The following is a 144,179-nucleotide window of genomic DNA, read 5'->3' on the forward strand; positions in this document are numbered from 1 at the left end:
TGCCGTCTGACCCACATTTGTTAACACATATTTTGATGATGATACTTCATTGATCTTTTGAACGGCTGATGAAACTTAGGGTTACAAAAAGGGAACAAGTATGTTCTCAGGTCCTGAGAACGGAGCAGTTACTGGCATAGTTCGGTGCCTAACAGTTAGGCTGAGGAGTCTAGTTTCAGGCCCAATGTTAGCCATTTTTTGGCGCTCTTGGGATGTACCCCCTTCCTTGATTCATGCTCTTGAATATAGCCATTGGGGCTATGTACGGTGCAGAATAGTACAGAGCAGGGGGGGCAAGTTCGCCCCCCAGGGGGGCAGTCTCTAGATGGGGCTCGGTTGATGAGGCCTCCAGTTGCGTCATGCAAGCTTTGATTTCAATCGTTCATTGGTTCATCAGTGGGATCCGCTAGTGGGATTTGTGCCTCAATGAATTTGACTGCCTCATTTGGGACCCTGAAGAAGTATAGCTTGTTGCGGTGAGTGAATTTTAGGCGAGCCGTGAAGAGCATCGCATACTCGATTTTCCTTTCTCTTAGCATCTTTTGACACCACCGAATTGGCGTTGCTCCATCTGCACCCCTACAGAAAAATCAGGGAAGGTCCTGATGATTTGCGAGTCTAGCCTGAGGTCCCCTTTCTCTCTGGCCAAGCAAAGTATATGGTCTCTGTCTTTGTAGCTCAGCAGTTTTTCAGTTATCGGTCTGGGGAAGTCTCCTGGTATAGGCCGGGGTGCCATTGAGCGATGTGCTCTTTCTACAGTAAAGAATGGTGATAGCTTGGGGTTATTGAGGAGGTCCTTGAGAAGTTTTTCGACCGCGGGTTCCATACGACCCTTCAAAGCAGATTCGGGAACCCCCACTATGCAAATGTTATTTCTTTGCGACCTTGATTCAAGGTCATCGCACTTAGCTTTGACCTGTTTCATGTCGAGGACAAGCTCAGTGACTGTGCTCTGTAAGGTATGAACATTACCCTTGTTGGTTCCTATCCTTTGCTCTGCCTCCATGATTCTGGCCCCATGTTGGTCTAGTTTAGCTCTCAGTGAGGCTACATTTGCGTTTATATCGTCCAGTTTTTCATGGAAGGCTGCAAAGTTTTTGGCCATGGATTCCATCAGTATAGTTAGGTCAGGCTGTGGTGGGTCCGGCAGGATATCACCATCTTAATGTACTGAACTTGTCCATGGCGCCTACTTTGTTAGCTCCTCGCGATCTGTTGGACATTGTTACGATGGGGGGCAGCTCCCAACTGGGCGAGTCTGGTGGTGACCGTAGTAGAGGAGTCCTGTAGTGAAGGAGGTAGCAGGCCAAAGATTTGGCGTGCCGGGAATTCACACCTTGCGATTGCAGGTATTTGAAACAGCCAGTTGAGAGTGGCCAGCTCAGGGCCGGGCAGTGGTAGTGAGCGCCGTGAAGAAGGGATGGCTAGGGGGGCTGTATGATGGTGGGCTCTGCAGATGCCCTGCGACAGCCGCAGGCATAATGGGTGGGGATAGCTGAGCAGGATCAGGTGGGCTCCTGTAAAGCCAATGTTGCTTTAGGTGGTATTTAGGTTTCTTTGGGTGAAATGCAGTGGATGAGGTGAGTGTGGGGGCCCATTAGGGCGAAGAAACGTTTCCACCGCAGGCCGTGGGCGCTGCTGGAGCGGGGTGTCCTCCCCCCTCGTGGTATGCTGTGCAGGCCCAGCTCCCTTGTGGAGGGTAAAGGCCTTCTGGTGCGGGAAGGGAGAGCTGGGGAAACTGATTGGACCTTGCGTCGGGGCCGGGCTGTAGCCGCAGTCTATGAGCGGAACCGGAGTCTGGGGCCGGGCTCTGGGAGAGCAGCGAGCGATGTTGGGGCAAGGAAATCAGACTGCGGCAAGCGTCTCCTCGTAAATCCAGGGCCCAGAAGCAGGTTGCCGCAGGCCGACGCCGCACCCAGGTGGGGATGGCAAGTATTGCTGGGGTTAAAGGGGACCAGCCGCAGCCGCCCCGTAGATGCAGCAGGGCCCGTGGCGGCAGATTGGAAGGAGCTCCAGTTGGTGTCGCAGAGCGGCAGTGCCGTCCCTCATCCCACGGCGGTCTCGCCGCACCGGCAGCACGTCGGGAGGTTTGTTAGCAGGTTTCTCTCTGGCCCAGCAGCGGTGTATCTCGGGGCCACCCAAGCGCCATCGCCCTCTGAAGTTCCAGGAGGTAGGCCCAGTGGCAGTGCAGGGCCGGCCTGTGTAGTCGGCTGTATCTCGGCCACAGCTGAGCCGCAAGTAGCGTTTTTTACGCAGAATGTGTCCCGTAGTTAGGGGAACCGTCCGGTGTAGTTTTCAGATGTATAGATGGCCGGATTCCACCGTTGTTCGCCGATGTTTATCTGTGGGTCGTGGAGCTCTGTAGCTAGGTGGCCATCTTTTTGGCTGCTCAACAGCGCCCCCTCGTGGACTCAGTTTTCTTCTGTCTGATCCCCTTTTAAATCATGGGAGATATTTCATCTATAATTTTAAAAGGATCCTGTAAATGCATATTCTTAGCAGATTGGTTGTTCCTTTGTAAAATATAGAGATAAATCCCATATACCTCATATGCCACATTTTGTAATAATACTTTTTTTTGTAATAGTGACGAAATCTGCGTCTGGGGCATCTCTACTACACTGAGCCACTGAGAGTTCACTGTATGTACACAAACGTGATGTAGACAATGATGTTACTTTGATCTCTCTTAGGATCTGTCTCACACCAATGAAATCCCTCTATGAAACACTGTTTTTGGCAAGTTGACCGACCAAGTTATTTCCACCTTAAAGAGGTCTCACCTTTTTGCAATGGCCCTTTATTTTTTTCCAATGAGTTTTCTATTTTTAGGTGTCAGAAAATCATCAATGGTTTCAACTAGTTTGCAGTGATGCGAGGACGTGTTGTTTGCTGAAACATATGCTTGGCTTTTTAGTTTTTTAAATTTTCAGAGAATTCATTTCAGACATAATCAGTAGCATTAGTAGTGACAAGTTAATGGAGCAGATGCGTTTGCAGTAGTGGCAACTGCCAGATAGAAGACCATCAGCTCAATTGCCTAACTAATCCAGGGGCAAGATATGGGCATCCTCTGACAGGTGCTTTCTTTATTCCCTTTGTGGGGATAGGTTAGGTATGCTTCCATTTTGTCAACTGATGTCAGATCTTTTTTGACACAATGTTCTTCAGCAAAATCATGTAGAACTGCCGATCCGATTCTTTGAATGTGGACCATGCCGAATCTCTTCCAGGGGACACTGAAAAGACACCAAGAAGTTATTTGCAAATTAGAGATAGTCCCAGTGGATGTCTGATCACTCTACAGTGTTTTCTCACATTGTGTACATTTGTCTTCATGTTTATATATAATTAAATCCTGTGTCTACATGTTTTATTTATATACAAATTCACCTTATTGATGCAATACTGCAGATGAGCAGATGTTAGGAAATCATGATTCTAATGTGTTCTGTATGGGATAATCTAACCAAGAAGCATGAACTAGGCTTCATTTCAGTTGTCATACAGCCTCTGCTGGTGAGTCAACCCACTCCCACAGTACCCCTACATTAACTAAGTAAACTAAAGACTGAGTGATCTCTGATCCTCTATGTACTGTGACTGCAATTGGTCAGTCATAAGAGGAAACATAATTCACTGAGAATTGTGTGAAGAATCTGAGGGTGTCCTCACTTCTTTCCCCAAAATATCCTCCCCCCAAGCTGGCCTGGGAGAGGACGTCCCTTTTGGATTCTGAACCTGGGGGCTGATATGTGAGGGAGGAACACCTCGGTTGGGGAGACTTTGGGAGTGGGGATGAGGCACCCTGGGGTGAGCCACAGTATCCTCAATTCCCTTTTATAAGTCCAATATCACCTAAGCTTTTGTAGGTTATTATCAGCCCCTTCCCTATTTCTTCAGTATATAATCTCCCAGTAAACACCAGTCAGGTACTGGTACAATGAATAGACATACCAGAGCAATACATCCTATCTTTATTGACTCTTATACATACAGACACCACTCTGCTACTGGGACGAGGAAAAGGGATGCTGAGTGCCAAGATTGTTATGCAATGAAGGAACATTGCCTACACCTGATGCCAACGGGACACGCAGGGGAGTTGCTAGGTCTGGAAAAGACCAGGGGCTAAGCTGATGTCGGAACTGTTGGGACTGGGGGCTAGCTAGTCTTTTGGCTGTAGCTCCTGAGATTCCATCCGGGGCTACAACCAAAAGATCAGGGGTTATAGCCCCTTTGGCCCCCCCTAGCAACGCCCTTGCGGGACAGTTTAAATGGCTCACTCAGGTGAGGCCAACAGAATCGTCAATGGAGCGCTTGCTGGAGAAGTTGGAGATGAAGCCAGAGAGACGCCTGCCTGAAGTTCTTATGAACTCTAGAGTCATTGTATTGGAAGTTAATTGTGGCGGGAGCAGTCGAGGAGTCTCTGGTATTAGAGTTGGTCTGCATACTTACCCCGGGCTAGAGAAACTCTCTCAACATACAGCTGAGGTGGCAGAGTCCCTGGAGAAGAGGCACACCCAGCAGGGAGAAGCGACAGCCACAGCGGGCCTGCCGCCACAGAGAAGAGCACCTGGAGACAGCATCCCGGTGAGTCAGAGAAAGCCTGAGTGATTCTGTGGCACTGAGGTGTAGACCATGTGGTTGTTGCAGATCGTGTCACTCGCAAGAGAGCGAGAGACTGTTTGGGCGATATAATTGCCAGTCGAGTTTGAACTTTTGAGAATCATGAGGACATGGAACGGATAAGAAAACCGAGTTTTTGCGAATACCAGAATTGTGAAAGAGATGAAAGAAAGGCTAACTTGGAGCCAAGTAAAATCCCAAGGTGAATTAAATTAAAGTAAGCAAGTTGTTCCAGGCCAAGAGAGGACCAGAGAAAACTGTAATATTTGAACCTGTGACTATGCCTGTGAACAAGTGTACAAGTTCCCAGCAGGAGAGTATACTGGGAATTTTGTATTGGTTTCTACAAAGTGACTGTTTTGAATGACAGGAAGCCTTTTGAATACCGATCTGATTGAAATCAGTTTTGTACAATTCCCTGATAAAAGGAACTGTGTACAATGCATTAGCAAGCGCCATGAGAATATAAGTAAGTGTATAACCTGAGAGAATAAGCAGTGCAAGAGCCAGGAGAATATGTGAAAGTGCAACAAGTAAATGGTGGAAAAACAAGCCGTGATAAAGTATCAAGTACATGTGAAATTAGAATAAGTCATGCACCACTGTGAAGCAGAAACAGTGGCAACATGCCAATTAAGAAGAAGCAAGTAAGGTGTGTTGTTTGCATGACCTCTGATGGGTGGGCTTTGTGGTCCGTGAAAACTGCACCTAGACTGAGTACACCCACCTAAGGAACAACCACTTAAATCACCCACAAGCGTGTGTTTGAATATAAAGAAAAGCCTGCGTGATCTGAAATTAAGGAACTGAACTCTATGGAATTGGTGAAAGGTAACCAAGCCAGAAGAGCAGGGAAGTAGCCTGAGGAAATTGTTGTTTTGGAAAGTTGAGAAACTTGAAACTTGAAGGCTTGGGGAAGGGAACCCCTCTTTTTCCATGTTCTAACCAAGAGCTGGAAGAAGCTCTGAACTTTTATTTGAACACTTCTCATTTTGATGCTGAAATCCCTACACATTTTATACAATTAGATGTGAGGGCAAGTATAGGTTTTGTACACAGGCAGCTATTTCCTTTGGACTTCCTGACACAGACTATCATTAGTTTCATTTAGGTAGGGAAATGTCACCTTAGCATAGTGCAAGTTAGGTCTTTTTCCAACCTTCTTTTTGATTTATTTAAAGTTAATAGCCCAACCTTATTCAGTTGTCTGCGTCTACTTCATGAAGCTTTAACATGTGTCAGGTTCTATAATTTCAGTAAGGCTTCAACCTTCCTTATCTAAAGTTAAGTTCTTTGTGCTGTGATTTGGTGCCCCAGAAAGTTAACTTTGGTTCTGCATCTTTGAACCACCTGGAATGATCATTTTGCAGCTGCTTTCAGTATGTGTACCAGAACAGGCTGATCTCCACAAGATGTCCTTCCAATGTTTTCCATTTTATTTGTAGATTGTCAATATAAGTCAAGTTTCTTCCTTTGCACAGGTCAAGTATGGTCTCATGTAGACAGATATTATTTTCTTTCCCATTGCTTATATACCCAAAGGGTTTACAAGTTCATGGGTTTTACCGCCCCCCAAACATAAAGGAACGTTGATAATTATATTTGTGCTTTGCAGACAGTGTCCAATATGTTTCTGTCAATTTTAGGGCAGAACACATGTTAAACCTTCCATTGGATGATGTTTTGTCTATAAACTCTGTGAGCGATTACATGAAAGTGAGAGAGAACCAGTACAGCTCATCAAATACTGTAGCCATAGTTTGTTAGATATTCTCACATAATGTTAGGGAAATAAGTACACAGTTTTATGAAACAATAAGGATGATGCTCTGGAAATACAAAAATTCAAATATACTTCTCAGAGTTTTTTTATCTATTGATAGGTCTCAGAGGCAACCACCAGACTAATCTGTTCTCGAACCCCTAAAGGGAGTCTTCAAATAAACCCTGGTGTAGCAGCTTGACAGGCATCCTAGGTTTGGGTAGAAAGGTTTCTGGTAATTATGTCTACTTGGATGGATGACTACTTGGTATCAATATAGTATTTTGCAATGCTGAACATAATTTGATTCTACAAAGTGTCACAGGTAACATCCTCCAAACCATAAGGGCATAGCGAGCACTCCCCCTTGTTGATTGTAGATATGAAATTTCTACAACTTTAGCAGAGAAAAACACAAAATTAAACAATTTCAAAAAATAAATAGAGGCAATGACGATACAGAAATTTAGATGTGCTACCTTAGACTATAAACTAGACATAATGTAAACACGGAAGGATTATTATAATTCACACAATATCCATATATTTCACAAATCAGTCAAGACCCAGACATAATTCAGCTTCTACAGCAACATCTTCTGAAGCATCCAGTACAGAAATATAAGAGGATTGAGTGACTAGAAATGTAACACATGAACAGAACCCAGCAGATTCAAGTGGTGATACAGGAAGATCTATCTTGATGGCTTTTTTAGGAAGCAGAACGAAAAAAACAAGGCAATAAGAAAAAATCCACTGCGGGAAGTACATTTCCCAGACAGGAGGACCTAATGATCAATATCTCTACGTATGTATTGACCTCTTTTGAACATAAAATATTACAAAAGGGTATCTCATTTGTTCTTCAACACAGCAGTTTATTGAAAGAAAAGATTGACTTTTTTCGTTTAAGTCGCAAAATGTGTTTGAAATTATTTTTCACAACTGTTGAAATTCCAGAATCTACAGGAACAGCTAGTTATCTTGAGATGAATCTGAAAAGTCTATTTCTCCCTCTGACTCAAAATCAAATGTTGGAAGCTTTTCAAAAACAGGTACTTAATGATCTGCAGCAAGTTTCATTCAGAAAGGGAAAGATGGGAAACTTTATGATATATGTGCATAAGGCTTTATTAAAGTTGTGGAACTATCCACAAATCATTTTGAAACCAGTTGATAAAGGAGGAGCACTGGTGATTATGGATCAGGAAAAATATTGAACTGAAATACAAAGACAATTAGCAGATCAAGAGACATATATGGAAATACAACATGATCCAACAGAAGAAGTAAGAGAGATTATTAAATCACTATTAGACGAAGCAGAACAGAACAAATGAATCACTTATAAAACCAAATCTTTTCTTACTAAATTACATCCAATGATGCCAGTGATATATGTTTTCCCTAAGATCCACAAACATGTGAGTGAATCGCCTAGGAGACCAATAATAGCTGCTACGGGGAGCTTATTGGAACCATTGGTGCAATATGTGGATACAGTAATCCAACTGTTAATATAATGCATGCTGCGGGCTTTGAGGCCATGGAATGGCTTTTGTTAGCTTCTGAACATTGTGGAGATTATAACATATTCTTATTGAGTTTGTTGAAGTTGGTACTGTCTAATAATTTCTTTCACTTTGAGGATAAATATTACATTCATATTCCTGGGACTTCAATGGGGGTAGCAATGGCGCCCAGTTACGCAACTTACATGACCTAGCTTGAGGAAGAATGCATTTCGAATAACATTAGATCGACAAGTCACCTTAACAGTCTTTACAGATTCATTGACAATTATTTTTGGAGTGTAGAGAGGTACATTTGAAGGTTTGGAAGAAGTTTATGAATTCATGAACAATCTGGCCCCCCAGAATCAATTTTAGTACACAACAGAGTACTACCAAAATCCATTATTTGGATGTACACCTATATGTGAAGAATGGTAGACAGGAAATGACAGTATATAATAAATTGACAGATCATAATAGTGGGCTGTTTGCCTCAAGCTTTCATCCATGAAAAAAAAATGAAAATATACCGTACAGTCAATTCTTGGAGTACAAACGAATTATCTCTGAAGAACAAGAATGTATTGTAAGATCTACTTTGTTACATAAATAATTTGGAGAAAGAAACTACTCGGAGACAACCATTTCTGGACCAAGTGAAAAGGCAACATCAGTACAAAGGATAGATGCACTGAAATCAACACAAAGGTCAATGACCGATAAGTTAGTGTATGTAACAAAGTCACATAGTTAAGAAAATCTAGAAAAATAACTGGGAAATGTTGATTCGACTCTTGCACAGCTATTTGATCCCTTCCCTACATTTCCTTTACAGGAAAAGTAAGTCATTTAGAGAATATCTTATTCAGGCTCAATACACGGAACAGAAATTGGATGAAAGTTGTTTCAAAGGAACATTTCCTTGTAATAACTGTCAGCACTGTAACAATGTGATAAAGGGTAATTTTATCAACCACCCTTATGAGGGGAAGAAAATATCATTAAGGCACACTACTACATGCAATTCCTCAATGTCATATATGGCATCAGATGCCCTTGTGGTATTTTTTATTTTGCCTTAACTACACGCAAAGCAAAAGTGAGATGGACTGCACACAAGTCGAACATCAGAACACATCAAACACACTCGCCAGTAGCGCAACACTTTGATTCAGCATACCATACAATTACACAGGTGAGAATCATTATTCTAGAACAAGTAAAGTCACCAAGACGAGGTGGAGATTTAACTAACTTACTTCATCAAAAAGAGTTTTTTTGGATCAAGAGGCTAGATGCCTTAAATCCAGAGGGAATGAACCAGGAATTCGATCTTACATGTTTATTGTAAAGTGTGGTTTGAACTATTCAATATTTATAGATATTTTAATATTTAACACATATATGGTGTGAACACTGCTCAAGAACATTTAGTAAATTGGTTTGCAGATGGATTTTGGGAAACATGTAAAATCAAAAACAACATTGAATGGATGAGATGTACATTACTGGTTAGCGTGTTTAGATCATCATGTGTGCCAGTATGATCTTTTATTTAAAACCAAATTATTAAGGTTGCTTAGATATTAAAGAACCTTTATGTCTATGTATTGAGCAGGGATATTTGTATAAAAGGGAACATCAATCCAGATGGGCTCCCGATACAACTGACTATGTATGTTACACATTAGATCCATTGTATTAACACAATAGTACCTTTAAGGCTAGTTCCGTAATTCTACATACGTTGCCATCCCAGTATAACAATAGAACACATTGATAAATAAGGGGCGGTGAGTAGTTGGGATTTAGATTCACAAGTAGGCAATTAGACGGAGAGCGGTGGCATGATTGTTCACAACATGATTTTAAGGATCCGGTATTACATGGGGAAATCTTTATCCATTGGCCATGTTTAGGTATTTCTGTGTATCATCATCCTGAGAAGCATGATCATTAGTTTACTGAAGATTGGTCCTTTACGAGATGTCTGCCATATTTTCTTTAATATTAGTCTCTTTTGCGAGCCATCACATGACTGTTTGCGTGTTTAGCTCTGGTCATGTGACTTAAAAACATACAGATAAGTGCTGGTATAGGACGGGAGGCTGTTTTCACAGCCATCTCCCTGTTCCTGTACCGAGAGGATTTTGAGTTAAGCGTTAGAGATTGGACATTAGGCACACCGCGGGCTACTCTATTGAGCAATGGTATTGGGCTGGACGTATATGTTCTCTTTTGTATTGTAAAGAATGGTATTGTGATAATCACTGAGTCGTGTTAGCTACTCGCTATAACATTGTTACTCACAACGGACCAGGGAGAAATAAGATTTACAGTTGTTGTGCATACGGATAGTACCACAACACTCAGGTTAGTGTTAGATCGAGAGATGAATTATATTTTTTGATGACTATGTATGCTGAAATGTGAAATATGTTGAGGAACATTAATCTAAAACTGACATCTCTTTTACTTGATTAGATTTGTTCGAAGATAACATCCACACCTGATGATGGGACCTTGAGTCCCGAAACGCATATTATTGGATATACGAATATTCATATGAGAGACCATCTTCATTGAAGTTTGATTTTTTTTATATTCAAGAGTGTTATCTGGGATAGTTAGATAACAAGATAAATATCAAAAAGATATATTATCAAAAAGATATATTGTTAGTTGTCAGAATTAAGTTTTTTCTGTAACATGAATTGTGCCCTTCTTCCTTGGTTTAATAAGAAGTTCAGTATGAAATATGTGATTTTATCTGAATGTTAATAAAAAAAACATGTTTTGATTTATATTAAGTATCATTGATTTGAACCATGCATTGCTTATAATAATTTGATTAATTATATTAAAAGAAATGCATTATTAAACATATGTGATTATATGTGGAATCTATTTTTCCGTTAGGAGAGACTGGGTATCTACTCACATGACTTGATTACCTATTGTTAAATACATTAACGCTATCCTTGTAGTTAGAATTGTACCCAGGACCCCTGTAGTACATTAAGATATATACCTGAATACATTTTAACAACAGCATTCTTCATAAAGTTGATTGTTAAGTTATAGTAGTGCACCTCATCAGTCATATGGTGTTTGAGTGTAGATGTTGTCAGGTCTTATACCATCACTGTTGTCATGAAATTTGCCAGGTATTGGCCTGAAAATTGGATTAGATTATGAAAAATATTGTGAATAAATAGCCATTACAATGGAAGTATTTTACACAAATGTATACCTTGGGGGTCATTATTGCTAAGCAATATTCAAAGGAGATCATCTCAGAGGTCCAAAAGTATGGTTGGAATTGGCAATAGCCTTTGTTGCTGAAGAACATTTTTCAAATGTCTCTGTTATTTATTTATTTTAATTATTTATTTTTGCATTTTTAAAGTGCTCACACAGCCCACGGCCGAGGCGCTGTTACAGGAATTGTTTTCGTTTTTTTTTTTAGCTGCGTAATTGTTTTGTTTTTCTTAGTTGCATATTTATAACATGCATAAACACCCAGAGGTTTCTAAGCGTGGACCCGAGGATCGAACCTGTGTTGCTTAGTGTCATCTTGCTTCCAAGGCTAACACGTTGCCGCTGAGCTGTCCTCCCGGGACAAGGATTGTCTTTTCTTATGTTTAAAGGTAATATAAATTGTCTTTTATTTCAGGGACAGTAACCTTAAGGTTGCAGTTTGTCAGACCAAAATGCTTGCTCAGCATTGTTAACATCCATAAGGCAATGTCTATACTTAAGCAGGTTCTGCACATCATCCCCTTTATACTTCAACTATTTGCAACAGACCACAACACCCACATGCAAGTGGACGGTTTCATACTAAAAATAACTCCTCCAACATGTTAATTTTCTAGAGAAAAGGTACACACTATTCTTTAATTATTTAATAGAGACAACAAAGAGGTGACAATGCTAGGGTTGACTGATAAAATCCTCTGGAACAAAGGCAATTTTGATTGATGTCTAAATAGGAAGACCCCTTACATGATTAGGACAATCCATCTTTGTGTGTGGGATGTGTAAGGAACTCATGGTGGCAACAAGTAAGACGTGCAGAAGTGATCACATTTCAAGGTTGTTTATTGAACAATGAATGCTGTATGCAGGTTGGAAAAAACCCTAATCTAAACCTAAATCTAAGATGGGAGATTTCAAATGAAAAATAAGGCAGTCCTAGTGGCATTGTGTCAAATAAAAGGGCCTATACTAAGAAACCTAATGTACAAACCTTACAACTAATACAAAAAATGGTGTGGCATAGTTCTAAAAAAAAAGAAAAAGAACTGTTCTCAAATTATTTGTCAGGATGTGGTAGCCTATGGTCTTCCTTCCCCACATTTTGAGCATGGAGTAAGGTTGGATCTTGGAGCAAAGTATTCTCTAGAGCTTTCCCCAGCACAAGATGATAGTTATGTTCCAGCTATCAGGGCTGTTGATGGTCAAGTCTCTATTCGCTTGAAAGTCTCTTGCCTTTGAGGACCTGATGTATTCAAATAACACAACAATTAAACAGTTTCTTTTCCATGGGCTTTGAGTTGCAACTTTCACCACAGGATTCCCCTCTTCTGGGTGCAAATCCCCCAAAAGTTCCTTAATGATATCAGGATCCCAGATAGCTATATTCTCTCGCTTTCAATGGCCTGTCATGTTCCAAAATAAAGTACAAAGAAAAAGTTCCTTTAACAAATGAAAGTTTGTTTCCTTGCTTTACTTAGGGTGAGGTTTGCTCACCCCTGGACCCCTCTCTTCTGGGCGCTGACCCTTCTCAATTATTTACCACAGTTTCACAAAGGGTGATGGCTTTACTCCTGGGTCCCCCTGTTCTGTGTGCTGACCCTTCATGTATCATTTTCCACGATTATATATATATCAGTTATTTTCTCGCCTGAAGTTTTGGATGAAAGCTTCACCCCGTGGATCTCCCTCGGTCGGGCTCAGACCTCTCTTGACTGCCAATACTTGGGTGAGGGCTTCACCACTGGATCTCCATCAGTGGTGTTTGGACCCCTATTGACTGCCAGTAATTGGGTGATAGTTTCACCCCTGATCTCCCTCGGTCGGACTCAGACCCCTCTTCTCTTTCGCAGGATTTCTCTTCCTTTAGTTTCTCAATTTCTTTTCAAACAGTTCATAGTGGACATCCCTCGGCCGGGTTCATGTCTGTGAACATACTGTTTCTCGGGACTTTAGACTTTGCCCCTCTTGTCAGCATCCCTTGGTTGGGTTCAATCCTGCTATCTTCACATTCACTATTGCTTCCAGGATTTACCTCCCTTTCTTTCACACATTTTGTAGATCAAAGTCTTTCAATTGTACTGGGATTTTGCTTGACCTCCTGTAAGACCACTTAGACCTCTTTTGCCAACTCTCCTACAGCCTGCTGGTACCTGTAGTGTTGCTCAGATGGGGATCGTCCAGAGTCTCTTGAGTTAGCACCCATGTGATGCGGATTTCCCTCTGCCGCTGGTCTCCCCTTAACACTCTTTACATTTCTTTCATAGTTCATAGAAACTTGGTTCAAACTTCCACTCACTCAACACAGCCTGATTCTTATTGGTTCTCTCCTCGATTTACCAGCTGTGATGAACCACTTTGATATCGGCTTTACTGGAGTCAAGGCCGGTACCACGGTCATGGGAGATTCCCTCAATTCTGCTTATCTGCGTAGGCTTGCCTCGTGTACTGTTGACATCTGCTGCAAGTGCAAGACACTTGTGCTATTGTTTGTGGTCTTATGCCTTTCTCTTTGAAGGTTCTTCTGGCCTGAGACAAAAAGGGGAAGGTCACTTCTCTCCTTTCCACCTTCTCGATTCCTGATGCCTTTCTCCTTCTCTTGAACTGCTTTGCCTGAAGCTGTCTGCCGTGCTCACCTTCCTCATACTGTGCTCTTTTACTCCACCTTTTATCCCTTTGGGGAAAAGAAAGGGTCATCAGGTCTGCGGTTCAGGTTAATTGCCTGTCTTTGCCTGACCCTGGTATTGGGACATGCCCGGTAAACGGCTCTGCTGTTAGTCCATTGTCTATTGTGTGGCATGAAAATGTTCGGGTTGGAAAAGTGGGGAAGTGTTTTTGAATATCCTACGTGAGAGGATGGGAAAGAGGTGTTGAAGTAATGAGGATACCGCATCTCACCCGTCGGTGTGCTACTCCCACTACCGAGGACCCCCCATACAGGTTATCCTCCCTCACTGGTTGACCCAGGACCTGGATCCAATAGAGATGGCCATGTCCTGGTCACCTGGATGACAGACCCCTGTGGTTTCATCAGGGAGACACCTTCTGGTTTCTCACAAGGCCAATGATGCCCTCTAGGTAATTACCCTTTCTCTTAACCACCTTTGATGGCATTTGTGACTTGTTCTTGAGAACCCTTTTCCTCAGGCTATAAAGGACATATTTCCTTTAGATTGAAACCAATATTTAGCATAATGAGATGCAGCACTTTCCCCATGTTTAGCAACAAAGAAATCCCTGAGCAGCTCGGGTTTCACCACCCAGATCAAGGCATATGGAGAGCTGGGATGTTTACTTTGAAATTAATGTAGGATGTGTCTTTAATGCATACCAGTCTTAGGAGTGCATTGAAACATTTAATGCAATAACATGTTCAAGCAAAATCAAAATACAAATTAAAAAAAATAGAATTCCGCAATGAAATCTGAAAAGTTGTACATTTCGAATTACAAAAGATAGAATAAATATGAAAATCACATTTGAAAATGAATTGAACTTGGTAGAATAAAGCGGGAGCCTGGTCAGGCAACCGAGAAAAGAGTTTTTAGGTTGGGGTTAAGTCTGGTAAAGCAGTATAAGAGGGTTATGCACAGTTTTAAAAGTTATTTTAAGAAACAAGCATGCCTCCCACCATTTGGAACCATGGACCGTTGACTGTCCGAGCCATTGTCTGCCCGACGGGTAGAGGATCTGCTGGGAAGAGCCCAGCCACCGACCAGTTCACTGCCGCTGCCATGGAATGCTCCATTGCCCCACCCATCTCAGATGTACAGCCAGGATCAGATGATTGGTCACATCGCCGTTTAAAACGAAGTCCTGCTCTGGTCCCTGGAGCCTGCCTTCCACCATCTAAACTCCTATAGCCTTACCGGCCCAAGGCATTGGTTGCCTGCTGGCTAGAAAACCTGTCCGGAAGAGTTCAGCTACTGCCCCATTCACTGCCGCTGCCGTGGCCTGCTCCATTGCCCCACCCATCTCGGATGTGCGGCCACGGTCAGATGATTGATCGCATGACTGCTTATCAGGAAATCCTGCACTGGTTCCTGGAGCCTGCCTGCAACCATCTAGGCCCCTGGTCCCCTGACTGTCAGTGCCATCAGCTGCTTACAGGGTAGAGGACCTGCCGGGAAGAGCCCCGCCACTGGCTGGTATACTGCTACTGCTGCTGCTGCCGCGGGCTACTCCATTGCTCAGCCAAACACAGACATGCAGTTGTGGTCATGTGATTGGTCACGTGACCAGATAACAAGACATGCACTGGTCCCTGGAGCCTGTATAGCACCATCTGGACCCATGGACCGTTGACTATCCAAGCCATCTTCTGTCCCCGGGAGAAGAGGACCTGCTGGGAAGATGGGAAGAGCCCAGCCACTGCCTGGTTGACTGCCACAGGCCATTCCATTGCCCCTCCCACCCTGAAAGTACAGCCACACATTCCAGATCCATTGAAATCCTGCTAACCTGATTTCTATTTCTTCTGACGCTCCTCCATCTCCTGTTTGTTCTATCTGCAACACATCACCCACTTTTCTGGACAATTTATTCGGTTTCAGCTATCACTTTCTTTACATCACCGAAACATGTATCACTCCTTCTGATACTGTTTCTCCTGCCTCACTCACAGTAACTCTTTCTATTTCTTTACACTCTCCATGCCTATCCGGCCGACGGGGTGGTAATGGCATCCTCTTTCTTTCTTCTTACAGTTTCCCTCCCTCCTACTTCTCTTCATCTAGTCCTATCCTTTGAATACCATCTCTTTCATTCTCTAAGCCATACTATCACTTTTCTGATTGTGTATCGCCCCTAGGCACTCTCTCCTCTTTCTGCACTGACTGTGACTCAATCCCCTTCTCACTCTTTATTCATCTTGATTTCTTCTGAGCGACTTTAATCTTCATTGTGTTAGCATCCACGTTTCTTCTCCCTTTCTTTGATTGCTTGACTCCTGCAATCTGTTTCTATATCATTCATCTCCATCACACCTTTTCTTTATCTTATCTTCTCCTCTATTTCTCCTACCTCATCAGTTTCTTCTAACTCTTTCCCTTCTCTGATCACTAACTATTATCTTTTTCTTACTCTCCCCATCTCTGATGATCCTATTATACTTTCACAAGCCTTCTTTCATCGTAATCTCAGTTCCTTTGACACTCCTATGTTTATTCCAGCGCTAATGTCTTCTCTTCCTTCCCCATCTGAATTCACCTCCTTCTCTTCTGACTCTGCTCTCTCAACTCTAAATGCTGGTCTCACTGTTATTGACTCTCTCCACCCTGCATGTCTTTTCTGTCCCTCCTTTAAGCCTCCCCATCTTTGCTTCACTCCTAATCTTCTCTCTTTGCATACCAGTCTAAGGCAAGCTGAACGCTGTTGAAAAAAAAAAGGAAAACTCCCCACTGGCCTCGCATCTGTCTGGGATCCTTTCTCCCTACAACTCCTCTCTACTATGTAACAAAAAACAATATTTATCTGATCTTATTCTGTCATCCTTTCCTCAGCTTCTCCTGATTAATCTCTACCGTCTTCCCTTACCTCCACTGACTTGGCTAAATATTTAATTAAATATGTAGCTCTGTTGCATTCATCGTTCTCCAAATCCAGCAGCCCTCCCCCATCACTTTTTCCCGAATGTGTCATCCTCACTGATATTCTTCACCCCACTTTCTGACTCTGACACCTCCTTCTACCTCTCGAGAGCCAAACCTGCTGCTTCACCTCTTGACCCCTGTCCTTATCCCCTCATCCATACGATTTAGCCCCTCTTGCTTCTTTTTCTGACTTTCGTAATTAATGTGTCTCTTTTCTCCACTTAATAAACATTGATTTAAACAGTGCTGTGATTTTGCCTCTACTGAAAAAAAACACTCTTGACCCTTTTCTTACCGTTTGATTTCTGCCTCATCATGCTTCTGCCATTTTTATTCAGTATTCTAGAACACATAGCCTACTCTCAAGTTGCATCCTATCTAGAATGTCATTCCCTTCTTCCACAATCCAAAGTTGGTTTTCACCCACTCCATTCCACAGAACCTGCCCTGCCTAGGGTATTCAATTATATTCTAACTTCCCACCACTCTTGGCTGTCATCTATTCTTCTTCTTCTTGATCTTTCCACTGCTTTTGATATGGCAGATCAATCTGCCCTTCTGCCCACCGGATTTCACTGGTGCTGTTCTTCATTGGTTTAAATCTGATCTGTCTGATCAAACTTATTCTGCCTCCTGGGATGGTAAAACCTCCCCAACTATCCAGCTGGTGCACGGTGTTTCCCAAGGTTCTGTCTTTGGCCCCCTTATCGTTTCTCTTTACACCCCCTCTTTCTTCTATCACCTCTTCCTTTGAACTCTCTTGCCAGTTCTACGCCAATGACGCCCCGATCTTTGTCTCTTTCTCTTTATTTTCTGATTCTGCCTTGGATGAACACACATCAAAACCTGAATTTCTGTTCTTTCCTGCCTTCACCATCCCTGACCCTGTGCCTCCCCATTACATTCTCTTCCCTCGCACTTCACTTTCCATCTCTGCATCTTCTCAGAATCTGGGTGTCCTCTTTTTCTTGCCTTTCTTTTTCCATGTACATTTCCAACATTGCTTGCTCCTGTAGCTTTCAACTGTACACCATGTGTAAAGCTCAGCCTTTTTTCAATTTTCATGCTACTAGACTTATAACAAGCTTGATTTCCTCTCGTCTTGACTATTGCTCCATGGCAATAAGCTCCATAAATTCCATGGGTGCCTCCGTTCCTGGCTCCATTACCGGGTTCCTGCAAAGGGGATTTACTGGGTTACTTCGACATAGGAGGACCCGGTAATTCCTGCTTGCAGGAACCCCTCCCCATTCCCATTGAGCCCCCATAGGGTAATAACTGGCTGAAGTGGGAAAATGGGAAAACACCCTCCCCCCATTTTCATCCAGACCCTGGCCTAGAGGATCACGGCCCAAGCACCCCCCGCGAGAGGAATTTGACCCATTCACTTCCTTACGTGACGACAAGGTACCATGTGTCCACGGACCTTACAAATGAGGAGCATGCCCAATATCATGCCCTGGTCAAGCCGACGTCTGCGGCATGGACCAGCTCGACTAACGCAACAACCATGAAACCCAACATCGTTAGAGATGCCATGACGACATAGCCAACTGACAAGAACACACGTGCCACCATGCACACTGATCACTCACACACCAATCTACACGAAGAACATACTCAGTGCTATGATGTAGCGGACTGGCACACTCACAGACATGCATGGTTGTTATTTTTCACATAGGCCTTCTACCGCACCTCAGAAACGCACAATGCCTGAAGAGCTCGGGTATACGCTTGCAGATGCTTTGCCACCGCATACCAATAGAGACGCAATCATATATGTATAATGCTGTGTGTGATACTCTGTCATCCTGCGACACCCACATTATGTATTCTGTACCACCACCCAGAAGCTAGGCCCGAGTAGGCCGCAAGCAAGAGGCCCCAGGCAGGAGCCTCTCAGACGAAAGTCCTCCCAAGAGAAAAAGCAAAGCGCTAACCAAGCAGATCGAGCCCTATTGAGAGCTCACCGCCAAGGCCTTAATGTTGCAACCCACATACCGCGCTCTCAGTGCCAAGGTTACACCTGCCACCGCCAAGCACCCCTCAGAGCCGAAATACAAATCAAATGCTCATAAACCTGCTCCAGCTATGGTCTTTCCACACGTGACCAAGCAGAACTGACAAAATGCCAAGCTCATGAGACAGAAAGTCACCGGGGTCCCACGTTTGGGACACAGGTTGCAACAACGAGGCGACAAGTTGGACACCTACACCGATGGAAAAGGCGTGATCATCAGCCACTAGCAAGACCTGTCAATTGTCCACCATTAACACATAGTTGCACATTGTTGCCAGCATCAGGTACATCGCGATGGTCCCAGGCTTGGGGGCTCGCGAGGGGACCAATCAGAGTACAAGGGGCACCTCACTGACGCCATTTCAGCTAGCCAATCACCAAGTGTCCCCTTGTAACCAATTTGTAGTAACTTTAAGGGACAACCCAAGTGTACCACCTGACCCGTCCGTATCCACTAATATCCCTTCAAAGAGGTAGCTATACTAACCCTACCACTCAGGCATCCAAATCGAAGTGGTAATAGGTTTTGTGGCGATTTTTCCCAGGTGACGTGTGTAGCGCGTTCACTAAGGTAAAAAGGGCCTGCGAGCCCCTCTAAGGATGAGAGCGTCTCCCTGGATGCATAGGGGCCGAAAACAATCCCTGCCGTTATTCTAATAAACAGCAGTAATTACTTGCTCTTGTGTGTGCCTCATACTCCTTTTGGGACGCGGGAGGAGTCAGGGCCTCCCCAGCCCCGGAGGTCTGCGGACGGCTCTGCCGGCCCCCGGGAAATCACTCTGACAAGTTGGAGGCACAGCTGAGATCTGTTTGAGGTCTACCTAACCTGAGGGCATCACCACCAGGCCTCTTGCACAAGGCAGCCCGGCAGCGCAGCCCCCTGTGCCGTTGCCCCCTTTTGAGGACTGCAGGACCTTTGCGGAACTGCGAGAAGACCAGACAGCGCAATCCGGACATTGGCCCTCGGGAGCCGACTTGAAAATTATCCCGCCCGCTGTTGGCGAGTGTCCAGACGTTGTCCAGACGAGGGGAGGTGGTGAGCCGCTTTGGAGGGGTGCCCGCAGTCGAGCGGCCCCGGCTCACAAGGACTTGGTGAGTATGGCACACCCAACTAGCAACGTAATATTGTGCGGGAGAGGAGAGGAATTGTAAAGCGGGAGGCGGGCGGTTGTAGCAGTGTGTGGAAATTGATTTTGACTGGTCAGCGGCGATAGAGGTGTGAGGTGTAGCGGGACAGGCACGAGGGCCGTCCCCTACAGCGTCACAAAGCGAATTGGGTGGGGCCCCAGGTACCCACGTACGACTGTTGGAGGGCGCGGATTGGTTTAAGATCGCGGACACCTGTGTAAGAGGGGGGTGTGGCTTTCCTATGAGTTGAAGTTGTAGATCAATGAATAGATGAGGATCCCCACTAATTGAGTGTTGAAGCTCGTTAAGTAGATGACGTTTTCCCGCAGGGGGTAGCTAGGTTGTTTACCCAGTGCGGAAAATAATTGGCTGTTTAAGCTCCTCTGGAGAGGGGGCATTTCACACGCGAGGCGACGCAGCATGCGCAGTTCGATTATAAAAAGTTTATTGTTGATTACCTTGCTCCAGACGAGGTGGGAAGACAGCTGTGTGGTTAATGGGGGACAAAAGTATGACAAATAGCGCACATTTGTAAGGTTTTGGAAATTGTACGTACTTACAGAATCTTGTAGAGGTTGGTGACGTCACCCATAAGGATTGTAGAGGAAAACCGCGACCATCTTGCGTCAATTCACGGGTGGTCGAGAATAGGGGGTAAAAAGGGGTTGGGGGAAAAGGGGGAAAGGCGGCCGTGCACAGAGAATGCCGGCTGCGCTCGAAGACGGAAGGGCGAAGGGGGAGAGGTGGCCATGCATGGAGAACGCCGGCAGCGCTCGACAAGGGGTTGCACAAGAAGGGGGAGTGGCATGAGCAGACAGCGGGGATGGGAGAAGGAGGAGCTAAGTTGAAGGGGTGCCGAGTACAGGAGACGCAGGAAAGTGGGGCAGCCTAGAGGCATGCCACACAGGGCTGAGAGCCGCAGGGGGCCTTGTGCGCCATAGCCGAAGGGGACCATAGTGTAACATCTGAAAGAAAGGAATAACAAACCATACTAGTGTAACATTAGAAGTGTTTTCCCTTTTCAGCGGACAGTCAGAAGCCCCCAGCTTACTTGGCCAGGTAAAAGGTTAATGTTAAAAAAAATAAAAATGTAACATGGCAACGTATTATGGATTGGGGGCAGGAGCAGGATCGGGGTTCAGAGCAAACCTTTTAACTACACCACTCCAGCACATCTGCGTGACATTGTCACCACATAAGGAGAAAATAATAAAGTATAGTATTGAATGGACACAAGGAATGGGCAACAAAGTAGGGGTACCGTGGCCGCCAAACAGCAGCTTCCATACGTTTACCCAACGCTATCTGATAACATATCTTCACAATACATACAAGGGGAAGAAATTGGCAAACCATTTAGAAGTTTTTAACCTGTGGAAGATGTTCCAGGGAACTAGACCATGAGACCCGGGTATGTTCACAATACAGGGGGTAAAGGAGGAGAAGGGGATAAAGGAGGAAAAAACAGTAAAAGAAGAGAAGGTGAAAAGGGGTCTGGGGGTAGGGAAACAAACAACCCACCCAGCGCTGAAGAAAATGAGGAGGAGACTGAAGAATCATTTGCAGTAGCAGAGGTAAAAGTTAAAAAAGAAGGGGCAGAGGAAATGCCAATGGCTAAGGTAGTGAAGAAGGAGGAAGGGGGGTTGTACCCAATAACTGAACTTAGAGAAGCATCGCAGCAGCCGCTAATGGCTGCTGAGGGATACTCCAACCCCACATACAGCCCCCCACCATACGCATCCCCAGACGATTGTCAAAAAAGGATGGGGGCGACAGGTATGGTAGATTCCACCACAGCACTGATAGGAACGGGGAGCGACAAGAACACCCTGGGGAATTTTGCAAACGTAGGGCAAGACGAGTGGATAGCGGCACAGGTACTTCTGAAGCTCTGGGGAACACTAACAAAGGGAGAGGAGGATGCAGTGAGAAAGGTAAATAAGGAAGGGGTGGATGATACACAAACAGGGAGCGAGGTAAGTAAAGAGGGAGAAGGGCGACTTTCACAGGAGGAGGAAGAGATATTGGAGGACAGGTTGGCGGAATTGAGGAATGTACGAAGCACACTGATCAGACAGTTCGAGACGGAAACACGGAAGAGACAGGAGGAAAAGTAGGCACATAAGCAAGAGGTGGCGAGAATGAAGGAACAGGCGGAGGAAAGGAAGAAGGAAGAAAAGCGCATAAGAGTAATAGCAGAGAGAATGGCACGTGCAGAGAACAGGGAAATGAGAAGGAAGGAGGAGGAGAGGGAAGAGAATGATAGGGAAATGGGACTGTGGAAAAAGAAGATTATATGTGAAAGCGCACGAAAGTTTGAAGAAGGTAAGGTTATAGAAAGCATATTAAAAAGGGAAGGGAGTAAATGGGGAAGAAAGGAAGAGGAGGAACGAATACTAGCAAAGGTGAGTGCGGAAGTATTGGAAGAGCTCCACATGAAATGAGCGAAAATAGGTGGCGAAGTAGTGGAGAAGAAGAAAGAGGAGATAGGAGGATGGAGCATGGAGCAAGGAAGTACACGCGGCAGGACAAGGAGGTGACATCAACATCAAAGCAGGGGGCTACGGTTGAATAAGGTGAGTACGCAGATGTGGATCTAATAGATTTAAGAACAGTGACAGTAGGAGGGAGAAGCACAGAGTGGGGATTGGCATTTCCAGACGGATTTTGCAGCGAGGAAGAGGACAGTGGCCCTCATTACAAGTCAGGCGTTAAGGGTTTAACGGCGCCGTCGGCGGCGTTAACCCTTAACGCCTGATTCACACTTTAACTCCTGCTTTTTGCAGGCGTTAAAGTCCAAAGCGCTAAGCGACCTTGGTGCTAATTACGGCACCATAATGGGGTGCCCTATGGGGCAAAAATGGGAATGGGGAAGGGCAAATGGTGAATGGGGAATTACCGCCCCACTCACCTTGGAATGGGGCGGTAATTCCGCCATCCACCATGGCGGAATCCGGCATGGACCATGGTGCTAATAGCACCATGATCCACCGCCTGACTTGTAATGAGGGCCAGTTTGAGCACCAGTGGAAGGGATGGCAATAGGGAAAGTTTAGACAAACTGTACATAACGTGCACTAACTGCGAGTCACCATGGGCATGCGAGAGGCGGGGACAACAAAGCGCAGGTGAAACAAAGGTGAGGGAGGCAACCAAGAAAATGCTGTGCCCTCTAACACCCACACCTGCACCAACACCACGCCCGCTGACACCAACCCCCGTGCACACCCCATATGTTGGCAGAATTAGGGACCTCCCAGGACGCAGGCAGGAAGAACGAGCAAACACACCAACGACAGGATAAAAAGGTAATAAGAGGGGAAGGAAGGATATAGGAGGCGAAAGGATACATTCCTGTAACATTGACAGTATTGAAGAGCTACCAGGTATGGAGGAAGATGATGAATATAATAATAAAACCACACATAGGCGACTGAGGGGAGAATAGAGGGAGTACAATTTAATGCCACTACTAGAGAGGGGAGGAGCAAGACCACAATATATCCCCTGGAAACATGCCGACAAGGAAAATATAGAATGCAGGCTTCCGTCCCTGAGTGCTGGAGCTGGGAAGTGGATATGTGAGATGGAAAAGCAAACTGCGGGGCAAACGTTAGCGGTGGGAGACGTGAAGGGCCTCCTGATTTCCATACTGGGGGATGCTGCTGATGACATTTGGAAAAGGGTGGGATTCCCAGGGGTGACAATACACGACACGGCACATGATGGGGCCCCATTCGCCAACTGTCGACATGCACTATGGCAGGCAGTGAGGGTCCAATATCCAGACACATCAGACATAGGAGCAATAACATCACGCAAGATGCGTGAGAATGAAGATCCTATTGATTACATCCAGGAGATTCAGGAGAAGTGGTGTTTAGAAATGCGGGACCCGTGGGATAAAACATTAGCAATTTTCTATCATATACTAGTACAAGGGCTCCCGGAGCAGGTGCAAAGACAGTTGAATAAGTTGGTGGGGATGGAAGCTAAACCATGGCCAGAAGCGAAATTGGTACAAAAGAAGTTATCAAAATACGCCATGGAGGGAGCACTGATAACAGCACCCACCCCCACACAGGCCACAGTGATGCAAAACACAACACAACAACAGGTATCACCAATGCAGCATGCACAAGTAATGACACAACAAATGCCTCCACCCCCACCATACACAGGAGGGGGCTATATGCAAATGGGAAATGGGTACTCGAATAACTACATAGGGAGGGGCGGACAAATGAGAGGGAGAGGATATGGCCCACCCATCCAACAACAAGGGGGAGGGTTCCGGGGTTACAGTCAACCAGGATGACAGGGGTACCAGGACAAAATGGGGGGACTTCAATGGCATTCACGGGAACCACCGACATGCTAGATATGTGGGTTGGTGGGACACATGTCAAGCACATGCAGAATGAGACCGGCACAGACAGCTTGGGGGGAGCAAGGATAGCACGGGTCCATGGGGGAACAGCGAGTTTACCAACAACAGGGGACACAACAACAACTACCACCACAACAAGCACCAATGCAACAACAACAACAACAGGTAGTGCAACCACAACAGCAACAACCACACACACAAACATACACGCAAACGCAACAGCAGCCAATTGCAAAACAACAACAGCAGGTCCAAACAGTGCAGCAGCTCGCACAAATACCGGACAATGCAATAACATTCACTGACACACCTGTAGCACAGACACAGCTAGGGAAGGTGACAATACTGGGTCACAACCCGTACACAGGAAATGGACAGTCACTGTACCCACAATAGGACAGCCTACAGATGTCTTTGATGTGTCCCGTCCTATCAGTAACACCTAACCCTACGGAGGAACCACACATACAGGTGACGATTGGTGACAACAATTTTTCCTTCTTAGTTGACACCGGGGCCACTAGGTCATGCATAAGGGAGGGAAAGTTTCAACTGTCAGGCAAAGCTATGAACACTCAAGGATTCTCTGGTGCTCGAGAATTGGTTCCCTTCACCGATAACATCGCCTTATCTGTAGGTGATCACAATATGTCCCTCCCGTTGCTATACTCAAAACAGTCACCAGTAAATATACTAGGTGGGGACATCATGAGCCGATTGAATATGACTATCTCCTTTACTGACAAGGGGATAATATGTCCACACCAGGCATAAACATGCTCATAGCACAACAAATAATACAGGCTTATTGCGGCAAAACAGTAGCCAGAGCAGAACCAGTAGACGGGGAACTATTCCAATATGGGACAGACATGGCAATAGCATGGCTACCAGGAATCGAAGGGAAAACTTGGAGGAGGCCAGCAGCCTACCTTTTTAGACCCGAGACACCAGCCAGCGAAAACGAAGGGACAAGGATATCACTGAGCATTGAGAGCATTGTAGCAACACAAGACTACATTGCAGTACATGCCCAAGACAGGGAAGGGAGAGCCTGGAGAGCAGTAATAGCGCTAGCAGAGGGGTGCCGACAAACACAGGTATCTGATGAGGAGCTCTTCTCAGATGATAATGGTGAGGGGGAAAGAGTGTTTGAGATGAGCGTCTACATCTTGGTGACAGTGACATACAGAGACGTAGCGCAGAAGATGGCACTAGCACTAGAGGCACCAGCTACCACCTCTGTACCATTTCTGGAGGAGGATTTGGCAGCAGTACCTGCATCTCTATGGACCACTAGTCAATATGACAAGGGCTGCATCAAGAGCATTGGAGAGGTGAAAATAAAGTTGAAGAAAGGAGCTATACTGCCAAGAGTAAAGCAATACCCCCTATCAAAAGAGGCAGATGAGGGGATATATGAACCAATAACAGCATTAATAAACAGAGGTATATTGGTACCATCAGAGTCTCCATGCTACACTGCTGTGTACCCTGTGCACAAAGCTAAGGGAGGTTCTTGGCGTTTCATCCAGAATTTAAGACCCCTCAACCACGTTGTGGAAGCAGAATACCCCATAGCGGCTAACCCGGCAACAATACTATGTGGGATACCAGCAGAGGTGTCACGGTTTACAGTGATTGACCTCTAAAACACATTCTTCTCAATACCTTTAAACCCTGACTCACAAGACTTGACAAGTTTCATTTACCGCAACACAAAATGGAAACACATCAGGTTGCTGATAGATGGGTACTGCGAGTCACCATCTATCATCAACAGGGTGATCCAGATGGACTTGTGTAACATTGAGATGGAAAGTACGGTGCTGCAATATGTAGATGACATAATCATCTGCAGCACCACAGAAGAGAAGTGCAGAAGAGACTCCATCAAAATGCTCACAGTATTAGCAGAAAAGGGGTACAAAGTAGACAAGGAGAAGCTATAGTACTGCCAAGAACAAGTGCTCTACATAGGCCAGCTTATTTCACAAAATGGAAGGAACATTGCACCACAAAGGGCACAGGCCATCACCAACACACCACAGCCACAGACATTGAGAGAACTGCAGCAGTTCTTGGGCCTATGCACCTATTTCAGGGCCTGGGTTTTTGATTACAGCTCATACATAGGACCACTGCTTGAGGGCCGCAAGGAAGTGCAGAGGGGGGAGGGAGAAGTTGAAGTGGACAACAGAAATGGCAGAGGCATTTCAGGAACTAAAACATGCCATATTCACAGCACCAGTACTGGCCACCCCAAATTATGAAGAACAGTTTTTCATCTTTTCACACTGTAGCTCAGCAGTGATGAGGGCAGTGCTGACACAGAAAACTAGCATGGGACACAAACCAGTAGCATTCTACAGTGGACACCTGGACCCTGTAATGTTAGGCCACTTCCTGTGTGAACATAGTTTGGCTGCCGTAGCATTCGCGGTAGAAAAATCATCCTCCATAACAATGGGCTGCCCATGCCCTTTTTGCAATATTGAACAAACCAAAATCAACCTTGACCACTCAGAGGGCGTCAGGGTATGAAGCAATTTTGTCCAGGCCAGAGTTAACAATTGTAAGATGCAATAACGTGAACCCAGCGAGGTTCATAGCAGAGGTAGTGGGAAGATGGCAAATACGCTCATGATTGCACACAGGCCATTGACAGTTACTCCAGCACAAGAAAGGTTGAGGAAAACGCCCTAGAGGGGGGAGAGATACTGTACATTGATGGGTCATAAACAATTGACCAAGGTGATGAGATACGCAGAACAGGACCGGCCGTGGTGAGACTGACAGAGGATTTAACATATGTCCCAGTGAAATGCGTCCAGTTGCCACAACACTACTCTGCCCAAACAGCAGAATTAGTGGACCTAATTTTAGCACTAAAAGAAAGCATTGACAAAAGAGTAACCATATATTATGATAGCTCGTATGTCACATCAACTGTACATTGAGGATTAATTAAGTGGCAGCGAAGAGGGTTCAGAAGAGCAGATGGCACACCAATGCAACATGCCCTACTACTTGCTGAATTAATTGAAGTAATTGAAGATCCCAAAGAAGTAGCTTTGGTGAAGTGTCAGGCCCATACAAATGGGGATGATCCTATTTCCAAAGGTAACAAAACAGCAGACGCACATGCTAAACATGCTGCGCATTTCGGTGAGATTTGGACCCCCCCCAGAAAAAGGAAACGGTAAGGGGAGGGTGGGGGCAAGACAGATGTTGTTGAAGGATGGGTACACCCACATCCCTGAAAATCAAATTATGGAATTACAGGCAGCAGCACTCATGGCAGAGAAGGAGCTATGGGTAAAAAGGGGATGCACAATGTCCCCCACAGACGCATTATGGCGACAAAACAATACAGGCAAAATAGTGATGCCCCTGGCCCTATTGAAAACAGCCCTGGCCCAACTACATCATCCCGCACACACAGGAAAAGAGGTGAGTGCAGCAAGAATAAAGGAGGGGTGGTTCTGTCCCAAGCTAAATTCACATGTTGCGAACTTCGTTAGCAACTGTCTCACTTGTCAACAATTCACGGCCGGTCACATGCTGCAAGTGATAAAAGGTGTCATACCCCAGCCGGAAGGTCCCTTCCTGCACCTCCACATTGACTATGTTGACATGATCAATGTATGTCAAGGATACAGGTACATGATTGTGGTAGTATGCCCATTCTCAAGGTGGATAGAGGCCGGCCCATACTCCCATACTGACACCTTCAGAGCTGCAAAATTCTTAGTGAGGGAGGTTTTCCCAAGGTGGAGGGTATGCGAAGTGTTGCGGTCTGACAATGGCCCACACTTTGCCAATGAAATGTTCCAACACATCACTGCTCTCCTTGGTATAAAGCACAAGTTTGCATGTGCGTACCACCCACAGGCGAATGACGTTTGTGAACGCCTTAATGGCCTCTTAAAAGAAGAAATAGCAATAATTCAACAATCAACAAAGAAAAGATGGCTGTACTGTCTCCCCTTGGCCCTATTTGAGTTAAGAAACAGGCCAGGGTCGGATCACCACCTCACACCCCATGAGGTGGTGACTGGAAGCCAAATGCACCTCCCACTGACGCCTCCATCAAGGGCTATAACAGACTGTCATTCGTCTCAGACTGTTTTTGGTGATGAAATGTACGAATACGTATCTTCCTTGATTACTAGTGTCGCCTTTATCTCTCAACAGCTCCAGCGGACGATAGGCGGGTCGATGAACACCCAGCAAGAAGAAGGAGCAAATGAAGAACAGGAACAAGCAACACAGTGGACAATAAGTGAAGGGGACAGAGTACTCCTGTGCAATTATAACCGCCGGTGGAACAGCCCCCGTTTTACTGGGCCCCACCTGGTGGAAAAAGCAGCCCAAGAGCGGTCAAACTCTGAGACAAGAACGTGTGGACACATTTGCATGACATCAAGCCCTACAAAGATCAGACCCGCCCTTGCGTTGACGACAGGGCCAACGCAGCAGCAACAGCAACGAGCGACAACAGCAGTACAGCCACTGACCCCTCTCAAACCCCAAACACCTCCAAGGACTCAAGTGAACAATTCCCATAGCACACCCAATGGTCACGAGATCCCAAAGTAAGAAGAACACTGCCCCAATAAGCCCGTCCAAACAAGCCCCGCCCCTGCTGCCACCTAAATAAAGGACATTGCCTAACAAACTTACAACACACTTATAAACACGTGCATGTTCTCTTTTTCCTTTTTGTCTCGCACATGTAGGTATCGCAAAGTACTGTTTATGTGTATAGATAAGTGCAATAATTAAACGCTTATGTTTTGCCTCGGGGTAAATGCTGCCCACAGATGACGATACCCCTGAAGCCCTATCGCACCAATTTGTATATGCCATAAAAAGACCAAAATATCTAAAGAAAAGGAAAATACCTGTGTATTATTTTTTTTGTAAAGTATTTTATTGGTTTTTTCAAGAAAGTGAGAAACATTACAAACTTACAAGTGTGGTAATAAAGAAACGATACAACAAAAAAAAAAGTAACGTGAGAACAACCAAAACAACAGCAGTCTACATGTAGCGTTAATTATGAGATGTTTGGTGGCAAGTAAAAATTATAGTTCCGATGTTACAGGAAGCGAGGGGAACAGATTCGGGTAATTCCATCTCTGTATCAGTATGAAAAATCGGGTGTTGTAGGACGCTACAGTCCCTCAGGGAGGCTTATAGTCTGCCTTGAAGCGCATGTCACTCAGGAGGGCTTTCCAGGAGTCCAGGGTTCCACTTGTGGCTTCTCCGCTGGTTGTGATCCCGTCTTGCCAGGCCCTGGTTTCAGCAGTCGTCCATCTCGCCAGTTCGCTCAGCCACCGAGCATGGCTGGGGCCCGCTGGAGTCTTCCAGGCCATCGCTATTGTTCTCTTGACCAAAATGCATGAGATGTCCATTAGTTTCACCAAATGTTTGAATTTGCCCGGTCTAGGATATATACCTAGTAGGCACTCTCCGGGCGTCCAGTCGTATCTTACCATGCCAGCTTCTGCGCAGGATTGTTTGGCTTTGAACCAGAGTGATTTCACTTTGATGCAGGACCAGAACATGTGGATCATGTCTGCCTTGTCATTTCCGCACCATGGGCACATCGGGGGTATTTTCGGGTTGAATAAGGCAATCCTGTGGGGAGTCATATATGTCCGGTAAAGGACATTCAGCTGTATTTGTCCGAATCTGGAATTCCGGGACACTTTCTTGGGGTAGATCAGTGCTCTCTCCCATTCCTTGTCAGTAAGTGGTGATTCAAGATCTGCCTCCCATTTCGCCTTCAGTGCCTGACCTTTGGGGTTAGGCTTGTCTATGAGTCTGTTGTAAAGTCTGGAAACTGGTCTCCATCCATCTGAGAGGTCGTGCATTTCCTGTAGCAGTGGGTCTGGGGTGGGCTCTTCCGGCCAGCTGTTCCACTGCTTCTTAGCGATCTGTTTGATCCTGTGGTACCAGAGGAACTGGCCCTAGGATAGTCCTTCAATGTTCTGTAACGACTCGAAGTCCCTGAATTCCCCATCAGTGAACATGTCTCCCCATGTATATATGCCTGCTTCCTCCCATCTCCTGGTAGTGGGAAGTTCCGCCTCCGACTTGCACACATCCACCATTATGGGGTTATCCGGTGAGTACGGATGTTTCACTTGCCTTATGTGACAGGCCCTGGCCCATATCTGCCTGCCCAGCTTGACAATCAGCGGAGTTTCGGGAGGTAGCCGAGGGGGAAACCATAGAGTTTCTTTGGGGATTAAGTTTGTAGAAGATTGCCTGAGTAGTTCCAGTTCGGCCAATGTGTCATCAGACAGCCACTTCGTAATGTGACTGAGCTGGGCCGCCAAGTAGTAAAGGTGAAGGTCTGGGAGTTTTATTCCGCCTTCCTTATGCGGAAGAGACAGCGTGGCCAGTGTGAGCTTGTGTCTGCTCGGACCCCACAAGAAGTCCTTGATGATGGCCTCTAGTGTCTTGAAGAAAGGCGGGCGAACGTAGTGGCAAATATTGGCAAAGAAGTACAGGAATCGAGGAAGGATTATCATTTTGGCAATCGCCGCTCTACCCACCATTGACAGTGGTAGTTTGGACCAAAATTTGATTGAACGCCGAAGGCCGGTGACTGCTGCTATAGTGTTATGTTCATTTGTGAGTAGCGGGGTGTGACCCACATTGATTCCCAGGTACCGGAACTTGTCAGGTTGCCACTGTATTCCGATAGGCGGGAGGTCGTCTACTGCAATGCCCCTCAGGCTAGCTAGGGGGAATGCAGTTGATTTGTGTCTGCTGAATCGTATCCCTGAGTACTTTGCATAATTGTCGAGAACTTCTAGCGTTGTGGGTGCGTTGAGCTCAGGGTTCCTCAAGTAGAGAAGTACATCATCCGCGTATAATGAAATTATGTTGTAAACGTTGCCCACCTTAATGCCCGCATCAAAAAACTGTTGGCGAAAGTATATGGCTATTGGTTCTAGGCCCAATATATACAGCATGGGCGAGAGTGGGCACCCCTGTCTCGTGCCCCTTTGTATTGCCCAGGATCCCGAGACAATTCTGCCTGTCTTAACCCTTGCCATTGGCGAATTATAAAGTACCTGGATCCATCTGATGAAGCCCGCACCAAAGCCGAAGCCCCTCAAAACCTCCACAAGCCACTCCCAATAGATAGAGTCGAAGGCCTTGATGGCATCAAGTGACAGTATCGCCAGGTCCTCCTCTCGGTCGTGGGTTTCGGCCATGATGTGTTGTAGTCTCCTGAGGTTGGCCGTGGTGTTGCGTCCTGGGACAAATCCATTTTGATCTTCGTGAATTATGGATCCTACCACTCTGGCGAGTCTGTTGGCTAATATAGAAGTGAGGATCTTGCTGTCGTAATTCAGCATGGCCAAAGGTCGATAAGAATCACAATTGGTGGGTGACTTGTGCGGCTTGAGCATTGGAATAATTATGGTCTCTTTCATGGTGTTGGGCAGGATGCCATTTGTGTAGGCTTCTTGATAAACTTCATGCAGGATGGGGGTGAGAATGGGTTCGTAGGTCTTGTAGAATTCGGGCGGGAGACCATCACTGCCGGGGGCTTTGCCATTAGCGAGCGATCTGATGGCCGCTGTCACATCTTCGGAAGTGATTTCCGAGTCCAGTTCCTCCCTCTGCTCGCTGGAGATTTGAGGGAGGCCTATCTCCTCCAATGTTTCGATTAATTCTGCGGCGGGCACCTGGGACTCGTGGGCATACAATTTGGAGTAGAACTTAGCAAAAGTCTCGTTGATCTCCATCTGCGTCTTGTGTGTTACTCCTTTTTCGTCCTTTATCTCCGTTGGCAGGTGTTTAGGATGTTCCCGCTTGCAGAGCCAGGCAAGCAATCTGCCGGGTTTGTCAGACTCGCTGTGGGATCTGGCGGTATGTGTTGCGAAGTCAAATTTCTCCAGTCTGACCCATGATTCCTGACATTTTATACGGGCTGTTTTAAGGATCTTCTCGGACTCTGGGGAAATGTCAGGGGCGGACTCTAGTCTTGCGATCTCTAATTCCTGGGCCTCAAGAGAGGACTGTAGTTGTCTGCGGGTTCCGCCCGCTCTTGAAATGATTTCTCCCCTGGTAACCACCTTCATGGCCTCCCACAGTGTGGACCAGGTAGCCACCGATCCCTTATTGATTTCGACATATTCCTCTAGCTTCTTAGCAAGGTCCTCTCTGAACTCTGGATCATCCAACGCTGCTGTAGGCATCCTCCACATGGGAATTGGAGGTTTGGGTCCACGCAGCTGCCAATGCATGGCGAGCGGGGAGTGATCGGAGATCGATCTCCCCAAATATTCAGTGGATGTGGCCAGTGGAGATTGTTCCTTATCAACAAACAAGTAGTCGATCCTTGTGTGGACGCCATGTGGAGCTGAGTAGTGTGAGTAAATTCTGGCCTCTGGATGTTGCACTCTCCAGATGTCTACCAGGTTGAGCTGGTCGAGTGTTTCCGTCAAGGAGGTGGATGCGGGATTGCTTGGCTGAGGAGGAGGGCGCGATCTGTCCTTGCTTAAGTCCATGACGCAGTTGAAGTCTCCCCCCCACACGAAGGTCCTGCCTCGGTGTTGTGCCAGTCTAGCACTCAACGTGCTTAAGTATGACGGGATTCCATGCTGCGGAAAGTATGTGTTAATGAAGCACACTGGGGTTTGTTCTATGGTGCCCCACACTGATGTATATCTCCCTTCCTTGTCAGAATCCCAGCCTTCTAGCTGGAAAGGCACATTCGGGTTCACCCATATCAGTACGCCTCTCGCATATTTGGAGTAAGGAGACCCCCTCGTGGGCCCATCCCATCGATCTGTTAACTTAGACATGGAGTCCGCTGTAAGGTGGGTCTCTTGTAATAGCGCAATCGAGACCTTCTTCCTCCTGAGGTAGGACTGCACGCGGTTCCTTCTGAGGTATGAAGCCATTCCCCTCACATTCCATGTCATCACAACGAGTTGCGACGCCATCGGATCGGTGTTCTGAATTCGTCTTGGAGTTCTGGCCCGCTGGCCCGGTGGCACAACGAACCACAGGTGGCGTTCTGCGGGCGGGGGGCCCCTGGTTCATGAAGTCTTGTGTCGTAACTTGCCACCATCTTGTACTTTACCAACATTGATGATTCGTAGACTGCAAAACCAACTAAACTAATAACATAACACAAACTGGTGCGCCCAGCGACTACAACACTGTCGCGGTGCTCAGGCGCTCTCGAGCCGTCTGAACCCATCCGGGAATCGGGCGTGAGCTGGGTCGGGCGGTGAACTGGCCCAATTGGATTTTCTGCTGGGGGTAGGGTTGGTGCGAGGCGGCAGGGCGGTGCGAGGGCCGCTTCCATGAGTTAAACTGTTGTTTGGATTACCTGCTGGGGTCCGGTTACTGGTGGTGCGAGGAGACTCGGGACTTAATCATCATTCCGAGGAGGATCCTTGCCATCGGCTAGGTTATTATCTTCTAGCCACATATTGGCCGCCTCCGGGTTTTCGAGAAACATTATAAACAACTCTTAGGCGCGCGGGGTACAGCAGCCTGTATTTAATGTCCAGTTGGCGAAGCTTCGCCTTGATCGGGACGAATGAGTTCCTTTCCCTCTGAACTTTCTGGGTGTAGTCGGGGTAAATAGTAATTTTTGAGTCCCCCCTTTCAATGGGACCTGCTTCCCTGGAGTGCCGTAGGATGGTTTCTCTATCTTGAAAATTCAATATTTTGGCAATTATTGGCCGTGGATGCGAGCCGGGGGGAGGACGTCTCTGGAGGGATCTATGTGCCCTTTCGACCGCAAAGCCTTGGGTTAGTTTTCCGGCCCCGATCTCTTGTAGCAGAAGGGTTTCGACATAGGATGTGGTGTTTAGGCCCTCTGTTCCCTCCGGGATACCCAGGATCCTGATGTTTCCCCGTCTGGCCCGTCCTTCGGCTTCCTCCGCCCTTTCCTCCAGGAAGGCGACCCTCCTCTTTAGATCGGAGACTTCGGACTTCAGGGTTGTGGTGGCCCCGGACAGCTCCGTCGTGGAATTCTCGACGGTCGTTACCCTCTCCGTCAAGTTGCGGGCATCTTGGCGGATGAGTTGTATGTCTATTTTGAACTCATCAATCTTGGAGTCAATGTGGGTTCTCAGTGAGGCAATGGCATCCAATATCTGAGAGCGATTGTCGTTGACCTCCCCTTCGTTCGGATGAGTGTTTTCGGAGAGGCTAGGTCTGGACTGGGTGGAGGTCTTCGCCTTGGTCGAGACAAAGGAGTCCATGGTGGCGGCCCTGCTCTTGTTCTTGGTGGCCATCTTGAAGCCGCTGGACGTAGATCGCCGAGTCGGGGAGCCAAGTGCAGGCGGCCCAAGGGTGCGGTGGTGGTCAGGGGCCCACCAAAGGGTATTATGTAGGCTCACGCACCTTGAGTTTCAGGGCCCCCGAGTGCTTCGGCTGGAATCAGGTCGTTCGGGTGATGGCCGTGGGGCGGGGTGCTGCTTCTCAGAGGTGGCGAGTTTCTCTTTATGTGATGCCATCCACGTGGTTCTAGTTGTAGTCCGCGTTGCATAAATTGGGCCAGCCCAGGGGTAACGGAGTCAGGGGCATGGGGGCCTGTGTCGATTCCGAACCAGTGTCAGACAGGGGTCGCCCCCCCCGGCCTTGTTGCCGATCCCCAAAGCGCTCCGTCAGGGGACGCTGGTTCAGGGGCTGCGTGAAGCTGTGCCAGGCGCCATCTTGCATCAATGCGCGGCGGAGGGGAGGGTGGGATCCGGAGCCCGCTCTTCCTCACGGGGGCTCCGAAAATTCCAACACTCGAGTAATTCCTAATGGGGAGCACTTCCCCCACCGATGCGTGCTTTTCCGCTGGCTGCAACCACTCTTGTACCGGAGAAAAAGGATCAGGAAGCGGCGTCTCGGCCGGAGCCCGGCAGATCAGCTTCTGCCCTCCATCGGCTCCAAGCCACGCCCAATACGTGTGTATTATAACACGTTCATTTTGGCCATAGAGTAATCATTCCCACATCTCCACAAGCACTTACCAGCCCTGAGAGATAGGACATTAAGGTACGCGTGGGAACAGCTTTTCGCCTGGGCATTAAACGACTACATGACAGGGAGAGCTTGAACTAAACAATTAATGCGCATTTTCTAGAAATGTTCAGGTGGGCATCTATATAATCAAAGGTAACATGTTGCAGGACCGCAGCACAGCTAAGAAGAGAATGCCGGTGATATTAGCTATTGCAATAAAAATTATAGGCTTGTTGTTTATCACTGGTCTACTCGCTGCCACTGTCTGGCAGACACACTATGCTTCCGATGTTATGGCTGCACCTCCTACTAATAAACCCCCCACCACGGCTGCAACAGGTACAGTATCAGGTGGTGCAAGTAACATAAGAGTAAAAGGGAAGAGGGTTAAACATAGCACAGATATTGATAAAAATGGGGTAGACACATATCTTACAGAGTCTGCACATGTCTCAAACATCATGTGGTACCAGCACATGTCCAAATTGGTAGGGGGACAACTAAGGACACTGCTATGTGTGCTCACTGATCCCATACGCCATGAGCACATCCAGAACATTTGTGGCTACTGAAGTACCCGCAACATCAGTAGAGTGCCTCATATACCTGGCCCTGTTCCAAACAAAAGGACGATTTCAAGGCAGAATGGCACTAATACAGTGGAAGACGAGGGACACATACCCTTATGAAAATAACTTCATCAAGACACTCCCTATGTACAATAACTACTGGCAACTAACACAAAGGCTCCAGTATGTGACGGATGGTCAAGAAAAAGGGGAAACAAAGGAAGTTACATTGAATTACCTACCATGTTAATGACGTGCAAGAGAAGTTCCTGGAGTACTAGGGTGGTGGGAGAGACCACTGCTAGTAATACACGGAAAGGTGTACACGAAGGAAGGATGGACGGATGGGGTTATGGGGAGCAATATGGTAACATTTACAAAGGCAACGGTGGCGAAGATGGATGAAGTAAACAACAAGTGTTACGACAGATGGATTAAGAGCGCAGGACTAGTAACATGGTTAGAGAAGGACGAGGATCCAGTAACAATACTCCCACTAACTGCACCTACACTTTGTTATCAACACAACAGAGACATTCATGTTGGAAGAAACAGCAACTGCAAATGAATAGTCCGCGGGCATGTCTGGCGCGTTACAAAGATTAAAATAAATAAATAAATACATAATGATAAATGAGGAGGATGCCGTTATAGCAATATTAATGGCCCACTATTGGGCCTGCGGAGAAAAGGCATACCACAGCTTGCCGCCATCGTGGGATTGCAATATGTACTATGGTACACATAAATGTGCCATCCCTAGTAGTGCCACAGAAACATATCAACCTGGGCAGCTTCCCTAAAATGGACGAAGGGAATAAGAGGAAGAAAAGATCGTTGAAGATTGGAGGACAGGGAAAGAATGACACAACAATATTGTCGAGAGTAAAAAGACAAGGAGAACCACTTACGGGGAACTACCTGTGGGGAAGATCGGAAACAGCACTTGGTGACATTCCACCGGGACACAGACTATTCTGCAGGGCAGCAATGTTCTTTTCATCAATAATACATCCAGGACTGCAGGCGTATGCAAATGTGAAGTGGCTCCTAATAACAAGATGGGAGCTAATGATGACAACATATTCAACCGTCAATGGATTCAATGCGATAAAAGAAGAATTGAGAGCAGTACGAATGGTAGCACTCCAGAATAGGTATGTGCTGGATCTCCGTACAGCAATGGAAGGAGGAGTTTGTGCAAATATTGGAAGATCGTCTTACACATCTATCCCTGCCAACGACGCAGATAATGGTACGCTTTCTGAGGCAGTATCACAACTTGCCAAGATGCACGCTAAAATGGAAGATGAAGCAAAGGGTGTGAAGAGAGATAGTAGCTGGTTTTCCTACTTATGGTCTTGGATGCCATCTTGGCTGTCAGATGGGCTTAAGGTAATAGCTGGATGCATAATATTGGGAATGGCCATCCTGTTAGGTCTGAGGTTGTGGAAAGCAAGGACAGCGTGCACAACTGATGAAATGATGGAAATGATCAGCATGCACCCCCTAATGCCAGCGGAAGACGATAAAAACACAGACATCATCATAAAAGAAAGGGAGAGGTTGCGCAAGCAAATATTAGAAGCAGACTTGCGGCAACCCTCAGTGAAGGTGGAGAACCCGAGGAACCCAAAGAATTATGTTGGGAAATGGGTCTACTGCAAACCAGGTGGTTTATGTGTGTACATGTACTGGTCATTTGAAGACCATGTGAACCAGTATGGACACCTAGCTGGAATAACAAAGGTGGGGAGGCCACGCAGGGACAAGAGAGCAGATAGTTTTGTGGTAGACAAGTCGACCAGAGGGGGGACTGAAGTGGGAAAATGGGAAAACACCCTCCCCCCATTTTCATCCAGACCCTGGCCTAGAGGATCACGGCCCAAGCACCCCCCGCAAGAGGAGTTTTACCCATTCACTTCCTTACCCGACGACAAGGTACCATGTGTACACGGTCCCCACCAACGAGGAGCATGCCCAATAGCATGCCCTGGTCAAGCTGACGTCTGCGGCATGGACCAGCTTGACTAACGCAACAACCACGAAACCCAAAATCGTTAGAGATGCCATGACGACATAGCCAACTGACAAGAACACATGTGCCACATGCACACTGGTCACTCACACACCAATCTACATGAAGAACATACTCAGTGCTATGACTTAGCGGACTGGCACACTCACGGACATGCATCGTTGCTATTTTTCACATACGCCTCCTACTGCACCGCAGAAACGCAAGATGCCTGAAGAGCTCGTGTATACGCTTGCAGATGCTTTCCACCCCATACCAATAGAGATGCCATCATATATGTATAATGCTTCTTGTGACACTCTGTCATCCTGCGACACCCACTTTATGGATTCTGTACCACCACCAGAAGCTAGGCCCGAGTAGGCTGCAAGCAAGAGTCCCCAGGTAGGAGCCTCTCAGACGAAAGTCCTCTCAAGACAAAAAGCAAAGCGCTGACCACGCAGAATGAGCCCTAACGAGAGCTCACCACCAAGGCCGCAATGTTGCAACCCACATGCTGCGCTCTCAGTGCCAAGGTTACACCTGCCACTGCCAAGCGCCCCTCAGAGCCGAAATACAAATCAAATGCTCATAATCCTGCTCCAGCTACGGTCTTTCCACACGTGACCAAGTCGAACTGACAAAATGCCAAGCTCATGAGACAAAAAGTCGCCGGGGTCCCACGTCTGGGACACAGGTTGCAACAACGAGGCGACAAGTTGTACACCTACACCGATGGGAAAGGCGTGATCATCAGCCACTAGCAAGACCTGTCCATTGTCCACCATTAACACATAGTTGCACATTGTTGCCAGCATCAGGTACATCGCGAGCTGGGAACGGCGATGGTCCATGCGTGGGGGCTCGTGAGGGGACCAATCAGAGTATAAGGGGCACCTCACTGATTCCATTTCAGCCAGCCAATCACCAAGTGTCCCCTTGTAACCAATTTGTTGTAGCAACTTTTAGAGACAACCCAAGTGTACCACCTGACCCGTCCTTATCCACTAATATCCCTTCGTATAGGTAGCTATACTAACCCTACCACTCAGGGAGCCAACCCAAAGTGGCGATAGGTTTTGTGAAGAGTTTTCCCAGGTGATGTGAGTAGCGCGTCACACTATGGTAAAAAGGGCCTGCGAGCCCCTCTAAGGACGAGTGCGTCTCCCCGGATGCATACGGGCCGAGAACAATCCCTGCCATTATTCTAATAAATAGCAGTAATTACTTGCTCTTGTGTGTGCCTCATACTCCTTTTGGGATGCGGGAGGAGTCGGGGCCTCCACATCTCCGGAGGTCTGCGGACAGCTCTGCCGGCCCCCGGGAAATCACCCCGACAGGGCAGATTACATCTGGCCCGTTATTGCCTCCCTCTTCCCCTCGCGGGACCCGGAAAGCACGCCTGGTTTTACCAGGTGTGCGATCCGGGTCCCGCAATGGGAAGCTCGTAATCGGCGCTCCCGGAATAAAGGGGGCCAGTCTCGTACCGGCCTCCTTCATTACGGTAGCGCCAGCCTTATAATGAGGCCCGTTAACATGTAGTCCCGCCTAAAGCAACAATGCAATTTTTGCTTGCGGCCACCTCAAGGGTGGACCCCAGTGTGGTGCCTGCACATATCCCGAGTCACGTGAGTGAAGGGGAGCCAACCTCACTTGACAAGGGAGGGAGGAAAGGAAATAAAGAAGGGCGAGAGCTGGTAACGGCAGAGCCGACTAGTACTAACACCCATGTGGTAGCGTCTTTATTTGCGCTCCATTGTACATGTGCACGCTGCATATTGGAGTCACTCAAACCCCTACAGGCCTCTAAAGGTCAGGGACTGAGTATGTCATGCCTCTGTTGAAGTTCAAGAAAATCGAACCAATGCCACGACTCAAAGACATACAAGTACAACTATTTGTATATGGGGGAAAAAGTCACTACCAATGGCTGGATCATTCCGCTCAGACCAAACACATGACGGAACAACGTTTGGAGCCCAGATCTATGTGGTAGATGCATGTTTGGAGACACTGATGAGCTGCCATCAAAGCTGAGGCAAGTACAGTTTGAGTTCAGCATCAACAAACCCGGCATCGACAACCTTCTAGCAAAACACAACAAGGTGTTCCAGGGGATTGGGTGCCTCCCATGGAGAACAGTCATGCTACTCATTGACCAAATGATTGAACCCAAGGCTGTGCGACATTGCCGCTTCCCCTTCCACCTGTGTGAGGCAGTAGAGAAAGAGCCAGAGAAGCTGGAAAGCTAATGGATAATCGAGAAGCCCTCAGGACCGACACAATGGGTATCCCCCAGGGTCATAGCTCAGAAACCATGACAACCAAATGCACGATTGATGAGCTAGTTGTATATCTAACAGGGGCAAAGATATTCAGCAAATTAGACTTACGTGTGGGCTACCATCGAATATGCCTGGTCTGAGAATCACGCAAAATCACAACATTCTCATCCCACCTGGGCCTCAGGAGATACCAGAGGTTGGACCTCAGGATTTCTTCAGCACCAGAAGTTTTTCGAAATGAAATCTGGAGAGTCCTGAATGACCTTGCGGGCACCACCAGCATCAGTGACATCCTCCAAGTGTATGGGCCAACAACAGAAGAACACGATGAAAGGCTAGTAACAGTCCTACAATGCCTAGAAGAGTCCGGCCTCACCCTACATGCAGAAAAGTGTGAATCTGGCGAGTGTGAACTCAATTTCTTCGGGTACATGTTCAATTCAGAGGTAGTATCACCAGACCCCACCAAGGTGGCAGATATCAAAGAAGACACAAGCCCCACATCTGCATCAGAGATCAGGAGCTTCATGGTGATGTCTACATACTGTGCCAGGTTCATCCCAGACCTAGCCACCATCGCAGCACCCTTAAGAAGGCTGACCCAGAAAGAAACACCGTGGGAATGGTCAGAACATCACCAACATGACTTTCAACAAATCAAGGACTCCCTGTCAAGCACCACCAGGATGGCATTCTTTGAACAAACCGCACTGCAGAACTGCTGGCTGATGCTATCCCGGTAGGACTATGGGTTGTCTTGACACAAATCGACCAGGAGGGCACTGTATTCCCAGTCGTTTGGCCAGTCGCATGCACACTAAGACTGAGCAAAACTTTGCTCACATAGTGAAGGAGGCGCTAGCAATACTTTGGGGATGTTACCATTTTCAGGTTTAACTCCTCGGCCAACCAGCAAAGATATTTGTAGACCATAAACCCCTAATACCAGTATTCAAGGGTTCTGCCCCACACCATCCAGCACGTCTAGAAAAGTGGATGCTGCAGCTACAACCATTCAACATTTCAACATCGGGGTGATGTACTGAGATGGAGCGGACAACCTCGCAAACTATTTGTCCCGCCACCCGCAGACAGACACCCCTGAAGAATAACAACATGACAGAAAACAGAAGAACATGTATGTCATGTGGTAGCTTGCACCCGTCCAAAGGTAATGACACTACAGGAAATAGCAGAAGAGACCGAAGCAGATGCCTTCCTCCAATGCACGAAACACACAATACAGTCTGGGGACTAGAAAAACGTTTTATCAGCATTAGCACATCGCACTGCAACAGCACAAGAGAAGCTACAAGTCTTTTTTTCGGAATCAGATGTGAACTTATTGTGGCAGAAGAAGGGGCCATACTGAAGGGACACTACATCGTTATGCCAGAGGTGCTATAAGAGAGGGCCCTCCGGCTAGCATACAAGAGACAACAAAGCATCATAAAAACTCTAACATATCTCAAGTCCAGAGTGTCTAGAGTGTGGATGCCGAAAATACAGAGTAGGGTAGTTGAACTGATTGAGGCCTGTGCAACATGCCAATGTTCAAGGGGACAAATGGCACCAGAACCCATCGTAAATGTGCCCAAAGACAACACAAGGTGGGTATCAGTCAGTGTAGACTTCTGTACTATTGCTAGAGAAGGAAACCTGCTTGTCCTAATAGACAAATTCAGCAGGTACCCAGAAGTCGAACACATCAAGTCCACAGACGCTCCATCGGTCATAAGTGTCCTGGAAAAGGTATTTGCCATACATAGTATACCATGGAAAATGAAGAGTGACAATGGTTCCCCATTTGCAAGCCACAAACTACTACAGTACCTGAGAAGTCTGAACATAAGCCACCAGAAGATCACGCCATGTTGGCCGCAAGCAAACTGAGACACGGATAGATTCATGGGATCATTCAATAAGACCATGTATGTTTGGGGTACCTATTCAAGCTGAACTACCGCTACAACCGAACTGGGTAGCCCCCAAACCCGACACACCACTCATTGAAGAAGCATACCACCGAAAAGCCTGGGGATGCAAGAACCCGTCCAGACTGAGAAAGACATGTGGACACCCAAAGTGAGTTGATAGACTTTTTTTTCAAAAGATCCAAGTTTGGTAGGAATGTGGTGTCTGTACATATCCTGAGTCACATGAGTGAGTGGGAGCCCACTTCACGTGACAAGGGAGGCGTGAAAGGAAATAAAGAACAGCAATGACCGGAAACGGGCAGTGGCCAGTAGTACTAACACACGTGTGGTTGTGTCTTTATTTGCGCCCCATTGTACATTTATGCACTGCATATTGGTGTCACCCCGACCTCCTTGCAGGCCTCCAGAGGTCGGGAACTGAGTATCATACCCAGGACAACTAGTGCAGCCTTTCTGGTCCGTACCTCACCCTGAAGCTTCGTAACTTTAGAGTTAATTTTACCCCAACCCTACCCTTAATTTTAATCAATTTATCCCAACCCCTGCCCTTAATTTTAATTGTTTAAATCCGACCCCTTTGCCCTTAATTTTAATTTCTTAATTCTAACCCATCTGCCCTTAATTTAATTAACACATTCGACCCACCCTGCCCGTAATTGTAATTATTAAATGCAGACCCCTGCCCTTAATTTTAATTAAATCCAACCCATCCCTTAGTTGAATTATTTAATTCTGACCACATGTCCTTAATTTTAATTAAATAAATCCGACACATCCCTTAATTAATTATTTAAATCCAACCCATCCCTTAATTTACTTTTTTATTACTGACCCTATCCATAATTTTAACCAACCCACCCTTATCCCATAATTTTTTCGACTTTTACCCTTATATAAAAAATTTGAAAAAGGAAAAAAAAGACACACTTCCACTTCCTGTCCAATCCAGTGACCCTCCACAAACTGCCTCCATTGGTGCTGCTGGGGGTCACATGCCTCACCAGCAACATCAATTGAAAAACTTAGCAAACCAGGTGAGAGGAAGTCAGTTTTGATTACCGCTATCTGACCAGCTAGACCCCAGGACCACAAGCTGCAGGCTGTAGCTTTCCCAAAAGCTGCTTGCCTTAATCAATGTATCCCTACCCGCTGCTCTTAATTTTAATTGAATTACCATTCCCTCTGCCCCTAATTATAATTATTTAACCCTGATCCCCCTACCTATAACTTTTATTCATTAGACCTGATCTGGATGCACTAAATGTTACTTACTTAATTCTAACCCACCTGCCCCTTCATTTTATTATTTTATTGAGACCTCTCTGCCCTTAATTATAATTAATGAAATTCAAACCCAATCCCTTAATTCAATTATTTAATTCAGACCCCTCTGCCATTAATGTTAGTTACTTAAATCGAACCCCATGCCTCTTGCTTCCTGTCCCATCCAGAGTCCTTCCTCCAAACCTCCCCCCACCCATGATTGCTGCTGCTGGGGGTCACGTGTCCCCACCAGCAACACCAATGGAAAAACAAAGCCAAGCAGGCACAAGGGAGCCAGTTTTGCTTCGCACCACCTCGCCAGCTGGACCCTCGACCACGAGTTGCAGGTAAGTACAAACATTCAGGACTGTAGCTCACCCAAAAGCCCCCTCCCTTTAAAGTTAACTTTACCCCGAACATGCCCTTAATTGTAATCGACTTTTCCTGACCCCTGCCCCTAATTTTAAAGGGCGAAGTCCCGTAAAGTCCCGCTTTGCCCGCTGCTTTGTGCTGCTTTCTTGCAACTGACGTTTGCTTTGGATGTGCATTATTACTACGGACCTTTACGGACTCAAACAACCATAAGGTGAAGCAATTTTGAAGATTCAACACCCAGCATCTAAAGGACTAGATTTATTTTACTTATAATAACTCTGTGTTTAATTACTTGTAGGCTCTGTATCGCCCTCTGTGGGCGTGCCTATATAAGAGGACTCGCGCGCGCACAGTGCGCACGCACCAGCGAAGTTCCGTTAAGGCCCGATTTGCCGCTTCGCCGCGGCGGCGCGAGCAAAGCGAGTTCCTGGGAAAAACCGCTAGTTGTCCTTTCTTGTTTACCCATTTATTTGCTTAGAAACTTTTGAGATCTTGGTGCTTCGCAGTGGTAGTCGTGACAAAGTCTCCTGGTTTTGATCTTCACTGGTCAAGTGTCTGTGACTTTCGCTCCCTGGAGGCATCATGAAACGAAATGTATACACCTTACGCAGTGGAATGCCTTCTTTGCTCACAACGAATATGAACCTGAACTCAAGTAACATGCAAGTGAAGGCAGTTCCCTGTGTATCGACTCCTCGTGCGGTAGGCTTAGGAGCTAAAGCGCAGCCTACCCTGAAATCAAAAAAGCGTATTACATCTCACGCCACTGACCTTAAGAAACAATCTGTAAGTACACAGGATATACGCTCATTTTACCCGGATTGTGCGACACAAAATCCAACTGTGCAGATTACTAAAGAAAATTCTCAGGTTGCTTTGCCTATAGTTATAAATAATCAAGAGTGTTGTACGACAGTGCATGTATCTCTATCTGACAGCACAGTGTTAAGAGGGGACTCAATGGCTCCAAACTCTGAAAACAAACACAGCTCATCGTCAGTGAGAAATCCTGAAGATGTAGCAGTGATTGATTTGCCTTCTTCTGATTCGGATTTTTTGTTGAAACAAACTCTTGGCAATCTGTCCTTTTCGCCAAAGCTGTACTCGAATGGAGGTTGCACAAAATCTAATTTAACATCTTCCTTTTTACATCCGACTCTGCGTAAATGCTCTCCGGCAGAGAAACCGCAGCTGCCACAAAATGTTTCTAAGGTAGTTGAATTAACATTGAGAGCAATGAACCTAACTATGCAAACAATCATTACATTGTTTAATACATTGAATACTAAACTGGACGTTCAAAGTGCCCAATTATTATCTGTTTTAGCCTGGCAGGCGAAGCAAGAAATACTTTGGGCAAAGTCTCCGTTTCTTACAAATCAAATACCTATACCTTTAAAGACGACTGTCGATCAGTGCGTATCACCTATCAAACTTGCACCTATGATCGACTTAACCCTGGCTCCGAATCCTCCTCTTGCCAACATATTACCAATAGCGGTCGAAAATTCAATCTTGCACCAACATGCTGAGAGTCAAATGTCACCAATTACTGTAGATAACTCAGGCATTTTGTGCTCCCTTCCGTATATTGGTCAAATTATTAGAGATATTATGCCAGATAATAACCAGTGTCCAGTTGGTTCTACCAACAATGCTACTCTCAAGTGCCCTGTACAATTTTCTGTAAAAATCCCGCTTTGGCAGAAACCAAATCTGACTCTGGTGAGAACACCAAACAAAATAAAAAGGCAGTGGTTGCTTGTAAAAAATCCAAAAATGTTAAGCAATCGGAAATAATTGCTCCACCAAGCTCCAAACCCTTTTTTGACATGCTCACCCTCCCTAAAAAGCATAGCCAGTTAACTTCCAGTGCCATCACAAAAAAGTACACTCAGTTGAACCAAATGCGGAAACTGAAGCTTAACTATGCTAACAAAAATATCACAGCAGCTACTCCCTATGCTCCTTTAAACCTTTTAGTTCAAGCAGCCCAAGATTACAAAAACATTGGCACGCAGGAAGATTGTTCCGAGACTCAACTACCCGAGCGGGTGGTCAGTATCAAACCGCAGAAGACTGCCCTGAGAGAAACTGTTAACCGAACTTCCAAATGCTCCAACAAGAGTATAGCGTTAACTTCCCAATCCAACACATCTGATGATCATGAGCAAGATTTGCTGGCAATCCGAAGAGCAGAAATCAGAAAGGAAGTTAACGCTTATATGAGTGCATTTGTATCTCAACCGACACTCAAAGCCCCAACACTTGATTTAGGCAAGTGCAAAACTCCTACAACCCAGTCCCTTGTGCCTAGACGCTCGGTCACTTTTAAGAGCAGCCATGAGAAGATACCGGTAGTTTCTTCACCCTCATCGCCTAGTCACAATGCAGAAATTGCCACCTTGTTAAAAGCGATACGCCTAGTGCCACTTAATTCCGAGTCCTCTTTGGTCTCAGTTCCTCCCAAGAAGCCTGCCACAAAGTCCATCCTGAAAACGAAAGCGAACAAAGAGAATCATGTTGCCTTAGTGCTAGGCTGTCGGCCAGCGTCGCATCCTCAATATGTATTTAATCGTCATAGCATTTTAGAGGTGTTTTCTGATATAGCACTCTTACAAGACATTGGGTCAGCAGACATAGCTCAAGTGGAGTTCTTTAATGATAACCTAGTGAGCATGGCGTGTATATGACTGACATCCCGAGTTATAAGGAATCTCATATGGGAAGCCAAAGATCAACTATTAGCGCTAGGTTTCATTCTTTTATTGGGCCCTACAAATTCATCTGAGGGTCCCTACAGTGCAGATGTCTGGATTGAATCTGCCTTGAAGGAAATCATGAACCCCATGAGTGACAGAGATGCGAAAACAGTGACAAATGTTCCCTCCAAATGCCATTGTAATTGTGACTCCAGAAGTTAACTTTGGTACAAGGTTAAAAATGAACGTTCCATCAGTCTTGCCTCATGGAATACGCAGGGTTTCCGCCACCTACTTAATAACACGCAAGACTCCTTCATTAACTATGATGAGATTCTTTTACAAGAAACCTGGCTTATGTCTGCCCCCTCCTGGGAAAATCACAGCATACATTTCTTGCCAGCAATGAAGGGAGAGAAAGGTCGGCCGATGTCTGGCCTCTTGACGGGTTCCAAATTGACTTCGAACACGAGCATAATATTTACATATTCTCCAAATTCGTTTGCCCAACTAACGGTCATAGTAATTGAGAAAATCTTGTATGCGATAGTAAACATATACTGGAATCCCAAAGGCATTGAAAATCGAAGGTTTTTGACGGATTTATCCGCCATGCTGGACTTTATTGTATTAGTTCCGAATATTCAGCATACTATTGTTGCCGGTGACCTCAATCTGCACTGCTTACAGGAAAAGCATGTGATGAAAAATTTGAGACAAAGATTGTGGAAAAAAATAATGTCAAATAGAGGGTTTTGTATGCTGAATGGGAGCAGACTAGACATAGGTGTGCTTGATCATACGTGGCAACAGAGTTCTTCAAAAGCCACAATTGATTATATTTACACAGATGATAGATTGTTCTCTAAAATCCAAGCCTTTAATATTGACTCAAATGCAAACAGCGACCATTGCATTCTCTCTATCAAATGGCTGTCCACTGTTGCCCATACTAAATATAACTCCATGGTGATCTCCAGGCAAATGTCCGTCTCAAACCAGTTAAATCGATTATATTGGAATGAAACCAGTCTTAGTCACTTCGACAACTCTTTGCGAGCTGCCTTTTGCCACTCGCGGAATGCTCCAGCTTCCATAGATACTCCCTACTATGAACTGATGCAATATTTTCCAGACAGCAGAGCTCATAAAACACTGACCCCTAGGCGCTCTCATCGATTTGACATAGAAGCGCAAAATAAAAAAACAGAATTTCGACTTCAAAAAAGGAATGCGCTAAAGCTCCCACTGAGCATTAGATATGAAACATTAAACAAAGTTAAAACTGCATACAGAAATTGGCGGCGCCACCATCGTAGTAAACTCTTCCAGCGTGATGGAGAGCTGATGTTAAAAATCACTCGAGATAGGAACTCGGCTCAAATTTGGAAAGTTTTAACGGATGCCATATCTCCGGTGCAGGCGATGTCCCAAATTCAGAGTGTCCCAGAAGTGAGTTGGGTTAATCACTTTCCCAAAATGTATGCTCCTCCACCTAACTCTATGCAATATTCTGGGACACTTCCTTATAAACCATTTCACATTGACATCTCTAAGTCCGATATATTATATTTTATTAACAAAATAAGCCATTCCAGAGCTCCGGGTCCAGATGGCCTATCCAATAAAATTTTCAAACAGCATCCTGAGTTGTGGACATCGATTTTGTATCAAATTTTTGAGCATGTAAATGACACGCAAGAGATTCCTGTCTCATGGAAACACTCCCTAATTGTTCCTATCCACAAAAAAGGAGACCAGAATCTACCTGAGAAGTACAGACCCATCGCCTTATTAGATGCCCCTGGAAAATTATATTGTCGCATTATATTACAAGAACTGAACAGATGGACTTCAGCTGATCTTAAACGAGACCCGTTTCAATCTGGTTTTGTGGCGGGCTTAGGGACCTCGATAAACTTCATCACGTTAAACATGCTAAAGTCGAAATACGCCAAGATTAATCAACCACTATATATGGCATTTGTAGACTTTCGTTTAGCGTTTGACTCGGTGGATAGAATGTTGCTTTTTCAGAAACTCCAAAATTATGGCTGCCCAACATCAGTACTAACCATAATCAAAAAGCTTCATTCAAACACAACTATGCAAGTCAGACTATCTCTTAAGGGTTTATTATCTGCGAAAATTGAGACACTGAGAGGCCTAAAACAAGGGTGCATTTTAGCATCAACATTATTTAATCTTTTCCCATTAGATATAGGAATCTCCTTTGCGGAAGTACTCTCTGATGCTCCCAAGTTAGGGTCCCAAAAAATCACATGGCTTTTGTATGCCGACGATTTAGTCTTAATTTCACAAACCCCAAAAGGACTGCAAGAACTACTAAACAAATTAGATGAGTATGTTGGTAATAACAATCTGACTATCAACGTGAGTAAAACGCAGATAGTTACCTGTCAAAAAAGAAAGAACACAACAATGTCCAATTTTCAATGGTTTTTGCAGAAAGTACCTTTAAAAATTGTAACTAATTACAAATATTTAGTCTTCCCTTTTCAGGCTCTGTAAAAAATCAAATTTATGCAGACACATTAAGGGCAAAAACTATGACTTTAACATCACAAGCAAGGATAATACTGCATAAATATGGAAAATGTACATCTACTCATGTTGTCACCTTTTACAACCAAAAAGTCATCCCCATTCTTTCTTACGGAGCTGAGACCTTCATACCACAGCCCAGAACATTTTGGGATCATCTTGAAGGTAAATTTTGGAAAGCAGTGTTCTGCTTACCGTTGTGTACTCCGATTTTTTTATTAAGGTATGAATTAGGTTTGATCTCACTTTCTGCTTTGGTCCTATGGAAGATGTGTAACTTTTACCGCAAATGTTTGCTAGGAATTAATAACACGAACATTATGCGATCATTGGCGATGTATCTCTGCTCATCTCATGATGCATTCCCTAAACAGTGGGTAAAAGTCATCTTGAGTTCGCTAGTTGATGCTGATATTTCAATTGATTTGTTAATTACTAATCCCGACAAAGCCAAGAAAAAATCTATTGGCATGATTGGATTTTGACGCATCAACTGATTTTGATTTAAACCTATTTCCCCCTAAAAAGTTCAAACAAATGGCCCATCACCTTATAAAGTGTCCATCACATTATGTTCGTGCAGAAATGCTAAGATTACGGTTGAATCTTCATCCAACAAACCAGATCTTAGCTAGGCGTGGATTCATTCCAAAAAATCATCATTTCTGCTGATTTTGTAAAAACTGCAAACAAGTGGAAACACTATCTCATTTAGTAGTTGAATGTTTTGCACTGTCTGGGCTCCGAGAACATTACTTTCGCAATTTATTGCAAATATTTTGCGATCAATCGCCCTGTGAAATATGGACAATTCTAATCACGAGCAATCGAACTGCGATTCACATTGCATTAACGCAATTCATAAAAACAATTCTGCCACATGATTTCTTGTCACAAGATAATCCCATAAATTTGTCAATTAGGCTCCTTTTAATAGGTATTTTACTAAATACAAAGTGCCTTGTTATTCTTTTTGTATGAAATTACACACATCGATCCAAATTGAAATTTTAGTTTTAAACAATCCTTTTAGCTGTTCTGTTTCTCCCTTTAGTGTGTTTTAATGATGTTAATAATAATAATAATAATAATAATAGTGGGGTTGTTGTATTTTTGTATGCTTGTATGCAACTGATGTAAATCTGTAAACAATATGTTGTTTTCCTTTTTTATTATCTAAATTATGTTGTAACAAAGTCTCTTTTTTGTAAGGTTGAATTCTTTCAGCCAATCAAATAAAAAAAATAAAAAATAATTAAATCTCACTTCTCAGCCCTTCATTTTTCTTACTTAATTCTAACAACTTGCCCTTAATTTAATTAATTAAATATGAGCTCCTGCCGTTAATTATAATTATTTAAATCAGACCCCATGCCTTTAATTTTAATTTAGTACAACCCATACCTTAATTTATTAAATTCCAACACCATCACTTAATTTCATTATTTAATACTGACCCTTCCCTTAATTTTAATCAATTAAACATCATCCCATAACTTTATTCCCTGCTCGTAATTTTAATTATTTAATTCAGACCCCTCTGTGCTTAATTTTTTAATTAAATCTGACCACATCCCTTAATTTAACTATTTAATTCTGACTCCTGCCCTTAATGGTTATTAATTAAATCTGACCCTGTCCCTTCATTTAATTAATTAAAACTAACCATACTCTTAATCTTACCAAACTCTTATCCCATAAATTTATTTATTGTTACTATTTAATTAAAACAAATGAGAAAAAGGAAATGAATACCCACCCCTGTTTATTGTCCCATCCAGAGATACCCTCCAAGCCCCACTCCCCACTGTTTATTTGTGCTGTTGGGAGTCACATGATGCAACTAGCAATCTAACTGGACCCTGCCAGGGCAGTCTTGGCAGGGCAGCCTTTCCCTGGCAGCCGGCATAAAGTGATGGACGTGTTTGATTCCCGGGGGCCTGTTCACATGGCGCCCTGCCCTGCAGCAACACCATAATATAATTCAAACTAATTTGGTTGCTGCTACTTTGTATTTAGTCACACTAGAATTCAAATGATTTAGTTAGGGCTGCCTTTGAATCTAGCCACAATGAACTGTACTGATTTAATTAACACTGCTTTTCGAATTTAGCCACACTCGAACCTTACTGATTTGGTATCCACTGCTTTTGAATCTTGCCACACTAGTATTGTAAACCACTGCTTATGAATTAAGCCACAATTGAACCATAATGATTTGGCATCTGCTGCTTTTGAATCTAGCCACACTAGAATTGTAACCCGCTGCTTTGGCCTTTGAAAGTCTACCTAAATGTTGGACATTGTTTACTGGGTAACCCACCTTATGCACCGGGCTTGGCTACGCTGTTTCCAGGTACACAAACAGATGGGCTTTTCCTCTTAGGTAGAGCTTTAGTATATGTATTATTGTTATTGTTGAGTGACCTATTTTTATTTCTGGTGGTTTTATCCCTGCATTGATGATAAACACTTTTGATAATAATTGGTGCCTACAGTCAGCTTCTATTATTAGTAACCTACTGGTTTTAACACATAATTATGTTCTGCCTACGGTTTTATCTGCTTGTGTGGTATCCATTGTTTCACATCCTCAACTCATGCTGATCAAAGGCCTCATGCTGCTGAACATGGTAATGGCAATTCGACTGAGGAAGAATTTGATTCGTCATGTTTATGTTTATTACCTTGCATGTTGTGTTTTATCTTGGTTCTGTGCTCTTTGGAGAAGCAGCATTTTCAGATTTAGAAAGTTTATTGGTTTTACATCTGCACTTTACTCTGGTTAATGCTGGTAAGCCTTGAATAGGAAAGAAGATGTGGTCTTATTATTAGGACTTTAATCCTATCTAATACTGTTATTTTAATCGAGGCTGTTTTTTTAAAATGTGTATTTTTAATATTTGGATTCCATGCTGTGATCAAAGCAAGGCATTTATTTTTTGTTTGTATATATTGTCAGACTGTTTATGATGTAAACATTTAAGTTATTATGCTGAATAAAATGACCACGTCACCTCCCCTTCCACCCTCACAACACAAATTTGCTGGAGGGATCGCCCGTGCAGCGGATGAGTGCAGCAAGCATGCCGTCAGCATACCGAAGGCGCACTTAAGGCAAGAGCACCTGTGCCCATCCATGACCCGGATGGGCCCTGGGCTCTAGCAGCCTGTCAGGACATTGATTCCTCTTTTCTACAAATTGATAATGCCATCAGTAATGTCACACTTCGCATTAGCGGGATGAGCTTTGACATGTTTTACCAAGTGAGGGCAGGCTTCCACAGGGCTCTGTAATAACTCCCTCACCTGAAGCAGGCCAGGCAGAACGTTTCACTAAGGTTGACCTCAGTTCTAGGCGTAATGACTGCCCAGAAGGGTTCATTGCGAAGGGCTCTCTCTGCTCTCTTTCTGGCCTGCTTGTTAACGCTAGGCACAAGGTCAGCAGGGGCACATCGCCAGGAGATCAGGAGATATTCTCCTTTTTGGAGGACTTTACTCCGGATATGCTGTGTATAACTGAAACTTTGCCCCCACCCACTCTGAACCAGATTTTGTACAGGTGCTTCCCCTTAACTATAATATTCTCTGCTTTGATAGGGTATCTCTAACAGTCGGAGGAGGACTGGCATTGCAATATCGTGCATTTTAAACCTTACTCCAGTTGTATTTAGTAACAATTTGCCATGAGAACTTTACCTAATTAGGCTGAAAAGTTCACTGCAAACTTCCACTTATATTTTATTACTTTATAGATCTCCTGCTTTGTCACTGGTCACCTTTGCATACAACCTTGCACAATTGGTTGCTGACCCGGTGGCTGCTTATCCTGACTTAATCTTATTGGGCGATGTTAAACCCAACAATCCCACTGACGCTCACGCTAAAAATCTGATCAGCCTTTTAACTAACATGTACCTAGATATCCACAAAAACCTAACTACACACAAGGGAGGAAATGCCTTAGATAACATATTTGCTGAAAGAACTTGTGTGATGCATTTTAATCCCACTGCAGTCCTTCAGTCTGATCATGTTATTCTCCTGTTTACTATTGCCTCCACGACTTCTGCTTCTCTGTACTTTTCAAAGATCTCTTCACAGAGAAGGCACTTAGGTAGGGTGTCCCCTGACCTGGTAGAACACATTTTGGTAACTAGTACCAATCAGTTCATGTTTAAGGGACATGTAGACACTTGTCACGCCCTTCTTGAAGCTATGGCAGGGATACAACCATGTTTGCACCCATTAAGTCCAGCTGCACTTTTTCTAAACCATCAGTGCCCTGGTTTAATTTAGAGCTTTGGGCCCTTATGCAAGCCTGTTGATACTGTGAGTTTAAGGGAGGCTTGCGCTTGATGAAAACTTTAAGACAGCTGTGAGACAGGGATAATATCCAGAGAGACACAGACTCAAAGATGTCCATTTTGAAAACCTTTATTCACTAACGTTCCTGGGTTGGTGTACTGCCTAGCTGGGCCTAATACTAAAGGGATGGTTCCCTTAACTTAAGGGCGTCGATGTCTGAGAGTACAAAATAAACATTTTTCTGTGTATAAACATATACTTGCCCTCACTCTTTGACATAAATGTGTTAGGTTGTCTTTTAAAAGTAAAATGTGGTGGTAAACAAACATATGGAAACCATAATTGGCTTCAGGTGTTCTTCTCACCATTTGTTGGTTTATCAGCTTCAAAAGAATGATTTTAATCGAAAAAGGGTCTGTTCATAGGACCTTCTGCATGGTTCAAAAATGTCAATTTCTTTAATGCCTTGGGGTTACCGTCCCCAAGCTTTAGTCCTTCCAAGTTCATAGCATAACCAAAATAACACATTTCTTCTTTAAGCGTCCCAGTGTTACCGACCCCAAGCTTCAATTCCTACAGCAACAGTAAATAATCAAGATTCCATTTTGATAGGCCTCTCGGGGTTCCCTTCCCCAAGATCAGGCCCCTCTTGAGTTTCAAAACACAAGTTCAGTTTTTCAGAATGTATCTTTCTTTCATATACAATACTTTCAAGGGGTAGCATCAGAGACTTTTGAAAACACCAGATTCTTTGCTCCTCTTAAGGGTGACCACTCTGAGCTTTAAACCCTCTCTTTAATTCCCTGCTCTTTCTTCCTTAACCTTTTGCCTCCAGGGGCTTTCTGCACCCACTTCTTTTTCCCCTCTGTTTTCTTGACTACTTTCTTGTGACCACTGGCACCTTCTTTAACTTGCTCTGTGCACACTTGCACATTCTTTATCCTTCTTGAGCCCTGGCACTTTCTCTTCTCTTTACCTTTCTGTGCCCACTGGCACCTTTTTCAGCTTTACCGTTCACACTTTCCACTCTGTTGGGTCGCTTGAACACTTCTCTCTCATTTTGGGCCACTCAAACCCTCTTTATTACAGTTCTTTCACTTTGCGCCGCTTGCATGCTCTGCTTTTCTTGCTTGCTCATACTTTCTCTTGATCTTTTCACTCATTTTTCATTCCATATTGCTTTACTAGTTCCTTTAATTTCTTTTCTCTTTTACGCTCTGTGACGCTTCATGCATTCCTTTTGCTTGCTCCGCTTCAGTCAGCCGCATGGTCCTGAGTCTCTCTCTCTCTCTCTTTTTTTGCTTTCACAAGACTCACATGAGCAGCAGTGCGTTGACAAGCTGACCTTTCTGGTTGTGCAGGCCCGAGGTCAGGGTCTCACCACCTTACCCTCAGACACCCTTCGGGCACGCACAGGTCCCAATCAAACAATCAATGTTCCGACCACCAATAGCAGCTTGCAGTGCGCTTCGCTCTGGCTCCCTGTAGGCACAGCTCCTAGCCACTCTGCAGCCCCTCACCAACATCGGGCCAGCATCTCGGCATGCTGATTTCCTCTGGCCCATAGATCCTGCTTCTCTCTGCTCCTTAACTTCTCTGGTCCAGACAACATCCCGAGAGTGCTTTTTCACCGGTGTAAAACCACACCTTCTTATAGTTTTGAAAACAGTGAAGTGGAGTCAGGTGTGATTGATAGTTAGTAAATGCCTTACTCTGCCTGACTCTATCAATGGGAAAGCTTAAGTTCTTTCTACAGCCGGTTAACCTTACACTCCCCATGTTATTCCTCTGGAAAATCGTCACTACTCTCGGTTGCCTCGTCCTCACCCCAGTATTTGTTGGAAATGGGGAGGGGGAGATATAATGGGTTAGGAAATACCCCTTGAAAGTTGAGGGAAAGGGTTTTGAGTTAGAATGGGAAAAGGGGGAATACCATATCTTGCCCTTGGATGTTCTACTTCCAATCCCCCGTGATCCTCCACTCAGGTGATCCTTCCTCGCTTGTCCACTCCCAGGGTCGGATCCAAAAGCGATGCCCCTTCTGTGGCCACCTGACTAAAGAATCCCAGCGGAGTAGGGGTAGAACACCATCAGGTTTCTCACAAATCTACAAATTGTCAGTGGTTAAATACCAGGAATCAATTAAGGTTGCTAAATCTCAGTGTTATGCTAATCACATTTTATGAGACCCTTGTGCAGCTTGTGAGCTTTTTAAGGTTGCAACAGAGCTTTCACATGTTTCTCAGACAACTGACACTTTGCGGTCACAAGCACAATGTGACACTATTGGCCTGTTCTTCAATGAAAAGATTCAAAAGATTCAGCAAGCCATAGCGGTTTGTGGAGTGGGTAGCTAGAGACGGTCTCTCCTTATTCTTCTGCAAAAAGAAATAAGGTCAAGATGGCTTCTTTTGATCCTGTTACAAATTACATTATTATGAAGTCTCCCACTGTTTTTGTATTTAGCCACACTAGAATTATAATGATTTAGTTAACACTACTTTCAATTTTGCCACAATAGATTTGTACTGAGTTCGTTAACATTGCTTTTGAATTTCGCCACACTAGCATTGTAGTGATTTCATTAATGCAGCTTTTAATTTAACAGCACTGCAATTGCACTGACATAGTAAATAAACAATGTTTTTGAATTTAGCCACACCAGAATTGAAATCCGGATTCTTTTGAATGTAGCCACAATAGGACCGCACTGACATGATTGACGGTGATTCTGAATTTAGCCAAACTAGAACTGAACTGATTTGCCATCTGCTCCTTTGAATTTAGCCACACTACAACTGAGCCCTGCATATTTTCAATTTAGCCACACTAGAATTGTACTGATTTAGTTAACACAGCTTTAGAATTTAGCCACACTAAAAATGTAGCCTGATCTTTCAAATTTAGCCACACTAGACTGGTACAGATTTAGTTAACACTGCTTTTGAATGCAGCCACAGTAGAACTATACTAACTGGTCCCCCAGCTTTGAATTTAGCCACACCAAAATTGTAATTATTTGGTTAAAGCTGCTTTTGAATTTAACCACACAGGAATAATACTGAGTTAGTTCATGCTGTTTTGAAATTAGCCACATTAGAATTGTACTAATTTAGTAGTTTAGAATTAGTGTAGACACGCGCCTCCACAATCCATAACCCAGGAGCAAAGAAATCATGGGACAATACAGTATGAAGACTACTCAACACTCAGAGCTAACACAAAGACAACCAACCACCCACTTACATTTTCTACACCCTCACACCTCTAATGCACTACACACGCCCAGAGGGCTAGTGAAACAACCCACCAAAAACGTGCAAACCACTCACCCCTCACTAATAATACTATAAACCCAATATCTGCCGACAACAAACAACTCAGACAATGGCCGCTACCCTTACAGACACAACACGCTCAGTGCACACAGCAAAGCACACTGAGTCCCACAACAAAATGTGGTCCAGCTGTCACATAGTCACTGACATGTCACTCTTCACTATGCCTCTACAATATGCCCTGCATGAAAATTGCTTTAACATAGTCATCTCTGCTTATCACCGATTTAGCAATAAATGTTTGCATGCATTGTACAACTCCTGTCATCTACATGTCTGCTCAGACCACAGTCTTCCAAAGGGCGTTCATCCACCACAATGCTTCAAGGCCATACCAATGGCAGTAGGCACTATACAAATATCACATAACATAACATCAACAATACTTTGTTTATGGTGAATTAAGATTTATGTGGGGTACCTGCCAAACAGTGGAAGTGGGGGAACGCAAATATAAAATATTAAAATTCAAACGTGTTTACAGCCGGCACACTTGTGGCTATGCTCCACTTGAGCTTTTCTAAGTACATTTTTTTACCCACACATGTCTTCCATTTAACCGTTGTATTTGAGCTGCAATAAATGTTTGCATATTTTATTTATTATTTATTTAGCGCTGAGACAAGACATTTAGGTATAGAAGCGCTGACAAGACAGACTACAAAGAAAATAAACCATCAGACTGATCAGACTGAAAGAGGGCAGAGAAGACAACAGGTGAGGAACAAGAGGAGTTACAGCAATAGCAACGTCCTTAAACCACGTTTGAACCTGGTAAGAGCATAACAGTGTGGAATGAGTTTGTGACTGTTGAACATTTTAAATTACCTATACTGGTAAGATCATGTTTATAGTGGCATTGCCTTTATATTAGGCCATTATTGAGAACTGCTGCTTGGACTCATTGAAAAGGATAGGCCTCATTGCAAGTTTAGTGGTAATTCAGCAGTATATCCGCTGAATTAACACTAAACTCGTTTACCATTACTGCCACTTAGTCCTTGGGGATTAGAAGTGGTGTTAGGGTGGTGTTATGTTAATCTCCAATTTTGGAGTCCATAGGACTCCATGGGGATTTTGGCGGGAAACTGTAAACAGTAATTCTGATGCAGTAATCCTGCCGAAATGTGGCCTTAGATTGGGGAATTTACCTGCAGCATGATGCTGGAGAAAAATCCTCAAATTCAACGGTCAAATGTATTGGACAGTTGTGCGAAAAAAACAGCAGCAATTCAATTAGGAAAAAAAAATGTGACAGCATTAGAAGTGCCACCATTTTTTCGCCACACAGATGAACTCGTAATGAGGCCGTCAGTCTTGGGGGTAAAAGGTCTTGCTACAGGTTTAATGTCAGGTGCGCCGCCTTTGGACGTGCTGGGAAATGTTATTTCACCAGTTTCAAAGTGGAAAATGGCGTTCATGGGCATACGATTAACACAGGAATGATTAAACCCGGACCCAACCAACATTGTGGAGAGAGCGGTATGTCTAGGAAATCCCCCTGTTTCCAAAAGTCCAACCTTACTGTTGCTTAAGACCTGTCAGGCAGTGCCTCTCTATGGCCAAAACCAATAGCAGGAGACAGCATATTCTGGATTATCCAAATGGAGAGAACAGCTGCAGAGTGGATGACCATATGTCGCCATCCCAGGCATTTGTAATTTGAGCCGTGACTTAACATCGCTCATCAATAGGAGCAGGGCGCCCAAGAGAGGCAGTGCACCAGTGTTACATCATTTGTTCTTAGAACAGAGAACATTCAGTTTTCCATTTTAAACATCCACAATATTTTTGAATCGGTGATGCATGACATCTGCCCATGACTGTTCCATATGGTTTGACATTCAAACCAAATGTATGTTTCCGTGGCTTTTTAAGGGTTATTCTAGGCAAACAATCAGTAATACATTGCCAGTTTCTAAATATTTATTCCTCTTCCATTTACGGGTGTTTCCTCAATGTAACCATGTTCTGCTCACGTCATTTTAGTTTCTATAAAACACAAACAATTGGTTTTGGTCCTTTTTATATTTCCCCCTAGCCTAGCTGTTAAGCTCAGCAGAGTGATATCAGTGTGCAGGGTGATTCCTGTGCATACAGTAAATACAAACAGTGGCTTCCCTTCAGTAACATGGTGGCAGCTTTCAAGGACGCTGAGCCGCTCTGCATGTTCATTCTACCTGAAAGTGACTAGTGGACGTATTGCCCAAAACCTCCCATTTCATTGTCATATATTGCCACTAGTTTGCCCCTAAAATGTCTCTTGCATGATGCAGTTTTGATAGACTAAGTCTATTGTTTTCCCACTAAGTGGCTTCTTCTTCTCATTGCACTTGGGTTGAATCGCATGCACATGCATGTCCTGCTAACATCACACACAGGCACACATTCTCAGACACAGAAGTATTCTGGTGCAAGTCCTAGCCTAAGTGTTTATGAGCCACAGGTGAGAACCCTAGCCTGCAAAAGAGTACTCCCAAGAGTCCTGTGTACGCTCCCTACCACAAATGAGTTCAAACTAATACATTTCATCCATCCACTATTACTTATAATTATTATGTATGTCTCTGCACCATCAGAAACTGGAAGGCCACCCACTTCCTCAAGCTCAGCCATTCCAAAATGGAACAATGGAATACCTCATCATCTGCCCCCACCCCCACCCCTGGCACAACTCCAACCTCACCCCCTGGATCACTTGCCATGGACAAAGCCCTCTCTACACCTGTCAACCACTACCTTCCATGTACACACCACATAGCTGCTGTCACCAAAACATGCAATCTACAACTGCATCACCTATGCAAGATGAAACACACTCTCCCTGGCTGACAACTTCCATACCACAGTCCAATCACTGGTTCTGTCCAAACTGGACTACAGCAATGCCCTCCTAAATGGACTCCCCAACAGCACGCTTGCCCCGCTTCCAAGTCATATAAAACAAAGCAGAGCATCCTCCACCTAATCAAACATTCCCACATCACCCCAGCTCTCACCCAGCTCCACTGGTTCTCAGTAGCACAGTGAATTACCTGCATTGTGTCAAAGCCATCCACCACAAACCCCATATTACCTTCATGACAAACTCAAACCCACCACCCACACACACACAAGATAAGCCAACTGGCATTTTCTGCAGACCCACTCTGAAAGATAACATGCACACAAATACAGGATTTTGCCCAGTGGGCACCCAAAGCATGGATCACCATACCACTTCACATCTGCACTGCACCCTCCGTCACCAATTTCAGAAATAGCCTTAAAAAAATATATGTTTCCTCATGCATAACCCCACCTTCCTCCAATGCTGCCACTTGTCATTCTAATCTCCATATGTTATGTTAAAGGATATTTAGCCTGTGCACAGTCACCACCGGAGTGGTCTCCTGGTGCTTTGGCGGATCTGAAAAGAAAAACGGTAGGATAAGTTAGTAGGACTGAGCGGGGAAAAGCACGAGAGACTTGTGATGTGCTGTTGGCAGCTTCAGTTCGATTTACAGCGTTGGCTGAGCGTGGGTGTGATTTTTCGGTCGGAATTTGTCATGTGCTCTTGTGCGAGGCTATGTGTGGTTTGTTTCGTTGTTATCCTGAAAACATTTCATAACTTCTGTTTCACCTCACAACCTTTAATCGTGTAAGACACTCCAAGACACCCATGGAGGCGCTAGCGGTGAATATAAATTCAAAATGAAATAAAACTCAGGAGAAGATTGGCAAACAACAACAAAGATACATAACATGTTGTCACCACCAAAACAACTGCATTGTAATATAAATTGATATTCTACTTTACTTCAAACATTTCACAAGATATATGCATTTAGTCCTACTGTTCATATTATTATTATTATAATACAAGGTTCAAATCGACTTGATCCACTTTGAGCCAATAGGTCTCTATTGCTCGACTTGAATTGCAGCTTTTTTAGAATAGACATATTGATTTGTATCAGCTTGATCTTTTAAGAGCCATGACATCTATTTATGTGAGCCATGACGAGTCAGCCAGATATAGTAATTTGAGATAAAGAGAGAGAGAGAGAGAGAGAGAGAGAGGGGGAGAGAAAGCGAGAGAGAGAGAGACACCGACAGGCGAGGGAGGGGGTGATCTGGGTGTTTGGTCTGTGGCTGTTTGGTTGCTCTAAACTGTTTAAAATGGAGACAGGGGAAGGGACTGAGAAAGCAGAAACGGCAGGGGAAAGAGAGAGTACAGGCTTAAGAGGTGGGTGCTTTCCTCCACTGCCTAAGCCAAATGACTCCATGCAAGACCCAGGAGGTGGCAGAATCCTCTGCCTCAGGTCGGTGAAAACAACAGCATCCACCATTACAAACAAATTTGCTGCAGCAAGGGATGCTCTGTAAGATCCCAGACGTCAGTGGGAGAGGATCAGAAAGGGGGTACTTTTGGGGCAGATGGGAGTATGTCTGAGCCGCTGCTGGAAGGCCCCCAACACAAAGTTCACCAATGTGGTGCGCAGCCTTTGTGGGGAAGTAGTACAGAGGAGGAAAGAGCCCCATCCATACACCTCAAGCATGATGGGGCGCGTTGGGAAGAAACACAACGTGGATGTCTCTTCAGGTGCCTCAGCAGCTGCAGCTTTCTCCCACACAAAGAGAGGCTAGCAGCAGTTGGCAAGAAAGCCCTCCACCCCCAAATGCCACAGGGAACGCATGCTGCTGTGGGACTTCTTCACCCAGAGCTGCACTATTTGTCATGCTGTAGTTTTGGGGACCACATTGAGGAAGATGGGTGACACCAGAGTGGTACACTTAAACAGATATCATCCTTCCACATGGCAGAGCCATCACAACCAGGATCAGCCATTCCCTTTTGTTTATTGGTTTCTTTTGTCCAAGTTTTCAAACCCAGTTTTTATCTTTCACCCTAAAAAACTAAAAACCTCCAAGAATACAGCATCGAAAACCCACATACAGCATGCGCATCTAGATTCCTCGCTTCTCTAATCATTGTAATAAATGCCTTCATTTGTATGGTTTTTCATTTGAAATATAGTGATTTTCAGATTATCATTTTCTAGAAACTTTCATGTGAGTAGCTTGAGTGAGAATCACATAAACTTATTTTCTGAGGGCAAGAAAAAAAACTCATGGTCCGGATGAGTGATGTATTCAGAGATACGAAGACATATTAGCCCGGGACATCCCTTGTGCAAAAGACGCACCATGAAAAACTGGCAACAATCGAACCTAGTATCAAATCTCAGAACACCAGACTGTTATTGGCAGGAAAGCGCAAATCCAGTCGAGCTGTGAAATAAAGGTGGAAATATGCATGCACTTTCTTTTTCTGAGAAACTACAAAAGATGTACAGCACAGAACATTTAAATTTCATTTCATGCAGAGAACCATACTTAAAAGCCCACAAAGTGAAGGCTGGAAAGCATACACGCGCCATTTTATTCAGGGGTATAGCAAAGTATATGCAGAATGAATATATTGAAATTAGTAACACGGTGCTAAAATCATGCTGACAAGCTAAATTGGAATAGCTGGTGTTTTAATGAGCAACACATTAATGCCACAGTTAAAAAGGCAGCCTGCTAAGAGCCCTCACACTGACTTAACAATGCTCTGACTATCCATTTTATAAGAACAGATATTGCATAAAGAAAAATCTGCTGAATGAAAGAGTACCAACATATTGTAGAGAGTGGCCCTGACAGTAAGCCATGTCTTAATTTATTTGTCCAGTCTTTCTAAAACAAATGAAACCAAAAAAAAGCTCTTTTTGGAAATGGAAATGATTCCAAAACACAAATAGCGTACACTTTTAAACGAGGTGTGTTAAATAAAAGACGTAGAACCAAAAGTAAAGGCTTTTGGATGGTTGGGACAACAGTAGGCTTGTAACACTTTAAAGACTCAAAAAGCCATGGCATTTCCTCATCATCAGCAAGACAGCCCACAGTAATGGGCTCTCAATCACTTCTAGAGCTATCTGTTTCCTAACCACATTGTTAGGGAGAATTCTCTGTTTAGGCTGAATTTCCTAACCTAGTGAGTCCCCCAGCAGCTTTGCTGGATTTCTGGAGTTTGTTTTTTCCATCCTGCCAAGAGTGTGACCCTTTTCCTCTCACTCTTGGACATGTATGTGTGTAATTCCTTTGAGATGTCCATGTGTTCGATGGGCTATGGGGTCTTTTACTCCATAGGGTCTCATCAGTTTTTCAATGTGTGTCACTCTGCACCCTACGTGTCGTGACACAGGGGCGCCCTAGCAGGTCCCCCACCATAGACTCCATACCCGGGGACTGACTACTGTCTCCCCGGGCATGTAAAGTCACCATTGGCTTTACTAGACCTAAATTTGCTAACAGAACTAGTACCAACCATCTTATTGTGGACGTGCTAGTAGGGGTAATTCGATTACTCCTGGATCTGTTACTTGAGGGGGCACTGTCCCATCCCCCCTCGTCGAGTTTTGGCTGGTGGCAGTGGAAACTACTTGTTATGTTCGACCCCGAGCATAACCCTATGGTATCCGTCCCATTGTTGAAGATTGATACTGTTTTTCGTTAATCTCCAACGTACCACCGATCTACTTATCTTAAATAGGTTTATCAAGTGGTATTTTCTGCCAGAACTCGGTTTGTAAAATGGCGTCTGTGTTTATCTCTGTGACTCCTAAACCAAAGGTTGAGCCCTTTGTTCCACTTTTGGCGGGCCTCTGGACAGAGACCCTCCAAAGTGGCGCCATTCTGTCTGGGTTACCTCAGGGGTGTGGGAGGGGGTTTAGGCACCCTGGACCGAGTTGCCTTGCCAACTCAGGTCGCACTCTGGAGTGATTGGCCCAGGTGGTGAGCCTTCCCGCTCACCACTTAGCATGTGTTGATTGACAGCTAGGCTGAATGAATGGGGGCGTCTGCATAAAAGCAGGGCTTTTGGGACTGGATCTTCGGAAGTCGCCACTGGACCTAAAGAATCCGACGAGGGTAACGCGGAGCCGACCTGCATGACGACACCTCCGGTGGAGCCCTGCGGAATCATCTCCCAATCTCCCGACAACAGAAGAGATCTCCCTGCCGGAGAGTCTCTTTCCTTGGCTGGTGGGAACAACCAGTCTTCTTCTTTGTGCTTTTTGTTCGCCCAGGACGCAGTGGTCGAATTGCCCGTGCAGAGCACCCGGCAACCGGATAGCCACTACTCCTGTACCGTGATCGAAAGGTGGTGCCTTGTGACGGAGCACTCCGCGGCTGGTTTCTTCCCTGGTGGTGCACCGGACATCTTCTCTTCGACGACAAGAGCATCTCTTCTCTTGGCCAAGACCCGTCGTGCATCCACCACCAGGAACAACTGCCCCCGCCGGAGCTGCCCTCCACAACAAGGTACCGTAACTGCCTGGCTTCCCTTTTCGATCGGTTCATGTGAGGTATCTGATCCCTCTCCGTTCCGTTGGGTTGCCTCCAAGCTTTATTCACTCTTTGTTCTGAACTGGTTCAACCTGTCGCTAAACAATTTGCTAACCAAGACTTGAGTGCATCGTCAGTAGAGACTTTCTAGGACATCGTGCCTTGCCTCTCACCGAGTGGGCCTGGCCGCTGAACTTTGTGATCTATTGTGATTAATGCCTTCCTGCCTTGCATTTTTACCCGCTTCAGTACGAACCGTGTTGACTTCATTACCTGCCTATCTCTTCTCTCCCTTCCTCACTAAATATTCGAGTGTCATCTGGGTTGAGGTATACACCTCTGTCTGAAAATAAGTGGTGCCGTAGAACCTATATTGTGTTTCGGGGGATTGAGCTTTATTCCATTCTGCAGAGTAATTGTATTTTGATTTGTTTGCCGTGATTTGCCTTAGTATTTTTCATAGATGTTCTGTTATAAATAAATAACTTACTATCTTTATACTAAGCCTGGTTGCGTGCTTACTTGTTTTGCTGCGAAGAATTGCCCTATCTTGTATACTCCCTATACTGACCAACTTTTCTTGAGAGAAGTCTGACTGCTCAGTCACAGCTACCAATTGAATCTGTGTGGTACAGACTGCTACCAAGTGGGTTCATCGCAACATCTGTAGTCCTAAATCTTTTGCAGGTTTCCGCCTAACACACATGCAGCATGAAACAACCTGATCCACTTTTCGGTGCCAGGCATGTAGCTGCAGCAGCAGGAGACTCATCGCTATCCCGTGAGCTGCTGTGTCGGTGTGTCAGATGTATTGACCCACTTTTGCACAGCTCTGCTGCATCACTCTGTTATGATGGTGCCAGAAACACCAAAATGGCTGCAAAACTCTTGTGCGCGCCAAAACCCCTAAAATCGCGCTTTTCCATGCACAAAAAGATGGCTGTCCAATCTGCCATGCATGTTGTCGGTCGTGGAACAGAACAAAACTACTGAAATGTGTCACTGGGCTCCACAACAATTGAAAGTGGAGTGCAGAAGGAAAAAGCAGTGCTTTGCTAAATGAAACTTCCAAGATTGCTTGAAATCACTTTTTCTTTGTTGCTGAAACTTCAGAACACCTTTCAAATATTCAAAATTCTTGCTAGGTGCTACACATCACCTAGTTTAAGAAATCATTGTGAACATACAAGGTCCTGAAAGGCGGAGAGCATAAAGAGATTTCCACAGCAAAAATGGCCTGCCTATGGATCTGTCAAAAATCTCTGTACAGCAGAGAGCTACTGTGATGACAGCTGTCAGTGGCCTGCCTGATTAAACTTTAACATGTATAAACTGAAACTCAAATGTATGCAAGTTAAGAGGCCTGTTACTGTTAGTAACCCATATTGTAATTGTTTTGATCCCATGGTTTCAAATCTTCAATGAGAATTCTAGCTGTTATTTGATAACAAGTTTGTTTTGTGCTAAGGAAAAGGCCACATCATTTAACAATTAATTTAAACCTGGCTGAAGCTGCACAACTTGAATAACAGGGTTTTCTCACAAAAGGAAGGCCTTTCCCCCAGCAGGAAATCATGGACAAGTGTTAATTACAGGGTAGGAAAGAACCTGGTCTACAGAAGCAAAAGGAAAAATGATAAGCAGCAGAGTAGGAAATTCGAAGTGTGAAGACAGTTGTAAATGGCCTCTGCAAGGAACAAACTTGGGGGATGGCTCCTGGGCTTCCAGGGAGAGACCAAGGGGTGGAGCCAAACAAACATGTGTTGCTTAACATGGACAAAGAACATATTTTAAAAAGATGGATAACTTACTATTTAAAATTGTGAAAAATATAAAAATAATAGAGTTGTTAAGTTAAATTCTGGCTGCACGGGCGAAGAGGCACCAGAACTATGTGACAGGTTCTGGACAGCAATGGCAAGAAATGAGATTTTACGCAAAATGTATTTCCGGTAGTATTGTGAAACTTTATACACTTATTCCCATGTTAAACACGCACAGTTGTAGAAATTTGCTTAAAAAATGGACATTGTGTTCCTAGTGAAAAGGGCAAAATTCTGTGAAAGGCAGAGACAAGATCCCACAGTTACAGGGTTTTGGGGAGTAGCTGCTATGTAAAATATGTAATCTGTATATGTGATTTCTGTGGAGGTTGCACATGTGGAAATAGGTACTTTTCCAAAAGTAGATTTTGTGTTCCAGGGGCTAGGGGCGGATGTTCAGCCTCATAAAATCATACCATAAAGATGACACTCTGGTTCTCTCTTCCTATCAAGGCAGAGAGTAGACTCTGACCCAATCACCTTACAAAGCGGAAATCTTAGGCTAAACCAGCACACACACCTCTTTATGATTAGCATAAAAAGAGACAGCTCACCACACTTAAGGACAGACAGATTCACTCACTATCCTGATGCTGGCGGAGCACCGTGGTGCTGAACTCTACATCTTCCTTGCTCCAGACTCCAGAAACTTGGCAAAGAAAAAAGGGCTCACTGCATAGCTGAACTATTCTCAGCTAGGCCTCAAATTCCAGAACAGAACCCCACAAGCCTAAGGGGAAGCAGCATAATACAGCCGGGCTGTGCTGTTACTGCTTGCCTGCTGAAAAAAATATATCCTCAGAACCAAGAAGGGCAGACCCGATCCAGCCCTGTGCCATGCTGTGACCAGAGTGCCTTCCTGGCCCTGTCGAGTCCTGTGCGTACTGTGACCAGAACGCCTTGCTGACCCTGCCCAATCCGATGTCCCCAGCCATCTTTCCTAAACCAGATCCAAATCCCTGACCAGAACAGACAGTTCCATTTAAAAATGTATCCAGTGAGTATATATAGGAAGATTTGTGTCACTAGCATATGTACCTTGCATAGTATTATCCCTATCTTAGACCCATCATATCTGGTATTCAAAACCTGTATTGTTAGGAGTATATTTGCATTGTCTGAAACCTCTCTCCAACCCATCCTGTCTTCCTCCATAACCAGTATTGTTAAAACTATGTTTGCACTGATCCTTTTCTCATCTGAAGAAGGCGAGTTTCCTTAGCAGGCAGTCACTCTGATCAAGTGACTATGTTCCTGTGTGGTATTCATTTTGTTCATTGTCATCCTCTATTGTAAGCAACCCATTTGTCATTTTTAAAAGTGCATTCCTGTTTTCCCTTCTTGCGCCTATCTCAGAAAAATGACCTTTACTAAAATATCTGTAACACCCTCAGTTTTTGAGATAGAAACACATGTTTAACTTCTGCTTGTAGCTAACATCCATATCTATCCATCATACCTAAAACCGCATTCTAAATCCATGTGATTCTCCTGTTATCGCAAATATCGCCCAGTGAAAATGTTGCCACACATTTTCGTTTTGGGAAACTTTTACATGTGTAAAACAGCTTTTAATTGCTTTCAACTTGAATTTTAAGATTTCAAATGTTTTCTTGCGATTAAATCCTTACTGGTGTTTTCGTGCAACTATCCAAAACGGCTCCGATAAGAATTTATAACAAATTCAGCAATTTTGCCCATATCTGGTGTTTTTGCCCAGTTCATTCTAATGATAACTTCAAAAGCCATTCTGAAAGCTTGACAGTCAATTCCGTTTTTCTCTTGTGTTCGCTGGGGAAATTGGGATTGATATTCTGTTTGAATTCTGCCATTCCTGAATACCTGCTCTCTCCTCCTATCTCTTTACATTAGCTACTGGGGGTTGAGTGGTATGCAGGGGAAACCTCTAACCACAGTGCTACCAGATCGGAACCAACACAAAAGTATTATTTCTCTGTTGAATTGTTTTGCTAACTACTTAAGCCTTGTGTATTAAAGAGATCATTCAGTGTTACATCACCCCATTGGTGCTTGTTGTGTACCTTTTAAAACATATTGTGATTAACTTTTAAATTTGTGAATAAATATTTACCTTTGCAAACCAGCCTGATTCCTGGTTCAGTGTGACCGTGGGGGGTTCCAGGAGAAGGGTGTGATATGAGTGGTCTATCGTTCAGAATAAAGAACCTTTAGACAAAATTAAATAAGGATTTCAGTTGTGCACTACATGCTAGGCGTTGACTTGGGTGTGTGCCGGATTGAAATCACTTACAGCTTGGGGACTCGTCACGAGATCCTGAATTAGACATACCACTTGTGACAGCCTAAAACAGCATGCTAACTGATGGGGTACATACACCTTTTTGGGGTACCATACTATGCTACACTGTAAAAACACCCTTTAATAGAAATACTCAAAGGAGTTGGGCCTGTTTTGCAAAAGTAAAGTAATCCTGAGATAAGTCAGAAGGAAATTAATATTTCCGGAATGGCGACCCTAGTGGAAAGCAATATTGCAAGGGAACACTCACTGCACAAATTGCTTGTCAGGGGTGAATGGACAGAGCAGGATGAGAAAGTCTGGCTGCAGGAAATCAAACAAGTCACTGCCACAGAATTAGATATATGGCAGGACCAGGGTCCATTACACTAGAGAATTAATGAATTGTATATGGACTCAAAAATAAAAGAAGAGCAATGTAAAAGTGCCAGAAAAGCGGCTTACCTGTACCTCCACGTTGGAGTAATACAGGAAAAATGTGCTGAAAGCCTAGATCTGGCAAAGAGGCAAGTACAATCCCTAGAGAAAACCCAAACTGATCTGGACTCTGCAGAGCAAAGGCTACAAAAAAGCCAAGAATCAGAGAGAGAAACCAAACAGTACCTGACAAAATTAAAGGAAGATCTGGATCTCCTGCAGCAAGAGAAGGCAGAGCAAAACACCAAAATACTGACACTGCAAAAAGAGTGTCAAGAAAGGTTGGATTCTCTACAACAGAGCCAACAAAAGCTGGAGCAGCAATTAAATTATAATAGAGCCTGCGCAGGGCAGATCATTGCCCTCGAAAGTCAGATTGATGAACTAAAGGCGAAAAATAATAAATTAATAGTGAAGGATCTCCACACTTAAACAGATTTTAATGAGGAGCGCCAGAAATGATATACCATTAGGAAACAAAAGGACGACCTGGCTGACCAGAGGGGAACTCTAACTCAGGAAAGGGACACCCTAGGCCAGGAAGTCAGCCAATTAAAAACCAAGCTATGAAAAGCTGTTAGAGCATACCAGGAGGATGGAAGATGCTCTGGCAAAGAATAATCAGGCCAGTAAGGACCAAACCTAGGAGGTGAGTCTCCTGCAGCAAAAATTGGCCCAATACTCCCAATGCAGGAAGGAAGCCAAAGAGACAATGAGGCTCTCTGTGAACAAAATGACAGGCTCCATAGACAGATAGACATGCAGGAACAACTCATAGAGACCAGTCAGGCCTTAATAGAGGAACAAAACGGTCTGATTCTTGCATGTCATCGGGGAGTAGGGGCTGAAAGAGATGACGTCAGATGGGAGAGGGAAACCCCTAAGCATAACCTCAGGAACCCAGGGATCAGGGACTTTAATCCCTCCAATTCCATGGACTCTGCCACCCCCATGTCCACTGTCTCATATGAGCCAAGGGCCACAGGGATGGTAAACTTCAACACAATGGAAAATATGGGGCTAATAGGTCAGCGCCTCAGAGAAATGGATGGCCGGGGATCTATGTACAGGTTCCCAAGTGCTAGGGCCATCTTCTCTGATCAGGGAGACTCCAGTGAGGGGAGAATAAGAGACTGAATCCTCAAAAATATCACATACCTAGGGATCAGGCAGTCAAATTTGGTGGGGAATTCCATGAGACTAGGCCCACTAAGAGCATCCTAAAAACCTCTTCTCAGCTAGGACAGTGGGGGGGTACTCAACCAATCCTGGGAGCAAGGAAGAGTCAGAAGACTCTTCTGAGTGCCACAGGTCCCAAGAGACTAGGCCCCCGCATTCTGCCAGCCATTCCCAAGCTCGCAGAATCCGGGAGAATCTAGAAGATCAGACAGCCACCTCTGCTAGCAGTACCTCTGAGTCAGAGGATGAGTGGACCAGGGTGAACAGAACTAAAAAGGCTAACAAAGTCAAGAGAGCGTTACTCAAGGATCCCCTGAAGCAAATAAAAGATATTACGAGCGTCATCACGCCCTACCACAAAAATGCCAAAATTCGGTTTGGGAGCACCTAGAATTATTTGAGCAGATGATGGAGACTTTCCGCCTGAACGACAGCCATAGCTGTATTCAGTATGTAAAGTGGACATTTTCACCTGAGTACTCCAGCTTCTTTGCGGGGCTGGAGGATCAGAATCATTCCAGATGGTCCACCTATAGGGCGGTCATCCTAAAACATTTTTCTATTCATAGAAACCCTCAAGAGGCCTGCAAGGCAGCCTACAATCTACAATGTGGGGAAAACCAGGCCCCACAAGAATTTGTCCAGGAATTGAAATGCACCTTTTTGCAGACCACTAGAAGGGTGCGCACTGAGAGTAAGGAATTTGTGAACACCTTTCATGCTCTCCCTAAATACATTATGACCCAGCTAGTGAGGGACTTTCATGAGAAAAGATCACTAGACTGGGTCATTGAACAAGCAACGCGCACCTATGAAGTGCAGAAGCCACTAGAAAGTAAAAATATTAGCAAAAACCCCAAACCAACAAACACCCCTGCTGCTGCTAAGGTGGCAGAGGTGAAGGTTGCCCCCATTTTAGATCTGGAGATGGGGGGCCTATAAACCTTCCTGTGCAGAATTCGACCAACCCCAGACCCAGAAGGCCCTTGGGTCAAGCCCAAACAGGGAGTCAGGGAGGTAACCGCAGAGATGGAACCCCTAACTCCCCTGACTACATCAGCCCACGCTACAAGGGTAACAAACCAATCCTGGGCTATGTGTGGACTCCCCCAGCCCAAGGGGGGGGGTCCAACCAGACAGCTGGAAACCCGGGAAACTTCCCTCCTCACTTTCCACAGGAGGGCAGTAATCCCCCAAATGCGGACCAAATTTCTTTCCCCGGTACCCGCCAAACCTCAACCCCAAAACAACCCTTCTTTCTTTCCCCACTTTCCTGAGCTCAGACAGCCCAATCCAGGAGAGGGGAGGTCAAGGGTGGAGGCGTACCCAAACTATCCTAACCAGGGGTTTTATGAGAGAAGGGATAATTACCCTTCCCGGGACCAACCCAGGGTAGACCAGAGGACCCCGTAGCAGCCAGAGTGGGTATCCCAATTGGAGCGCCAGGTCCAGAACATGGCAAAGGATCTGGGTCGCATGCTGAGGGCTCAACAGAACCCTCAGATGAGCATGGCGACCCAGAACTCCTCAAATCCAGGGTCTGGTGCTCCAGAACAATGACAGGGGAATAACCCCGACAACCCACCGGTTCCCAGGGAGGAGGCACAAGGGGAAAGGGGGAGTAAAGCCTTAGAGGAAGCTTCCTTCCCCACATGTGTAAAGCCCCTGGAAACCAAGGAACTAGAACCAAAATCTCTTGCCCCCAAAAGTCTGCAACCCAAGGAACAAAGGGTGGGTAGGAGAAATAAAGTGCCTACAAAAGCCCATTTTGTGGAGGAGGTGCTAATCTTCCAGTTTGAAGGAGAGGGGTCTTCAGAGGATTCTGGGAAAAGGATCTTCTCCTTCAACGATGGGGGAACTCCTCGAAAGAAGAATGGGACCCAAAGGATCCCAATCCAGACGGGGTAGATGTGGGGACCAAGTTAAAACCGCCCATCATCAAACCTCAGAATGCCAGCACGAAAATCCCCTTGTTCAAACCCATTCTAGTTACTGCCTCCAAAAAGGGGGGGCAGCCCAGAATCAGAACCAGGGGAACCCAAAACCTCCCCCATATCTAGAGCTGTCACCTTTTTCTTACAGGTTCCCAAGATCGCAAACAAAACCCAGCCCAAATCACCTCTCTGATAGTATCCAAAGCAAAGAAATTAACCCACCAATTGGCCAAAAATGTGCATTATCTTTGCCCCCTTGAGGAAAAGGAGGGAAGATTTTATGCCCCTGTCCAAATACAGGGGCAATGTACAATTTTGGCACTGGTGGATCCCAAGACACCCTTCTGTCAAAAGGACCTTTGATCAGCTGAATTAGGGATGGGGGAGAAATATCAAAATCCTCGCACCCCTCTTCCTGGACAACTTCAGAACTTCGATGGGAAGGAAATTCTTTTCGAGGGGACTGTAGATTTAGACATTAAAATTGGGCGACACAAGGTGAAGCACCCGGTCATAGTTGTGACTCCAGAGGGCACACCATGTGTACTATGGAATTACATCCTGCGTAGATTGTCTCCCCTCATAGGATGTGTAAACAAGGTCCTCTGGACCCAGAGTGTCAACCATGTTAGTTTAAATGGCACATGCGACATGGTTGAACAAAAACCTGACCAAATTGAATTCCATTTCCAGAATAACCAAATCCCAGACGTGACAGTAATTGCAGTAGGACAACGAACTGGTGATGGGGAGTGCTCTCTATTTCTGAAAATCAACCTTCCTTCCAGTCTAAGGTGGCATTCCACACTGGAAGGAAACACTCTGAAATTCTATACAAATTCACAGTCAGAAAATCCCATTCCTATAGTCCAAAATGATGAGAAATCAGCTCAAAGCTTGGCTGATATTCAGAAAATCGGAGAGCAGTTGTTCATCCCTATTCAATTAAATGAGGGAAGTACTCTGTTCTTGCCCGAGTATGTGTGAACAATGGTAAGAGCTTCATCAGCGAGGCCATGTTCGGCAAACTCCCAAAAGATCCAGCCATTCCCACATTTAAACTGTTAGACAAATGGGAAATGGACTTGGAAACACCCAATTTCAAACATCTCTTGCCTAACAGGTGAATGCTCAAAATATCCATAAGCAACACAAGCATAGTCCATAATTGTTGGGTCGTGCAAAATGTCCCAGCTTCATTTTACTTAGGCAGTGACATTTTCAATCGCTTTGCATTAGTTTGGACCTAATAAACTTCAAAGCCTGGTCCCGATTAGCGGGTAATCCCATGGACTTTGATGACGCAGAGAAAGCATTTCGCTCAGCTCAACTGCTGTCATATGCAGTTGAAATTCAGATTGGCAAGGAAGTCACCATCCCAGAACAGACCCGACAATTCTCACTGGAAGTACCAATTAAAAAAGGACAGAAACTGAAAACTCCTGACTCCTATGTCCCTCTCAATGCTCATTTCCAACAGTAAGGATTGGGGGTACACCCAACACCACTAGTCAACATAGAATACAACACCATTCCAATAGAGGTGGATAACAGCGACCTAAAGAATATCACTCTGGGCGCAGAGAACATTATTGGAATGGTGGTTGATGACTGACATTTTTCCATAGATTTAGGTAACAAACTGTTAGGACCAATCACCAAGGACTGTTTAGACAGTGATAGCAACAATGGCACAACACCAGACAGGATCTTCACCCGGCATGGGGGGAATTTCCTGGTGGACTCTTCCTGCCCTTACGGTAAGGAAGATGTGACCTGTAACTTCAGGAGGGATGAGGTGATTTTTCAAGTCCACAAGGACTGCCTTCCCCACCTGAAGCTATTAGTCCTAATCAGCACTTTGACCAGGGACTTCTCCACCCAGCTGGAGAAGGCCGCTGAGATAGCCAAAACAGAAGTCTTTCCAGGCTTAAGGCAGATGGTTGAAGAGAGAGTAAACCTAGCTGATGCCTCTGAGACTCTGGAGCAAAAGCAAAAATTGAAACAAGTTTACTTAGATTTTCAAGATCTCTTTGCTGTGGACTCATATGACTGTGGTTGCACCGACATCCATACAACAACAATTCCCACAGACCCTGGCATGACTCCAATGTTTGTGAAGCAATATCGCTTGCCTCTCGCATCAATGGAGTCCCTTACTGAAATAATTAAGAACCTTGAGTACCGTGGGATAATTTGTCCAGTCCACAGCACTTTCAATATTCCGGTGCTGGGGATTTTGAAACCAAACGGCAAGTGGAGACTCTGTGCTGACCTAAGGGAGCTCAACAAACGGGTCCATACTTCCCGATGGTCTCTTCCCTACATTGACCAAGAGCTAGCCCAGATCCAGCGGTCGAAGGTATTCACTGCCATTGACCTGACCAATGGGTACTGGACTGTGCCTGTCAGTAGGGATGACAAGCTAGCCTTTACCTTCGGGGGGCAGCAGTACTCTTGGACCCAGACTCCCTTCGGATACCTCAACTCCAACAATGAATTTAACATCTTTCTACATAAGGTCATGCCCGACTTGGGTGAAAGAGGGTAACCTGGCCTATGTAGACGATGTTCTAGTCAAAAGCTCAACTGTGGAGGAACACATAGCAGAGATACGTTATGTTCTGACAGAGTTGAGGGTTGTCGGAGCAAAACACTCTTTCCAAAAGGCACAGTGGTGCAGAACCCATGTCAATTTCTTGGGGCATGAGATCACTCCTCATGGTCTCCGTCCCCAGGAAAAGAAAGTAGAAGCCCCCCAGAAAATAAAAGACCCCACAACTCTGCGGGAACTAAGAAGCCTCCTTGGACTAACTAATTACAGCAGAAAGTTCATTGAGGATTACGCAGAGACCACAAGATCCCTGATTCATCTTTTAAAGGGGGGGGTCAAACGGGAGTGGGGTCCAGAACAAGCCGAGGCAGTAAGACAACTCAAATGAAGCCTCTCATAAGTGCCTTGCCTAGCTTACCCTGTCAAAAACAAGGTGTTCTTCTTGGAGACAGGGTTCTCAAATAAATGCTTGACTGCAGTTTTATATCAAAAGCATGACAAGGTCAATAAATTAATCTCCTATGCAAGTAAGACTTTATCCTCTGTGGAGGAAAAATTCAACAATTGTGAGAAGGCACTCCTGGCAACGGTGTAGACATTGAAGAATTACCACCCGTTTATCCAGGGGGATCACATCATAGTGGAGACTCCACACCAACCTTTGCAATATCTTCAAAGTGACAGAATCCGGGCCGAAAATGTGCGTAATTCCTGAATTACTTCCTGGATTCTGTCAATGCAAGGCTTTCCTGTAAAGGTCAGATATGGCCAAAACAAGAAGAGTTCCCTCGTGCAAAGGTCTGGCAGACTTGCATGATTGTGTCAGAGAAAACTGTCTCAAGGACGAAAGTCTTAAAATCAAGGACAACATGGAGGCCTACCTTAATTCCCCACACAAAGTCTATAAAGAAGACCAGTGTGAGGGAATGCCCACTGCCTATGTGGATGGGTGCTCCTACCATGTTGACAACAATGGGGAAAAGGAACTTGTGGTCGGCGTAGGGAATGCATGGGTGAATGATGCCCCAGAAACCTCCGCTGGGTACAAGTATTCAAGTCGCAGAGCTGATGGCTGTGCATCAAGCCATCCTCATTGCTGTCCAATACCAACTCCACCTGGTTAATTGGAAAACCAGAGGCATGCTATATGCTAATAACAAACCTTTAAAACATGGGAAATGAATACAAAATATTGATGATCTGGTCACCTCGAATGGGATGACAATCTACTGGAAAAATATCAAGAGCCATTCTGAAGTAGAGGGACCAGACAAAACTGGAAATGATCTAGCTGATCAGCTGGCCAAAACCAGAGCCATCCCAGGGGATCGACTTGAGATTGAGTCCCTGTTGGGGGAAATCCAGGTCACTGCTTTCACCAGGTCCCAGACAAATGCTCACAATGAACTCTCAACTGCACAATGGAGTAAGGAGATCCCAGATGCTGATTTGATTATTGCTCAAAAAGGGGATCCAATAATTGGTAAGTTTTATCAACACATTGAGGACCCTGAGAACTTTCCCCTGATGGATGCAGATTACCTTAGGAAAGAGGACCTCAGAGTGTTGATGACATGTCCAAAAATGTTCTGAATCCAAGACGGTTTGTTGGTGAGGAAATCCATATCTGGCCATGACCAGTAGGTGGTCCCTACCTCATTCCGAAGCCTGATGCTAAGTCATGCCCATGATGTGGCCACAGCCGGTCATCGGGGTTAAATAAAACATTAGAAATCTTGTGAGAGGTTGCATACTGGCCACACATGGGGCAGGACCTCGACCAATACTTGAAGGGGTGTCTTGTGTGTGCGCAATTTCAGCCAACCTCACTCACACACTCTGCTCCCCTCCAAAAGAGGGGGATGACACTACCTTGGTCAGATTTACAAGTCGATTTTATCGGGCCCGTGTATCGCTCCTCTAGGGGGAACAAGTACATGTTGACCGTAACATGCTTGTTCACTAAATTGGTGGAATGTCTCCCGACCCCAAATTGCAAGACAGAAACAGCAGCTGCCCTGATGATCAATCACATCTTCTCGTGTTTTGGACTACCCCAAAGGATTAAGTCAGACCGGGGTAGTCACTTCACTAGCGAAGTGATGACAAAGATGCGGGAGATACTTGGGGTCAAAAGGAAACTACACATTGCCTACCGGCAGTTCTCTAGTGGTGGAGTTGAGAGATACAAAAAGACTATTGTGGCAGATTCTAGGCCAAGTTGGGACATTTGATTACCCCTTGTCCTGATGGCCATCAGATCTATGCCTTCTTCTGCAACAAATATTTCTCAGTTTGAGCTGATGACTGGATGAAGGATGATGCTACCCCAGCATCTGCTCTACAGAACCCAAGAGCAGCCCTTGATAAATGCCTCCACAACTCATGAGTATCTTGAGAATCTGAGAAAACACCTTCAACATGCTTTTGCCTATGCTCAGCGGAATCTAGAAAGATCTGCAGACAGTTTGAAGACCCACTATGATCTTAAGACAACTAGAAAAGAATATCAAGTAGGAGACCTGGTCTACTTGTACAATTTCCAAAGTAACCAAGCCAAAGAGTGCAAATTCCTCCCAAGTTGGTGGGGTCCTTTTGAAATTGTGGACAGAATCTCACCAGTCGTCTACAGAATCTGCATCCCCAAGGGCAATTTGGCAGAAGGGAAAGATAAGTGGGTCCACATAAACCAGCTGAAGAGTTGCCATCCCAGGCATACTTTGCGTCAAATAGAGGAGCCATCCGGAAACCCAGAGGGGGAAATTCCGGATCCCTAGAAGAATCCACCTGTTAAAACCATTAGTAAATACAGGTGGGGAATATTTTAAATTGTAGTCAATCTATGCATCTGCCCCATTACACCCTCAGGGATTAGTAGTAGGGAAATGTCCATAACTATGCTATGTTCTGTCTCCTAGCATTGAAAGTAAGAAATTCTAATTACCAAGGAGGACCACTCGGGGACCGCGAGGAAAGACCCAAGGAGCCCGGAGTGCCGTTCTATAGTCCCAACCAGAACCGGTGAGGAGAGCGTGTCCATCCAGCACTGATGGGAGAAGCAGATGACTTTCTCCATCTGGACCAAAAAAAAAAAGAACATCCCAATTTCCCGACTTCCCCTCGATGGGCGTTCAAACTCAACTCATGAGGGGGGCTCTGTGGGATGTATTAACCCACTTTTGCACTGCTATGCTGCATCACTCTCTTATGATGGTGCCAGAAACAGCAGAATGGCCACAAAACCCTTGTGCATGCTAAAACCCCTGAAAATTGTGCTTTTCCATGCACAAAAAGATGGCTGCCCAATCTGCCACGCATGTTGTCGGTGGTCGAACAGAGCAAAACTACTGAAATGTGTCACTGGGCTCCATAACAATTGAAAGTAGAGTGCAGAAGGAAAAAGCAGTGCTTTGCGAAAATTAAACTCCCAAGATTGCTTGAAATCACTTTTTCTTTGTAGCTGAAACTTCAGAATGCCGGTACAGAACACCTTTCAAATATTCAAAATTCTTGCTGGGTGCTACAAATCACATAGTTTAAGAAATCATTGTGAACTTAGAAGTTCCTGAATGCTGAAAGCATAAAGAGTTTCCACAGCAAAAATGGCCTGCCTGTGGATCTGTCAAAAATCTCTGTGCAGCAGAGGGCTACTGTGATGACAGCTGTCAGTGGCCTGCCTGATTAAACTTTAACATGTATAAACTGAAACTCAAATGTTTGCAGGTTAAGAGGCCTGTTACTGATAGTAACCCATATTGTAATTGTTTTGATCCTATTGTTTAAAATCTTGAATGAGAATTCTAGTTGTTATTTGATAACAAGTGTGTTTTGTGCTAAGGAAAAGGCCACAGAATGTAACAATTAATTTAAACCTGGCTGAAGCTGCAGAACTTGAATAACAGGTTTTTCTCATAGAAGGGAGGTATTTCCCCCAGCAGGAAATCACAGAGAAGTATTAATTACAGGGTAGGAAAGAATCTGGTCTACAGAGGCAAAAGGAACAATGATAAGCTGCAGAGCAGGACATTCAAAGTGTGAGGACAGTCGTAAATGGCCTCTGCAAGGAACAAACTTGGGGGATGGTTCCTGGGCTTCCTGGGAGAGACCAAGGGGTGGAGCCAAAAAACCATTTGTTGCTTAACATGGACATACAACATATTTTAAAAAGACGAATAACTTATTATTTAAAATTATGAAAAATATAAAAATAACGGAGTTGTTAAGTTAAATTCCGGCTGCACGGGTGAAGAGGCACCAGAACTATGTGACAGGTTCTAGACAGCAATGGCAAGAAATGTGATTTTACGCAAAACGTATTTCCGGTAGAATTGTGAAACTTTATACACTTATTCCCATGTTAAACACGCAAAGTTGTAGAAATTCGCTTAAAAATTGGACATTGTGTTTCTAGTGAAAAGGGGAACATTCTGTGAACGGTGGAGACAAGATCCCACAGCTACAGGGTTTTGAGGAGTAGCTGCTATGTAAAATATGTAATCTGTATATGTGATTTTAATAGAGGTTGCACATGTGGAAATATGTACTTTGCCAAAAGTAGATTTCGTGTTCCAGGGGCTAGTGGTGGATTCTCAGCCTCATAAAATCACACCATAAAGATGACACTCTGTTTTTCTCTTCCTACCAAGGCAGAGAGTAGACTCTGACCCAATCACCTTTCAAAGGGGCAAGCTTAGGCTAAACCAGCAGATACACCCCTTTATGATTAGCATAAATAGAGACACCTCACCACACATAAAGACAGACAGATTCACCTACTATCCTGATGCTGGCTTAGCACCCTGCTGCTGAACTCTACATCTTCCTTGCTTCAGACTCCAGAAACTTGGTAAAGAAAAACAGGCTCACTGCATAGCTGACCCATTGTCAGCTATGCCTCAAATTCCAGAACAGAACCCCACAAGCCTAAGGGGAAGCAACATAATACAGCCGGGCTGTACTGTTACTGCTTGCCTGCTGAAAATAAATATCCTCAGAACCAAGAAGGGCAGACCCGATCCAGTCCTGTGCCATGCTGTGACCAGAGCGCCTTGCTGACCCTGTCCAGTCCTGTGCCGTGCTGTGACCAGAACGCCTTGCTGACCCTGCCCAGTCCGATGTGCCCAGCCGTCTTTCCTAAACCAGATCCAAATCCCTGACCAGAACTGACAGTTCAATTTAAAAACATATCCAGTGAGTATAAATAGGAAGAATTGTGTTATTGGTTTTTTGCATTTATGTAGCGCCTTATATACCATTGGTATGGTCTGAAGGTGCTGGTAGATTGAACGCCCTTGGGAACCCAAGTTCAGGTCAGTAGAGAGAGTAGAGAGATTCAAGGTGCATGTGAGCACTGGGTATGTGTGCAGCTGGTGCGGTATTCGTGTAATAGCTGCTTCTTAGCGGTAGGTGTGGTGGTTGAGAGATCAGGAGTATGTGTTAGGCCTGGCAGGATTTATCCAGACCGAGTTGTAGCTGCGTTAGGCCTGAGGAGAACGCCTGGCTGGGGGTTGTGTAACCAGCAGTGTTTTACTTAGAGTGATGTGTAGTATGTGTCGGATGTTGGTATCAGAACAGTTATACTGAATGGTGTCATAGTATCTCTGTGTTCTAGTTGAGTGGTGGTGTAGAGGGGAGAGTAAGCGTGGTGGTGTGATATGATGGGTTGTATGTTCTTTGAAGGAGTTTTCTGCATTCTAAACCATACTATTTACTATATACGTCACGCAATTCAATGTGCTCCAGTCTGTTCCATGCACTCCTGTCCACTCCATGCATCACAATCTGCTCCACACACTCCGGTTCACTCGACGCACTCAAGCGCTCCAGTCTGCCCCACGCATGCACTATGCATTCATCTGTTTTACGCACTCGCCCCCTCTATGCACTCGCCCCTTCTACACACTTGCCCCCTCTACGCACTCAGCCCCTCTAAGCACTCAGCCCCTCTATGCACTCAGCCCCTCTACGCAGGGGCGTTGCTAGGGGGGGCTAAGGGGGCTATAGCCCCTGATATTTTGGTTGTAGCCCCGGATAGAATCTCAGGAACTACAGCCAAAAGACTAGCTAGCCCCCAGTCCCAACAGTTCTGACATCAGCTTAGCCCCGGGTTTTTTCCAGACCTAGCAACTCCCCTGCCTCTACGCACTCAGCTCCTCTACACACTCAGCCCCTCTATGCACTCAGCCCCTCTACACACTCAGCCCCTCTACGCATTCATCTCCTTCTACGCATTAATCCCCTTTTACGCGTTCATCCCCTTCTACGTGCTCATCCCCTTCTACGCATCTCTTTTTTTTTCATAAGCGCTCTTTCGCTCAAATGCATTTGTCTGCTCTATATACTTGTCGGCCCTACACACAAGTCTGTTCTATGCAGCCCCCCATTCTATATGTTCTTCTGGTCAGCTCATCCATCCTGTTTCGATCATCAATCAGTTCCCCCCACTCACCTGTTCTACGCACTCATCAGCTCTGCATGCATTCCGCACTCATCCGTTCTACATGATTATCCATCCTGCGCACTCATCCGGTCTATGTAACTCCTCCACTCTAGGCATTTGTCCGCTTTATCCCCATGTATGCACCATACCTTCAACTGCTCTACACTTTCATCCACCCAACGCAGTCACATGCTCCCCGCATTCACCCGCTCCCCAAACTCACCAGCTCTCCATGCGCATCCGCCCTCCGCACTCATACGTCCTCCACACTCATCTGCCCTGCGCACTCATCCGTCCTCCGCACTCATCCGCCTTCCGCACTCATCCGCCTTCCGCACTCTTCCGCCCCCCGCACTAATCCGCCCCCCGCACTCTTCCGCCCCCCGCACTCATCCGCACCCCGCCTTCATCAGCTCTCCGCACTCATCCGCCCCCGCACTCATCAACCGCCCGCGCTCATCCGCTCCCCGCGCTCATCCGCACCCCGCACACATCCGGTCCCCGCGCATTCAACAGCAATATGCACCCATCGGCCTTATAAAGTCATTCGCTAATGCGCAGTAATCGTGTTCTATCTATTCGTCTGCTCTCTACACTCTTCAGCTCCGTACACCCATCCGCTCCGTACACCCATCCGCTCCGTACACCCATCCGCTCTGTACACTCATCCACTCTGCACACTCATCCTCTCTGTACACTCATCCACTCTGTACACTCCTCCGCTCCATACACTCCTCCGCTCTGTACACTCCTCCGCTCTGTACACTCCTCTGCTCTTTACACTCCTCCGCTCTGTACACTCAGGCGCTCTATGCACTCAGGCGCTCTATGCACTCAGGCGCTCTATGCACTCAGGCGCTCCATGCATTCAGGTGCTCTATGCACTCAGGCACTCTATGTATTCAGTCGCTCTATGCACTCATCCGCTCTACACACCCAACCGCTCAACATGATCATCCATTCTGTACACTCATCCAATTTCGATATTCATTCGATTTGTACACTCATTTAAATTATATAGTCATCTGCTCTTCCACTCGTGCATTCTTTCACTCAGCGCATTCATCTGGTCCACATGCTTCATCTATTCAAACTATTTCAACCACGCCATTCATTTCGTTCACTCCTCATGCATTATGTCTATTTCAGGAGTTAGAAGTCTCTTTACTGTTTCCGTACGATTTATTCTTATTAACCACTTCATTGTTTTGATCTATTTTATTCGGATACTTCTGATTGTCCTTTTAGTTTATGGTAGGGTTTTACTAGCTGTCAATTTCTCGCATCAGGTAGTTTGTTGGGTGTGTGCCTTGCATAGTCTTATCCCTATCTTACACCCATCATATCTGGTATTCAAAACCTGCATTGTTAGGAGTATCTTTGCATTGTCTGAAACCTCTCTCCAACCCTCCTGTCTTCCTCCATAAACAGTATTGTTAAAACTATCTTTGCCTTTTCTCATCTGAAGAAGGCAAGTTTCCTTAGCAGGCAGTCACCCTGTTCATCCTCTAGTGTAAGCAACCCATTTGTCATTTTTAAAAGCGCATTCCTGTTTTCCCTTCTTGCGCCTATCTCGGAAAAATGACCTCTAATAAAATGTCTGTAACTCCCTCAGTTTTTGCGATAGAAACACATTTTTAACTTCTGTTTGCAGCTAACATCCATATCTATCTATCGCACCTAAAATTGCATTCCAAATCCATGTGATTCTCTCCGAATATCGCGCAGTGAAAAGTTTGCAGCAAATTTTCGTTTTGGGAAACTTCTACTCGTGTAAAATAGCTTTTAATTGCTTCCAACTTGAATTTTAAGATTTCAAATGTTTTCTTGGGATTAAATCAATTCTGGTGTTTGCATACAACTATCCAAAGCGGCTCCCATAAGAATGTATAACAAATTCAGCAATTTTGACCATATCTGGTGTTTTTGCCCAGTTCACTCTAAGGATAACTTCAAAAGCCATTCTGACAGCTTCACAGTCAATTCCGTTTTTCTCTTGTGTTTGCTGGGGAAAGTGGGATTGATATTCTGTTTGAATTCTGCCATTCCTGAATACCTGCTCTCTCCTCCTATCTCTTTACATTACCTAGTGGGGGTTGAGGAGTGTGCAGGGGGAACCTCTAACCACAGTGCTACCAGATCTGAACCAACACAAAAGTATTATTTCTGTGCTGAATTATTTTGCTCAATACTTACTCCTTTTGTATTAAAGAGATCATTCAGTGTTACATCACCCTATTGATGATTGTTGTGTACCTATTAAAACTTATTGTAATTCATTTTAAATTAATAAATACATATTTACCTTTGCAAACCAGCCTGATTCCTGGTTCAGTGTGATTGGGGAGTGGGGGGGGGGGGGGTCCCAGGAGAAGGGCGTGATATGAGTGGTATATCGTTCAGAATAAAGAACTTTTAGACAAAAAAAATAAGGATTTCAGTTGTGCACTACATGCTAGGCATTGAGTTGGGTGTGTGCCGGATTGAAATCACTTACAGCTGGTGGGTAGATGACTGCCAATAGTCTGCCGCAACAAAGTGCTCATTCATTTAACAGTAAGTAAATTGTTCTATACATGGAACTGATAAGCTCCACCTGCATTCTGAGCCAATAGTCACAGCCAAACTGAAAACTCTCTCTGACACTACACTTACAGGGGCCCTTCAGCCAGTGGTCTGCTATCCAAAGGCATTGCTAGGTGGGGACTCAGGGGGTTTTAGCCCTGCACATTTTGGTTGTAGCCCAGGATAGAAGCACAGGGGCTACAACCAAAAGGCTAGCTAGCCCCGAGTCTGGTCAGTCCTGACATTAAGGTAGCCCCAGATCTTTTCCAGACCTAGCAACACCCCTGCTACTATCTGTATGTGTTGATTTATTATCAGTATTCAAGAGGCCAAAGCCCATGAGAAGGGCGTTTCTCAGAGCTTTCCCTGTCAATCATCTAAATCTACACTGTTCACAAACCTTTCATCTGGTGTCAGTGATGTTGTGGCCATTTGCGCAGTCAATCTGGACAATCCTGGTGTTGTTGGAAAATGTACAGGTGCTTGCAGCTCTTCTTGCTGCCTGCGTTCTTCCTCCAATTGATGTTGCAAATGCTACAGCAATGCATTCTTTCATGCTATTAAATTGCTGCCTCCTTGTTTTGGCTGCTGCAAATCCTCATCCCCTGTATAGGGACTAAAAGCAGTCACATTCACTTTGAAACGTGGATCTAAAAATGAAGCTAGCAGGTACTCGGTGTTACATTTCATTCATGACCCAAGGTTCTTAGCAGGTCCTTCACCGGTTGTGCTGCCTCCTCATCACCTGCCAAGTCATGGGCCTTTCCCATGTTGGAAAGATTTATTTCAAGCAGGTAGAGGAAGAGGAAGAAACGGACCGGGTGAAGCATGCTGATGATTAATGCTGTAATTTGCCTCCTTAAAAGGTTGCATCACAGAACAGACATTCTACCGTCAGAGTTGCAATAGTCTGAGATGGAATTGTAATTCTCCCATAACCTCTCCAACATGTGCAAAGTAGAGATCCAATGAGTGGCCAATGATGTATTTAGTTTTTGCTGTGGCAACTTCTAGTGCACTTGTACATGGCGTAGAGCATTTTCCACAAGGAAAGCCTGGCTGAAATGAGCACTGGTTCTCTGTGTCATTGCAACTATTTCCTTTACGGGCTGAGAGTTGTTAACATAGATTATGACGTCCTGGTGTAGTGCATGTGCAAACCACGGGACGTGCATAATACTGACATTCCTTAAAGCATCAATGAAATTCAATCTATTGTCTGCCATATCAAAGACCAACTGAAAATGACAAGGTGTTAGCCACTTTGCTAATAAGTACTCCACCTTCTCCCAGATGTTAACTCCCCTGTGACTTCTGCCCTGAACTCCTTTGCATGCAAAGTGTTGCCCGGTGTCAGAAAGCATATGTTGCTCCCTTGCATTATTCTGGGACCCCTCTTGCCTGGGAGACAATGGAAATGCTACACATGTTCTGACCTCTGGTACAAGTGTCCATAGAGTAAATGTATGTTTGTAAATCCGGACTGATGTAGTACCCATCCCAATGGGGCCATAGAGTGATTGTACAATATGGGGGCTGCCTTGCCTGAGGGAAAAAAAAAAAAAAACAGTTGCTGTAAATTTCTCAGGGGTGATCAGCCAGCTAGTCCCAAAAGCCACCAGAATCCAGAATTGAGTGAATTGTATAGGTGTCCCTGGGAGACACTTGATTGCGGGGAGAAGCAGACAATCCCTTAGCACAGCTTAGACTACTATGTGTTGAGATAGTGACATGGCACTAGGAGTGTGAGAAAGTTACAGACATGCAGAGAGGAAAGACATAACTACCAATCACTGTCTGTCTCTTGAGCTGAGTGAACTGCACAGGTGTGGACAATATGTCTGCAGTCCAAAACCGATTTAGTGGCAGGGAGGAGGCAGGCTGCTTGTGTTCTATTTATGCCAGGGACAGCCCTTGCTATTTGAAATGGTGATGCCAGAATATCACATATCCAAATGAGGACTATCACATATTCAACCCCCACGTACTAAAGTCATTCTGAGGTGCATGCAATACAAGCACATACATAGGAATGAACCCACAATTAGTGTGCACCAGAATGTCAGAGGGGATAGCCCTTTCAATTCCACCCACTGTTTGAGGGGGCGAGAAACAGATCTCCCATAACAAAGATTGGGACAGAAGAACACACAGCGCAACTGACCTCCACAAACAGATTCCCTGTGGCTCCCTGAACCTGAGTGATTCAAATAAAAAAAATAAAAATCAAATACAATTATAAAGGTGGCTGTGTTGTGGCTATGGAGTAAGTAAATATCCAGGCATAGAAGGTACTCTGTGCTGTGCCTGCAAAGAAGATGATCCAGACAGGAAGTGCAGGCCCTATGACATAATTTCCCTTAAGCTCAACTATCCCTGAATTCAGCAGTAAAGCCACAAAGAAGTAATTCAGGCTAACTTGAACCATTTTGAAACTCTGCTACTAGGTTCGAACTCGACTCGAATTGGCTCACTTGCCTAAGGAGAACTCCTATATAGTCAGTGGGCTCGAAGTGTTGGTAGTTCAATAATTTCAAATCACGTGAAATTCACCTGCATCAAAGAAATAAGTTCACTCAGGCTTAATCTTTGATTTGTGCAACCCTGTGCTCTCACTTACTAGCAATAGTAATCCTTTATGCTTGGGTCATTCATTTCGACGGCTCCAATACAGCAATTGCGCAAATCTCGTGATTGTATTTCTTCTGTACCTAAACCGTTGATTACATCCTTTATGGTTGCTATGGGGGAAGGGATGGAAGAGCAGCATCTGAACATTCTACTGCCAAGCAGCACTGGAAAGTCAACCACTGTTCTTGTATCTGATGTTAATTTTTGGAGAAGTGATCACCCTCCCTGACAGTGTGTCTCCGACATTAGTATTTGTTTGGGCTCGTGTTAGACAGCAGTCATAGTGGCCTCTGTAAAACTCATCCACTGTCAGCTGTGGGTAGGACCAGGCATTTAATGAAATATATAAAATGCTCCATTACAATGAATACTGTCTGCCCTGTTAGTATCTCTACAGGCCCCATTCATGGAATATTTTGCATGGTGAAAGGTGACTTTGCACTGCTGAAAAGTGAATTTGGACTGCTGACACAACCCCTGATTCATGGAACTGTACAAAGTGTATTTTTTCAGTGCAAAGTCACTGCAAAGTCACTGTATACTGCAACAATAATTTTGCACAGACTTTGCCCAGACTTTGCACTTAAAAAATACACTTTGTGCAGTTCCAAGAATCAGGGTTTGTGTCGGCAGTGCAAAGTAACTTTTCAGCAGTGGGGTGTGTGTGGCCCTTTTTTTTTTTTGATCAGGGGGGGCCTATGTCATGAGGGTATATAACAGTATTTTTTGACACAGGGACATAGGCTACCCCACCTGTATAACACTTGCCGGTAGTGTGATATTGCACTAAAGACTATGGCATTGGTCTTTACATAAAACAGAGAGCACCAATATTCATTTTTATATGTGACAATTTATTTTGCAGTTAATAATTTTTTTAAAACAAGCCTCTGTGGGCTACTGTATATATGTCACCAATTTCCAACTCCTTGTTCATGGAGAATTACATACAAAAGCCATCATATTGTATCTTCACAATGACTAACAAATTTTAGTACTGATATCTTGTGAGGGTTAGTACCAATTGTGACTTATGATGTGGTTAATCTACATAACAAATCTATCTAGTCGACACTTCTGGTGTTTCTGGCACGAGCTGGATGGTTGGCTGTGCTAGTGCCGTCTTCAGGACTAAGCAAGAGAGCTTGGTTGTATCTCTTGTGGACCCCTTTGGTGTGACATCTATAAAAGTGAACAGAAAAACTAAAATCAGATATTGGTGTCTCTTTGTAGGGAAAAAATGTGCCATATCCCTTAAGGTACAGTAAACAATATGTGACCGTGTATCGACCAATGAGATTCAAATGGACCAGGCGGACGTTTTTAGTGCTCAAGGAACTGGTTAGTTAAAAGTATTACAGGATGTTTCTTGCGTCTCTTCTCGTTAGTATTTTCGGAGCACTTTACGTCACACGTGACGATTTGCTTCTCCATTTACTATGCAATAGATAACTTAAATGATTTGCATTTGTAATGTTTGGTGGAAAGTGGAATCTTTTTTCATACATGGTCAAAGGAAGGGTACCACTTTTTTAATAGAATAATAATTGCTATATAGTCTGAGATCCCTGCAACAGGCCCTTTAAACCCGTAAGTGAATTTGCCACCAGAATTCAGAATAATACAGTGCTGGCCTGCTTGCTTCTTTTCCTCTCCACTTGTGAAGCGACCTGTGGGGTTTGAACTTGGAAGGTGTGTCTTCTGCTGTTGTTAAAGCAACAGGGACCTTTTCAACCTGGAAAAGATTGTAAGTTTCCAGTTGATGTTTTCTCCTCTTTGAGTCCACGTGTGACAAACAGAGGAGACTTTTACATTCTAACGAATCATTAACAACCAGGACGTTTTGACTTAAAGGGCCTTCTTTTTTTCTTTTGTTTTCTTTCAAAATTACAATTTTACTCACTGCGGAAAAATATCGTTTTTGCTTCTAAAGTTACATCTTCTGTCTTACTTGGTGACATCCTACAACACGTCTGTGCTGACCATATTCACTTCATGCCTAACTCCTACCAGTAGCTTATATAATAAGATGGATCTTGCCAGTGGCATTGCAGAGCCATCGATCACATGCTATTCCTTGTAGCATCTGCATTGGCAGTCACACTTTCTTGAAAAGACAGCTTCACCTATCGTCCCAATCTACCTCTAAATTCAAAATTTAGAACAGAGTTGTCTACTTATCCTTAAGGATAAACTTACATACAACATTCTTTAAAGATGTCTGTTTACTGGGGACTGGGCATGTGAACACCACCCCTAAGCCGTATCCGGCTTCCCCTCTTGACCCCTCCTTTTCTAAAATTTAGCAAACGAGGGTGGGAGTACAATCGAGTGACAGACCTCAAAGCCAGTTTATCATCACACCCAAATGCTAGAGCACTCTGATCTTTTATCCCTGGGATATATCCCTGGCGCGTCTCTGTGTGCAGTAGATTGAATTGCGCTAGACACCTTGCGGAGTGTGGCCGTGGCCTGCGCATATACCAGAGTAAGGGCCGTAACATGAAGAATGAGGCAGAACAAAGAAAATTGTAGGCATTCTGAGGGACCGCCCACGGATGGAGATCACACGCCCACAAGTGCACAGGTAAAATCGTATTCATGGATCTGACTGCGATACCTCACGTCAGGGAAATGACCATGCAAACTCTGTGATCCATCCGCCACATGATAGCAGGCGAAAACTTCAACACACATAGGAACCAATGTGTATGAAGCACGCAATGCACACCAAATTAATGTTAACTGCCAAGATGAACCCAGCAGTAGTTGGCGCTATCATGCGCCGACACCGGAGGAGGTGGAGGATGACCAGGGCCAGGATCTTGCACCACTCATCACACTGTTTGGGATGCTGGTAAACCATGTGTATTCTAGGTGCAAAGCACCACCCCCCATGTAATCCTTGACCTCATCAGGGAGTGAGACTATGGCTCAGCTTCACCCACCATCTGCTCCCAGGCCCATACCCCCATAGAAAAAGTTCTAACTGCACTCCATTTTATAACAGCTGGGTCCTTCCAGCAAACCACCACAATAGTTGGTGGAATATCACAGGCTACCCAATCCCGCTGTATATACCAGGTATTGTCATGAATAACAGCAAGTGCATGTGTGCACAGGCACAAATATATGCCCCGAACACTGGCAGAAAGGCAGAAAGTGATCAAGGCATTATATGCAGTAGCACACTTTCCCAGTGCAGTCAGTGCAATTGACTGCATACATGTTGCGCTGTGTCCCCCGATTGACAAAGCACATCTACCGGAATCAAAAGCACTGGCACTCCTTTAATGTGCAGGTAGTGTGTGATGCCAATGGAGTCATCATGGATGTTTATTCCAATTTTCTGGGCAGCACACATGATAGCTTCATCTTCCGACAGTCACCACTGCACCAGGCCCTGGCATCTGGAAAACATGGCAACACAGGGCTAATCGAATAGAATGAACGGTCATGCACATGCATGTGACACACTGAACAATACACCCTGACAATAAACGACAATGACAACCATGTACACAATAACAGGGTACAGTGCCTACCCGCTTTCAACATTCATGATGTTAGCAGTCCGGAATCCCACAACACCAGAGGAGGTGAGATACAATACAGCACATGTAGCCTCTAGGGGCACAGTGGAGTGTACATTCAGAGTGCTGAAGTCATGGTTCCGCTCCCTTGACCACTCTGATGGGGTGTTGCTATATGCACCACCTGTAGTATATAAAATCATAGAACCTGCATGCAAATTGCACAATGTTACCGCACAGCGTGTTGTACCAGTGGAAATGCAGGTGGGACACTGCCCGCTCCCACTGGAACCAACCTTGCCCTTAGTTGGCCAAAGGTCTCGTGGAGAGGCTGCACACACCCAACTGGTGAAATCATAGTTCACATAAAAACCTGTCCCTGTGGAGCACACACAGTGAGGCCACATCCCAGGTGCCATTCAATGATGAATTGGGGCTATCCTCTGTGCCCATAACAACACCCTGAGAATGTGTATCTGGGAGAGTCAAATTGTGTGCATCCATTAGACATAAAATAACATGCACAAACAGAGTCCCATATAACACTTGTAAGTGGGAGTATTCCACTCCCATTTTGCAAAGTTGGGAGTAAAATTGTTCTGGATGCATAACAAATGTAAGTACAAATCACAAATGTCAGAATAACATAAACAAGTCAAAATATGTTTGAACAGAAAAATGCATTGACTTGGCAACATTCATTTCTTGGCACCTATCCATTCATGGCCATCAAATGCTACATGTTTACGTATTCCAATCAGCCACTGAAAATACTATTGTACACCCGTGGGACTACATGCACTACAGCCCAAAACCTATCTATGTTGCTGTGAGTGTGAAATCAGGGTGCAAGATTCCACATCTCATACATACTGTAAATAGGTAGCATTTGAACTGCATATTTAAAATTCCAATGAGTATGAGCCAATTTGTAAGTGAGCAACAATGGTCAATGCATCCCTAATCTGTATGGCTGTGCAAAAATCGCCAATGCAATCATAGCAACTTGAACCAACAGTGTCCATGTAGTGCACCCAAAAGCTCACAGCACAAGCAGAAAAGTTCCCGGCTACTGTCACATGGACAACAACTGCTCCTCACATAGACACCAAACTACATACATGAGACCAGAAGTAGGAGGGCATAGTACAAAATGGAAGTGATCAACAAAGATAGGTGAGAACTGCCCTTGACCCACTAAGCATGTTCAACAACAATACACAGGTTGAGTGGCCAACCCATTCCCTGACAATTATGCTCACAATACACAGTCATATCAAAGCAGACATGCAGATTCTGAAAAGTGCAAGTGCTTTGCAAGAAATATGCACATCTCACCTCACACATTATCCCTTGCTAAGCTGCACCAGCCGGACCCTGGAATCCATGGATGTCCCCTCTGTAGGTCTGAAAACCACTAAACCCTCATGAGGTGTCCTCTACATGGATTCAGTGCAACTTCCCATTCAATCGCAGCAACCATCATCCCCTGCAGAATGCCTCTTTTGGGAAATACAACATAATTTGAGGGCAGGCAACACATCCATGCACCCAATTACACAGAAACATGTGCCCTTCTGAGTGAAATGAAACAAATGCAAACAAGAACTCACCAGCCACCCATCACCATGCGTCCCTGCACTCATGCAGCCATATCTGCCCACGTCCTGCCAATGCAATATGAACACCCAACACAGTAACACCTTACCCACCCACAACACCTATCCTGCCTGCCCCCTGACGTCCCTGCAGTGAATTAGCATGTTACACCTATTATCATTGTGATGGGACATTGGGAACACTCAGATCACACACAGTCAGTATGACACTTGAGAGGACTCCTAAAAACCCAGGATCACCTTGGAAGTACTCCCAATGCCACGATATAGCATCCCCTGATTACTGTGGTAGTGGGACAGTGCAGTAAACACTGGCATGGGAGCCTATGAGTTAAAAACCAAGACATTGTGATGGAAATATATCAACAATTGCACAGAAGACAGGATCTGGCAGAAGGCAGCGCTTCTCAGAGTCAGCTGCCCTACTGGAAGATAGGGCACTGAGGCAACAGGCATGAAGGAGACAAGCAGACATGAGAAAGTAATAAGAAATACAGGTCAAGGACACTGCCACAAAAAGGGAGCAGGCAACAGGAAAGAGGGAGGGAAGGCAGACTTCACCGGGACTAGATTGAATGTGGCCCAATGTGCTTTGAACTGAAGAGAGCATTGAGATGCAGCAGCTGTGAACAGGCTTTAAAAAATCTGCCGGTGTAACGTGTGTGGTACATGTTCACCATGGCAAAAAGCCCCTGGCCAATGGTGTGTGCCTGGTGTCTTAGGTGAAAATGACATCCCACGAATCGCCAGCAATGCTGTTCTGTGTTTGGAAATGTCTGGGGACAGAACCCCCAGAAGTAGAAGAAGGACCAAGATTGGAGAGTCTGCGTGGGTAGACATGACTATTAACAATTCATTTAATGGGATTCCATGTGTCTGGCAAAACATATATGATAAGTGCAAGGAGACACTCCCCATCACTACCATCACCATGTGTCACAGCACACAAACAGCCAGCCCTGCCACTCTCATTACAACTCACCAACAAATACCCTACAGTGTCAGCCTCCCTCACAACTATGACCCCACAACCAGTACCACCCTGATAGTCTTCAGAAAAGAGCTTGCATAGACACACCAGCCTACCATCACCTTGTGTCACATGCACACATGAAGCAGTACCCACTTACCTCCATACAAGTAAAATAAAAACAACCCCACACAGTGTCAGACTTCCTGCCACCAACCAAAACACAAGTGCCACCCTGACTGCCCTTCAATTACCTGCATATGATACCCATTTGGCTTGCATCCACTGCATCCCACCAGAAAAAGCATTTTGAAATTGCAAAGACATGCATTGTCTTGCATCAACATAAACATACTGCGCATCCATAGCAAGTTGTGCTTGGGACAAGAACAAAGGCATGCATCACCCAGTGTCAAAGTGTGACAAAGTGCAAGAAGGAGCCAGGACATAGTAACGATTGCCTTGCACTGGAGTTGAGAGACAGTGAGAGGGATTGATGAAAAGTGTTGCAAGGAGGAGACTCAATCCAACCTTACCGGTCATGTCCAAAAGAAAAAGAAAAACTCCATCCTGAACTGGGGAGGGGGGCGTCCACCATGGAGGGGGAAGAGGAGAGGGTGTAAGTCAATATTCACATGAGTGGCGAAATAATATATATATATTTTTTTAAATCCCCTCCATGGGGGATCACAGCACTGGTAGACCAGGAGGCTAGTCTGTTCTGCCCCCCCCCTCCCGTGGTTAATCTGCAGGTGGTTGTGGTGTTGTCCCATACCACGCAGTGCCAAGGCCTGGTCTTCAATGACCATGACCAGCAATGACACAATTGAATGCACAAGCACAGTAAGAGTGGTGATGTTATCCATGCACTTTCTCACGGATGGCCACAGAGTCTGTATTCTCACTCACCCATGATCCATTGAGTTGCTTGGAAAGTGTCTGCCTGAAGGCATCCATCTCCTCGTGGAGCATTGTCCTTTTGGCTGAGAGTTCTTCATGGATGGTAATCCTTAAGGCCTGCATCCAACGCCTCAGGGCCTCTTTGTGTGCCTGAGCACCTGCATGTAGGAATTCATATCAGCCCATCTGCCCTTGATGTTGGCCTCCATGCGCAGTCTGTGGGAGCTGCATGAGGACTCCATTACCTGCAGCTGTTGCTCTACCCAGGCCTCTGGGCTGGTGGGGTCATGTTCTTGGCCATCGTATCCATGCCCTCTGAAATGTTGTCCAACACATTGCCATGTCGGATGGAAGCATGCAATATATGCTGCTCCTAAACGGTCTCCCCAGCCTGCACAAGTCCACCACGTGTGCGGGGGAAACAGCGGCCTGATGCATGGGACCATGCCTGTTGCTTTGGTGCCCCTGTCATTGGCTGCAACCCTCTCTTGGACATCAGCCCCAGAGCCTGACACCAATTCAAGGGATGGAGGCCTTGCAGCCATAACCACACAGATGAGGGGCCCACCACTGACTAGCCCCAGACTCAAGGGACCCATCTGAGCTGCCCATTGGGGCACTCACCTTCGCCCTCTTTGAGACATACACATTTGGTTCAGCATCAAAGTCAGCGAGTCTGAAGACAAGAAGAGTCTGCAGCACAACTGAGAATGGTCTGGAGCTCCAGTGCGTTGTCATGGTTTACAACAGCACATCCTCCACTGGTGGTGTGACGAACCACCAACTCTTCTTCCTCCTCCTCCTCCTCTGCACCTGGTGCATCCTCACCTACAAATGTACACAGAAAGACATTTTGAATGCACATGTGCATCAAAGTGCACTGAAACACTAAATGGCACGACATGTAAGCATCATATTGTGCATTCCCACACTATGAGCTGTAAGCCACAGGTGTATTGCATCTGCTGCATAGCCCCCCATCACAGACCTGTCTCTGTCATCAGTGGACAACTGACATACACAAGTGGCATACATTCAATGATGGGCCATGCAACTGTCATATCAGCACACATACCAGGGAAAAGTACAGCATGTGTCATTGTGATGCATAAGGACATTACATGGCATCAGTCAGCCACCCATATCCACAGACTCTACCATGGTCAACATATAACACAATTCATGATTGGGATAGAGAACTGTAGACATTGTGGTCCAGTGGGAAGGTGAGGAAAGTGAAAATGCCTCTGAGGAGGTGCAGCTGAAAGTGGGCCTTCTAGGGAGAGAGGATTTGAAGATCACAACAAGGTGCATTGACCCAAAAGAGGGTGATGGATGTGGGCCCATGGAGCACGACCAGAGTGTGGGAGGGAAAGAGGGGGCAGGGCTCCTAATGAGTAGGCTCTCTGTGTCACTGGCATTGAGACAGAGATTGGTAGCAGTGTACCATGCCTGTATAGCAGCCTGGCAGTCATGAACGTGAGAGGCAGAGTGAGGCTTGGTTGAGAACTGCGTGACATCCGCATTACAGTGGTATGGCCCTGCCCTGCTATTCCCGCTCAAACCAACCTGGTGGGAAGGCTGCACATGTGCAAATGTGGAGCGCATAGAACATAACCTGAGAGAGTTGTTGGACACAGTGATGTAGGTCAAACTAAGTCCATGAGTGGCATGCATGTGCAAAATCAATCCCTACAGTAATGGGTCTGGTATAGGTGTTCTCATTTGCAAAGCAATCCCTGTCCATGTCAAAAGTTCATGGACGTGCATGCTCAGACTCTGAACCAAAACCAACTCTGATACCTATCACATTACACATAGAGCAAAAGAGCCATCATGCTACATCAGAGTGGGTGATGTAGCTGGCATGTCTGACCTTATCAGATAGGTGACACCAGTATGGGGAAGTCTGCATATATCCAGCTCACAAATATGCCAATGTCTCTGCAACTTCACAGCACAATTATGGAAGTGACAAGACATGTGTCTGTCAAGTATCAACTGACAGACACATACAGGCTTTTGACATCAGACAGGTGCTTCCAATTTGAAGTTGGTTGATATGTCTGAACAACTACCACACATACATAGAATGGAATCCAGCCAGGCATACTCATTGCCATTCATGATGCCCATGACCTTCCACATGTACCGTCTATGGCCATGTAATTTTCAGCTATTGTTCATCATGTAGTGAATGGCATAACCCCTTACTACACACAAGTATAATAGCACCAATATCATGCCTGCAACTCGGGGCTGAGGTCTGTGGGCATGTATGCACCAATCTGGGCACACCACTAGTGGTGACAGATAGCTCATGTATGCATTATAACAAGGCATCCCATAGGGGCAGGTGACAAATGGAACATGCAACTCAGCATGAGATGATGTTATTGTTCTACATTGATCGCATGTACCTGTCTTGTAGTGCAGAGTTACACACCACAAGAGTGTAGCAGACAACAGTACATGTATGTGGCTCATTTCCTGTACATGCAACAGGGGACTACCCTGTGGGTGATGTGTACTGTCACACAGACATGTGCCACACATGTCCACCACACAGGATAATCCCAGAATGATGGCCATGTGGCATGAGTCCAAATGTTGGCATGCATGCATTACCCAAGGATGTCATTCAACTGCAGCCATGTGTACCACTAGACAAATATGGTCAAGCATGATTGGCAAAACATTGGCAAAACATACGATGCACAATGAAAGCCACTCACCACATGTGTCCTCATAGCTCTCTAGGCCTCTCACGCCTTGCACCTGCTCAAGGAGGATGCATTGGCTTGTGGCCTCTTTATGCAGTGTCAGCTGCTCATCCTCTGGTGGCCCCCCTCCAGTTGCCAGTGCAAATGCCAGGATGAAACTGAGCTTGTGCTTGGTCTGACGTGTGAGATAATTTCAGTGCTTCTGAACCTGTTCAGCATTGGGCATCTCCACACCAAAGGCGTTAATCTGGTCTGTGACATGCTGCCAATGCACCATCTGTAGTATGGGTGTATGGGTGCTCCCTGCATACTGGCACATCTACCGATAGTGATCGGTCAGATAGTCAATGTGGATATGGAGTTCCTCATCAGTGAAGCACTTCTTATTCTGCGGCCCAGTGTCCTGTGCCATGTTGTGGGGTGGAGCTTCTTCCTGCTGTGCAAGGCATCCCTTCTTGGCCCACGGGGCATTATGTTATGTTATGTTATGTTAAAATCATTTATGTAACCGCACGTACACCAGAAGGCATCTTGGCGCTGAGGAAGGTGAGGTGCTTGGCTCAAGAATCTTATAGGGCCACTGAAAAATCAGAGTTTTCAATCTACGCCGAAAGGCCAGATGATCAGAAATATTTCGCAGTGAGATAGGGAGGCGATTCCATGCTTCAGCAGCGGCTACAGTGAAGGCACTGCCACCCCTACGGGCTAACCTGAACCAAGGAACCATCAGCCAGCGAACAGTGATAGAACGAAGGGTGCGGGTGGGTAGATAGGGAGTAAATTTATTTTGCAAATATTCTGTCCCCCTTCCATAGAAGGCTCGGTGGAACATGCACATGGACTTGAACAAGATCTGTTGAGTAACATTAGCTGTTGGTACTACTCCTGTCTGGCTGGACCATGTTGGTCCAGGTGCCGGGCCACTTGTGGACTGGGGCCTGCCATGTCCTCCTGGGACTGGGGGCAGATGCCTTCATGCCACATCCCTGATCCCCCTGGGGCTGGGGCAGATTTCTCCTCACCACATCCCCAGCCCCAACACTGTCTGCTCCCTTTCCCTCTTGGACCCTTAACACTCATGTCACAGGTGTAAAGGATGAATGTAAGGCACACCAAGTTATTGTCCTGGGCAATATGAGGAAGTAAACAGTCTACCTGATGTGGAACGTAGATGTGTGGTCCAGCAAGGCTCCAATGTACCTCAAAAGTAAAGAAATGTGATGCGCGATGCACTGCAGGCCTCAAAATGGAGAAAAAAAACATGCGTGTATGCACAGAGGTAACTCACAAACGCAAAAATATGGTACGTGGTACCTGAAGGGAATGGATTGTGTGGCACCCCCAAATACATGTAAACGATACTAGTCTGTCTTGGTTCCTTCGCGTGCACATCCAGTGTTGCGCATTCACATTCTTGTGTATTCCCATCAATGTCGTGAGCCGTGAAGTCATGCTGCATGTAGCCTGTGTCATGTAACGTACGCGCTATGGCCTTTTACTCTGTTTTCGGCTGTGTTGCACTCCCACGTTTCCATTCCACCACCATTGCCCCACAGCCCATATTCAGGCCACCTACACCTGCCTCATGGGTTGTCATGTCCACACCATTTTCATCTAACCAGAGTGGAAATGCCACGGCAGCGAGGCAGAGGGCTACCAACTTCAACTCCAAGGAAGTAGGCATCCTGGTGTATAAGGACCTGGAGAACTATGATGCCCTCTTTGACCCAGTGAAGCAATGTGACAAGGAAGGATGCAGGCAGATCTGGAAGGACATAATAGCTGCCATCAACGTGGAGGGGATGGCAGTCCGCTGCCCCAAGAGTGTCCATAAGCAATGGGAAGACCTATATGAAGGCCTTGTGCACCCTTAAGGTTGTTGCAACCGTGGAGGTGTACTGTGAGGGCAGGTGCCAGTTTTCATCGAATAACATATGGGTCTTGGCAAGGTTCTACCCAGAGCTAAATACCCAGATCTGAAATTGGAGACAGTGGGCCTCATCACGAGTTGGGCGGTAACGCCGGCGCTATTAGCGCCGGCGTTAATAGCCCTACCGCCAAACCCCCCAGCGCTAATAGCGCCGGATCACGGGTTTGGCAGAACGGGTATTGCCCATTCCCCACTGAGCCCATTCGGGAATTCCCCATTGGGCTCAATGGGGAATTTTCGCGCTCTTACTGCCGGAGGATTTCCTGTCGGTGGTAAGAGCGCGAAATTTCAGTGGATTTCCCCCCAGATCAGAGCTGGGGGGAAATCTGCCAAACCCGTGATTTGGCAGACCCTTAAATGCGGCGGTAATAGCACTACCGCCGCATTTAAAGGTTACTGCCAAACTCGTGATGAGGCCCAGTGTCTGGATTGTGCTAGTGTCTAGCTGTGTGGTGCACTGCTTTACTGTGTATGTGTGTTGTGCATGTGCCTGCATGTTTGTAGTTACACCCTTATGCATGCAGCATATGTGTTTTAGTGATCCACAGTGGTATGCAGTCCACAGTCATCTCCATGTGTGAAGTGTGACATCTGTTCATTGGACTTTCCCTAGTATTTGCAGGGTATCTAGTTGTACAGTTGTGTAAAACGTGCACATGCAATGTCACTTGATGGTTGGGAATGCTTGGATGGAAATGGTGCAAGATGAGTATGTGGTGCATGCATGATGGACGTGGTGCTGGGGCAACAAATTAAAATATGTGGCTATACAACCTCTACGTCTGGAGGACACTTGTGTTTGGATGTTTGGGCAAGTGAAGTTGTGGCATTGTCATTTTGGGAACGTTGATGTGTTCTGTCAAGGAACTGCTTGTGTGCTCTGAGTTGATGTGTGCAGATGCCATGTGTTTGTGCTTGGTGCTATGACATACTCATGTGTGCCTGTGCAAATGATGCATGTATATGTTGCATGCTCACAGGTTGGGCTGTGAGGAAGGCATGTTGTGTGATGTGAGTGTGTGTACAGATGCCCAGGCAGGTGTTGGCATGGCCATGATGTGAGTGGTGCAATCATGAGTGTCTACTGGTGGCCAGGATTCCACTCTGTGTGTTGCCAACATTGTGTCCATGGCGGTACCCCAGCCCATCTGTGCTTCCATGCATTCTGTTTTTGGCCAACTGACCAGTTTACTCCCTGCCCAACCTTGTGCCCTTGAGGCATGTCTTCCATGGCAACTCAGCAGGATGCAGTTGGGTCAGGTTGCCTTTGCCATTGTGCCATGTCATTTCACTTGGTATGTGTCTGTGCACTGCGCTCTTCATGCTGCATGTCCATTTGAATGTGTAATGGTTGTGGTTGCGATTAAACATGGCTTGTCATGTCTTTTTGAATGTGATTTGCATGTCCATGTGTGTGAGTGTGGATGTTTCTGGGTGTACCATGGATAATTCATGTTACTTTAACTTTGTGTTTGCCACATAGGCTTTTATGCTGTACACTGATGTCACTATTCTGTGTCTCCTTTACTGCAGTAGCTGCTGCTAAAAAAGAGGACAGAAGCGGTACTGTGGAGCATGGAAGTGGGGACCATTACACCAAACCAAGGTACAGGCCACAGTCACTCCCCTGTGACAGCTCATCTTGGAGGAGTGGTGTGGCTAAGGTAGTGCCTGGACCATTGGGCATGGTGCTGGGGGTATGTCCCAGGAGGTGGAGATGGCAGGGGACTCCTCAGCTGCAGTGGGACACTGTGATGCCACACAGAGACCATCCACGGTGGAAGACAACCTGGAGTCATCCAGGTTGACAGAGGTGGAGACAGAGGACTTGGCCATTGTAGCTCAGCCCATGTGCTCATGTGTGTGTTGAGGTTGATATCCACTATTCAAAATGTTGTCCCTCTGCCATCGGATGCAGCAGTGCGCACCTTCTGAGATGCCTCCACCCAGACCAGCATCTTCTTACCAGCTGATGTGTCCATCAGGGCTCAGGTGCTGCCCCTGCTGGCCGGCCTCAAGAGGCAGACCACAGTAATTCATGATGATTGGCAGTCTAATTGTGGTATGCTTGCCCATTATCACGATGAGCTGTGCCGCCTCATGGCCCTCTGCACCACTAGCCCTCCATGGTGCCTTCCAGCCTTAATACCAGCACGGCCCCATGTGCAGCAGGGCCTACCCCAATGGTTGTGATTAAGCATGGGTTGTCATATCTTTTTGAATGTGAATTGCATGTCCATGTGTGTGAGTGTGTATGTTGCTGGGTGTACCATGGACAATTCATGTTGCTTTAACTTTGTGTATGCCATATAGGCTTTTATTCTGTACACTGATGTCACTGTTCTGTGTCTCCTTTACTGCAGTTGTTGCTGCTGAAAAAGAGGGCGGAAGCAGTCCTATGGACCATGGAAGTGGGGACCATTCCATCAGACCAAGGCGCAGGCCACAGTCACTCCTCTGTGACAGCTCATCTTCGGGGGTGGTGTGGCTAAGGTAGTGCCTGGACTATTGGGGAATGGTGCTGGGGGTACATCACAGGAGGTGGAGACGGCAGGGGACTCCTCAGCTGCAGTGGGACACTGTGATGCCACACAGGGACCATCCACGGCGGAAGACACCCTGAGTCATCCAGGTTGACAGAGGCGGAGGCAGAGCACTTGGCCATTGTAGCCCAGCCCATGGGCTCAGGTGGGTGTGTTGAGGTTGGTGTCCATGCTGAGGTTGGTGTCCATGCTGCAACCCTGTCTCAGGGGAATGAGACTGTGCAGGCCACTGTGGAGATGCCTATTCAAAATCTTGTCCCTGTGCCATCGGATGCGCAAGTGCACACCTTCTGAGATGCCTCCACCCAGACCAGCATCCCCTTTCCTGCTGATGTGTCCATCAGGGCTCAGGTGCTGCCCCTGCTGGCCGGCCTCATGAGGCGGACCACAGTAATTCATGATGATGGGCAGACTACATGTGGTATTCTTGCCCATTATCATGATGAGCTGTGCCACCTCATGGCCTTGTGCGTCCTCCAGTAGTCCTCCAGGGTGCCTTCCGGCCTTAATACCAGCACAGCCCCCTGTGCACCAGGGCCTACCCCAATGCCCCATCTGGTGGAGCTAACATCTTCGCCCGAGGTGAGTGTCCAAAGCACATCAGCTAAGGTGGTCACTTTGCCTAGCCAGGCACCGGCAGAGGTACAGGCAATAGAGGGCCAGCAGGCACCTTGGAGCATTGCAGGTGCCATGTGCCCCCGACAATTGTCATCAAGCCAGAGGGCAAACCGACGGAGCCTGCAATGGGCACAGTGGCAGAAAGTGGCAAGTACGAGGAGGCAGACTGTGGTAGGGCAAGCCACCCCAAGGAGGCAGGCGGCAACTATGAGGGAGGGAGACCATGAGGGGGCATTGAACGTCATATCTTCTAAGTTCCAGCAGTATGAGATGCATCTGCTTGCAGGGAGGCTGCGGGCACACGAGGTACTGGTGATGGTGGCCAGGCAGAGGTGGCACTGTGCCAGGCAAGCAGGTGGGCTGCCATTCTGGTGGTGACTTGCAGGTCGGTACAGGATGCAGAACACCAGTTGTTGTCCTCTCTGCAAGCCCTCCAGGAAACAACAGAGACCCAGCTGAGGGATGTGGATGTGGCGTCTGAGTCAGCCCTGGTCGACAGGTTGGCAGAGGTTGGTGATGAGGAGTAGTCTGCTCCCTTTGTATATAGTTATTTAGGCATAGGTTTCATTTATGTTTTTTTTTTCTTTTGCCCCGGATTTAAGTGACATTCCTTCCCCAATTTTCTGTATATAATTCTCTAGGTAGAGGGTTAATTTCAGTTTTGCTCATTTACCCCGGACAGCTTGAACATTACTTTTTGTTGTATATAGTTCTATTAAATACAGTTTTTATCTGGTTACATTCCACACTTCATGCAGTTCATTTGTGTGTCTGCACATTTTGATTTTTTACATTTCACCCAATGCATCTCGTCATTGAAGGCCAAGTGTATTGTGGCATGCCTGTGTGTGTCATGTTGCTGTGATGTTTGAGGGTGGAGGGATTCACATGTGCCTGGTATGTGAGAGTGAGGCCAGCAGACGACTTGAGGCTGCACTGTATATTTTCAATTTACATTACATGTGCAGCATGTCTGTATATTGTCCATCAGTGCGGTTGATGTGGAGTGTGAGTTTGTGTGTGTTTGTTAATGTACATATAGGTATGGTTGCAGTGATGTGTGGATGTGTCATTTATTTTTAGTTTGACTCTCATTGTTGATGGAATACTACCTGTTCATGTGAGTTTGCATGCTTTCACATTGTTTTTATTTCTTGTCCACTGCTGTTCATGTGTTCCATTTGTACATGCCTTGGATTGTGTGTGTGTCCTCACTCTAATCACTGTAGTGTGTATTTGGCATTGTGGGTGCTGCAGTGAGAGGTGGGCTCACTGTGGGTGGGTGGCCTGGACACATCACTTGCATATTTGTAATTTCATTACTGTACCACTCCCATGTCATGCTCACACACCCAACTGCAGGTGCAGTCCCACACTGCCTGCTCTCCTGTCTTGATCCACCTCTGCCACTGTAATACAGTTATGTAACACACTAGTCATTATTTGTGGACCTGGCCAAAGTTTTATTCTGCATACTTGTGTCCACAACATGCATTTAGTTGCTGTGCTTTGATGTCTTTGCAATGACCCATGGGCAATATGCACATGCCACTTTACATTGCATTCACTTGTCACATGAGGATGGGGTGAGCACAGTGCTATTGCTGCAATATTGTGCTGTCTGGTTGAGGTGCTGCATATTCAGATCTGCCAGGGAGTGACAGGGAATGCTATGTTACTAGATTGTTCTTCAGTGCATCATGTTGCCGGTGAACATGTGGGAGGTCTGCAGCATGGTGGTGGCAGACCACAGAGGCTCAGGTGAGCCGCAGCCATGCATTGGACTAGTAGTGTGGGGGACTTTCAGGGGGATGCCAAGGGTAGTGGCAGAGGGTAGGGGAGTTGGTGGGTGGTGTCAGGACTTGAGGGGGCTGTCTCAGATAATGGCGGGGGTGAGGGTGGTGTGGGGAGTGGGTTGTACTGTCAGAGGGCCGCCTGTTATCATGGCGGAGGTGAGGGGGCTGGTGGGTGGTGTGAGGACTTGAGGGGGCTAACTGTCAGGGCACTGCCTGGGGAAGTGGCCGAGGTGAGGGGGCTGGTGGGTGGTATCAGGACTTTAGGGGGCTTCCTGGGGAAGTGGTGTAGTTCAGGGGGTCTGGTGGGTGGTGTGAGGACTTGGGAGGGCTGCCTGAGGTTGTGCTGGAGGTGAGGGGGCTGGTGGGTGGTATCAGGACTTGATGGGGCTGCCTGAATTAGTGGTAGAGGTGAGGGGTCTGGTTGGTGGTGTCAGGTTTTGAGGGGGCTGACATGCAGTAGGGATATATGTCGGCAGTTTGGGTGCCTTGTTAGTAGGATGGAGGGCTCGCAATTTCACAGGGGTGCAGCCGTTATTTACATGAGGGCTCATGCATTTTCGCAAGCGTGCAGCCATGACTTATGTGGGAGCTTGAGCTTGTTCGCATGGGTGTAGCCATGATTTAGGAAGATGCTTGAGCATTTTTGCAGGGGTGCAGTCTTGGCTTATGAGGGGGGCTCGCACAGTTTAGCGGGGTGCAGCCTAGACTTAAGAGGGGGCTTGCCCGGTTTCACTGGGCTGCCGCCTTGACTTACGAGGTGGCTGGCACATTTTTGCAGGGTGCTGCCTCGACTTACGAGGGGGCTTGCACATTTTTGCAGGGTGCCGCCTTGACTTATGAGGAGGCTTGCACGTTTTTGCAGGGGTGTTGGATGGTGGGTCAGGAGTGGACATAGAGGTTTGTGCTGAGGTTGGGATATGGCTTTGTTTTTGGTTTGGGTGGGGCATGTTGTGGGTTTCCCTCACGCATCTCAGTTTTCTTTTCAGGTCGGGTTGAATTGTGCTTTGGAAGCAATAAATACGTGGAGCGTGAATTGGGAACATTGCGCGTGGCGGGCGGGCAGAGTTGTTCTTGGAGCGCAAGCTTTGCGGGATCAATGCGCCATTTTCCATGAATCGGGCCCTATATATTTATTCTAGATTTTGATAAGGCAAGAGTAACATTATTACTAAAACTACAATATATAGTAAAAGAGATAATTATAAATCAACTTTGTAATATTTTTAAAAACAGACTGTCAAGTTTCAAAATGGGAATAAAGGCAATCAGTCTAGATAGTCTGTACTGTCAACTTTTATTCAAACTGAACACAAATTTTTAACTGCAAGAAAGATTCTATGTAGTTGTTTAGAAAACTAGCTTCTCTTCACTGCTGAAGTGACAATCCTTTAAATTCTTCCAGAAGCTGTGCCAGAATCAGTCTCTCAACTTGTCACTTTGACAGAACTTTTCTTATCTACTGAATTTAACTTGAACGTTCTCCAGCCACTTTCAATCATATCTTAAAAGTCTTTGCATTCTTTCTTTTCCTGTTTTTATTTTTCTCTCCTTCCACTTTGCACTCTATTTCATATTATTAAAGTCTTCTTTCTCTTTATCCTTTCATTTGTCTCTTTTCCTAGCTGCAGTTCCACTGATGGCTCCTAGAGGTCCTCGCAGCAGGCTTAACATTAATTCTTGGTACCTGCGGTTCCCCTGGTGGCTCCTTGAGGTCCTCGCAGCAGGCTTAACAGCAATTCTTGGTACCGACAGTTCCACTGATGGCTCATAGAGGTCCTCGCTACCCGGGCTTTCCTTTCTCTACATTCAGGAAGCGAGTTGAGCTGTTTCAGCTTCCTGATCTCCTTTTCACGGTGGTCAGTCATAATGTAGATGCAATAATGTAGAAAGTCAAAATGTCGAATTTTTTTTTTAGAAAACAATAATGTCGAAAAACAATAATGTCGAATTTTTTCTACATTTTTTTAGAATTTTTTGAAAAAAAAGAATAAATATATATATAATTAAAATGTGTTGAGTATGAGGGGTCAGAGGTTGGCGGGGTGGGGGGGGGCTGGGGGGTGTTGGGTGAGGGGGGTTGGGGAGGGGGACCCCCCTAGTAAATGATACTCTTCTTGTTTATTTATAAATAAATATATATATATAATTTAAATGTGTTGAGTATGAGGGGTGAGAGGGTGGTGGGGGGTAGGGGGTTGTCCGGGGGGTGTTGGGTGAGGGGGGTTGGGGGAGACCCCCCCCTAGTAAATGATACTCTTCTTGTTTATTTATTTATTGATAGTGCTAATTGACTTTTTTTGCAACATTTTTTTTCTAAAAATTGACTCTTTTCATTATATGTATAGGTTTTCGACATTATTGTTTTCTACATTTTTTTTCTACATTTTTGTAAGTCGACATTTCTTTTTCTACATTATGACTATAAACCCCTTTTCACTTCTCTCAGCACTCCTGCAAACACAGCTGTCAGTTATCAGCTGTTTGTGGAGCTTCTCTTTTCACAGACCTCACACTCCGATCAATGTTTCTTCCTCTAACTATTTTTAAAAAACTATTTAACTGAAGATCATTTTCAGGGCTACTTTCTAATAATGCCAGGCATAACTGATCTCTCTTTCTTCCTCTGTAACCTGGTAACCAGAACACACAGGAGACTAGCTTAGATAAAAGCACCTACAAAGTTAACCTCTTTACCCATTCGCCAGTTAAAATGTTCTTTATCATGTATATGTCCTGCCCTCGTTCACTAATTCCTTCATATTCAGGATAATGCTCAGAGGTGCTCTGAGGCCTGATATTATCAGATAACATCCCCTGGTTTCATATACTTCAACCCCTCATGTGATTGACCCTTTCACACAGACTCACATATTAGTACAATTAGAGCACTTCCTGCTTAAATGCCTTCTATTTTTAAAACAGATCAACATGTCACACAAGATCCAAGCAAAAGAATAACAAGGGCCAGGGTCAAAGTAGTGAACAACAGATGCACATGAATAATTTGGTGATAAATCTCTCCAGAGAAATATAACTATTTTAGAGCTAGCTCTTTAGAACAAAGGACTTTCATTTGCACCTACCACAACAGTTGTTCCGATTGATCTTCAAATTGACTTGTTTAAGTTCACTCAGACACTTAGGGGGTCATTATGAGGTAGGTGGTGAGGGGTTAACGGCGCCGGTAAAGGACTGATCCATCAACCCCTTACCACCCCATTACGAGTCTGCTCGTGCGACCCGCTAAGGACGCCTGGTAAAACCAGGCATCCTCAACGGGTCCCGCTAGCAGACGAGGATGCTAACAATGGGCCAGTTATTAATAGGCCCGTTGTTAGCATCATCCCCATTCCCATTGAGCCCTATGGGGGCTCGAATGGGAATGGGGATGTACCGGGTCCGGGTTCCTTGAAAGAGGAATTACTGGGCCATCCAAGGTCGGAATGGCCCGGTAATTCCTCATTCGGGGAACCCATACCCGGTACCCGGTAAGGGGGTATCCATGCTGCTAATAGCGGCATGGTTACCTCCTACCTCGTAATGACCTCCTTAATCTAAAGAAATTCTTTGCAACACAAGCAGAAACATTTCAAGAGCAAACCCCTCAATCAGGTAAAGTATGCTTACTATAACAGATATTGAAAACACCTTTCAGGTCTTTGGATGAGGCACAAGATTTTGAAATGAGAAACCTATTTCAAGAACTACGGATTACACTAACGAACTACCAAATGCAAGATGTGAACTCCAATCCAGAATTGTACCACACATGCCACAGGATAACACCATAGATGCATTTCTGAGAGCTTCAACAAACAATATAAACAAAGGCCAACATAGAGTTAAAAGGAACCAGGTCAAATTGAAAGCCTGGGTGATCTATCACACCAGGAAAGAACAACACTTGATAACTTAAAAAATGACAATTCATTTGTCATTAAGGAAGTAGACAAGGGAAGAAACATTGTTATAATGGACAGGAACGATTATATTGCTATGGCTATGCAACATCTGAACACTCCTGGAGGCTATGTAACACTCAAAGAAAACCATAGGAAGGTTGTAGTTGAACAATTAGGTGTATCAAGACAGAACAGAAGGTAATTTCCCCGTTTCTCAAGCTCAGATTCTTAAGGGTAGTGCCCCTACATGTTGATACATGTTTCTGACCCTCAAATGTTCTCCCCCATTAAAAATAGGGTCTACCCAACTTTTTATACAAGTTGAACAATTAGGTGACATGATTCTCAAGTGGCGCAGACAAGGCACGATGACCAATGGAGAAAAGGTTTTTCTGATTATAAAGGAACGTATACTGGGTTTCATTCCCAAAGATACGTAAGATTTTTGAACAAATACCAGAGGCAAGGCCCATCGTAAGTGGAATAGGGTGGGCAACGAAACCTATTTCAGAATGTATTAATGCCATGATTAGACCATATGTAAGTAAACTAATATCTTACTTTAAAGACACAACCAGTGTAATAAACCTCCTTAACACATTGAATTGGGACCATAACGTTCTATTGGTCACACTGGACATTCGGGCCTTGCATACTTCAATCAAACTTGACCTGGCACTCAGGACTATAGAAAACACCTTCAAGGATAGCCCTGCCTCAAACTAGCATCACCAAAATATGCTCATGGAAATGCTGGAAGGGACACTGCAACACAACAAATTCATTTTTGATGATAAGGTTTATCAACAAACAGAGGGAGTGGCAATGGGCAACACATACACACCTTTGGCAACTCTTTTCTTGGGGCTGTTTGATGATACTGGAGTCTAGACAGACTCTAACTAAATTCTAAGTATCGAGAACATGCAGTATGTTATACAAGGTACAGAGATGATGTTTTACTAATTTGGGAGGGAAGTACATTGCAAATGAAGGAGCTTATCAATGAACTTAACACTAACACCTTTGGAATATCATTAACTCGAACACATGATGAGAATGAGATCAATATTATAGACTTAAATATCTATGTATCAGGGAATAAATTGCTAACCCGTACCTACAGGAATCCAACGGACGTGAATACAACTTTATGTGCGACAAGTTGTTGGCAAATTCATAAGGGTGAGAAGGAACTGTGAGGACCAAATGATCTTTGAGAGTGAGTGTGATCTACTACTGAATCGATTTGTCAGAGAGGTTAGTCCCAAACCAGAATACAGTCAGCATTAACAAAGACAAAATTAATAGACAGAAAGGAAACACTGATACAGAAAGACAAGAATATGGACCCACTGACCACAAAAGTCAAATTTATTACTAGATACTGTCAGAACCACTATAAGATTTGGGAGATCCTCAAAAAGCAATAGCATCTCCTATTAATGGATAAGGTTCTAGTGAACCACTTCGAAGAGAGGCCGACGGTTGTTTTCAAATGAGCAGAGACGCTGAAAAATAAACGTAGTCCATCTTTTTTACAAAGCCCCATTGCAGAAAGAACAATGACTTGGCTGAAACCATTGAGTCATTGTTTTCACAGATGCGGCATATGCAAAATGTGCAGATTTGCACATGAAAATATGGAGCAGTTTGTTGATTCGAGTGGAATAACCTTACACAATAAGGACTTTATCAATTGTAAAATGCCCTATGTTGTCTATGCATTAATATGTGTTTGCAAAAAAGTATACATTGGCAATATCATCAGACCACTTAAAACCAGGATAATGGAACATACTTCCTCTATTAACAGCCAAGATGCTAGATTACCCCTGCCCTTACATTGGCAAAGGAATCATCAGATGCATGAAAAGCATGAGATCAAGTTTATAGGTCTTAAGAAAGTTACAGAGTATGAGAGGGAGAAACAAGGTACGCCTACTGAGACAAACAGAGGCAAGAACCATCTGTCAATTTCAGGCTACGGAAATTGGTCTAAAGATTGTGAACCCATAGACCTGGGGCTCTTTAAGACAAGGTAGTAATACTTAGAGATAAATGGGGATGCAGCATTTACTCAAACATCAATAATCAAACCGACTCAGGAAGTTGGCAAAACTTAGTCTGTTTTATTTGCAATTATCTAAAACAGGGAGTACCAACGTACATCAACGGACGTTCGCTTGTTTTCTCTCAGCGCATATTATAAAAAAACACAGCTGTTATAGTCAGAACACGTCATCAATGACGTTCCATTATGTGGCAAACTACCAAAAAATAATTGTGTATGTGATAGGCTTACAAGGAACATCTAAGTAAACGTTCTATACTGTTGGGCGTTGTAACTGGGTCTCTACTGTCAGGTGGGCAACTAAACCCATACCAAGTGCAAATCATCTTTTGTGCCATACTAATACTGAGCACTTCATTAATTACACAAACTGTAGGGCTCTTTGATACGTGGCCCTCTACAATTGGTTTGGCACTCTTGTACCCTTCTGGAATATTCCACAAGCTAGCACCACGCAGGCTACCATACCAGGTGTAGGGAGGGTCGGCGTGATCATGCCTCCCCTCCCAATTAGCCCAACATCTATCATCACTCTTGCAGTCTGCCAGTCAATGAAGGCTTTGAACTTGGCCTTGCAGAAGCTCTCTGTGCCTGAGAATAAAAAGGAGTATCTTCTTGGTTTTGGTGTGGCTCGACCCAATGTCTATTTTGATCTGACCATGTGATTCGAGACTGCATTTTCAATCTCTTTGCAGAATTTAATATTATTAAATGATGAACTCTTGACGCCTTCAGTGTTTTTCCATTTCACCTCAAACAGAAGTTTGTTTCTTTCTAACATTCATGTAACTACTGAATGGACAACCAGGCTCACAGTGCCCTTGACTTCTTGGTGCGGGGGCAGCTAAGCCTTTCTTGTATTTCTCCTCCGCCATTAGTTATTTTCCAACTGTGCCACACTAAAAAAAAACTTTCCAATCACGGGATTTCAAGCCTTGCTTAAAGTGCATCGCGGAATAGCCAGGTTCTATACATTAGTATGTTTTATAAATGGGCACATCGCTGCAACTATTCACTACGTTGCCAGCCTTAAGATCGCTTTGTCTACTTGTGTTACTGCCTCTGTACAAGTGTAAACCAATTTAGCATTTTTGTAATCATTTCTATAAGATAAGCATCTTCATCTGAAGCCCGAAATGTTGCTCATCTTTACCGACTCCTCTTGAGATTGTATAGAATGTCTATGTTCTTTTACCTTGAGTATCTTTTCTTGGTGCATCAGCTCTGCTCCACATGATGTCACCAGTCTTCCTTATCACTCATTTTCACACTTCCTCTGGAACTTTGTCCAAAAGGGCATTATTTCTTCGTGGTTGCATATAGGGTTTTCCCAATGAATACCTTGTTTCCAAGATTCTCTTCGGTACAGACATCCTCACTGGTACTGCAATTGTCTCAATTTCTGGTTCCCAACATTTAGGCAACATGAGGGCGGAGCTTTTGTGGAGGTACTTGTCTCCTCTACAATAGACAATGAAATGAGTTCATTCTTATGAAGAGACGTTATTTAACAATAACTGAAACCAAAACAAACTGACCTATAAGCATCAGAATGGTGTTAATGAACAATCGATTGGGAAGACTAATTCATATAGACGCATAGTAGACTTCATATGTAAGAATACAGAACAGCAAGTTTAATATAGACCAGCCAACAACAGACTCTATGATTCCTAATTTGTTGAAAACCTGTTTTCTAGCTTAATTGTAATTATCATTCTTCATTTTCCAATTTTGATTCATATTTGTACATACCTGTGATTAGACCATGAAGTCTACATCTGGACCCAAAGGAAGCAAAAACACATGCAGCAAATGTAGGCCATCTAGTTATGATAAATACTGGGGTTAAAGATGCTCTGTGCTGTTTTCAGGAAGGAACCATTGATTACATTACAGGAAAATTAGTAATCCAAGTGGTGGGTGGGGACGCCAGGCGCACGTGTATGTAAGTAGTCTCAAAATGGCGACTGCGTTTCTAGTTAGGGAACGCTGCCTCAAGGAGAATAAACTCCAGGAACACAGGCAAGTTAAGGGATTTTTTGATTGTCTTGCGGTATGAAAAGCACTTACTGGTGACATTTTTAACCTAGTGGGGCCCTCGTCAACACATTGTAAACATTGTGCTGAGCACAAACTTTACGAGGAGTGTGAGGTGGAGCATGACATCTTTGAATGGGGACCCTTAGAGATACAAATGTGCAGATCTTAATTGAACCAAGGAAAAGATTTAAAACAGGCAGTATTTAGCCTGTTAATCTGAGGCAATCTAATGGGACAAAACTCGCGGCAAAAATAAATTTAGTAACAGGTGTGGGTGATATGTAAATACCTACGGCAAAATTTAACACACAATCATGGAATGAATTGAATTTATGACATGGAGGAATACAGCAACGCTAAATGAAAGGCACAATTAAGATTACTTGGTAGGTAACATGATTGAAATTATAACTGATGATGTTTATATTGTAGAAAGAAGGTTTAACCCAAAATGGTTAAGTTACTTTGAAGAATTCATCAAAATGATGTGACATGCAATCAAAGTTATTATAAGGGTGAGTTAAATCCAGCATTCAACACATTTGTAGGATGTATTGAATGAGCATATTTTAAAGCATATACCTAATGACTAATGCAATATCTGGTTTGTTTTGTTTTTACTTTTGAATCCTACTACCTTATGCCAACCCCGTTTTCTCTCTGTCCACCACATACACATTACTAATACATTGTATTGTATTGTATTTTTATATAGCGCTCTTTCCCCACTTGTGTGGCCTCAATGCACTTTTTTTCCTCGGTTGAATGCCCTTGGTGACCTTAGTCGGTGTGGTTGGAAAGTTTTAGGGGGTTTAGTTTAGTAGATGCATGTGTGCATGTTGCCATTCTATGACTTAGGTGGCTGGCAAGGTACGAATAAGCAGCCCAAGAGAAGACAGACACATGGGTGGGTGCTGGTGGTGGTTAGAGATTGTTTGTTATTGTTGAGAGAGTCTATGTGTGGCAGGCTATACCAAATTCCTTTTGGGTGGTAGTTGCCATATGCTAGTGGCAGAGGTGTTGAGGTACATCAGATGTTTCAGTCTGGACTGAAACATGTAGAATGATCTAACTTTTGTCCAGTTTTGAAAAAGAAACAAGGCCGAAACAAGTGTTAACCTAAGGACTTACTCTAAATAAATGTGCCTGGTGCAACTTGTGAAGCACCACATTCTTGAATCTTCTATTTTTAGAATACGCACCATTTTGTCTTGAAAAATGTCATTTCCTCATGGAAAGGGGCACTCTCAGATATAAACCATTGATTTGTTTCTTCTGTGAGCACCAAGGCAATGCATACTTTTTTGTATTAATCACTGATTGATGGGTACAGCTGCTGAAATGATTAATAGAAAATAAAACAACACACTGTAGACCCTTCACCCGGTTCTCTGGACCCTTCCCTGATCTGTCATAATCCCAACACCCTCTGCATAGTCGATCCTTGCACCACTTACTAACCATGGGGTTGATGACAATGCACTCACAGGTTTTTATTTATTTCATTTTGTATCTATTTTAGACAGATACACCATAACTTTTAACATTATTCATTTTATCAAAACACATTAAAAAAATTAGACTAAAGTTACATTTCTCAGAAAAGAAAAAAAACACATCCATACTCACATACCTACTCAAGAAAGCACACACAATTAACAAGGTAATTCATAGAATTTCGCAGAAAAGTGTCGCAAGCGGCTGGCGCAGAGTGTCCGCGTGCGAATGACTGCGCCAGGCACGTGCGCTAAAACCGATTTCCGCGCACAGCGTATTCATGGATTTCAGGCTTCCAAACCAGCCGTGGCGCAGAGAATCGCAGCGACCCTGCAGCAGCGCCAGTAACGCCCCCAATAACGCCCTCGCGCAAGGAAAAGCCATCAAAATCGCTAAATCATCGCAAAGGGCTGCGCTAACCCTGCACCAGTTCACTGGGCTGGCAAACAGCAAACGCCAAGCGGGGAACGTGTATTGCAGGGGTGCGCGGGAAGTTCCACACGCAATTTCAGCAGGGTACGTGTATTTCAGGGGTGCGTGGGAAGTTCCACACGCGAATGGGCCAGTGCGAGCAGGGTACGTGTATTTCAGGGGTGCGCGGGAAGTTCCACACGCGATTTCAGCAGGGTACGTGTATTTCAGGGGTGCGTGGGAAGTTCTACACGCGAATGGGCCAGTGCGAGCAGGGTACGTAAATTCCATGGGTGCGCGGGAAGTTCCACACGCGATTCCATCAGGGTACGTGAATTTCAGGGGTGCGCGGGAAGTTCCACACGCGAATGGGCCAGTGCGAGCAGGGTACGTGTATTTCAGGGGTGCGCGGGAAGTTCCACACGCGATTGTCCCAGTGCGAGCAGGGTACGTGTATTTCAGGGGTGCGCGGGAAGTTCCACACGCGATTGTCCCAGTGCGAGCAGGGTACGTGTATTTCAGGGGTGCACGGGAAGTTGCACACGCGATTTCAGCAGGGAATGTGTATTTCAGGGGTTCTGGGGAGTACTACACGTAAATTGGCCGTGTGGGTCCTCCCAGGTGTACGCTCCACAACCTCCACGGCCCCTGCAGGCAGCCCACACCACGGGGGACTACCCTGCACCCCTGCTCATGTCCTGCAGGCAGCCCATCCACCATGGGCATGCCCCCCAGCCAACCCACATGTCACCTTGCACTACTGATCAACAATGCATGTCTCCCACCACCCCCACCCCCCAGCAGTGCAGGGGCACCCTCCACCAGGCCCCCACTCATGTCTACCACCACCCCCACCCCCCAGCCACCATGGCCACCCTCCACCAGGCCCCCACTCATGTCCCCCTGCACCCCCACCCCCCAGCATCCAGGGTCACCCTCCACCAGGCCCCCACTCATATCTACCACCACCCCCACCCCCCAGCAGTGCAGGGGCAGCCTCCACCAGGCCCCCACTCATGTCTACCACCACCCCCACCCCCCAGCCACCATGGCCACCCTCCACCAAGCCCCCACTCATGTCCCCCTGCACCCCACCCCCCAGCATCCAGGGTCACCCTTCACCAGGCCCCCACTCATGTCTCCCACCACCCCCACCCCCCTGCCACCATGGGCAGCCTTCACCAGGCCCCCACCCATGTCTCCCACCACCCCCACCCCCCAGCAGTGCAGGGGCAGCCTCCACCAGGCCCCCACTCATGTCTCCCACCACCCCCACCCCACAGCAGTGCAGGGGCACCCTCCACCAGGCCCCCACTCATGTCCCCCTGCACCCCCACCCCCCAGCAGTGCAGGGGCACCCTCCACCAGGCCCCCACTCATGTCTACCACCACCCCCACCCCCCAGCCACCATGGCCACCCTCCACCAGGCCCCCACTCATGTCCCCCAACACCCCCACCCCCCAGCATCCAGGGTCATCCTCCACCAGGCCCCCACTCATGTCTCCCACCACCCCCACCCCCCAGCAGTGCAGGGGCACCCTCCACCAGGCCCCCACTCATGTCTCCCACCACCCCCACCCCCCTGCCACCATGGGCAGCCTCCACCAGGCCCCCACCCATGTCTCCCACCATCCCCACCCCCCAGCAGTGCAGGGGCACCCTCCACCAGGCCCCCACCCATGTCTCCCACCGCCCCCACCCGCCAGCAGTGCAGGGGCAGCCTCCACCAGGCCCCCACTCATGTCTACCACCACCCCCACCCCCCAGCCACCATGGCTACCCTCCACCAGGCCCCCACTCATGTCCACCTGCACCCCCACCCCCCAGCATCCAGGGTCACCCTCCACCAGGCCCCCACTCATGTCTCCCACCACCCCCACCCCCCTGCCACCATGGGCAGCCTCCACCAGGCCCCTGCCCATGTCTCCCACCACCCCCACCCCCCAGCAGTGCAGGGGCAGCCTCCACCAGGCCCCCACTCATGTCTCCCACCACCCCCACCCCCCAGCAGTGCAGGGGCACCCTCCACCAGGTCCCCACTCATGTCTCCCACCACCCCCGCCCCCCAGCAGTGCAGGGGCACCCTCCACCAGGCCCCCACTCATGTCTCCCACCACCCCCACCCCCCAGCAGTGCAGGGGCACCCTCCACCAGGCCCCCACTCATGTCTCCCACCACCCTCACCCCCCTGCCACCATGGGCATCCTCCACCAGGCCCCCACCCATGTCTCCCACCATCCCCACCCCCCCAGCAGTGCAGGGGCACCCTCCACCAGGCCCCCACCCATGTCTCCCACCACCCCACCCCCCAGCAGTGCAGGGGCAGCCTCCACCAGGCCCCCACTCATGTCTCCCACCACCCCCACCCCCCAGCAGTGCAGGGGCACCCTCCACCAGGCCCCCACTCATGTCTCCCACCACCCCCACCCCCCAGCAGTGCAGGGGCACCCTCCACCAGGCCCCCACTCATGTCTCCCACCACCGCCACCCCCAGCAGTGCAGGGGCACCCTCCACCAGGCCCCCACTCATGTCTCCCACCACCCCCACCCCCCTGCCACAATGGGCAGCCTCCACCAGGCCCCCACCCATGTCTCCCACCACCCCCACCCCCCAGCAGTGCAGGGGCACCCTCCACCAGGCCCCCACTCATGTCTCCCACCACCCCCACCCCCCAGCAGTGCAGGGGCAGCCTCCACCAGGCCCCCACCCATGTCTCCCACCACCCCACCCCCCAGCAGTGCAGGGGCACCCTCCACCAGGCCCCCACTCATGTCCCCCTGCACTCCCACCCCCCAGCAGTGCAGGGGCACCCTCCACCAGGCCCCCACTCATGTCTCCCACCACCCCCACCCCCCAGCAGTGCAGGGGCACCCTCCACCAGGCCCCCACTCATGTCTCCCACCACCCCCACTCCCCAGCAGTGCAGGGGCAGCCTCCACCAGGCCCCCACCCATGTCTCCCACCACCCCCACCCCCCAGCAGTGCAGGGGCACGCTCCACCAGGACCCCACTCATGTCTCCCACCACCCCCACCCCCCTGCCACCATGGGCAGCCTCCACCAGGCCCCCACTCATGTCTCCCACCTCCCTCACCCCCCAGCAGTGCAGGGGCAGCCTCCACCAGGCCCCCACTCATGTCTACCACCACCCCCACATCCCTGCCACCATGGGCAGCCTCCACCAGGCCCCCACCCATGTCTCCCACCACCCCCACCCCCCAGCAGTGCAGGGGCAGCCTCCACCAGGCCCCCACTCCTGTATCCCACCACCCCCACCCACCAGCAGTGCAGGGGCACCCTCCACCAGGCCCCCACTCATGTCTCCCACCACCCCCACCCCCCAGCAGTGCAGGGGCACCCTCCACCAGGCCCCCACTCATGTCTCCCACCACCCCCACCCCCCAGCAGTGCAGGGGCACCCTCCACCAGGCCCCCACTCATGTCTCCCACCACCCCCACCCCCCAGCAGTGCAGGGGCACCGTCCACCAGGCCCCCACTCATGTCTCCCACCACCCCCACCCCCCAGCAGTGCAGGGGCACCCTCCACCAGGCCCCCACTCATGTCTACCACCACCCCCACCCCCCAGCCACCATGGCCACCCTCCACCAGGCCCCCACTCATGTCCCCCTGCACCCCCACCCCCCAGCATCCAGGGTCACCCTCCACCAGGCCCCCACTCATGTCTCCCACCACCCCCACCCCCCAGCAGTGCAGGGGCAGCCTCCACCAGGCCCCCACTCATGTCTACCACCACCCCCACCCCCCAGCCACCATGGCCACCCTCCACCAGGCCCCCACTCATGTCCCCCTGCACCCCCACCCCCCAGCATCCAGGGTCACCCTCCACCAGGCCCCCACTCATGTCTCCCACCACCCCCATCCCCCAGCAGTGCAGGGGCACCCTCCACCAGGCCCCCACTCATGTCCCCCTGCACCCCCACCCCCCAGCATCCAGGGTCACCCTCCACCAGGCCCCCACTCATGTCTCCCACCACCCCCACCCCCCAGCAGTGCAGGGGCAGCCTCCACCAGGCCCCCACCCATGTCTCCCACCACCCCCACCCCCCAGCAGTGCAGGGGCAGCCTCCACCAGGCCCCCACTCATGTCTACCACCACCCCCACCCCCCAGCCACCATGGGCAGCCTCCACCAGGCCCCCACTCATGTCTCCCACCCCCCCCACCCCCCAGCAGTGCAGGGGCACCCTCCACCAGGCCCCCACTTATGTCTCCCACCACCCCCACCCCCCAGCAGTGCAGGGGCACCCTCCACCAGGCCCCCACTCATGTCTCCCACCACCCCACCCCCCAGCAGTGCAGGGACACCCTCCACCAGGCCCCCATTCATGTCTACCACCACCCCCACCCCCCAGCCACCATGGCCACCCTCCACCAGGCCCCCACTCATGTCCCCCTGCACCCCCACCCCCCAGAATACAGGGTCACCCTCCACCAGCCCCCCACTCATGTCTCCCACCACCCCCACCCCCCAGCAGTGCAGGGGCAGCCTCCACCAGCCCCCCACTCATGTCTACCACCACCCCCACCCCCCCAGCCACCATGGCCACCCTCCACCAGGCCCCCACTCATGTCCCCCTGCACCCCCACCCCCCAGCATCCAGGGTCACCCTCCACCATGCCCCCACTCATGTCTCCCACCACCCCCACCCCCCAGCAGTGCAGGGGCACCCTCCACCAGGCCCCCACTCATGTCCCCCTGCACCCCCACCCCCCAGCCACCATGGCCACCCTCCACCAGGCCCCCACTCATGTCCCCCTGCACCCCCGCCCCGCAGCATCCAGGGTCACCCTCCACCAGGCCCCCACTCATGTCTCCCACCACCCCCACCCCCCTGCCACCATGGGCAGCCTCCACCAGGCCCCCGCCCATGTCTCCCACCACCCCCACCCCCCAGCAGTGCAGGGGCAGCCTCCACCAGGCCCCCACTCATGTCTCCCACCACCCCCACCCCCCAGCAGTGCAGGGGCACCCTCCACCAGGCCCCCACCCATGTCTCCCACCACCCCCACCCCCCAGCAGTGCAGGGGCAGCCTCCAGCAGGCCCCCACTCATGTCTACCACCACCCCCACCCCCCAGCCACCATGGGCAGCCTCCACCAGGCCCCCACTCATGTCTACCACCACCCCCACCCCCCTGCCACCATGGGCAGCCCCCACCAGGCCCCCACCCATGACTCCCACCACCCCACCCCCCAGCAGTGCAGGGGCAGCCTCCACCAGGCCCCCACTCATGTCTCCCACCACCCCCACCCCCCAGCAGTGCAGGGGCAGCCTCCACCAGGCCCCCACTCATGTCTACCCCCACCCCCACCCCCCAGCCACCAGGGGCACCCTCCACCAGGTCCTCACAATCCCCAATCATGTGCGTAATGGTCAGCCTCCACAGCCAAAAAGCCCTACCAAGTAACCCATTCACCCACATGGAAATGGAAATTACATGTTACACCCCCAATGTTCATGAAGCTAATGAACCCATGTCCGTCACACACAATGGTTGCAATTGAATGGGAAAACACCCAACATGACATGCATGAAACCAATGAGATGATACCACACAGTGAAGTATGAAAACAAAATTGTATTGAAAAAAATAAAGAATGCTAGAGAAAGGAAACAAACTACAATGGGAATGAGAAAAAATAAGCTGCATGTCCGTATTAAAAAAAAATACTGCAAATCAGAATCCAAAAAAATGTCGTCCAAAGTCAAATGTGAAAAAATATCTATGCAATAAAGAAGTATGTAAAAAACTACCAAGGGTCCATGAGCCCAACTGAACAAAGGAAACCTACTAAAAAACCTAAATAAAAATCAACTATATACAAAAAGTGGAGCAGTGTCCGTCGACTCCAAATCATAATAAGAAACAAAGGAAACCTAAAACTAAAGAACTATATACAAAGGCGGCGGGCAAGTTCAGCGGCTCACTCCGTGGTGTCCCGGGCCAGGGCATCATCGAACTCCTGTTCGATGTCCCGGAGGCGGTCCAGTTCCATGGCCCCGAGGGTCCGCAGGGACGCCGCCGTGTCCTCCTCCAACCCCCTGCGGATTGCCTCGAGGCAATCGGCCCGCCTCAGGGCCCTCCGCATGGAGTTCTCCGCCCTGACCATTGTGAGCCGCGCCTATTCCGCCCGCCGCCGCTCCGCACCTATGGCGTGGCCCAACCGCTGCCACACGGAAGACACTCTCTGTCCTGGGTCCCCCTGCCCTCCGGCCGATGCCTGCCCCTCCGATGTCGAAAGCCCTGAGCCTTCATGTCTCCCACCATGTTGCTGCTGCTGCTCTGCCTCTGCCCGTGCACTGCCTCCTGCTGCCTGCACATCCTCCGCCGGCTGGGGTGCAGTTGTTGATGTGGCCACCCCTGCTCGACCTCCGACTCCCGACTGTGGCAGGGATGCCTCCTCCACCAGTCTGGCCGCACCGTCAGAGGCAGCTCCACAGGGCACCCAGGTGACTGATGGGTGGGAAGATGGCACAGAGGACGACTGGTGCGTAGGGGGTCCAGTTGAGGAGGGGGTCGGAGCAAGCCCCATCAGACGGAGGAATCCGGCCTGGGTGATCTGTCCCAGCAGGCTGACGTGGTCAACGAGCCATTCGAGATGACGTGCAGTCTCTCCATGAAAAGACTGCAGGTCACCTCGCATGGCCCGTTGACGCAACGCCACACCAGCCAGGACAGGCTCAACCCGGACCTGGATGGCCACGTCCGCAGGCAGAGGAAGGCCAGTTGACGTCAGCTCATCCCCTGCCTGAAAACAGGTCTGGACATAGGCATCCCTGCTGGTGCAAGATGATGCAGGGACAGAATCGGGGACAGGATTGCACACAGGCACCTCTGCGGCAGCCTGTGCTGCCTCCTGTCCCTGGTCCTGCACTGCCCCACTAGCACCAGTGGGATTCCGACCTCCAGACCCCATCTCTGGTGCTTGCACGGCCTCCTCCTCCACCAAACCCCCCACCAACCTGGATAACTCCGTGCCATCTTCCCCTGTTGGGCCCTGTGGGGTCCCAGCTGCCCCTTCTGCTGCCGAGGAGTCCAACTGCAACCTCCGCCTCTTGGAGCTCCCCCCGGCAGCTGCGGCCTGGGACGCGGCACCGGACTCCTCACTCCCCGACGAGATGACAACACGGGAGGGAAGCCGGGCCTTGCGTCTCCGGCTGGCGGTGGGATCCCCGCCGCTGTGCTCCACAGCACCTTCTCCGCCCTCTTCATCAGTTGACGCTGCAGACAGGGAGAAACAAAAAACAGGCATCAGGGCACTGTACAATGGACACATACACACATGACAGTTGCACATGAGTGGCATTGGCAAACCTCAGACATGTCATCACAATCCCCAACACACATGTCATTGCAACTCGCACACATGAGCCATACCACAGCCATATCGCAACTGCCAGCACCATCCCTACACATACAACAGCATGAGCAGCCAAAGGGGAGCCAGACATCACATGCAAAACAGGAAGTGTACCACACATGTACACACACCACCACACTTGCATGCATGTGTACACCTCTGCCAAGTGTCGCACTGTTCAGACGGGCATCCATGTCACATCTGCCAATCAGGCTTCCACATACCGCTGTCACATGCATCCATGTTGCATCACTGTTGCACCCTTGTCAAATACACACACATGCACATGTACACAGTGCTCATACATGCAGCCGAAAAAAACATACATGCGTGACATCACGGACATGTCTACTTACATACACATTCATCCAAACATGTGTGCACGCACAACTGCATTTGCCATGCAAGCCTACACACACAAGCACCATCCATGTCTCACACATTACAGCCCTTGCATGTGTCAGCCCCACGGCCCTGTACACCCCCACCCATACTCGACCCCATACAAACAGATGTGCAACCTGCACAAGAACGAATAATCACCACACGCACTGCTCACAATCAGGATGCATGTACACTCACCGCTTGACTCCAAACGGGTCTGCTTCTCTAGGACCTGGACGTGGAGCGCTGGGGATATGCGTTCCAGGACCCCCATCTGTTCTTCCGACAAGTGGCCCCGGCGCCCCTTGGCATCCGCTGCCTTCAAGAGGTGCCGGGCCTTGTTCAGGGTCCTGGACCTGAAGTCCTCCCAGCGCTTCCTGACATGTTGTAAGTCCCGGACTGCCACCCCCTCCGCATTGATGGCAGTCACGATGTCAGTCCAGATCCGAGTCCGTCCTTCCTTGTCGGCGCGGGAACTTCCGAAGAGGGCATCATACTGCCCCAGGACTTGCTCCACCAGGACACCAACTTCGGTGGCACTGAAGCTGGTGCCCCTCTGCCTCTCTGGCCGGGGGTTGTCAGTGGTCACAGACGGTGTTTGCCCCGACATGACAACCCCAGAGGCAGGAGTGGGTGGGCAACTGGGTCCTGGGGCTGGGCTGTGGAGCGATGGAATTCCAGTCGGGAGTCTTCGGTTCCAGCAGGGGTGGTCACAGCAACAGCACCCCTGGCTGATGTGCAGGCAGCAAATGGCAGTGCACGTGGGCAGCAGGCAGTCAGGCAGCAGCAGATGGCAGGTGGGAGCGTGCTCGGGGCTCTGGGGGGCAGTAGTTCGGCCTTCTGGGCAGGAGCGTGGTCTTCCGTGTGCTTACGCGTGGCCAGCTTGGTACGGAGTGATTTGGCACGGGAAAATCCTGCACGTCAGCGTGAAAATCGAGGAAAGGCCCTTAGCGCGTAAGCGCGTCAACACGCATACGCGATTCAATTGGACCAAAGGCCCTCAGCGCGTAAACGCGTTAGCACGCATACGCGATTCAATTGGACCAAAGGCCCTCAGCGCGTAAGCGCGTCTGTGACGTGACCAGCACGGGTGTTTCCCACACAGCACGTGATGACAGAGCACACGTGGAAAGACTGCACGTCAGAGTCTCATCGCGTGTGATTGGTGGAAATGGCCCTACACGCAGAAGTGACAAAGCGTGTAATTGCTGGAAATGGCCCTACACGCATAAGTGACAAAGCGTGTAATTGGTGGACACGCATAAGTGACAAAGCGTGTAATTGGTGGAAATGGCCCTAGCGAGTACACGCCGCGTAAGTGACGCTGGACGTGTGGGCCTGTATAAAAGATACGTGTAGAACACCATTTCCTTGTACGTGCTTTTCGTGGAGAGCGAGTGGGTGAATTGTGTACTTCTTGTCGTTTCACACGCGATTTACTTCACGGCGTTTCAAGTTCGTATTCCCTGTTACCTCTGACAGCTTTTTCTCTTTTTTCTCTTTTACTGGTTTACCTGGGCCTGTTCCCTCAAACAGTGTTCCCTTCTACTGTTGTCCTGTCTCCTCAGACAGCGTACAAATCTTCTTTTGGCGGGGGTGTTGCCAACCAAACGCGCTCCTTTTTCACGCTCTTTTACCTGGCAGACGGTGAGTCACGCACGTATCTAACATCTGTGCTTGCCCCGTGTGTAGCCTACCCCTTCAGAGGTCATTCTAGGCTGCGTGTGACACGCATACGTTCATTCTTGTGTTACTGGGTGCCACAGCGTAGTGCAGGTTTTTCTTTCTGCACACGTGGTCTAAGAGGGGTTGCGTGCACGTCATCTCCCTTTTTTGGGGCTCCTGTGTGTAGCGTGACTCGTCATCTTTCCCCAGGGGTTACAATCAGCCTTGCAAGAGCACTAGGGTACAATTACCATCTGGTACCCAACCCCTTTGACCCCCAATTGCCCAGGACAATAGTTTACAGCCACTCCCATACGCACATTTACATCAGTGCCATGGCTGGGAGGCGAGGATTCCGTAAGGGTGGCAAAGGTGGAAGAGCCACAAGTGGTGGCCTTGGTGGATCCGGTAGGGGACGTGGTCGTTACTTGTAGGGTGAGCCTGTCCCCCCATGTGTGGAGGACAAGTCAAGGGCACCCATAATCCCCCCCCCCTCCCGTTGAGGCTGATGTGGCTGACACCATCCATGCTCAGCCCTTGATGGACCAGCCCATTGTGGCACCAGACCTGGCTCACTCCATGGCTGACTTCCAGGTCAGCAGGCCTATGACACATGCGCTGGTGCATGTTGATGTCACCATGCCACGAGCATCTGGGGCAGCAAGGTCATCTGCTGCCCCAAGTAGGCAGGGCGGAGAGGCTGCAGGGGCAGCTGCGGCTCCATCCACCCCAGCCCTCACACACCCAGCCAGGACAGTGTCGGTGTCGGTCCTAGTCCATGCTGCTGACATTCCCCCTGACACCATCACACTAGAGCCAATGCCTGCACCAACTCCCATGCTGAGTGTGCAATCCCACACTCCTGATACAGAGTCCACCAGGTGTCCAGAGCGGCGCAGGACAATCAGGATCACCACCACCTTCCAAGCGGAAGAGGAAGAGTGCTCGTCCGGCACAGGCTGATGCCCCAGACACGGCTACCCAGTCCGGCTCGTCCAGGAAGCCCAGCTTCACGGATGATGAACTGAATGCACTTGTCGAGTATGTGTCCGCACATGACAACGAGATGGTCATTGTTGCAGGATCCAAGACCACACCTGCACAACGCCAGGCACACTGGCAGACCGTTGCGGACATCGTAAGTGCCCTTGGAATCGTGAGGCGCACAGCCAATGATTGCTATAAGCGCTGGAATGACCTAAAGCGCAGGGCAAAGAGTAAGCTGGCCTCAAGTCATGCCGCAACTCTAGTGACTGGAGGTGGGTCTCCAGTAGTAGACATGGAACTCACTCCACATGAGTCAGTCGCTGGGACCTACGTCACGGAGGAACAGATCCAAGGCGTGGGAGATCTGGCTGATTACGAGGCATTGTCCGGTGAGTGCACATGCATGTGTGTGTCATTCATGTGCATGGTGTGTGTGTGAGGGCTTCTGTTTGTGTGCCAGGTGAGAGTGTGTGCGCCTGAGTCGTATGGGTCAGCCATGTGCTTCATGCAATACATCATGCGCAGTTGCATTTGGCCATAGCAGTATCCCTTCTGCTAACAGTAGACATCTAGCCCAACAGCACGCCAGTTGCCCTTGAAGTGTCACCTTGCCACAACATTGTTGCTTATTTTTCACTGTTCATTCAGTCAGATTGTTTGCATTCCACCACCTTTACTAGGCATGTCGCAGTCCACTAGTCACATGTCTGACATGGCTATGGTAAAGTGGAGTGACTTTGTTACCTGGATGTCATTTGTTCACACATGTCCCTGTGCAATTGGACCATTTCAGACTGGCAGCTCCAGGTGAAAATTCTGACCTGTTAGAATTTGAAAAGCTATTACATGCGGGAAATGGACTGAATGAATAGGTGCTGCCCTCCTCTCCATCTTCACTCAATAGCAATGGTACATGCCATCTGTGTGATGGCATGTGTGTTTCACCTGGCAATCACAGGCCAATGTGTGATGGCACTGCCAGGCAGCATGCAGAAAATGTGTTCATCTTCCATCTTGGTGTCATCAGTGTGTGCCATTTGCCTGCCCTTCATATGCAGTGAGGGTGCATGCATGGGAGGGTTTTAGTCATGTGGGACATGTTTCAATCAAGTACTGGTTCTCTTGCTTCTCAGCCCTCATTGTGTGCCATGGTGCTAATGCCTGTTTCCATTTCTTTGTTTTTATGTCTTTGCAGGGGAAGATGCACCTGATACTGCTGGGGTTGTGGAGATGGTGCAGACCCAGGAGGGGTCCGAGGGCCGACCAACCACCAGTGAGGGACGTGGTGTGGTGGTGGGTGAGAACCCACAAGTGCTGCAGGTCGTGCTCTCAAGGGGTGTCTCTGGCTGCACCTCCCCCGAGCTGTACTCAGGTGTTGATTCGGATGAGACCTACGTGCCGTCGCAGGTGAGTGTTCCAGGGAGGGATTCTGTTCTGTCCCACCCACCTGCACCAGGGTCAGAACCCTCAATGGGGATGTCAGTGTTGGCAGCTACGCCTTTGGTGGTTACGGATGCAGGGTCACACTCCGCGACATCTGATCCTGTTCCTGGGCAAGCAGATCAGAGGGGGAATGCAGTCCTGCAGCCTCAGGCAGTGCCGGCACAGCAAGGCGCAGTTCGCCTTGCCCCAGACAGGTGTGGTGCCCGCCGACGTGGTGGCCGTACGCCACCTGGCAATACCGCATGGGAGCAATCCATTTACGGTATGGCAACACAACAGGCAGCATCATCCGAGATGATGGCTCAGGCCATGGATAGGGTGGCCACTTCCATTGTCCCCCCTGAAAGGCTGATGGAGCGACTAGAGCAGGCAACCGACTCCATCTGCCAGTCACACAGAGAGGACATGTTGGGGTCCAACAGGGACAGGCGGGCGGCACTGGCGACTCTGCAGGAGGCCATCTCCATTGAGTCCCAGGCCCACAGGGAAGCCCTGAGGCAGGAGCTCCTTCACCTCAGGACGACTCTTGTTGAGCTTGAGGCTTCAACACACCAAAGGACAGAACAGCAGCTGGAGCGTCTCACCTGTACGCTCTCAACTGAGATGTAGGCAACGAGGGCGGAGGTCCGGGCATCCCGTGAGTTGTTGAATGGGGACCTCCGCACACTCATCCTCCAGAACCAGACCTACCACACCCGCATGCTTGCAGCCATGGAGGAGCAGACTAGGGCCTTGCGTGGGCTGCCTCCCATAGTGCAACCACCTCCGGATGCAGCTGCACAGGGTGACAATAGCGACAGCAGTGATACTCCCACAATAGGGTAGCCGTGTGGGCCATGAGCCCAAGGAGGTTTTTTTTTTCCCAGGACCCATACAGGTGGGTTTTGGTGTGCACCCTGTCCTCGGACCTCCTGGGTGGCCTCCCAAACCCCCCCGGGCCCATCAATGGCCATTTTTGATTTTTATTTTTGATTTTTATTTTTGATTTTTATTTTTTATTTCTAAATAATTTTTCCCAATTTTTTTGGAACAATTTGTTGGCTTCCGTGGTTCCTGTGGGCATACGCAGCATTGTGTCTGGGCACATGCAGGCTTGTCATGTATTTGGTTCAGATGCTTGGGTTTGAGTCACACACACCCCTCCTGCTTCCCGTTTCCATGGGCTTGCAAAGGGTGTGCCCAAGTGACATTGACGTACATGGTGACATTGGACTCCCACTACATGTGTGGGTAGTCTAGTCAATACTGTGTATACATTCCTAGTGCATATTGCTGTTGTGTTGTACACTGCATGTTGCATTGATGTGTAACTCATCATCTGTGTCTACCTCCCAATTTGCAGGTCCCTTCCTCATGTCTACACAAGGCCCTCTAGTCTGGAGATGGGGTCCATGTTGGCAGCAGTGCACCTACAACTCTACATGGCGCCAACACTGCACAGTTGGTAGTGGTGGGAGTGCAGGCATTTCCAGGTGGTGAGACTACTAATATATAACATTTGTGATGTCATGTTAATGGTAGTACCTGCTCAAGTTTGTTGTTGGTCCTGCATTACTGTGAGCATTTCAGGTGTTGCAAGTTTCAATTAGGGACACTCTACATTGTGACACTAGTGTCATGTTGTGGGGATTACTTTGTTTACCTGCAAATAGCATGACATGGCACGGTGTGTCGTGTGGCGGTGCTGGGGATGGGTTGGCTGACATGGCACTGTCCTCTTGTTGCATTTTGCAAGTGGGTATTCATTTGAGCTGCTTGAATGTGTTACTTCACAAAACTGCATTGGTGGTGTCTGTGTGGGTAGGGATGCACACATTGTGACATTTCCAGGTGAACAATCTCAGGCTGATATGGTTTTCACGGTTCATTCTCCAGACATTCAGGATCAGTGTCAGGTTGAGTCATCATTTATTGCCAGATGGAATGTGCCAGGGCAGTGTGCACTACACAGGGGTGTGATTCCTATGTGAAGTAATTAGCCACTAGCTGTGTACGGGCTGCCTCCCCCCGTGCCCTTTCCCCTCCCATGCGCAGCGGCTGTGCATGTGGTTGGGGATGTGGGGCCACCACCATGTCCACGGCCAGGCCCCGGCGTGTTGCAACGTTGTGCAGGACACATGCTGCCACTATGATCCTGCACACTACTGGGGGAGCGTACAACAGCTGCCCGCCAGAACGGTCAAGGGAGCGAAAGCGTGACTTGAGCACTCCGAATGTGCGCTCCACTATGCCCCGGGTTGTAATGTGGGCTGTGTTATATCTTACCTGGGGTGGCGTGGTGGGGTTCCGAATTGGCGTCATTATGTGGGGGCTGAGAGGGTAGGCACTGTCCACTGTGGAGGTGGTGATTGGTATCATTGGTGGGGTTGTGACCTTGCTCAGTATCTGACATGCATGCATGTGCAGTGGCATTCATACTCACCAAGCAGCCATGTATCGCCATGCCGGCCAGCTTCTAGGTCCCGGCTTAGGGTGGACATTCGGTAAATGAAGCTGTCGTGGGTTGACCCGGGATAGTTGGCATATACTGAGGTGATGATTCCCTTGGCATTACATACTACCTGCACGTTGATGGAATGCCAGTGCTTGCGGTTCCTATAGATGTGCTCAGATGCCCTGGGGGGACGTAGAGCGCATGGGTGCAGTCGATGGCACCTAGCACTTTGGGGAATCGTGCCACAGCGTAAAAATCCAGGGCGGCAGCATGCCTTTCTGCAGGTGTTCTGGGCAGGTATATGTGCCTGCGGACTGATGGGCGTGCAGTGATGATGTTCAAGACCTGGTGTAGGCAGCGTGACTGGGTGGCCTGTGATACACCACTCACAATGGCACTTGTCCGCTGAAATGATCCAGTGGCTAAGAAGTGCAGTACATTGAGGACCTCCTCCAGGGGGCTGAGTGCTTGGGAGCACAGGGTGGGTGATGTGAGGTCATCCTCCCACTCACTCACCAGGTCCAGTATAATGTGTGGTGGAAACCTGTACCTCCCATGCACCTGGTCATCAGGCATCCCGAAAAGGCTGGTTCTGGGTGTGAATATTCTGGCCCTGACTATCCTCCTCCTCCTCCTTTGGTAGGCCACGCCCACTGCTGCTAGGAACGGTATGTTCATCCTGGGTCTGAGCTTGTTATTTTGTTAGCGCGCAAATTAATGCTTTGCGCGTGTTGTAGGCGAGCGTGTGACCCCTGAAATCCAGTACCCGGTCCAATAGCGTGTGGCAATTCCTGCGCACCCCGGGATACAGGTGCGCTGACGTACTTGCGTGTGTAAGTGTCTGCGCACCCCTGATATACACGTACATAGGCCAATCGCATGTACGCGCACTTTTGTCCAATTACACGCGATGAGACTCTGACGTGCTGTCCGATTACACGCGATGACACTCTGACGTGCAGCCTTTGGTCCAATAGAATCGCGTATGCGTGCTGACGCGTTTACACGCTGAGGGCCTTTTGTCCAATAGAATCGCGTATGCGTGCTGATGCGTTTACGCGCTGAGGGCCTTTGGTTCAATTGAATCGCGTATGCGTGCTGACGCGCTTACGCGCTAAGGGCCTTTCCTCGATTTTCACGCTGACGTGCAGGATTTTTCTGTGCCAAATCACTCCGTACCAAGCTGGCCACGCATAAGCACACGGAAGACCACGCTCTTGCCCAGAAGGCCGAACTACTGCCCCCCAGAGCCCCGAGCACGCTCCCACCTGCCATCTGCTGCTGCCTGACTGCCTGCTGCCCACGTGCACTGCCATTTGCTGCCTGCACATCAGCCAGGGGTGCTGTTGCTGTGACCACTCCTGCTGGAACCGAAGACTCCCGACTGGAATTCCATCGCTCCACAGCCCAGCCCCAGGACCCAGTTGCCCACCCACTCCTGCCTCTGGGGTTGTCATGTCGGGGCAAACACCATCTGTGACCACTGACAACCCCCGGCCAGAGAGGCAGAGGGGCACCAGCTTCAGTGCCACCGAAGTTGGTGTCCTGGTGGAGCAAGTCCTGGGGCAGTATGATGCCCTCTTCGGAAGTTCCCGCGCCGACAAGGAAGGACGGACTCGGATCTGGACTGACATTGTGACTGCCATCAACGCGGAGGGGGTGGCAGTACGGGACTTACAACATGTCAGGAAGCGCTGGGAGGACTTCAGGTCCAGGACCCTGAACAAGGGCCGGCGCCTCTTGAAGGCAGCGGATGCCAAGGGGCGCCGGGGCCACTTGTCGGAAGAACAGATGGGGGTCCTGGAACGCATATCCCCAGCGCTCCACGTCCAGGTCCTAGAGAAGCAGACCTGTCTGGAGTCGAGCGGTGAGTGTACATGCATCCTGATTGTGAGCAGTGCGTGTGGTGATTATTCGTTCTTGTGCAGGTTGCACATCTGTTTGTATGGGGTCGAGTATGGGTGGGGGTGTACAGGGTCGTGGGGCTGACACATGCGAGGGCTGTAATGTGTGAGACATGGATGGTGCTTGTGTGTGTAGGCTTGCATGGCAAATGCAGTTGTGCGTGCACACATGTTTGGATGAATGTGTATGTAAGTAGACATTTCCGTGATGTCACGCATGTATGTTTTTTTCAGCTGCATGTATGAGCACTGTGTACATGTGCATGTGTGTGTATTTGACAAGGGTGCAACAGTGATGCAACATGGATGCATGTGACAGCGGTATGTGGAAGCCTGATTGGCAGATGAGACATGGATGCCCGTCTGAACAGTGCGACACTTGGCAGAGGTGTACACATGCATGCAAGTGTGGTGGTGTGTGTACATGTGTGGTGCACTTCCTGTGTTGCATGTGATGTCTGGCTCCACTTTGCCTGCTCATGCTGTTGTATGTGTAGGGATGGTGCTGGCAGTTGCGATATGGCTGTGGTATGGCTCATGTGTGCGAGTTGCAATGACATGTGTGTTGGGGATTGTGATGACATGTCTCAGGTTTGCCAATGCCACTCATGTGCAACTGTCATGTGTGTATGTGTCCATTGTACAGTGCCCTGATGCCTGTGTTTTGTTTCTCCCTGTCTGCAGCGTCAACTGATGAAGAGGGCGGAGAAGGTGCTGTGGAGCACAGCGGCGGGGATCCCACCGCCAGCCGGAGACGCAAGGCCCGGCTCCCCTCCCGTGTTGTCATCTCGTCGGGGAGTGAGGAGTCCGGTGCTGCGTCCCAGGCCGCAGCTGCCGGGGGGAGGTCCAAGAGGCGGAGGTTGCAGTTGGACTCCTCGGCAGCAGAAGGCGCAGCTGGGACCCCACAGGGCCCAACAGGGGAAGATGGCACGGAGTCATCCAGGTTGGTGGGGGGTTTGGTGGAGGAGGAGGCCGTGCAAGCACCAGAGACGGGGTCTGGAGGTGGGGATCCCACTGGTGCTAGTGGTGCAGTGCAGGACCAGGGACAGGAGGCAGCACAGGCCGCCGCGGAGGTGCCTGTGTGCAATCCTGTCCCCGCTCCTGTCCCTGCATCATCTTGCACCAGCAGGGATGCCTATGTCCAGACCCGTTTTCAGGCAGGGGATGAGCTGACGTCAACTGGCCTTCCTCTGCCTGCGGACGTGGCCATCCAGGTCCGGGTTGAGCCTGTCCTGGCTGGTGTGGCGTTGCGTCAACGGGCCATGCGAGGTGACCTGCAGTCTTTTCATGGAGAGACTGCACGTCATCTCGAATGGCTCGTTGACCACGTCAGCCTGCTGGGACAGGTCACCCAGGCCGGATTCCTCCGTCTGATGGGGCTTGCTCCGACCCCCTCCTCAACTGGACCCCCTATGCGCCTGTCGTCCTCTGTGCCATCTTCCCACCCATCAGTCACCTGGGTGCCCTGTGGAGCTGCCTCTGACGGTGCGGCCAGGCTGGTGGAGGAGGCATCCCTGCCACAGTCGGGAGTCGGAGGTCCAGCAGGGGTGGCCACATCAACAACTGCACCCCAGCCAGCGGAGGATGTGCAGGCAGCAGGAGGCAGTGCACGGGCAGAGGCAGAGCAGCAGCAGCAACATGGTGGGAGACATGAAGGCTCAGGGCTTTCGACATCGGAGGGGCAGGCATCGGCCAGAGGGCAGGGGGACCCAGGACAGAGAGTGTCTTCCGTGTGGCAGTGGTTGGGCCACGCCATAGGTGCGGAGCGGCGGCGGGCGGAAGAGGCGTGGCTCACAATGGTCAGGGCGGAGAACTCCATGCGGAGGGCCCTCAGGCGGGCCGAGTGCCTCGAGGCAATCCGCAGGGGGTTGGAGGAGGACACGGCGTCGTCCCTGCGGACCCTCGGGGCCATGGAACTGGACCGCCTCCGGGACATCGAACAGGAGTTCGATGATGCCCTGGCCCGGGACACCACGGAGTGAGCCGCTGGACTTGCCCGCCGCCTTTGTATATAGTTCTTTAGTTTTAGGTTTCCTTTGTTTCTTATTATGATTTGGAGTCGACGGACACTGCTCCACTTTTTGTATATAGTTGATTTTTAGTTAGGTTTTTTAGTAGGTTTCCTTTGTTCAGTTGGGCTCATGGACCCTTGGTAGTTTTTTACATACTTCTTTATTGCATAGATATTTTTTCACATTTGACTTTGGACGACATTTTTTTGGATTCTGATTTGCAGTATTTTTTTTTAATACGGACATGCAGCTTATTTTTTCTCATTCCCATTGTAGTTTGTTTCCTTTCTTTAGCATTCTTTATTTTTTTCAATACAATTTTGTTTTCATACTTCACTATGTGGTATCATCTCATTGGTTTCATGCATGTCATGTTGGGTGTTTTCCCATTCAATTGCAACCATTGTGTGTGACGGACATGGGTTCATTAGCTTCATGAACATTGGGGGTGTAACATGTAATTTCCATTTCCATGTGGGTGAATGGCTTACTTGGTAGGGCTTTTTGGCTGTGGAGGCTGACCATTACGCACATGATTGGGGATTGTGAGGACCTGGTGGAGGGTGCCCCTGGTGGCTGGGGGGCGGGGGTGGGGGTAGACATGAGTGGGGGCCTGGTGGAGGCTGCCCCTGCACTGCTGGGGGGTGGGGGTGGTGGGAGTCATGGGTGGGGGCCTGGTGGAGGCTGCCCCTGCACTGCTGGGGGGTGGGGGTGGTGGGAGACATGGGTGGGGGCTTGGTGGAGGCTGCCCCTGCACTGCTGGGGGGTGGGGGTGGTGGGAGAAATGAGTGGGGGCCTGGTGGAGGCTGCCCCTGCACTGCTTGGGGGTGGGGTGGTGGTAGACATGAGTGGGGGCCTGGTGGAGGCTGCCCCTGCACTGCTGGGGGGTGGGGGTGGTGGGAGTCATGGGTGGGGGCCTGGTGGAGGCTGCCCCTGCACTGCTGGGGGGTGGGGGTGGTGGGAGACATGGGTGGGGGCCTGGTGGAGGCTGCCCCTGCACTGCTGGGGGGTGGGGGTGGTGGGAGTCATGGGTGGGGGCCTGGTGGGGGCTGCCCATGGTGGCAGGGGGGTGGGGGTGGTGTAGACATGAGTGGGGGCCTGGTGAGGCTGCCCATGGTGGCTGGGGGGTGGGGGTGGTGTAGACATGAGTGGGGGCCTGGTGGAGGCTGCCCATGGTGGCAGGGGGTGGGGGTGGTGGGAGACATGAGTGGGGGCCTGGTGGAGGGTGACCCTGGATGCTGGGGGGTGGGGGTGCAGGGGGACATGAGTGGGGGCCTGGTGGAGGCTGCCCATGGTGGCAGGGGGGTGGGGGTGGTGGGAGACATGAGTGGGGGCCTGGTGGAGGGTGACCCTGGATGCTGGGGGGTGGGGGTGGTGGGAGACATGGGTGGGGGCCTGGTGGAGGCTGCCCCTGCACTGCTGGGGGGTGGGGTGGTGGGAGACATGGGTGGGGGCCTGGTGGAGGCTGCCCCTGCACTGCTGGGGGGTGGGGGTGGTGGGAGACATGAGTGGGGGCCTGGTGGAGGCTGCCCCTGCACTGCTGGGGGGTGGGGGTGGTGGGAGACATGAGTGGGGGCCTGGTGGAGGGTGCCCCTGCACTGCTGGGGGGTGGGGGTGGTGGTAGACATGAGTGGGGGCCTGGTGGAGGCTGCCCCTGCACTGCTGGGGTGTGGGGGTGGTGGGAGACATGAGTGGGGGCCTGGTGGAGGGTGACCCTGGATGCTGGGGGGTGGGGGTGCAGGGGGACATGAGTGGGGGCCTGGTGGAGGCTGCCCATGGTGGCAGGGGGGTGGGGGTGGTGGGAGACATAAGTGGGGGCCTGGAGGAGGGTGACCCTGGATGCTGGGGGGTGGGGGTGCAGGGGGACATGAGTGGGGGCCTGGTGGAGGCTGCCCCTGCACTGCTGGGGGGTGGGGGTGGTGGGAGACATGGGTGGGGGCCTGGTGGAGGCTGCCCCTGCACTGCTGGGGGGTGGGGGTGGTGGGAGACATGAGTGGGGGCCTGGTGGAGGCTGCCCCTGCACTGCTGGGGGGTGGGGGTGGTGGTAGACATGAGTGGGGGCCTGGTGGAGGCTGCCCCTGCACTGCTGGGGGTGGGGGTGGTGGGAGTCATGGGTGGGGGCCTGGTGGAGGCTGCCCCTGCACTGCTGGGGGGTGGGGGTGGTGGGAGACATGGGTTGGGGCCTGGTGGAGGCTGCCCCTGCACTGCTGGGGGGTGGGGGTGGTGGGAGACATGAGTGGGGGCCTGGTGGAGGGTGCCCCTGCACTGCTGGGGGGTGGGGGTGGTGGTAGACATGAGTGGGGGCCTGGTGGAGGCTGCCCCTGCACTGCTGGGGGGTGGGGGTGGTGGGAGTCATGGGTGGGGGCCTGGTGGGGGCTGCCCATTGTGGCAGGGGGGTGGGGGTGGTGGTAGACATGAGTGGGGGCCTGGTGGAGGCTGCCCATGGTGGCTGGGGGGTGGGGGTGGTGGTAGACATGAGTGGGGGCCTGGTGGAGGCTGCCCCTGCACTGCTGGGGGGTGGGGGTGGTGGGAGACATGAGTGGGGGCCTGGTGGAGGCTGCCCATGGTGGCAGGGGGGTGGGGGTGGTGGGAGACATGAGTGGGGGCCTCGTGGAGGGTGACCCTGGATGCTGGGGGGTGGGGGTGCAGGGGGACATGAGTGGGGGCCTGGTGGAGGCTGCCCATGGTGGCAGGGGGGTGGGGGTGTAGGAGACATGAGTGGGGGCCTGGTGGAGGGTGACCCTGGATGCTGGGGGGTGGGGGTGGTGGGAGACATGGGTGGGGGCCTGGTGGAGGCTGCCCATGGTGGCAGGGGGGTGGGGGTGGTGGGAGACATGAGTGGGGGCCTGGTGGAGGCTGCCCCTGCACTGCTGGGGGGTGGGGGTGGTGGGAGACATGAGTGGGGGCCTGGTGGAGGGTGCCCCTGCACTGCTGGGGGTGGGGGTGGTGGGAGACATGAGTGGGGGCCTGGTGGAGGGTGACCCTGGATGCTGGGGGGTGGGGGTGCAGGGGGACATGAGTGGGGGCCTGGTGGAGGCTGCCCATGGTGGCAGTGGGGTGGGGGTGGTGGGAGACATGAGTGGGGGCCTGGTGGAGGGTGACCCTGGATGCTGGGGGGTGGGGGTGCAGGGGGACATGAGTGGGGGCCTGGTGGAGGGTGGCCATGGTGGCTGGGGGGTGGGGGTGGTGGTAGACATGAGTGGGGGCCTGGTGGAGGCTGCCCCTGCACTGCTGGGGGGTGGGGTGGTGGGAGACATGAGTGGGGGCCTGGTGGAGGGTGACCCTGGATGCTGGGGGGTGGGGGTGCAGGGGGACATGAGTGGGGGCCTGGCGGAGGGTGGCCATGGTGGCTGGGGGGTGGGGGTGGTGGTAGACATGAGTGGGGGCCTGGTGGAGGGTGCCCCTGCCCTGCTGGGGGGTGGGTGTGGTGGGAGACATGAGTGGGGGCCTGGTGGAGGGTGCCCCTGCACTGCTGGGGGGTGGGGGTCGTGGGAGCCATGAGTGGGGGCCTGGTGGAGGGTGCCCCTGCACTGCTGGGGGGTGGCGGTGGTGGGAGACATGAGTGGGGGCCTGGTGGAGGCTGCCCCTGCACTGCTGGGGGGTGGGGGTGGTGGGAGACATGAGTGGGGGCCTGGTGGAGGGTGACCCTGGATGCTGGGGGGTGGGGGTGCAGGGGGACATGAGTGGGGGCCTGGTGGAGGTACACATACCCTGCTGATATCGCGTGTGGAACTTCCCGCGCACCCCTGAAATACACGTACCCTGATGAAATCGCGTGTGGAACTTCCCGCGCACCCCTGAAATACACGTACCCTGATGAAATCGCGTGTGGAACTTCCCGCGCACCCCTGAAATACACGTACCCTGCTTGCACGGGGCCAATCGCGTGTGGAACTTCCCACGCACCCCTGAAATACACGTACCCTGCTTGCACAGGGCCATTCGCGTGTGTAACTTCCCGCGCACCCCTGAAATACACATACCCTGCTCGCACTGGGCCAATCGCGTGTGGAACTTCCCGCGCACCCCTGAAATCCACGTACCCGGCCAAATCGCGTGTGAGACTTCCCGCGCACCCCGGTATACACGCACACGTATTTCTTGTCAGCGGGTGTCCGTGTTTGTGGGTACCCCTTTGCACGTCATTTGTCCTGGAGGGCCACAGTATAGGACATTCATCATGGCAGTATATAGGTGCTATTTGTTGGCGCACCTTTTGGCGCACATTTCTTACAGCCGCAGAGATGCTACCGCCTGCTTTCTTGTGGCGGTCGTGTTTGTGCCTGTGCGCTGGTTTGAGCGTGCGCTTTTTTGCCCTATTCTATTCCATGAATACGTGTTGTAGGCGAGCGTGTGGGCGTTCCGCGCACTTGTGCCCTGTACTTCCCCCGTGACGCCCACGTTTTGGCAAGTTGTTCCCCATTCCGAGTGTTACGCCCGTGTTCCGCCTACTTTTGTTGCGTGCGCCGCGCTATGTGCGATTTTCGCTGTGGCCTGTGCGATTTTCGCTGTGACCTGGCGCACGCAGTTAGATGGCCTGTGTGCCAACGTGCGCCGCGCACTTTTTTATCGCACATCCGCTGGTTTTCTCGCGCACGGACTTCCATGAATCGATGTGCGCTGCTTTTCGTGCGATTTTCGCACTTGCACTGCGATTTTCGCCATTCCACTGTGATTCGCACGTTTCTGCCCACTTGCGCCGCGCTAATTATTCCATGAATCGGCCTGTAAATCCTTCTAATGCACTCAGTATGACACTATATAAATTGTTATAATTATATCAAACAGTAGTTACCTCATCTCTTACCTTAATAGCCATCCCACGTTATACACGAGAAAATTCATAGCACTCAAAAAATTACCAAAAAATTCATTTCAATTTCAATCCTAAAATTACAACAATCCTAGAGTATATCGGAGACCAGGGTATGCTCTATCTGCTGTGATTCTAAAAACCCAATTATGGATAATACAATGGAGGAGGTCCTAATGTTGAGGCAATAACTCCAGACCATTTATTTCTCACCCATATCACATGAATTTAGAATTTTTTTTAATATGGGTCCTTCACTTGCCATGGATTGCCGGGCAGAAGGTAAAACAGATGTTTCAATGACTAATTGACATTTCTCCAGACATAATCTGCAGTCAGTTTGCTCAAGAGGTAAGAGACCATATCAGACCTGTACCTCTTTCGTTAAAAAACAGATTCCACTTGAACCTTAGAAAACTGTGTCTGACACTTTTATCTGGATGAATTGCCAGATATGGGGCCAGGACCCCAAGTTTTTATAGTCATAGACAAGATGTTCTACAGATTCAAATACGTGCATTTTGCCCATGGTGGCTGCCCAATTAAGCTCACAGAGAACCCACTTCACTTGCCCTGAATACTTAACTAGATCATCACTCAATAACCCTATTTTCTCATGCAGGGTTGGACACTGGCTGGGAAATTCAGAAATAAAGGCATTCCCATTCACATCTAAAATATTCTTTAAGTCATTAAAAAGGGAATTCTTCATTAGTACAGAAATCCTATGAGAAAAAGGGACAACAACTTCCACTGAGCCCTACATTTCATTGAATATAGTCCCAGCCCAAATCGCATTGCAACTACTGGAACGGAGCTGGGCTTTCTAAGGGCACAGTTCCAAAACATCCCATTCAAGTAAGGCAATAAATCTAAGATCCAAATACCATGGATATCTATTGCATATAAGATCTTGGGGACTATTTTCCCCTCATAAAATTTGAGAATGCGGATCAGAGAGAACTTTCGAAACCTGCTCAATTGATTGGAAAGTGTATTAACACACATTTTAAACCAATTTTTAGTTTGTGAATTGTGTTCTCTCAATGTAATTTGAAAGTTCAAGTAAATAAACCTATCTACACTTTCTAATCATTGGGCATCCACTCACAAGGTTAAAGCAGTGGTTTTCTTTTTCTTAATGTAAGGGAATTGATGTGTGCATAATTAGTGAAGGCTTTGAGCAGATGTTGTAGGTAATCCGTGTGCAATCGAACAGGAGGAAGTTGTCTGCATAGGCCAGCTTTGGTTTAAGCTTGTGAATTCTCGGCGTGGCAAATGCAGTAGCTTCAAGACAATCTCCAATGTACGATAAATAGAGAATAAACAGGCAGGGAGCCAGTACACATTCCTGCATGACTGCCCTAAACATAGGCACCGTACACAACAGAGATCCACCCTTCTTCAATCTGATCTGCACATTCGAGAACTCATGCAAGCCAAGTATCAGAAGCACCCACAGGCAATACCCTAGTCAATAATGAATGGTAGCCACAAACAATGACTCATATTTACTGGACCATACCTGACCCAAGGTAGATTTGAACATAAACCCATTGAGCAAAGTGACAAATAATGTCACCTGGCGCACGCAGTTAGATGGCCTGTGCGCCAACGTGCGCTGCGCCAGTCTGCCACTTTTGGATATTTTCCAGACAGCTTTTCCAGTCTCCAGGACACCGAAAAAACCTTACTGTCAGCATTGAGTAAGACTATTGGCCGGTAATTTTGTGGATTAAAATGAAGGCCATTCTTAAATATGGGTGAAATATATGCCAAGGACCATGATTGCGGTAAACAGTACGTATCGGCCATGTGTTTAAAGAGGATAGCCAAAATAGCAGCCCACATAGTTGCATTATCCTTAAATTGAAAATCTGATAGTTGGTTCATGCTGACGGCTTGAGAAGTACTGATCTTTGTAATCAATTCTCCAATGTGTTCTTTCTCAACCCTCAATTTCCATCCACCATCCACTGCAGGAAAATGATAGTTTACAAATTTGGTAAACATCATGTAAACCTATGCAAATGTTATGTTTGCAAAGGTTTACACAGGTTTGAAACTCATTTGAAAAATGTTGGTTTACATTGTGTTTACGCATGAGCAAACCATGTAGTTCTGCAAGTCCATTTGGACTTTATGTTCCACATATTTGTAAACCTTAAGTTTCCCATGGATTACGAAACAGGAATACTTTGCAAACGTAATGTACACCTAATGTGTAATGCACAACTGAATATATCATTTACAAAAAAAAATATTTGTAAACCTTTGCAAACCTAGTGTTCACTTCTATTTATCATTATTAGTAAACATTAGGTCTACAACATTTACTTCTATTTGTAAACCTTTTCAAAGGTAGTGTACACCTCATATTTGGTTTACAACATAATATTCGTAAACAATTGCAACCTAGTGTACACCTCAAATTCGCCTCAATAGTAGACATTTGGTTTACTGTATTTACTAATATTTGTAAACCTTTGCAAACCTAGTGTATACCTCACATTTGTCAATATGATTAAACATTTGGTTTACAGCATTTAAACCTCAGCAAACAGTATGCAGTTCAGTATTCTGAGTAAACCTTTACTTTATTAAATATTAATGTTGTACACCCCTACAAAGAAAATGTTCTAAAGGCTGTCTATTAACGGTTTCCTAATTAAACCTTGTAATTCTAGACCTGGAATGTACTGGAGTAGCTGTTCTCCCCTCTCCACAGTGACTAAGAAAAGGCAGATAAAAGATGAAGAAAACAGCTTGAAGGATCATCACTGGCAGGCTCACTCAAAAAAAAGAAAAATGAAACCAAAATGTATACAAATATGTAGAGCCTCTCGGTCATGTGATTGCATGCCAACTTGCACTGCATGCATGACATAAGATGGAGATCGATAATCAAACACACACAAACAATTGTAAGGACTGTTTTTTCTCTAGGAAGCTACTACCTTGCCACATTGTGCCCACTTCACCAACATTTCTTATTAATTATTTGTTCATCCTCCACTTATGACACTTTACTGGTCTTATTTATTTATTTTTATCTACATTCAACAGTCTTTCAAACACCATAAATGTCCTCAGTGTGTCAGAATGCTAACATGTACTTTTTCACAGGGAGCATTAGTGCAATTAACATCTATATGACATGTTTACAGCCATGTGAAGCCAATAGGTTAGTGTGTTTAAAAGGTAAAGATGGTCACTGGAAAATTCAATCAAATAAGCACTGAAGGAGCCAGATGATGTTCTTACAGCATAGCAGACATAGACAAGAACTATAAGTGAAGCTTATCTACACTACATGAGAAACCCACAATCACAGCAAAATAGTCTGAAATAAAAGACTATGGGCCTCATTACACGGTAGGCAGTAATTACCTCATTTTACCGGTACCAGTAAATCCTTACCGCCTTACTATGAGGTCCCTTTGCGGGTTGGGGAATTTAACGCCTGCTTTTTGCAGGCGTTAAAAACCAACCCGCAAAGGGACCCAGGGAGCTAATTACCGTAAATGGGAATGGGGAAGGGCAATGGTGGAAGGGGGAATTACCGCCCCGCCAACCTTGGAATGGGGCGGTAATTCCCCTTTCCACCAAGGCGGTGCCGGTATTTTACCGGCATGAACCATGGCGCTAATTGCGCCATGGTTCTCCGCCTACCGTGTAATGAGGCCCTATATTTTTGGACATGCCCATCACATGCATGTTGCAGCCTGCTAAAGTATTGTTTTTCATCTCCACCACGCTTCATTTCAGAGCACCATATCTTGACTCCCCGAGGTTGCATCCAAATCACAATAATTCTTATTGCAGACAGTATCTAGCATGATTTCCTATCCTATGATTGCAGAAGGGAAATCTTTAAAAAAACGACAAGCAACTTATAACAAGGTCCAAGCATTCAAAACATAGTAATGCCAATTACAATGTGTGTGTGGCTGTGGCCAAATTGAGCCTTCCAAGAATTGGACTGGAGCCTGTTGAATGTGGTCCTTAGAAATATAAAAAAACAAAGCTATTGATAGTTAGCCACGTCTACGCCTCTACCAATTCTGTGATGCAACAACAAAATAATCGTCTTAACTTCTATGTTATCCCATTGATTACTTTACCAAGTTCATTAAATGGTAATATTAACAATTTATATATCAAAAACAAACACTGGCAATGCCAACAGTTTGTGCTTTTGATGTAGGCCTGGGAAAGGCACTTGTCAGGCAATGTCATAATGGTATTAACTGGCCATTGAGGGTAGCAGATGCAAAATGTTGTGAGTACGTGGGTGTCATATAGCAGTGCCTGGCAAATGCCTAACACTTATACACAAGCCAAAATGGTTAGATTTTCTCATGCTTGTCTTTAACAGGACTTTAGTGAAATACAAGTCTAGTGCTTATAAATCGATTGGCTGTAGGCAGACCTGGTTTAAACATTTTTATTGCACCAGAAGGTGTTTACAGCCCCAATTAAGTAATTCATTCACAGTCACTTTGAGTGCAATGTTTGATGATAAGGCTTGTTTAAAGGTAGCTCAAAGAATTTGAATGAGGAGGTGTTTTTTGGGCAGGGAGGATCAGGAACTGGTTGGTAATGGCGACACAGATTAGCATGGCCATGGGCAGTAAATGGGTGGGCAAATAGGCAAACAACATCTTCAAGCGTTCCGTCCCTCCTCAGATGCCATTTCTCTACATCTGTACTCTAATGCATAGTTTCAGGTTATAGGTGGCTCTGCCACCTAATAGCCCAAACTAATAACTACAAATGCCATCTTCAGTTTTAAAGTGTTCACAGTCTTCAATAGAGATTTATGGAAGAATATTTCCTGTTTGAAAGCAACATATTTCATGACATGAAAGGTATTGCAGGCTAAAAGAGAAATTTATCTGACCAGGAGCAAAGATGTGTCAAGTGGGATAGTTAGAAATAAACTCTACTAATTCTCTAGTTTATCAAGGCATGTCAGTTACTCATTTTGAAACAGGTGTCCGCAGCAATGTGTTCCTCAAACCCACATTGTGATTTTGCTTTTTCTTCTGTATGCCCTTGTTATTGGACTATGGTTCCCTCAGCCACTTTGTGAAGCACTGTATACGCCTTGTTAATGGAATCTAAGTTATCCAGCCGCGGCTCAATTTACCGCAGCCGGAACGTTTGCATGAGAAAGATGCGAACTACCAAATGTTTGCACCTTTCTCATGCGAACACACATACATACTCGCACACAAACACACAACACACCCATAACACACCCCACACCCTCAACATACCCCCACCAAAAACCCACAACATACCCTACTTAACTTCTTCTTCACGCTGGTTTCCTGCTGCGCCAGTTCCCTTTCACTTCCGTGAACGACAACCGGCGCCGCAGGGTTCTTTTCTTTTCTTTTTTTTTTTACCAGGGCTGCAGGGGTTTCCCCCGCAACTTCCCGCTCACTATAGTGAGTGGGATGTTGCGGGGGACACCCCCGCAGCCCCTGTTCTTTTTTCTTTTTTTTTCTTCTTTTTTTCGCGTGTGTCTTGATATTGGGCAAATCTTCCTCGGGACCAGCCCTTGGGAGCAAAAATTACCCAATTCAGCCCAAAATACAGGTTCTATTGTGCCGAGCAGTGAACTCATGCTAGTGACAAATGACACCTTCAATAAGTTTTAGTATTTTATTCTAAACAGTGAATTTCAGCAACATCTTGGGATTCAAGTTAGAGAAGATTACAAAGCACAAAACTTAGAGAAATGCAAAATATAGAGAAACATAGAACTTAGAAAAACATAGAGAAACAGTCTTACACCTCTTCAATCAGCACTGGGAGACCCTGGCCCTCATAAGCTAGCTGTAACAAGCCCCACTCAGAGGACAGCGCTGCAGGGTGCCGACAGAGCCACAAATTCCGGACACTTGATCTTGCTCGAACCAAGTCCACAGATCGATCTCCCACCTGAGTCATGTGGGCATGCATTTTTATAATCTCGTGCTGTCAGTCCATGACACACAGTTCCAGAACTTTCCCTGTGCAAAATATAGGCTTGCTCATGGAAAAACCCAACTCTGTGAATTTCCACTGTGCTCCTTTTCTGTGCCCCTCCCTACTTGGAGCCCATCTGCGCGAAAGCTCAGGAATGTCTTATCAGTGCCTTCTCAGAGAAAGAGGATTTGTTTACAAAGCCATGCAGGGCTACCGTTAGAAAGGCAGAATATTCTAAGAGAAGCCGAGATGAATTAACCCCACGTGAGCAAGCTCTAAAAGGCATGCACTCATAGCTTAGTGTTCATAGCGCTTAAGACTGGCTATCTAAGCGCTATATAGGTGCCATAATGTTCCAAACACTCCAATAATGTCTATTAGCTACAGAGCTGGGGCCTTCGCCCTGCCTGTTTATCTACAATGCATAATGTGACCTACCACCCCTACTAGGCCTGCATATTCCTTGTAGCTCACTACTGCATAATGGAAGTGCTACAACAGACTACTGTCAGCATTTTTGGCACATACTTTGAATAAACTATTGGCTTTCAGCGGCTAATGCTGTCATCTAAAGCCCTGATTGGCAAATTTGCAATTTTGTGTATCACTACACTCCACCCCTATTCAAAGTGTGTGCGACAATGCTGACTAATACCCATCAACATAGTATGTAGTGCAGTGAAAAAGACCTTGGGGCTTTGCAAGAGGTTTAAGCAAACTATCTTCTAGCGGTTAGTCAGCGTGGCATGCAAGGTTAGTAAAAATACTACCTAAACAAAAATGTACACAAAGTGAACAGTGACATATACCCTTGCCAAAACCTGGCCTACACAAAAAATACCTACACAAAGTGAACATGGACATTTTCTCTAGCCAAAACCTGGCCTACACAAAAATACCTAAATAATTATTGTATAACTGATTGTCAGTTAAAAAGCAGCATGCAGTTAGAATGTCAAGGCAATCCGGTGTAGTCAAATCTACAATGCACTATTGCATTTATGTATGGTTACCAATTCTAAACCTGGCAGCCTTTCACTCTAAGGGCCTACCCTCACCCTGATCCCAGGGCATTCAAACGTGACTATGGGCTGTGTGATTAGACACTTCCCCCATGTATGTGGAACCCAACCAAAAACTATCTAATTTCATGAGCAAGGTGAACCCATGGGCACCAGGTTATCTAAATGAAAACAATTCTACTAATTTACATTAAAGCATGGTATGTGTTATTGATGCAATCAAAAGCAAGCGGTTTGATCCATATGTGTGCTGGTAACTGTAGCTCTGTGTGCCAGTGTGTTGAGGATGGTCACCCCCACTCAGAGTGAAAAGCCAACACCTGCTGATTAAACAATGTTTGCCATAAAATGCATTGTGTGTATTTAGCAGTCTTGTTGAACTGCCCTATGGCAGAAAAAGTGTCTTCATAACTAAAGTTTTGCCATCTGCAGTGGTTGCCAATACTTGTAGCAGTGTTGGGCGTATCAATGGGCCCAACTAGGCCAGAAGTTTTATATCAGAGCTGGCATCAGAACCCATAGTGGCTAGCTTATTGTGCACAGTTTCTATGTCAAAATCGTTTAAAGCTCCTGTTACTCCCCGCTGCTCCCGCAATTAATGAATCTAGCTCCCTAGCTACATGCACTCTAGTGATGGGCCATAGAAATGGACTCCATTTGTAGCAGCTTGGTAGTACTAAGGAAACATTGCCTCATGATAAATCTATGTCTAAGTGTATCACTGTAATAATAGAGGTGTGCATTACCAGCCTACAATTTAAATGTTGCCTTACTACTGGAAAATCTAACATGTTCACAGTTTCTACCTTGTGTGACTTGGAGAATACCCTTCTCCAAGTAGGATGCCTACCATATACAATATTAGTTTTAGCTACAAACACCATACTACCATCCGGCAGTGGCTGTTTCATCACACCATTGTGTGAAATGCATTTAGTCAAATTATAGTCCATAAAATCTTGGCGAGAACACTCGCTGCAGTTCTTGGTCAGAAAAACAAATCATTGGATCCATTCACTGAAACATTTGGGCCTAGGATTTCATAGGCACCAGTCATATGAGTCAGTGACAAAAGATGCCCGACAATGTGCCAGGCCAGTATGCTAGCAATTCCATGTGGATACTCATTTGTAGCGCTTTTCCAAAGAATTATTCTAAATGTCTACAATCAAAAGGTGACTCTTTGCATTAGTGTGCTGGAGACAGCTGTCCCCACAAAAACATGAAACTGGTTGGTTTAACAAAAACCGTGTCACACACTGTCATAAAATCAAATATCAAGTCAGTCATGGTTTCATTTACCCGCCTTAAGGCTGGCTGTAAAAGTATCCATTGTTTCAAAGGTTACCATTTCAAATTAGAGCTCACACACTTGGGAGCATTACTACAAATTAAGAACCTTAACCAACGCACAGCTGACTTTGATGTGCGTACTCATTTTATCTCAAAATAAATTATGCTCCAGCTTGCATAATCCTGCTACCCACACAATTCATAAATCATTTTCCTGCCTACGTGCAACGTAGTAGTTTTTTTTTTTCTTCAAAGCAAAGCATCTCTGGTTAAAGCAATTCAGTTGGAAGAGCAAAACATTTCGTTTTTTCATATTCATCTCAAAAAGTGCATTTAAAAACCGTTTTTCAATGTGTTAGCATTCACGTGATGTGTCACACAGCTGTTTGTGGTGCATGATGTCACAGTCCACAACCCATTGTCCACAGTCCTTTAAACAAG

The sequence above is a fragment of the Ambystoma mexicanum genome, chromosome 3p, assembly GCF_040938575.1.
Source record: "Ambystoma mexicanum isolate Mex_15411 chromosome 3p, UKY_AmexF1_1, whole genome shotgun sequence".
NCBI lineage: Eukaryota > Metazoa > Chordata > Amphibia > Caudata > Ambystomatidae > Ambystoma > Ambystoma mexicanum.